The sequence below is a fragment of the Acanthopagrus latus genome, chromosome 5 (genome assembly GCF_904848185.1).
Source record: "Acanthopagrus latus isolate v.2019 chromosome 5, fAcaLat1.1, whole genome shotgun sequence".
NCBI lineage: Eukaryota > Metazoa > Chordata > Actinopteri > Spariformes > Sparidae > Acanthopagrus > Acanthopagrus latus.
The window spans coordinates 19,875,125-20,018,796 of record NC_051043.1 but is presented as its reverse complement, the minus strand read 5'-3'; the positions used below and the strand labels follow the sequence as shown (position 1 = coordinate 20,018,796).

Sequence of the window (143,672 nt, the reverse complement as noted above, 5' to 3'; positions counted from 1 at the left end):
TCTTTTCTCGTAAACGTTACCTTGTTCATGTCACAAAATGAAATGAAACAAAACTAGCATTTGCATTGCACTGAGACTTTTTTCAGCTTGTTAGCCACATCCTGTGTCCCTGCGTGGCATTGTCATTGTTTTTCTTTGTCACAGAGATGCTCTCTGAACAATATGAACAAGAACTACACATCAGCACATTGCACACAACACCACTCCGGGATAAAAACTGCACACAGTGGTTTTAAGGACTCTGAAAAGATATTTTTGCTGTGTGCTACACAGCTTCCTTGCCATCTAGAAGCTCACAGCAAGTTTATTCTGCAATGATGCGAAGACAGTCTTCCACAGGGACAAAATATCTCCAAGCAAATCCACCTTTGCCACAAATATTGGGAAGCTGAGCTGAACTAAAAACTCATGTGGCCTCCTGCTATTCAACAGCAAAGAATCTCACTGCTGAATGTGTGTGTGTGTGTGTGTGTGTGTGTGAGCGTGTGTGTGTGTGTATCTGGGGGCTGTGGGTGTTATCAATAACAAGAGAGCAGGGTATGTTTCTTTAAGACAAGCCCATAAATGGTGGCCCGGTCACCACCTCCATCACTGAGAGGGGACTGGCTGCAGTTGGAGTTTTCCTTGGCGGGTCAAGCCTGCCATTGAAGTCTGAATGGGCTGCCATGGCAGATTACACTGCACAGCTGTCCCCCTACCGTGGAAATTAAGTTATGCCCCGTGTCAGCAAGTTTTGTGTTTTCCTCTCTCTGTCTCTTTCTCTGTCTCTCGTCCCTGCCCCTCCCCCCTTTCCTCTGCCCCCTCTCCTCTAATTCCTTGAATTGTGGAGGCCTCTCAAAAGTGCACAGCGATAAGAGGCTTTCTGGAGGTGAAGGTTGGTTCTGGGTAATCATGCTGGGAAAAAGAGATGAGTGGCTGAACAGCTTTGGTGCATCCCTCTCTAAGAAAAAAAAAAAAATGAAAGCACAAAAAGCCTTCCCATTTACCTTGAAATCTGTGAGAGTGCTATCCTCCACAAGCAGACACTGACTTCCACACATTGCAAACATTTGCATACGCACCAGCGTGTACACACACATGTAAACACAAACACGAACTCAAACAAACAGAGGAGGCCCGGACTCGTTGTCTCTGTGTCTCTTTGGACTGCATCCTGCTTGCACTCGCGGCCCCTGCCTCGTGCTTTGTTTATTTGTGGGCCAAGTTGTTTGTGTTGTGGTCAAAGTGAAAGGCAAACACTCCAGCTCCTCCAGTGATGTGTGAACATGCCGGGAATGTCCCCCCCCTGAGCCCGCAGAGCAGCTGGACCCGCTGGCTGTTGCGGACTGACGGAGGGTGCAGCTTCCCTCCAGAACATGATGGACTGTTCAAAACTTCAATGAAAGGGCTGTTAAGTAGGATTTACTATCCGGACCGACTGACTGTAATACAACCGTGGGGAGCTGAGAGGTCCGATCAATACCAATTTCTCAATGAAACACTGCCAAGTGCTCAGAAATCTAACCTTATGTCATTATTTGCAAGGTGTTTGTAAAACATTTACTTTCAGGGTTAATTAGTGTTTCATAAAACCATCTAACAGTACAGTACATTTGTTGAGGTTGTTCACAATATTCAATTTCTGCCAACGATCCCATCAGTAAGAGTTGTCTATAAGAAGACTTTTAGGCTAAAAATAAAACAGCACAGAAAAGTGCTCATCTAGGCTCCTTAAGCACTTCCTTATTTGACGCCGATCAGCAGGATGACGTCACTTGTGTTGTTTAGATTCAAACACATATTCGATTATGTTAGCATGCACTTTTTTAAGGTCGGGAGAGCTTTCTCATAATGCTCATCATAAAAACAGGTGCTTAAGGTGAGGGAACAATCACGGTGATGGTTGAAAGAAGCAGCCGAACACTGAACGCAGAAATAAACAGCTGTCTGCCATTTTAGAGTTATGACACCCTAAAACTGTTTTTGACATTCTGTTATACCTCCATATTTAGCAGTTTCCTGTTTGTGGTGGGGTCCGCCTATCCTGCACAGCAATCGCATACCTACACTCGCCTACAACATAGGGGGTTTTTTTTTTGCTGCGCTGTTAAAACTGATATACCAGTTAACAATCTGTTGTTTGCTGCTCCTTGAATTCAGGACCCTGTATTATCAAACCACTCTTACAGATAATGCAAGTAGCCTGTCAAATCCACCAGGATTGAAATGTTAAGGATTATCACTTCAGAGTTGGATGTTTTCTGACCTGACCATCAACCTGTCAGTACTCTGACATTGTTGCCATGATAACGTCAACAAACTGCTTGCTTTGCCTGCAAAATAGTTACCATGGTCACCAGAGGACTTTTAAACATAAGCAAATGCCATTTTTTCAGAGCTTGGCCATCTTTCTGCTATGCTGTTCTACTTCTTCTTCTTTTTAATGTTGTTTTTTTTCATTCCACATTCGTGCTACTTATTTTACCACGTCAGCATTTGAAACTGTTATTTCGCATTCTCTCACAGTGCTGCGGTGTTTTTTTCCATAATTGAATGCATTCATAACTTATTGATCATACAAAACGCATCGCTGCCTGCATCGTGGCACATTTTGTTGCCTTGATACCAACGTATTCATTCACCCCACTTTTCATTACCTTTCATTTCTTTCGGTTTTCCCCTCACCGCATTCTGTCGCTACCTCGACAAACGGTTCCTCTGCTGGAATCATGAAAGTTTTATCCGTCTTTCTCCTGAGACATTTGATGATGCTGATAACATGTTGTTGTTGTTGCACAGACGACACACACAGTACTAATTCAGTTTGATTCACTCAAACCACACTAGCTGTCGCTCAGATTACATAGCCACAGCTTTTGGGAAAGACGCAGCATTTCTGTTCACCTTTGCTAGATGTTTGTTTTCTTTCCTTTTCTTAAAATAAGTCAGGTCAGAATATTCCTTCTTCAAGCTGTAGATTTTCCCCCATTTACTACATACCTGACTGTAATAAGGCAGCTGTACAGGTACTTAAAAAAAAAAAATCAGTATTTGTAGTCAACTTGCAGCTTAGTCTAGAGAGGTGGGAAATTGTATCTGCAGGTTTCTTCCCTACAAAAACCAGTGTTTTTTTTCTTTTCTTCACAAACTATGATGGGGTTTGGGTTTTTCTTTCTCTTTTTGATTTTTTCCAACACTACACCGGCTATAGAAGCACCGCAGAACAAACTAACAAAACCAGTCTGCGACAATTTGTGACCCCCTTTGTGAAACACTCAACGGCAACATTTGAAACAGCGAATATATCAAATGGCTGCCACAAACAGTCAGGTAGCAAAGCGTTCTCTTGGTGACAGTGGGATTAGTGCCGCAGGTTTTCTCTCAGGACCCGAGGAGTGGGCCTGCAGCTTGAGTAACTGGATTACAGGCCTTTTTCTCATTTCAAAGGGTTGTGAACTCAGCAGAGGTCTTGCATGATGAAATCAAAGTGGCAGCTGAAGTAGAGGGGAGAAAAACAACAAGAGTCCCTTGAAAGTCTCCTGGCATGGGACGAGCAGCTAATGAGAGAGATGCAAAATCAATGATCTTTGCTTCGCCCATGTCACCGGCGTCCCCTTCCAAAGGGCGCGAATTCGGAGAGCAATCCCCAAAGCGAGGGCGGGGGGGGGGGGCATCATCTGGAGAACTGAAATAACTCACAAGACCAAAAAAAACAAATTCAGGGCTGAGAATCACGAGGAAACAACCAACAGCTACACACCTCTTTTTATGGCCACCTTTTAACAAATGCGCGCCTAAGCTATGGCACAGAGGGGAGGCGAGGTGGAGCCCATTCCATCGAATACCCTGTGGTAACTTTAGGGGATTATTTCCAAATCCTTTCAAATGAACTTTCCATCTCAGTGCCTCCTCCTTCGTCTCAGCCATTCCAACTGTCCAACCATTTCTGCATCACTTTCTGCACAAGCTCGCACGGAGCCCAGGCCAAAAACAAACGCCTGTGAGAAATATGGTCGGCGCGAATAAGGAGGAAGGCGCTCACACCAAGGCCTGAGAAGGTAGACTGTTAGAGATACAGTACTACGACTACACGACGCTCAATACGTATTTTCACAACAATGGAAAATTGTTGTGAGATCGGTAAAGTATGCAAACATCCGTCTGTTTATGACGACCAAATAACCCACATGTTTGGGCCCAAAGTCTTTAGAGTACACACTGACACACCTAAGTTTTTCATTTTTTTTAGAGAAGTAAAACAAATTCCAGCTGAAAAGGGTTCCATATAGGTTTTCCATTCACCTCTGTAAGAAAAAAAAAACAGCACCCCAGCTGATGCCAGGGCCTTAAGTAAAAACACTGCAAGGAAAAGTAGGGCTAAGGTCAAATATTCCATGTTGTCAAATACGCCTAAGAGTAATAAAGATGTCTTGTTATTCTATACGGCTTAACCTTAATTTACAGCAGCAAATTATTACTATTAATGTAGTGGAAGGAAAAAACAGAAAAAGAAAAAGAAGGGTAGGTTTTATGTCTTTCAAAGTAAAATACTGTAAGGATTATTATAGATATCATTACAGGCGAGGCTTCGCCGAGCTTCTACAGCCTCCTGCGTGAGTGGTTGAGAAAGCTGCACCTTTGTAAACATTGTGCTGTGATACGCATGGGGTGAAGGGGTGAAGTGATCTGCATGGGGTGAAGTGTGGGCCGTTTTGTTCAGGAGGCCAAAGAAACAGAACTGAGCTCACTGAAGCAAAGTTGATGGCAGAGATACCTTACACACGCTCAAAGAGCTGGAACACAAACAGCCACAGTTTGTAAATTAAACCCAGAGCCAGCCTCCCTCCCTACCCCCCGACACACACACACGCACACACACACTGAGCAGAGCATTTTAACAACAGGAAGGTTTTGTTTTGTTTTGTTTTTTTTATCAGCTGAGGTATCTTTTTCACATTTTCACTTTATATAACTAAAATCATACCATAGAAGAAAAAAAAAAATACTTTATCCTTAAAAAAAAGAAAAAAAAAATCCCTTGTGAGCACCACACCGAGAAATGTATTCAAGCACTCATTGTACGCCATTTCCATTTTATGACGGACTGCAGTTTTGTGAGATTTTTTGCACCTCATTCATCCATTCACACACCGCGCATTATTATAGCCTAATCAACGCATGCTGCGCTTTCTCTAAGTGCTGAAAAACCGCCTGAACAAACGTGAGAGGGGAAAAGAAAGTAAAGCAGGAGGACGATGAGGAGGAGAAGGAGGAGGAGGAGAGGAAGAAGGACTAGGAGAAGAAGAAGGAGGAGAGGGAGGAGGGGAGGACTGGTTGGGGCCACAGAGCTTTTCTCCTGTTGGAAGGCAAACCGCATACCAACACTGCAAACACACTGACAAGATATTATATTTATGAAGAGAATTTTGGGGGTTCGTTTTCAGCAGTGTTTTAGTTTGATAGAACATTTTCACTTGGGGAAAATTAATGTTCTTGAGTCAAGGTTGGATTCATGTTTTTGTTTCCTCGAAGCAAAGAAAAAAAGCAAAAAGTAGTGAAATAAATAAAAAAAGCAGGTAGGAGAGATAATTTAACAAAAACACACAGGGGATGCTCGGCGCTCATTCAAGATAAAACATCCGTCTCCACGGCCTGTCGTGTTTTTCTTCCCCCTTCTTCTTTCCTTACAGCGGAGGCTTGAGACCCAAGCGGCAGCAGATCGTTCCCACATGCTTCCCCACCGCTCGGCTCTCCAGAGGTGTCAAGCCAGCCTGAAAGAATGAAGTGCCTCCCTATTGTGCTACCCAACTATTATGTGCTTAACATTTCCATGACAAAGATGCCACTCGACTTCTCCTCCATCCATTCAGCTGGAGGGCCCTTGTCCCCCCCCCCCTAATAAAACATTTTGCATCAAATCATCGATTTAAAGGCCCCTGAAGCAGAGCAGAGAGAGGGGGTGGCGCGATCTGCAAGATCTTGAGAAAATTATATTAATAACAATCAGAATACACACATGCACTCACAGCTGTGTGAGTGTTTATTTGAATTAAAAAAAAAAAAAAACCTTATCAGATGCATTTTGCACTTTGTAATTTGAATTAAAGGAATGATCCACAATCTGGTTTAACAACAGTTGCTGAATTTGAGCAACTAATGTGTCTTATGCTGTGAAAGGTTTTCTTGCTACAGTGACATTATAAAAAGGAATTATTCATTTGAAAAATTGAGAAACAGAAAAAAAAATATATAAATATATATTTTTCCACCTATTTTTTGATAGCTGTCATTGAACTGAATTACAGTACGCAACTGAAAAACTACTGTATTTCTTGCCATTTTCTTTTCATTCTTCTGTTTTACAGATTGTCCCTTTAAGTGTAAGCTGTGACATCTGCGTGCAGAAGGTGTCGGTGGAGGACGGAGAGGGTGTTGTGTTGATTTATGGTGCCAGTTGCTTTTGACAACAGCCAGCTAAATCAAGACATTTCAGGTCATTAGGCTTTCAGTCAACAATAGAAGCTGGTCTGCATTCTAAATGAGCCTGTGTGTGTGTGTGTGTGTGTGTGTGTGTGTATTCTAAAAATTCTTGAAATATAACACCTCTGCCAACCATAATAATGTTGCTTTGAATGAGTGACGTGGGAACAAAAAACTTAATTTGTACAGTAAAAGCAAACTAATGAACAAAGCCAACACTGAGCCCTTTAAATCAATATATTATGGATCAAAATAAACTGCTTTTACCTTTAATGTGGCCTTTATTCGGGCCCTTAACTGAATGCAAAGTTTAACATTTTTGTAAGCGCGTGAAAAATAAAGACTCACAGTCATCAGCTGGATAAACCTGTACCAAGTTACTCCAAGCTGATTTAATTTAAAGGGGAAAATAAAAACAAGCACAAACTAGTGTTTTCAGTGTCTTGGCTTGTGTACCCAACATGCTTATTGTAGCAAAAATAAAAATGATACCTTTTACAAAAACCCAAAACTTGAAGTCTGTTATTGAGGTTTTAAAGCACAATAATAATCCCGTTCCCCCTTTCGTCTGAGTTGAGGCACAACGTAGCAACTGCCAACAAATAACTCACAGCCAAGAACGACATCTTCAAGTTTCCTTTATGCCTTCTATAAAAAGTATATCAATAAGGCAATCATACAGTGGATTTAGACATTTCTCTCTCTAGGCTATACACAGTGAATAAAATCATCTCATAGCCTCAAACATAGAGGATTCTCTGGGGGGGGGAAAAATCTATATAGGCTATACACATATATACAATTATCTTTGAAGAGAATACAGTCAAAATAACTTCCCTTTAAAGCTGGAATTCTCAGTCTTTTATTCACATGATGAACATTTGGATGTAACTAGGTGGCATGTAATAAATTACTGTTTCACTTTAACTCCTCAGTCTATTTACAAGTTCATAGATTCCAGCATTAAATACTTGTGAGTCCTACAGTCCTGGTGCCAAACGGCAACAGGGTCATATAAAAATAGTTCTTATCTTAAAACAAAAAACAAAACAAAACAAAAGATTGGCAGTGCACAGCATGTACTGATTAAACATTGCATTGTTACCAAAACAAGCCAACTGTGTCTCTATTGTGACATCTTTCCTATCAGAGTCTGTGGCTGAGGGAGAGTCTGACAATCTAATTTAGCTTATCACCTAAGCAAAGCATGTGGAGAGCCATGGAGTGTTGTGGTTTGATAAGAGAGCAGCCTGGAGCTCAGGCACTTTTGCAAAATATCTTTTTTTTTCTGGACTCATTTGCATAGAAAATTATCCTGATGTGATATCCTTCACTCTGAGATCAAACGAGGCCTGCGCCAAAACACCCTCTGCCCGAGTCCTCTGAGGCTCCAGCCCCTCACAATGGAAGCAGGTCAATGAGTGACAAAAGTTTAGATTGCCTTTTTTATCCGGACAATAGTCGGGGCAGATTATGAACCCGGGGACTAAATGAGGGGCAATAGAGCCAAAATGGATGCCACGAGGGTCAAAGCACAGCGGGCCGCTGGGAGAGAGGCTCCACTCCCCAGCTCCTCTGGATAATCCGGATCCGGGGGGTCGTCGGTGCCTTCTGGGTCTGCATCGTAGTCGGTCCCGCTGCCCTCTTCCCTCACCGGGGAGTCGAAGCAGAGCGCCTTCATGCTGCTCTTCACGAACTCGCAGATGGCCCTCTCCGTCCCGTCACACATGCATGTGTCCAGCTGCTGACCCTTGGGGATTTTACGCATGTTCGCGATCACGTTCCGGCAGGCGTTCGTGCAAATCGCCCCGCTGAAAAGTTTCCCGCAGTGGTTCAGATAGTCGTGCATGGACGAGCTGCACTGCTGGTCCTTCTCGCACTGGCGCCGAGCCTCCGTGCAGCCGGTGCTTGTAGTCCTGGGCAGGCAGGGCTCGATGGCCCGCTTGGTGCTGGTGCACACCGGGTCGTGGGCGCAGCTGCAGTCCTCCAGAGCCGGCCCGTTTTTGGTCAGGTTGAGCTGGACGAGCGAGGAGATGCAGTGGCTCGGACACTTCTTCCTCTCGCCGGTCAGCACGGGTCCGCACGCGCGCGTGTAGTGATCGTACGCGTAATTGCACTCGGGCTCGTTTTGGCAGTTCATGATGGCTTGCCAGCATATCAGCCGCCGGCCGTGGGACGGCGAGGCCACGGATAGGTAGCCAAAAAACAAAAGCACGCAACCGAGAGGCCAAACGGATCTACAGGCGCTCTGTGCCAGGGAGCCAGAGCTTGCCATTGTTCTGGCTGCAGGAGACGGTAGAAGACTCACAGCGGTGTCATATGTGAAACTTCTACAGCACTTCCATGGATAGTGTCCTCACTGGAGAGAGTCGTGTGTTTATTCCGAGGCAGATGGTGTGCGATAGGCCCGTGTGTGGGCGTTCAACAGGCTGGCACCGCGCTGTGTAATCCCGGCTCCATAAACCCGTCAGCGCTGATCCATTTGAGCCGGATTCTCGAGCGAACCTCCCCGCTATCCATACATGACTGGGGCGACGGCTGAAGCGGAAACTCGCAGGAGTCGCAGGCGCGCCGGACGAAAAGTTCTCCACAAGTTCAGGAGAGTTTGTGCGGCCGCTCATTCCATCGCAGCCGATTCGGAGTTCGTGCAACAAAACTGCCTCCAGATCAGCGAGTCCCTCTTGTCGTCCCTTTCCTTTGCTAGCGGGTCCACACCAAAAAAAAAAAGCGCCGGACAAGTCCCGAGAGCCGTGTGGTGGAACCCACCCGGATCACGCAGCGGTCCAAGTGCGCACGGGAGTGCAAACAAATAGTGCATACAGAAAAACAACAGCCCTTGAGGGTCGCAAAGTGGTCCTCTACTCTCTCCCCTTTGAGCGTTTGTCTTTCTGTTCCTCAGCCCCCTCTCCACACATTAGCGAGGTGCCTCCCATTGGTCGGCCACTTGTTGTGGCTTTCTACGTAGCGAGGGGCGGGAGATCATGGTGGGAGGAAGATGGTCTTGAGAAATACAAGGTGAGGTGGGCTGAAGGAGAAGAAGAGTCCCACTGGTTTATCATTTAGAGAATCCTCTTCTAACACATTCAAAAGTGCGATAGCAAGAAAAACACATTTTCCTCAAAACATTGTGGATATTTGTCTGTATTATGATCACCAGCATTTTTTTTAGCATTATAGGATGATAAAAACTACTTTTTTTTTACACCTCCACTGATGTTTCAATGTATAAATACTTCATTTTGTGGAGCAGTCTCTTGCATAAAGTCTTGCTCTATTTAGAAGTTCTGACAGATGATTTCGGCTTGTTTATTACAGGAGGAACTGATATTCTCTATAGTCACTAATCATAACTTCTTAATGTCCGTCCTAAAAAGTTGCATTACCAGAAATATTTAATTGATCCCCGATGGGATATGGGCACACCTTGCAGTTGCTCCTTACAGAACAGAAATATCTGACTATGGAAAGATTTTAATAAGATATAAGTAGAGAACACAATAAAAAAAAGAAAGTAAAAATCAAATATTTAAGTGACAAATTATGAAATAACTGTAGAAATTGTTCATTTAACTATAGTATGTTACAACTATATATTTACATTTAGAAATAGATAATAAATCAGCACTATGAACAACAGTATTGCACATGATAGTGTGCCCATGTAATAATGGGTTTGAGGGGGAAAAAAATGACTTTTTCTGAAAATATTTTTGATATTTGGTAATTACTGTTTCATAATGTTTGATTTAAATCAACGTAAATAGTCCCATAACTTCTTCTGCATTACACGGACATAAGAAAAGCCATGCAGGTTGATATAAATGGCCGCTAACATGTTTAAACGTGGACTAATTTTTCATTGATAACTATTTACATTTTCAGGGTACATTTTAAAGCGTTTTGCACTCTGCTGTGCATTTACAGCATATACACAATGCTATAGTGATTATTTAAAATGTAACAACACCTTTAAAGTGCTTTTTGGCACATTTTTCTTCTTGACAAAAAAATTAGAAGACACAGAGGGGATTGGTCTCCAGTCAGAACCTACAGCCACGTCTCCACCGAGCCAGTGCTTGTGTGTGGTGGGGCACTGGAGGGGCACCCTAGCAGTCACATTATCATGTTTTATCCACCACTGGGGCATCTGAGAGGATACTTGCCTAGTGTTATATTGAATATCGGGGCACTATGGGGAATTGGTCGCCTGAGTCCACCAGTGTACTTAGCAGTTCAGTTCAGTTTGTTACACATTAAAAAGATTATTTTTGTGTTTTCCATCGTTAAAGTTGTGGATGATACCAAATGTACAATTCAGTACCCTCCTGTTTTTTGTCACTCTTCTGTCACAATTCCTAGCACACTAATCTGAAACTAAAAGGTGGAGTTAAAACACTGCAGATCGGTGAACTGGAACAACCAGCTGCGGATATCAGAATCACAGTATGCGATCCGGCCATCACAGAAGCCCACTAAAACACCTTTTTATACATTAATATCATGCAGATATTCGATAATGACACTGTGACTGCACTGCTGTACAATAATGAATTGAAGTGCACCACTTCCTGTCTGCAGTGCTAATGATCTGTGCAGCATCCTCACCGATAATTTAATCATGCACATCCTATTAACTCTTCCTCTGCAGAGCAGTTGGGTACAAATTAATTGTGCTGTAACAGGGCACTCAGTGAACATCGTTTAATATAATCACTAATTAAGGCTAACTCTCCTCATATTATTGCACTACATCATACGCTGTCAAATGTTAAGCCGGTGAATCAGAGCAATGGCACTTCTCTCTGCCGTGTCTTGCCTTAACATGTGATCGGATATTAACCCTGCCCGAAGTCGTCATACCGCTGTCCACTTAACTGAGATTAAAGTACATCAACAGCCAATTTAAGTGGACTCCAGTGGTTGTTCTGTGAATAACCAATCCCTTTTTTCAACTCTACCAACTTTTCCTCAACTTGTTTGCATCAGTTAGTGATTTTTTTTCATCCTCATTTTATCTTAACACAGCGTTGCAGTCTGGTCAGTCGTAGATATTTATAAATGGGCTGGTGATCAGTTTTTCTTCTCCCTACTCCTGTAGGAGCAACAGAAATCATACCCAGAAATGAGAAATGAAAAACAAATGTGTGTGAATGAAAAAAGGTAAACATTTGCTTTCTCTTTGGTGGATTTTCACCGTGTAATTGACTTCTTTAATCAGCAAAGCCTGAAGGTTACTGTTGAGGTTTCATAGAGTTAAAACATGTTTTGCCATCAAAATATCTTGTGACATTGTGCTAGTTATTCCTGGGTGTAAGCTAAACATGTCACGGAACAACAAAGGTACAACTAATTCATACAGGATATGCTGTACAACACATTTGTTGGTTATGATTCACACCTTGTGTTTCAACTCAGGTTTCGATCAACTTTCATTTACAATAGACAGCTGATTGGTGTTAGTGAGGAGAGCAAGAAAAAAGCGATTTTATTGTAACTTTTAGTATTTCTGGGTCAGAGTTCTTTCTGACGTTTGGTTTTGGGAAAGTGTTTTTGCATGTTTACTATTTTTGACTGTACTGACCTCACTGACAGTAATGACCAAAACACATTGTAATGCCCTTGTAGGGCTGCAACGAACAATCATTTTCTTTAGAGATTAGTCTGCAGATTGTTTTGTTTTTTTTTCTGACCAACAGCCCAAAAGCCACAAAAATTCAGACAACTATCATGAAAACTGTGAGACCCGTCTGATTCTTTTGTATTTCTCCCTTAAAACAATTATCAAAATTATTCTGGCTATATTTTATGTTATTTTGGAGACATGTTGAGCTTAGACATTGCTGATTCTTATCAATGCGGCCTCTACAAAAACATACTTTAAATATAATAGTAAGACAAAAGTAAATCACGGACGTAGTTGCTACAGAGGAAAGTCACTTTAAGAGTGGCAGCTCTTCTTGAAGCAGCTCTGAATGTGTACTTCCATTTTCCTGATACCTTTGCTGAGACCATCACAAAGGTCAATAAAAATCTGAACACCTTGTTTGTTTTAGAAACTGCTTTAACTTTACAGCTTCTTTCCAAGAGATTAGATATCTGCCTGGACCTCATCATCAAAATGACACACAAGTGTGACTGCATGTGTGTGTGTGAGTAAAATGATAGCCCACATGTTGACACATGAGCGAGGGGAGGCAGTTTAGTTCTTGAGGCTTGATGTGGATGAGGGAGTCAGGGAAAGAGAGCAGCGAGGGCACAAAGGCTGTTTGTGTTTCAAACAGCATTCTGATCTCAGGAATGTACCTTTAGGCCACAGCCATGAGCTTCCCACTGCAAACAATGCACTCAATGTCAGTTACGGCTGGCTAGCGCAGACGCTGCTGGCGCTACTCCAAGGTCCCAACTCGTCGAAAATGATGGATACAGGGAACTCAATACCTCAGGAGTCCCTCTCCTGCTTTCCCTCCAGCACAAAGAATGGAAACACTGTGAGCCTCGACAAAAGGTTTCCAAACACCAACATCTTCATTGTTTCAAGTGCTTTTACACAACTGTAATATGAAACAGAGGCAGCAACCTTAACATCAGACATTTTATTCATCAATCTTTTTAATTTTTTTATTAAAGTGTAAATAAAGCACCAATTTTGCTTTTCCGAGTCCAGAACTGTTTGTGTATTTTGAAATTGGATAAGACTTCTAGGAGGAAAAAGCCTCTTTAAAAACTCATCAACCACATAAAAAAAATCAACCAACACTTTTGTCTTTGCCAACAGCTGTACGTCTAAACCAGATGTGCAGCACTGTGAGCAGAGCGATGTTACTTTGAGGGTTCAATTAAACCTCAGTTCTTGCCGCAGCAGTCCAATTAAGGGACAAACATAATGATATTAAACCATCTCCTGCTGGTGTTCAGAGACAGAGCTGGAACGAAACATACTTTGCAAGACCCAATCATCGCACAGATGTATTATGTAAACTTTCCAATGTCAAAACTGGTTTCAGTAGAAAATAGTTTTAAAATGCTTTTTAAAAATGTGTGTGTGTGAAAATTAGGGTTGTTTCGATCCCGATACCAGTATCGTAAATGCTTCCAGTCCTGCCCAAAATGCTGGATCTGGTATCTGAGACTACACGAGTCTATGCACTGATCCAATACCACATCTTCATGTAGCCTCAAATTGGGACTGTGCTACTTTCCGGCAGCTTCTTGTACACCTGTATACAACTTCACAGGTGTTTTACTGCACGAGTTGTCCATGTCCATATGTTCATAAATAGGAAGCTGCTTGCATGATTTTAAGGTCATGACAGCAAAATTTTGTTGCGATGGGCAAGAGAAAAATGGCACTGGAACATCTCTAGTGAATATCTTTGTATCATATGTTTATAAATCGTACATTCCTGCATCAACAGATGATGCACCATGAAATACAGATTTATAGGTCTGAAACTGTCCACGAAATCTTGCACACTGTCTTTCACTTGTACTCCTTTAATTAATTACGATTTAGTATTTTACCTCATAAGATCTGTGGCGCAAAAGAAAGCAAATAAAGTGAGTGGAAGCAGTTGACGGGATAGTTTTGAGTTTGCGATCCGACACATCTGTCCGGGAGACTTTCAGGAGTGCAGCAATAAATCCATTTGGAAACTAGATCATGACTTTAACTTGTGTCAATACTTTCTCTAGAAAAAACATCAAAGATATTTCTACTGCCATATCTATACATTAATAGATTTTTTACCGTCATATTTGAGATTTTTTAACCCATGGATGGCTGCAGGACTGCTGTTGTTGAAGTGTAAAGAGAGCGGTGTTGTGCGGATTTCATTAGTAACCGAGGGAGCTGAGTCCCAGCAGAGCGGCTCAGCGGCAGTGGGCCTGCGCCTGTGCTGTCTGAAAAAGGAAATATCAGAATACAGGAAATGAGTCGGCAGGAACTATCCATTCAAATTGCTTCCTCTTTGGGATTTCAGAGAAGCGATAATGGCAAGTGATAAGTTATTTGGAACAGAACCAAGTAAAAAGATTAAGGATTCATTTCCTTCCTCATGTCTGCCTATTAATTTGCCTCTGTTTCGTCTGGCCTCTTCCGGGGGATTTGTGTTGATTTGTTCGGTTTGGAACTGCAGAGTGACGCACAAAGTGATTACAACTTCGTTCCAGAAGATTTTTTTTTACCATTTCTGGAGGGCTTTGTCTACAAGTCATGAATCCGCTGCACTACCAAACAAGTAATCACTGATGTAATGCCCTTTCAAGGAATAAACCCCAAAAAACAGATCGGTAAACAACTATTTTAAGGAGGTAATGGGAATTATACACTTCCCTTCCGGCTCGATGAAGAGAGGGTGGATCCCTCCTTCAAAATCCTGCCAAATGGGCAAAATGTTAAATGAAGTGTTATGGGGCGCGTGTTCCTTTAATCAGTAAGATTAAAGTCATCCATCATGTCAAAGAGGCACCGATCCTGCTGACCCCTTTTAGCACAGTCCACTGCACTGTAATTTCTACAAGATTCAACATGATCTGATCTCTACCTTTGGTCGACCGCCAAAAAAAGGAACAAACTCAGGTCATTTTGGTCAGGTGCCGCATCAGTCATAGTTTATGTGAGATACATGAAATGCTCTCCATCGTAACACTGAATATTCATTTCATAAGATTATACCATGTATGAAGTCCAGTCATTGAGAGAATTAACCACATTTTATGACCTTAAACTGGAGTTTTGCTGACCAACTCTATTTAAAAAGGAACTAAAACAGCAAATGCACAGAAGAAACACAACATCCCTACATCCCCACATCTGGCCTCAAACTTTCATTCCATGTTGTTCCCCATCTCTCTCTCTCTCTCTCTCTCTCTCTCTCTCTCTCTCTACATTCATTTCCTGTCCTTTGTCTACTGCATCAAAGAAAGACACAAAATGCCAACAGAAATGATATCAAAGAGAATTCAAATGCATCACTGTAATGGTGCAGATGTCCAGTCAGAAAAAAACAGACATCAGAGATGTAGATGAAGTAGCTTGTTCTGCCCTTTACTGACTGCTCTGTTGATGGTGTCTCCAAATCTGCGCCTTGAGGCCACTCAGCAGCAAGGAACTTTGATTTTTTTTCCTAGTTGACAACCTCCCCTGTCTGATCCAGGTGTCTGCTGACAGAGGGATATCGGTATTCTTCCCCCCCGGCATTAGACGTCTACACAAAATGCTAAAACGAACCAAAGCAGCAGGTCGAGTTTGGTGGTAGAGATCTCAGGTACCAGTTAGTGGTTTGACCTCTTTACACCTTCAGAGACTGAAGCTCTCCTCTTTCTGCTCATCTCCTCGAGAGAACCTGAAAAATAGTCTTGGAGTGACTGTGAGGCCCATCCTTTGTGCCTCCAACACAGACAGACCTCGACATCCTGACTAAGCAGCGCCCATCTTGACCCTCATGCTCATTTCTAATAATCTAAAAGTCTATTAAGATTGGAACATTTGCTTTTAGAAACTGTAATTCCATCCAGGTAACTTCTGCAGTGTTCACCCTGACAGACCTCTATGAATTTCTACAGGGCCGCTTCACATCACATAAGCAGCTGTTGCAACACATGCTACTCAGCCGTCAGCCTGTATGAACGGCTGTTTACACAGGCCCGAAGGCCTTTCATATCACTGCAGACAAACACCGGCACATATGGACCGACCAATAAAGACCTAACCTCTGACACAGACATATGACCTTAATCTCCCAAACACGGGGTGCAGCGAGGAAGAATTTAACAATATAAAAACACAACAAAGCAAACGTACTCATAATCACCCGGACCACAAGTGCTGAACATTCCTGATCTGCTGCTGATAAAAAGGCCTCGCTTAGTTAGAGAGGGTGACATAAAACTGTGGCAGGACACATTATCAGTGCAAACTATAATGTGCAGTTTCTTCTTGGTTATTTTTTCAGACAATTCAGGAGATGATAAAGGTAACTGAACTAAAGATATAATAATTGTAGGGCTGTGAATCATATTAAGACTTTTGATACTACTGCCAACGCAGATACCTTACTACAATTCTCGGTTTTGACACAGACTAGTCAGTTTTATCCCGTTTAACAATATTCATTACACAACTTTTCAATTCACTTAATGTTGCCTTAACACAAACAGTCGGCCCAGTTGCCAGGATAAAATGCTAGGAGTTAACATTTCTCCCAATAACTGATGTGCTCACATTCATACATGTCATAGGTCTATGTGTACCATATTAACATTTCCACAAAACGGATCATATCATATTCACATTACATGTTTATGACCTGAATGCCGTATCTGGATGTGGAGGGGATTGTGGTGGTAGAGTTACAGACGAGAAAGCTGCCGAGCCAGTGACCATAGTTCAAGACTGTGTTTCAACATTTGTAAGTGTGAAACCACTGAACTTGATCAAACATTCAACTTTCAATTCTTGGCAGTTCTTGCAACTTGCTTACACAATTCAGTCGCTACTGGAGAAGCATTGGGGTTCAACACCATGAACAGTGTTTTTTTTATGTCATCTTATGACACATCTTTAAGATAGCTTCAATATTTCAACAAATGTGTTCGTACTTGATGATTCTGCAAGTTCAGATGCAGGTTGTAGTGTGTACGCAGCTGACAGAAAGTAAGGGTGTGGGTCGGCATGTAGCACATTAGCTTAGCTTAAACCCGTCAGCATTATTCTAACTCAGAGGATGTAGACTGTTGGTTAGCTTGGCATCAGGCACGTATACTAGGCCATGTTCTCCTTCCTCCCACTATCACTGATACACTGAAAACGGATAGTTAGTCTAACCTGGTTGCTAACGATATAATTCCAAATAAGCTAGCAGCACTTACCTTTTCTCTTGCAGAGATTTAGTCCTTTTAATACCTGGACTTACTTCCACGTGCAAAACAAGTTCCCCAGACCCTATTTTGTAGGGACACCCTCACTGGGTTTGGTCAAGAAAAAGAAAGAAGGGTCATCGTGTCACTGAATCTTGCTTTGGGACCAGACTGTGGTGACAGCTGTATTGTATTCAATGGGAGATGCATGGAGAAACACACTTTAACCTAACATATCAACTTTGCGTGACTTCTGATGAAGAAATGCCACCAGCAATGAAATAACACAATTCAGTGAGAGGGTTAGCCAATGATTTCCCCCCAAAATGATTGACAGGGTTGATGATATCTTGCTCAAATGAGGCAGGTCTGACTGATCTCCACTGATGAGACTGCAATCATCACGGCAATGCGAACAGGAGCCCCTCATACACAAATTGAGGACAGGAATAACGTGTTGTTAAAAAAAGAAAAAAAAAAGTCAGTTGTTAACCTGCTCTCTGAAGTGTGGTCTTTCATCTTCTGAGGCATTTCTGCATCCAAAGTAATGCGAAGTAGATATGTTGGGTTAAGGAGTGTTTCTCAATGTATTTCCCATTGACTACATTACAGCTGACCACAGCCTGGCCCAAATGTGAGATTCGGTGGCGTAATGACCCTTCCCTTTTTTTTTTTTAGGTTCCTTGGGTTTAGCCCAGCAAAGGACGACTGTGATTGGCTCCAAGAAATACAAACAGGCCAGGGCGTTTTTTTCCCCATTGGACATGAAAAAAGCTTTATTTTACTGACAAGCTTGGATACTGGAGAACTCTCCAGTATCAAAATGCTCCTCTGGGAACCAGGCTGGTTCATGATCGTTTTGTATTTTGTAATCTACAACACCAGATTGGAGCTGAATGAAATAATTACACTCCACTGAACTTCTCACTGCATCTGTAACATTTACACTACCCAGTCTGTCAGTACACAGTGGATATGATATGTAAACAACAGACCACGCAGCAGAATACCACCTCTCCGCGGCATTCAGACTGGTGTCCCAGAACCCCCTGCAGTATTTTCTGGCAGGCCTCCAAACCTCGAGTACGAATTTAAGAGATTAGACCCAGAAAAAGCACACAAGACCAAGACAAATGGCCCCCACCAGATCTCCAGCCCCCACCAACCTCAACCTCTGGCATCACAGTCTGTTATAGAGACGTCAAGTAGTGCGGGAGGGAATGTGAAACCCAAGCATGTTCCCCCATTTGGCACGTTCCTGAGGCTCCAACGCAGTTATGAGGCCACTTCATAGGAGTGTAAACTGTGTATTTAAAAAGCCGTCATTGTGGGACTAACACTGGCCCTGGTGTAGGCTGTTAGAATAACTGAATGACACAATGGTTTCTTTTCTAAATAAACAGATGTGGGTAGGCTGTTAAAACCTTCATTTTTTTTCCTCTCTTCCTCTTAGTCTCCTCCTCCCCTCCTCCATCCCATCTGTAAGTGGCCTCACACACACACACACTCTCTCTCTCTCTTTCACTCACTCTCACTGCTTCACGCTCTCCCCTCTTCCTTCCTCCGTCCACATGTCTAAGAAAGGCAAAGGGCCGGTTTCCTCCTGCAGCTGTTCAGCACAGACAGGCCTCTATTCCAGCCTCGACAGTCAAGTGATATCGGTGGTCTGCACAGGCTGATTAATTGCGTGTCATTCTTAACTCCTCCAAGACCACTGCCCCACTGCAGCCCCCCACCCACCACCCCTCCTCGTCTTCCTCCCACGCTGCACATGGAGGAAATTAACTCACCACAATCCTGCTGGCACTGGACTCCTATCAAATCTAATTCCCAATGACAGATTATTGTGGTATTTCAAAATGACTGAGGCCAGTCCAAAATAATAACAATTGTTCATAAGTCCTGTGAATAGCTAATGAAAAGCAGCTTAACTCACAATTAGAGTATTAATGAGAGATGCATTTTTCACTTATGTGTTTGTGAAGTTTAATATTTTCTGTGTGTGTTGATTTAAAAGTGAGGTTTGATCCTCTTGTGCAAGAAAGAAATTCATATCATTAAAAGAAGCAATTAAGGTTTGTGTGTTATAAACAAATAACCACCTCACTAATAGTTAGCAACAAAAGACGGTGCCACAGAAAGTCAGATGGTATTAATATGAATTTACAGGGTTGATTTGTCTCCAGACCGCTAGGAATGGCAAAAAACACATATAACAACTTTAATATACTGAAATCCATTAATATTTATTGAAAAATCTAACAAATGAGATTGATCACCAGTTTGGCGTTATGGCCGTCTTTATGTTGTTTATTTGGATCCAGAGGTGACCATATTTGGATGAGAGGGTGGAGCTGCGGAGGATATCTTGATTGGATCTGACGGAGAACTCAGGGACGCGCCTTGGTAGCAATTTGTCAATCACAAGCTAGCCACGCCTTAAAGAATATCCTGCTTTATCATCCTATTCCTCTCTAAGTGAGACCATAATGAACATCATGCTGCATTGAAGAATAGTATTCTTCAATGCTGTTTTCTGAGGTAGCATGTCTGATGTAGGGTAATTTTCTCAGACTCCTTTTTTTTGTTCTTCATTTTGTGAGTTGTTTCTGATCTGAATGGAGAGTCTAAGGATAGAGGGTGTCATATGAAGATTTCAAAGCCCTTTGAGGCAAACAAGAGTTGGGGTTTGGGGCTATATATATATATATATATATATATATATATATATATATATATTTACATAGATATCAAAGGAACCTCCTTGACTTGATTTTCATGTACAGTAATACTCACTTTCTGTTGCTTTCAACCATCTGGTTCCTAACATTTATAAACAGTGGATTTATCAGATTCACTGTAAACCTTCCATTTGAAAAATCTCTAGTTATAGTTAATGGTCCATTGAAAGGAAGGAAAAGAGACTTCAAATTCGAATCTGGCTCCTGGATGAAAATAAGATGAAAACTTTCCGATGTCGTTTAGTTAAAAGTTGAAATTAATGCCTGCCATGTGAGTTTGAGATCAACTGAAAATATGATCAAGATAAGTGAACTTACACTGGAAATCTAAGGGGGAATTGTGTTTTAAGTCAGAACATTTCAACAACTACTTGCCAGTGTCCCCAACAAAGTAGTGCAGGAGTGAATTCCCAGCTGGTTCTGCTATGTTGATAAGGCAGCACGGCTGCCTGGTGACCAAATAAAAAGCACATGTCTGACATAGCACCAGAGATGCATCAATCCTCCGTGAACTCTTGACTCCAAGGGAATTACTGTGGATAAGAATGATGTGACCGATCCACATGTTGCACACTTTGAAGAAACACATTCGCCATTTTGGAGTGTCAGCTTTCAGACAATTTGAGTGTTTTAATGTTGATTGTATGTACTTGGACTTTTCCTAAGATGCAGTTTGTCTGTTATAGAGTTTGGTATTGTTAGTGGACTGTAAGAATGGACAACCCAAAATCAGCATAAAAAATGTTGGCTATGTACATTTCTGTAAAACATGGATATGTTGACATTATGTTTCTTTAGGTTCAGTTTTCACGTGAAAAAAACTTAAGGGTTTGAAAAGATCACTGTTTGGCGTTTTTAGCTACTTGTTTTGCTCACCACAAACTCAGCTGGAGATATCTTGACTTCCTTTTAAAAACATGTGTTTTTTGTAACCATAAACACAGCTGGAATATTGTCCCGAGGTCTGATTGAATGCTTTCACATTTATAAATGTTTAAACACTGTGGTCCCTCATCAAAAATATCCATTGGTTTCACACTTAAACTTGTTGAAACACATGCTTGAACTGCGATCACTGGCTAGACAGCCCCTAACCTGTAACTTCTCCAGTCCACTTATCCACCCCCGCTTTGCTAATATATAGATATATTATAGTTTTTTGCTGTGGGCTTCATCATTACTGAGCTTGAGTTGTGGCTATCTGAAGGAAGTCACAGGAACAACAAGAATAATATCAGAAAGCAGGAAAACGTCAATGCTAAGCCAAACATGCAATGACAAGACCTGCAGGGGAAAAAACATCCTGAGCGCTAACGATTGCTAACTGCAGATTCCCCCACCTTCACCTTCAGCTTGCTTTGACTTTATGGATGCCAATAACCTTGGCCCCAGGCTAGATGGTGATTCGATGAAGACAGCACATCATGATGACTGACGACGTGTTGGCAGGAGCCGAGGTAGGCGGGGGAGACCGGCATTATGAATACAGCTCACTCAACCACAAGGCGAAAGGTTGATCTGAGTCAGAATCAGCAATGCTGGTTAGTGTTCACCTACTGGCCACATTTCTGATTCTGCAATAACTTCAACAGATACTGACAAGTCTAAAATCTTAATTGAATCAGTAAAGCAGAGGCCTGATGAGTTATTGGTTTTGAACTGCATCATCAAGTTTCTCAAGAATATCCCTGAGAAGAATAATTAAGCAAGAAGACCAAAATACTCCATCAAACTAGTTACAGACTGACACTAATTTATGTAAGTAGGTTTCGCTGTCTGGCCTATTGATATTAATAACTCGTTATGGACTAAAACTTTGTTACAACTTTTACAATTTGACACTTTTCTGTCTGAGGGATGTAAGTCTCATCAGTCCGTCAATTAGAAAAGCAATAAGACAAGAATGTTGAGGGAGGACTTACGGAAGAAGACACGATTTGGAATGGAATTTTCCTGGCATACAGGTTTCAATATGGATGAATCTGGACTACTCACATGTGTGTCACCGTCTGTTCTTTCCCATGAAATAATTGTGCAATCAGGACAAATGATGATCCACAATAAGGGGGCATTCAGAACCTCTACACCACAATGACTCTGACAGATTTTTAGAGCGCGATTTTCACGCTCAGAGGAATCACTCGTCATTTTATCTTTCTGTGCAAGAGGACAGGCTTTCCCAACATTTTCCTCCTGGGTATGAAAACGTTAAACAAAAGCTGTCTAGGTGCTGATGTTTTGCCACAACATACCCCGTCAGTGTCTGCTTTCAGCTGATAACGGCCAGGCAATAACTCTTGTGGGGCCCCAGATGGTTTTGGACAGATTCATCACAACTAACACCCCGGGTCAGCAGCAGGTAATCCATCAGGGCGAGGAGCTAATTCGGCAGTGTCAGGGTTGGAGCAAAAGAACTCTGTGCAACTTTTTTCCAGCACTCAGTTTAAGTCGAAGGTTGCGACACCACTGACACAACTTATGGCTTTCTCGGAGTGTGTAGCTGGACTGCGCACAGGTCACACTCCGATATAAAAGATCTGTAATACCCTCACCTTGAAGGGTTTGCAGCGTGAAAAGTAGCGGCGCCCACAGAGAGTTAATGGATTCTCCCACATCCATTAACTCCCCAGAGGAAAAGCTCTCACTTGATGACTGTGTTGTGTGATGTAGTGTTCGACTTCAATCACAGGAGCGACGTACAGGAGTAACTCCAGTCGACAGCCTCATCACTCATCCCTGTGGGCAGCGCCTGACATGGCAGCCCACAACAACTGCTAGCACACAAATCACACAGCACTCGATAATTACCAGAAAGAATTGGGCATCAGCCCAATAAAACATATAAAACTACAGAGAGAAAACATTTTTCTGGAGACACACAGTCCTTCGGCAATGTCTTAGAAATTGCCTCTGTAATGCTGCATCATACAGAGATAGTGTTAACATAAACATAACATGGTGCGCATTATGCATTTTCTACCCAACTGCTGTAGGCCAAGAAAATGAATGACTTCATATCCCACACTGGATCACTCTGAGATTCTCATTAGAATCGATGCTACAATGGTTTATGTTTGTTTGGTTTATGCTGTATAAACAAGCAATAAGTCACAAGGAATTCACAGCTAATTTAACATTGATCCGCAGGAAGGGGGAGATCAGCGCAGTGATGCTTGGAGCTTAGCTATAACAAATATTTATTGGCCAAGTCATCCACACGTCATATTCATTTAGCTCCAGTCGCTGTTTCTCAAGCCTCCAGAAGTCTAATTACAGTTTGTGTGCTTTATTACCCACAACAAGGAGGATACGGTTTGTTTGTTTGTTTGTTTGTTTGTTTGTCAGCATGATTCAATTAATTAAAAACCTCAAAGGATTCAACTACATTCAGTGGAAACTTCAAGCAGGGGCCAAGTAAGTTTTTAATGCTGCACCCTGACTTGTCAAAGAAAAAAGCTTTTTTTAATATATATTGGAGGTAGCCCAAACAGACCTTCAGCCATTTTGAACTTTTTTTTCTTCAATATTTTTACACATTTTCTTCAATATTCTCCACATTTCATATTTGAAAGAGCTCGGTAACCTAAACCACCTTTTCTGTAATTGCATACACCGTACCTGTGATCTGTCTGTGTGTCTGCCATTCATTGCAAAGCCGCCAATCATAAAATTAACTTACAGCGTTGTTCAGCCTTGGTGGAGGTATTTGTGCTTTTAAGCACCTTTCACACATGAACTGCCTCCCTGAAATTGTCCTGTTATTACCTGGGGGAGCTGTCTAATGAAATGGTAGAAAGCAGTATGTTGAAAGATGAAAAACAGCTATAATATCGATTCAAACACAAAATCATCCAAATACACTTTTGCATTGATATCAAGGCTGAAACTCGTCATCATTACAGATAAGTCCTCCTCCTGCTGCCTGTACCGCTCCTCGCCTATTTCGAGTAGGTGAGAATGCATCTGAAACGGACGTCTATCCTGTTGTGTGAAAGAGCTACTGCAGACACTGTTCGAGTTCATCTGACAGAGCAGCTTTGGTTATTTCTAGGGTTGCTAATGGTTTGATTATTCAGCCTCAGTAAAATCCAGGCTTGTTTGATGAAGGAGTCAATACCTTTTATGCACAAAAAGTGAACTGTTGCCCGTGTCTGTGGGGTAAAAGTCTTAAAATTAAGTCAGTGAGCTCTTAAAATAACCATTAAGACTATTAAAAGTAAATCAAACACCACATAAAATCTAAATTAGGAGCATTATGGTCCAGTGGAATGTGTTTAGTCTTCCTCAGAAAGTTGGAAACAGTGAAGGAGAACTGTCCTGGCTTCTTAACTGAGACAGAGTGAAGAGAGGGCAGAAGAGAAAGGGCATCAGTAAGCACTTCAAAATATTTGGGAATCATTACTTTTCACAAAATAATTAAGCAAATATAGTTAAAAGCTATTTTGCTAAAGAGCTGCACATTAATATCAGCCAAGTGGTCATTGCAGAGCCTTAGTTTCCACAAGCAAATGCTATTTATCTGCAACAAACAACTGACCTTGACTGGTGTTTCTCTTTTCTGCTCAATGCATTGTGAGATTTCTGACTCTAAAAGCTCTGAACATTAGATAAAGTTGCATGTCTGCAGCTCTAAAGGGACATTTCACCCCATGATCGTAGTGTTTTGGTGTGAGTTGTCCGATATCTACCATAGAAAAGACCAAAAGACCCTCCAGAAATCATGACCCTGTTATTCAAGATAACCCACAGACATTGTTGTGAGCAGGTTCATGTAGGAATTATTGTCTTTTAACATCACCCTGCAGAAGGCAGTATGCATCTAGGCTACTCAAGGATGAGAGGTGAACACCAAAATAAGCACACCTCACTTATGGACCCTAAATAATAATCTCCAAGTCAAGTAAATCAACTTAATAACAGTGTTAGAAGTAGGTTTATCGGATTCGATCGGTGCTCTGAAGTTGCCCTGCTTTGTTTATTTGCTGTACTCTCATTTCCAATCCAGGTGTGCACCCGTGGGTTCCTCCCTGAGTCTCCTTGTGTAAAAGGGCAGGTGTGTCTCACTGTGATGGCCAGGAGTTTACGACCCTGTGTTACCTCAGACTGTTGGCCTCTGGTCGTCCTGTGAGCTGGCAGGAATGTGAGTGTGGATGTGCAGCGGCTTGCTTGTGACGCCCTTTATGACCCCGTGTCTTGTAGGAAGACGTTCCCTGATTTAAACCAACAAAAAAAAACAGAGAAGATATTAACGTGGGTAAAGAAAACAAATACAGATGGCTAGCGAAGAAAAGCATGTCTGATTTTAAAACAGAGACTGATGGGACAGCAGAGGCTGTATCTTGAGAACAGTGACGCCACATCTCCACTCTATTACATACCATATCCATCACCACGAGGGACACTGAGGCGACATTTGGCATAATCACGGTCATTTCCTGGACCCAGCCATGCACCCTGGCTGTCTCGATGTACGGAGCCTGGCAGTCTGGGCCCATATAGACAGTGCAAATACACAGCGAACACACTCATCCATCCAGCACACAGCAGACCTCTGATCCATCTGCGACAGCAGCCTAACAATCTGCTCCTTCTTCTGGCCTTCCCTGTCCAGACATACTTTCTGTCGCAATCTGTCCACCCTGAATGAAGATAAAGGAGAACACCAGAGCCCGATCTATCAGTCAACATTGAACTATCTGAGCGTCCCTTGCACAGATGGCTGGATAACGTCAACTGGAAGATGTTTTTTTTCTCCCCCTGCTGATGTCTTTTATCTACCTCCTCCAGACGTATTCCTGAGACTACTCAGAGCACTAATGATAAGCCTGTGTTTCACAGTCAGAACTCGAGGATTAAGAGGTGAGTCTGTGTTTCTCACAGCAGCGAGCTTTACCATACACACTGATAACAACTGTAAGAATAAGAGGGCTGTTTCCTTTATTAGATACCTAAGGCGACCTTTCAGGTCAAAAGTATCAGGCACTCCAAAGCCTACAACGAGAAAAGGATGAAAACACAGCTGGTCTCTCAGCTAATAAAGTCAGTGCCAATGTTACAAACAGATCTGGCATTTGTCAGTGAATTTTCCCCTTGAGATACCTTGACAAAGCCATTGACGCCAGTTATAGTCTGTCAGGAGCTAATAAAAGTAGCCTCACGAACTCGTGTCATTTATGAGTTTCTTGAACCAAACAAGCTGCTAGCATACAGTTTCAGCTAAAAGGTCTAGCAAACACAGAGAAACATTTGGAGTTGTGTTCCTGGCCTTGTTTTGGTCTCCACTAACTCTCAGGGGAAATTTCTGACTCATTGGCTACTGAACGCTCCACTGTGTTCACCAGCTATTTGTTAACTTTGTTTTCGTGCCGTTTGGTGATGGGTACGTACTGTCCAGTGAATCTGGGGTTTTTTTTCACTTATAACAGCTGCAAAGTTGCTGAGAGCATGAGACTAAACCTGCACAGTGACGTTGCACAACTTAAAAACAAACAAAACAAGTACAACACAAGTAAACCTATGGACATTTTCTTTACGATGATCTATTTGCATGTATGGTCAGTACAATTGTATCAAAATGACACTGCAACATACAATAGCTATCTGTCTGCATTCAGTCCTCTTGCCTTTTCAGCTCCTCTGCTCACCCGTCAAGTTAACTGCTCTGCTGATCACATTAAGCATGATACTTTTCGTGTCTGTCAGCGCAGCTCAACCCACAAAAACACGATGACAAACATCAAGTGATATTATCTGCGACTGGCATCAACTATTCTTTCTAGAGGTGTTGTAAAGGAACATCTGAAATCCCTTCAACCTCAAACGTGTTTTGACAAATCCGGCATGTAGCGAGAGTTTTTCATTTTGTTTTTTAAAAGTGTGTAGACGCTGACAACTGACCAAATGTAATCAGCGTTATCTTCTTGAACGAAGAACAAAGTAGGTGGTAAAATGCCACAATGGTGACAGTCCTCTCTCCATGACCAGCAGACAGACGGCTGTATTCATAGTAGATAAAGTCATTGTGTTTGGCTTTGATTTGATTTGATGAATGTATACTTAAAGAGCATGATGCTATCAATTTGGTCCACCAGCTTGAAGAAAATGCCATCAAAATTGATTTTCAGCATCTTTTTTCATTTATTTCTGAGCAAAAAAATAGATTGAAAGATTGAATATAGATTGAAAATATATAAAGATCTTATATTCTACAAGCCAAAACCTTTGTTAGTTAATAATACAGAGTTTGAACAACTGGCACTTTACTTCGGCCAACAGCACAGACGTTTTCCCCTCACTCAGAAAAGGTCAGCACGTCCGGACTTTGAATCTTTGATATCAAACTATCCAGCACACTCAGGTCTTATCATTAAAGCATTTTCTAGGGTTGAGTAAGCCTCTTGACAGAAGAAGAAAGACACCCGGGCTCCGCTTTGAACTTGAGATAACATGGTCTCCACATGGTGTGTGTTAAGGAAGTGTTGTGTGTGTGTGTGTGTGTGTGTGTGTGTGTGTGTGTGTGTGTGTGTGTGTGTGTGTGTGTGTGTGTGTGTGTGTGTGTGTGTGTGTGTGTGTGCGCGCATCCATTTGTGTTTGCACATCAAAGTGAATTTAGGCATCAGGAACGTTAGGCAGTACGTATCTGTAGAGTACAGTTTCCTAAACATTTTTATCATGCGGGCACCTTGGAACACATTTAAGAACGGCATATTTAAAACTGCTCAGCTGCAGATGTTAAACATCAGCAGACTCACACGAATACACATCTACAGAAAGATTAACCAATTTCCCACATCGTGATGCCTTTTCTCCTGAGCTCCCTGCAAACTCATTCCTGTTTAATTCATTTTTTTCTAGTTGTATGTTCCGGCCACCCGGAGGACAAACTCTCCAGAGTGAGGCCTTGAGAGTCCAAGGGTTTCCTTCAAAGTGGCCTGATTTTTCCATCAGGCTCCGCTTGAGTCTCTGGTCTGAGTTTGGGGACAAGCAAGACCTGATTTACACATCCTCCACTTCTCCCTCCACCCACCCACCCCCCGCCTCCCAGTGCCCGACAGGAGCAGCTGCACCTCATGACAGATAGGCCATGTCATCTCCAAAATTCCTGCAGCGCTGACCTGCTCTCAGCATTTCTGTCAGCACTCAATATGACGTTCTAATTTTACCAAGGCTGGCACGCCCTCGCACCCTTGCTCATGTGTATATGCTCGGTTATATAGATACGCGCTTCAGCAATTAGTTGTCGTGGAAAGTAAATATGTAGACATAGAAAAGAACTGTACTGATGTGCCATTTTGAAGTGCCAGCTTTATACTCCTTTTGTAAATGTTACTGCTACTTTTCCTACATTAATTCATTAGGAAGCTACAGTTGTTAGTTTCTATGCAGATTAAGGTTTCATATCCACCTTAACCGGTTAAAACAATAAAAAATGTGCCTTACAGTTAACTTGTAATAATTATCTAGTGATATAACATTTAAAAACTCTCATATGGGCCATAATGTTGATACTTTACATTTCCATGAAAATATCCCCCTTTTTAAATGTGAGTAATACTCACACAGATACAGTGACAACGAAAGAAATGACCTGCTAGTTTATCTGTATTGTGGAGCCATTAATTCGATATTTTTACTGAGAAATTGGTGTAACTCCCTCTTAAGTTGGGACCGCTCAGGACACAACATCCAATGCATAGCCTCACAAAAAAAAACCAATGCAGACCCTCCAAGGTCTTGTTAAGGCCATGGAATGAGCTGCACAGCCCTCTGGGTAATGGACTGGGGATGTGCTGGAAGGAAACTCAAGCCCTCTTGCCATTCCAGGCAGAGCACAGCAGGACATGCTCAGTATCAATGACAAAAGCAGACAGGCAGCAAGCACTGATGCATTAAACATGAGCCTGAGAAAGTTAGCACAACTGAGTCAATTATCATTTTTGGAGGAACATGGAACGCTGCAGCAGAACGTCTAAATTAGCACTTGGTAAGCCACATAATAACTCTGTATACCAAAGTAGGATGCCATTTTTTAAGCAGTGCTGTTATGAACATTGCTACCCCCTTACAATCTGTCACTCTAAAAGGAAACAAAGGTAAACAGACTCCGTAGAGAATCTTACATTGTTTAATATATATATTTAATGATATTTGATGAAAAATGTCTATGCAAAGGAGTGTTAAGTTTAAAACAAACACATTTAAACAAGCGCCTAGTCAAACTACTGTGTAGTCCACAAACATACAGCAGTTTTGTATAAATCCAGACGAGGCCAAGCAGTTGTTTTGGCTGGAACCATATGGGACTCATTTGCGAGGGAACTTCTGGCACAGATTCCAGAGCCTGGTTTTGATGTTCAGATAGGCACGGTACACATTTCGGTCAACATGAAACTATTCCAAGATAAATGTGTCGCTGTCACTGTAATAGTGAGGAAAATTCCAAACCCAAACCATGCACACATTTAAAATTACTTTTATTTCTTTTTCCACGCAAAAACGCAGGGCTTTAACTTGTGCCATATTTTCTAATAACTGTATAACATCCATAAAAAAAAACGTCAGCTTTAATATTTCTTGTAAGCACAGAATTTTATGGCGAGATGTTCCAGTAATTGGATTCTTTTTTAAATAAAAGTGTAAAAACAATAGTGTCTATAAAGTTACAGTGAACGTCAACTTTAACAGGCAGATTTGTGTCTGCTTTTCTCTCCTGCTTGGATCGAATTAGTTCAGGGGCCTGTTCAGGGAGAACTTGGGCTACAGCAGGGACCAACACAAGCTCCGACTCCAAACCTCTTCTGTTGCATCAGCTTCTCGTGCAATTGCATCAAATTTTGGGAAGAGCGAGAAGCTTCCCAGGACATGAAACCTCATGATGACGGACCGAACTAACCTGTGACCTCTGAGACAAGGAGACAAAAGCATATCTGTGAGAGCTCAAAGATTTCCATAATGCGGACCAGTTCAACTAATCTTTCAGGCCTGTAGAAAAAAATGTCAGCTACAACGTTTTTACCCCCAGCTCGTAATACTTTGAAAAGAAACTAATCAATGAAATAACAACATATTACTGGCATAGGTTGTTTAGCTTTTTTTGTACTTAATAATGTTCTCACAATGAAAACAAAAGCACAATGTTGAGTATGGGCCCCTAGAGCAGCCAAATTTACTGGCCAATCCAACTCCCACAGTTAAAAATACATACAAAAACAAAAAGACCTGCCTAAAGTAGGTGAAATTGTTGCTGATTGCGGGGCAGGTAATCATTTATATAATGCTGCTCTTTGACAACAGCACAACATATTTGGGTTCCTGTAATCTGCTGGGTCCTTGAAACATGAGTGTTTCACAGTAATGCCCTCACCATGTTAGCCATGCTGTGATTACAATCTGTGCAGCTATGAGAATGCCATTTGCCTTAGCTGCGTGGTAAATTGCAAGGAAAACAAAGCACACACACACACACACATATAGTAGGAGGCAGACACTGTGGCACCGAAATACAAAAATGCTGCACCATTTTACCTCCAGCACCTCTGACGCTACCTACACTGTCCTGGCATAGGACACTAGGGAGGAAAACTAAATGAATCACTGTACCGTTCTCAAATTTCCACTGGCCGGCTTCTTGCTCCTTTAAAGCTGAAGGAACCTTGAGCACAACCTCCAACTGGTCGAGGATTTTCAGCGGGGCCACAGCTACCTTTAAGCTCCAGTAAGTGGTTTCTTGGCACACAGAGGGAAAGCTCTCCCATTTTAGCAAAGCAGTTTAATCCAGTGGTTTTTCTGCACATTGATGGATTGAACTTTACCTTAAATGTTGGCGTTTGTTTGTGGAATTGTGTCCTACATAATGTTGAGCTCTCCAAAATCACACTATCCTGCTGTTGTGACCATGTAACCATCATCACCAAGACGTAATGTTCCAGTGGGGTCAGAAAAGTGATTTCACTCATCACAGTCCGTTTGCAGATCTCAGGCAACACTACAGTGATGCGAAAAAGGTTTTGTAAATCCACGAGTGGCTCCAGACGGAGCTGTATGAAATCTGGTCAGGTGATGTCACTTGAGTAAGCGTCAGTTTGGACTGTAGTTTGAAAATGGACAAAATCTGAGGGTGTGGAGTTACAAAGACGTGAGCTTACCAGACCTCTCATCTCTGTTCGTGGCTGCAGTGGCTTGAGGCTAAGTTAGCGTCTACTGGCAGAACACACTAATACACCCTTATCTCAGAATGAACTGTCGGCAGTGGAGTTTGGGGTAATGTTGCTGCAGGTTTTGATAAATACATGGGGACCTCTTTTAATAAAGCAAGTAAATCAATAGTGCTGAGGTTTGTCTAAAGATGCAAATTTAAGGTGTCAGTGGGATATTCTCACCAAAAGTCACAAATTGATAAATCAATACCGCAGACTTTTTCCATACATGTTAAAAAATACTAATGAACTGACCAGAACTGACACATCGAAACATTAGAGCCACATAGGAGAGGCTAATTTTGGTTAAATCACTTATTCTCTCAGTGCATTTAGTAGAAATTGATCACAGGCTCACAGGCGTTTGTCAGCAACCAGGTTGACTTGCCATTTCAGGCGTGTAGGTTGGTAGTCTTGAGGTTGTTGTTGTTGTTTCCCGTAGAGACAGGGATTTTGAAAATGGTAACATGCAGATAGGGGAAGGGAGGAGGAGAATGTCGACTTATACCAGCAATCTGTCTGGTGAGTCAGACTACAGCAATGCAGACATTTGACTTGGGTCAAGACACAAACATTTCATACAGTAATAAAGATAACAGATAAAAATGTTTGTGAAGCTTTGCTCTAGTGCTTTGTAGCATTTTACATTTGTTAATCACTTCTTTATCGGTCACATGTGAGCAGATTGTAACATGACTTGAAAAATGAGACCTTTTCCAAACCTGTGGATGATTGTTTTCTTTGACTTGTGACTTTGTGCATGTTCTCAAAAGAGACCTCAACTCAGAGCCTCTGTCCGCTCCGCTAACAAAGAGCAACAGTAGCTAACGTTAGTTTATTTTAGCCGACTCCATTCACTAAACTAACGACTGGCTTCCAGCACAATACAGATGTTCAACAGAGCTCCTCAACCTGGACTAATTAAATCAATTCTCACAAAGACTACTTGCTGACATAGTAACTGCTTATACCATGATGATGATTTCACCCAAGAGCATTCATTTAACAACTTGGAAATAAGTTATGACAAATGCAATATGTAGACAAGCTGGCTTATAAGCAGGAAATTTGAGAATGCTTTCAAGTGCAGGTATGGCGTATAATTTAGTGTTTGGAGACAGAGGGGCAGCAGTAAAGCCTGCTGGAATTTACCAACCTCAGCATAAATCAAAGTGCCTGCATAGAGCCTCTGCTTTTTTTTTTTTTTATGCAGCCTTAATATGCCACAATATGTTTCTTAGACCAGTAAAAAAAAAAAAAAAAAAGCATGCTATAGCTTCTACTCCTGCAGCCCGTGACTCTTTCAACCTGTAACTTCAGTCTAGCAGCAGCTGCATGCCCGCATGGAGCCGCCTCCATGAGAGATCCACTGCCTGCATCCTTCAGACAGGCAGAGAGAGATTGAGGATGCGGTCCACAAGTGGCAGACACTGCAGGTTAGGTTTCACATACACATATTGATCAGAGGAGATACAGAGGATCAACAACAGGGACTGAGATACTCACTTTTATAAACTCAGAGTACTATTCTGCAGTGTTATTTTTCATTTTTGTCAACACACCAACAATGTGTTTGACTGTATCTCTCTTAACCCTATTTGTTGCACTCCTCTTTCTACTGAAGGCTTACATTTTTTAATCACAATATTTTGTGCTCCCTATAAACATTGCTTTCAATATTGAATTTTATCTGCCACAGCACACAAAATCATTATTAATTATCAGTATTAAAATCAATTATTTAAAATGGAGTGGTTAAAGGTGTAAGAATAAAAACTTTTTTCCATTTTTGTTGGCCTAGAGAGCACAACCACTGGGTCAAAGTCAAACAAAGGTACACTCTGACTCCATTTTACAATATTTGAAGTGAATGGCAAACGGTGTAAATGTTCAAGGGTCGAATGTGTTATCCTTTACAGCACCAGGATGGAGTATGTGGGCTCGTTTTAAAATGTTCATTATGATGAAGGAACATGTCCACCAATGCAACAGATGGCACAGAAGCATAACGATACATCAGGCTTTGACACAAGCAGTACATTTCATCATTTGTTTTGGTCTTTTCAGAGTTTGGGGCCCTTTCATGGTGTTTCTGTGGTCAAAACTGTCGATGTTCCCCTTCATCTTCTGCCGATATGTCTTTAGGGAGGTGAGAAGATGGAAGAATTTGCTGCATCTATGATCATTTCACATTCTTGATTTCTAAGTAAGGCCCAAATACTTGAAGGGAAACGAGATACCTTCAACTTCTGGTGGTGACAGCTGGTCAGAGAGAGAGAGGGGGGAGAGCAGTGTGTGTGTGTGTGTAAGCTGGAGAGGATGCAGCTGCAGCCTGGCTATATGATGGTAGGGGTCCAGAAGCAGATGGAGGCTTCAGGCTACTCTGCAACATGATAGCCATTTTGAAATACCCACATACATTTTTTTATATTTATATATATATATATATATATATATATATATATATATATATATATAAATTTATATATAATTTATATATAATTTATATATAAAGAAATCACTTTCTGTACTCGGGTCCTTGAAAAAGTTTTTATCTTATGTCTGGAAGCTCATGCATCTGGATGGCATTTTCTTGTCCCACACACTGTAAACCTTTAATTTTAGGACTTTACAGTGTCATGGCATGTGATAAGATAAGATAAGATGCATTAAAACACAGTTTTTTTCTTTCTGTAAAGAAAACTGAGCTTCTCAGGACTGGAGGCATTAGCTGATTATGAAGGCCTGCAGCCCAGGATTCATATCAAGCACCAGTCAGAGGACTTCAGGTTTGGCATCTGAACGGAAGGAAACCTAATATTACGGAATGCCTCCCCCATAAAGCACCCCCCCCCCATCACTCTGCCCTGAGGAGTTTCAGCCAGTAGCTTCACTGAGGCCTCACTATTGGCAATTTTGGTCAAACAGTAACATTGATTGAAATTGATTGCGGTCCAGTCATAGACAGTCTGTCTGTGACAAAGAACCAGTTTCTGATTACTTAACTTTGTAAGTTGTTCCCAAACTACTGATACCTGCTAATGAGTAGAATCTGAGTAAAACTTTTACAAAAGAAGATTGATTGGAATTTAAATTGTTATGGACAAAACTGAATCTGTTTGTAGTTTATACATTTCTGTTTTGTACTGGTTAAATTTAAGGGACCTCAATACAAGAGTTCACAAAGCATTCGACATGTTCATGTTCACTTCTGGGGTCCAGCCAATTTAAAACAAAAAGTCTAAATTTTACATAACAGCATCGTAAAAATTCATATCATAATAACTTGTGAAGTGCTCAATCACTATTTGATTTACTGCTATTGATATATTTACGTGCCTATACACTGTTCTCTAAGTGTTGTTGAAAGGAATTCTAGGAAACAAAACAGATGACAAACAAAAATGTAAACATACAATGGCCAATCACTGTTTGTATGATAAAAACTGTATTTTACTTCGAGAGAGACTTCGAGGTTCGAGAGCAGGACATTTACGATCACCACTAATCAATCACAATTCTAAAATATTAAGACCAACATTGTCTCAGATCAGCCTATCTAACATGTTTTGGAGTCCGAGCCTCACTATGGGGTTCAATAGATATCAAAGGCTGAAAATGATAAAGGTGAAAGATCCCTCACTCGATGTGAGACAAAGACCTGCTGTCCCTTGAGGAGGTCGACCCCATGAGGCCGGGACCCTAGAAAATCACAGGAATGTCATCAGTCCTCAGCCAAATCTGTTAGATTACTTTTCTCATGTTTGTCAAGCGTGACAGCTCTGGGAAAAATAACAGTGACTGCTCTATAATCCAGTGAGAAATATTGAAGGATTTAAGGTGAAGCATCATCTGAAGCCATACAGATCCTTCCTACTAATAATCTGGTCACTGATTTCTGGTTCTGGTTCTTTTGGCTCACAAACACACCAGGAAATGTCCAGAGGTCTTCACTGGTAAAAACCACCTGTTTACAGATTAGATAAATTAGTTATAATGTGTTAAAGTTGCTGAGGGTAGCAACATGTTGCCCCTGTTTTCGGTCTTTCAGCTAAACCAAGCTAATTAGCAGGAATGAGTAACCTGGAAAAATAAGGATGAGTAATGAGATAATGAGTGAAAGAAGGCAGATGGTAACAAGTGGCTAAATGAACCAACAGAAGTTGTCATGCATATTGAACGTCATCCCAGCAAACACTGAGAGGTATATTCATTGCATTCATATGCATCAAAAATCCTTGGTGTCCGTTGGTAAAGATTATCTTGCTGAGGTGTGTATCATAAACTCGAGGGAACCAGGGTGAAGCAAAACTTCCAGGTAAGCCAACAAAAATACATCATCCCTGCAGCGCTCGACAATCAATGGACATACAGTTTATGACGATGCTATCAATCCTCTCACTGAACCATCCGCAAGAAAGTTAATAATATTTCCAAAAAAAAAAAAAAAAAAAAAACTTCCATTAATGATTAAGAAAATGGGCCAGTAAAGGCTGCCTTTACCTCAACGTGCTACATAACTCTCTTGCACAACAGCATGCAAATCCTCCTATATGTTAGCCCAGTCTGGACCATGAGTTACAGCGGCTATAATGTGGTGGCTGTTTCACTTTTATCACTCCAATTATAGTTAAAAAACATGACGCCTGCGTAAGTGCCTGCTTGAGTTTTCACTGGTCAGGGGGAGAGAGGGGGGACTGAGGGGGGGAAATGTACACTCAACATTGTGAAGTGAGGGTTTATGAAGAGCCTATCCCCCCAGCAGGAGATGTTTTATTAGCGCTGTTTAAATGACCGGCTTGTTAAACATCAAGCGGCGGGCGGGTAGCCAGGCGGCTGTGGCCTCGGGATCCGCAGCACTGCTACATCGCTGGCTATTTTCACCCTCTTCGGAGCTTTATTTGACATGCTAGTGTGTAGACAGGGTTGTTTCAAGACACAATAATCACTTTTAACTTAAGCTGAAACACTAGATTCCCACCTGTGAGTTAGGACTCGGGTGGTCCTGGGTTTTTCAGTGTCTCCACAGCGTCAGAGAGAGAGAGAGAAAAAGAGACCGGCCAGGAAAGAGAGGTTAGATAAATAAGAAGCCATTTGCTGAAGTTTGGTGATATTAACACCTCAACACGTGCAGAGACCAACTTAAAAACCCCACATGGACAGTCGTTCGCGCACAGAAATTCAAAGACGACTGAATTTGAGCTCTGTTTTTCTTTATTTTAATGTAAGACACAATGTGATTCTTTTGCTTGGAGGTCATGGGAGCACATGAAATATAAATGATCCCTGGAGATGATGGCTGTAGTCATGGAAAATACGAGGCATTAACTGTGTGCTTTGAAGATGATGACACAGACGGAACATCAGGAAATGGGAAAAGTCAAGGAATCACTTTAGATGTTGAGTCACTTTGGGATGATTGTTGATCATTTCCTATCATTTCTCCTGGTTTAGATCCCCTCCTGAAAACAGTTAACGTCTGCACCGTTTTTTTAATCTTCAAGCCATAAAAAACAAACTCAAGGAAAGAAAAGCACCATGAACATTATTTATGGCTGGCTTCAATTAAAATGACTTAGAGGAACTTTGCAGTAATTAAAGCTCGGCAAATCGGGCTGTAGGAAATTGTAACAGACATGTTTCCCTTTCCCTGACACTTGATAGACCAAACAATTAACTAAGAGAATATCTTACAGGCGAATCGAATAAATGAACCAATAAAAACAATTTAATGGAACAAACAACATTTCGTGCTTAATTTACATCCTGTTTTGACATACGTGACGAGTGCCTTGAGCTATTTGCATAACACAGCCTTCACTAAAGTGCAAAGACGGTGAGTAGCATCAGACACTGTGCAACAGGGGATGTGAGATGATTATTCTCCTCTCTCCGCTGTCAGAAACCTGCCTGGAAGAACAAAAATGTAATGCCTTATCAAAGATGCAGCACCTAATCACTTCCCGTCCCACCGGCTGTCAGTCAAAACAGCAGGGATACTGGTTGCATAAGTAGGCAGTGAAGACAAAATATCCCATGGAATAAGTGTTATTCTTCGATGATTGAATATTGTTTTAATATCTCTGCCAGTGTCAGTGTCAGTGTCAGTGTCAGCTTGAGGGGTGAATATGAGGACTTATTTAATTGAAGACGGAAAATGTGCTGGACTATTTTTAAGCTGAACGTAAGATTCCCTTTCAGATGTTTTTTGATCTGGATGTCAGAGGTCTAATTTCGTCAGCGGGGCTCTAAGGGTTAACCTTCAATCAGGTAAACTAGACGATGTTTGACAGATAAATTTGCCTGCCACGATGAGGCTTCAAAGTTCTCAAAGGAGTTTTTCAATGAACTTTGTCAGGAAACAGGCAGTGTTCACATTTCCAGTCTTTATGCTAAGCTTAGCTAATCAGCTGCAGCATCCAACAGACATGTGATATTTGTATCAATGTTCTTATCTTCTCTCATCTGACGGCAATAAATCTGGAGTTTTGTTGACCAGAAAAAGGACAAAGCCAGGGATTTGTCAGTGTCTACCAAAAGGGATAAAATAAGCACCACATATTCGCTTTGACATGAAGTGCTTTCAACATTTACACAGAAGAGAATGGCATGCCATACAACGGATAAGTACACAGGCTAGCGACTTTGAAGCCATTCCAGAAGCACACAACTCAAATTCACAGAAGGCTACTTATCTGTGCAGCAACTCAAACAACGCACTAGATTTAGAAACCTTATCATCAAATCCACCTCCAGCAGTCTAAATAAATCTCTGTATTGGACTGTTGGTGTGCCCAGCAACACTTGTGTTAGTCTGCAGCCCGTTTGTGGTCCTGGTTACCATCATCACGAAGAGGTGGTCTTGTCTGTTACTGATATATAATCACCATGTTCCAGTTTGTAATAACGCCAGCTTTTCTTTGATTAAAGGAAAGAATTGTACAATGATTTGTCTTCACTGGAGCTTTCTCCCCAGCTGGAAATGATGGAGGGATGCAGGATGAATAAAGGATCAGCCAATCGGAGACACACACACACAAGGTCAGGCATTTGGTGACTATAAGGAGAAGTTACTCGCTGAACTAACTTGACTTAATCTAACTTGACCATACTTGTGCCGGTGATAAACTGTCACTGGGGGAGATTAATGGGGCAACAATTATGGCTTCAGCTGCTCGGTGGAACTAGCGTGAGTATCCTAATAACTGACGAAAGGCTGAACTCTCAAGGCTTTCGAAGCGTTGGCTGAGCAAGCTAAGCAATTACAACAGTGTAAGTAGTATTCACTTGATAGAGTCGTTAACCCAGATCTTCATGAATGACAGACACACCCTACCACTTGCTCTAACAATTAGGATTAGCGTCCTGTTCACATGCTGGTTCCTGTCAAGTTACTGGCTGCACAAGGTATCATGGGGCCTAGGAATGAAGTGTCCATGGTGTTTGCCGATTTTGTACATTTCCTCTGGGCTGATGTGAAATCTGTCCAACAATCCCTGATAGTGACCAAACAACTGGACCAAAACAACTTGGTAAGTAATCTGTTACCATATATGAACTTTTCATTAAAGAATGTAATGAAATATTGCTGAATAAGGTGCCTCTTTTTCATTCCATCTCTATGAGTTTGTTATTGTTCACAACACGTGGTCAATTTGCACCCTAACAATGCTCCAAATCAATGAGGTTTTTGACATAAGAGAATGCACATATACACATAAGAGACCATAAAGTATGGCATGACTGCTATCGCTCACAAATATTAAACTCTCCCATTTGTTTCCTGATGGTGCAGGATGACAGCCGCCTGAACTGTCCAATCGGTTGACTCTGGAGGTTAAATACAACATGGTTTATAGCATTTTTCCCTGATTCTAAGCAACTTCGACATACTAAAGGTATGAAAGTAGTTTCAGACATAAAATATGTTTGTGTATGTGCATTACTCACACACATGTAGCTGGAAATATGCTGTTGTTGTCATTTTTCAGTGCTATGAGCACCACAAAGAAAGTTTAATTTTCTTACACAAAAGTAACAGTTATCACCAAACGTCCAGCTATGACCTGTTCGTATGGTTGTGTTTTCTCTCTTTCTGACCTATGAAGGATTTTCTTATTTTTTCCAGTGATGATGATGTGACATTTTCTTTTCCAGGAGCATAAGCAGGCTTTTATTACCAAGTCCTGCAGCCATCCGTTTGATAGATTTGATTCTGATCCTGTGAGAACTGCCCGGCGTGGTTGTCCAGACTGCCTGTGATTTATCTGGTGTCTCCAGATTAAACAGTGTACACTCCTGGCAGCCTCAGAGACAAGCTGCGCTCTGAACAATTTCAAATGTAAATACAACCTGACTATGAATATCTATCTTTGAGCTTTGGGGCTTCATTGTGTTCTCAGAGCAAACGAGGGCAGGGAGCAGGAGTCAGATGATTGACTGCCCAGGGAGTCTCCTGCAGCTAGAGGAAAAACTTAGATAGGAGTTTTGGGAAGTTGTGCAAGTCTGAAAACCTGGGCTAGCAACCAGGACAGGGAGCAAAATGCACACTCTCTCTAGTTTGACGCACATTAATGCAAACAAAAGCATACACGCTGATCGGATAATTCAAACAAGGTGGAAAGAGAGCAAACATTTGGTCTAACATGGAGTCTAAGCAGAACAAGCTGAACAAATTCTCCTGTACTGTGATTATATTCTATTAACCCCAGCCTGTTTTCTCTGTAAGAGGCGGGGGTTGAAAGCAAATGCTGGCAGCACAGACACAGCGCTGTATTAATGATCCACTTGGGAGTGGTTTGAGTCCAGAACGTATTTCATGAGCTACAAGAATGAGTGCTGAGGTTTCGGGTTTGGGGTCATCTGCAGAGTCAAGACCAAACATCCCTCGTGAGGTCCCCACAGGAAGTCATCGCTAAGAGTGTAATTAGAGAGAGGAAGCCCCAGTTTCATTTTTTTTTGCTCTGTGAGTCTTCCGGTCCAAAAGATAGCATTAGCATCTCTGTCCTGGGTGAGGATGTGAAATAATATCTGGTTTGATTCAGTTACATGAAAAGTAAAACTGATACGGAAAATGTGCTTTACACATGGTCCATGACCATGGAGATAACAAATTCTTTTGATTCCTCACCTTGTGGATCTCTTGTTAAAATGAAAAAGAATGAGAACAATGTCTTAAAGAACTTTGTCCAGGTTAAAAAATGTTTTTATTTAAATCAGGAATATGTAATGGAATAATCTGTAGACAAAACAAGTCCCTGATGATGCTTAATGATGTTTAGACTACTGATTTGCAGTTGACATCATCTGTATTCACCAAATTATTCACTCTTACAATCCAATTTCTGCTTGTAGCCAATAAAGCATGATTAAACTTTTTATGGTTATGTCTAGGCCCACACAGCCCTCGATAAAGATGAGAAACAGATTGTGGTTTTAGTTTAATATTAGAAAAGGGCAACAGCGATGCCAATAATCGATATTTGTGCATAAAAAAACTTGCAAAGGGATGCCACAAATTGCAAAGTAAAAAAGTGCATGTGCAACTCTCACCAAAGATTGAGACGAGATGTTTCACTCTGTAGCTAAAATGGAGCATTCAAGACACAGTGTGAAGAGGGATGCTGCAGCAATGCACCATATAGAGAATATGAGAATATGTTTTGAAAATTGGAGTATGTAAACTTATTCTATTCGGACCCCCAATTAAAAGTATGAACCTAAAAATGAAAATGACCTCTTTAAGACACATTTTGGTTTGTACACAAATAAGTTCGATTCCCATTCCCTGTTGGGAACAGGTGGGGACACTGAGACCACCAGAAGCGCTCGCAGGTTTTAAGGAAAGGCTCTCTGAAATCATCAATTATGGCCGAATTGAAACACAGCGACAGTTTAATGTTGTATTCTTTGTTCGTAACATCATCAATGATTGATGGAGGTGAAGTAATAAAAAAAACAACAAAACGCATAAATGGTACCAGCTGATTTAATTCAATCAAATTAGCACAGTTAATAGAGCTGCTAGCCAGTACTCTGAAACAGATTAAAGCTTTTAGATCTAACCTTCCAAGTCTCTGCATGTCGATGTCTCCAACTGTGATGACTTTTACGTGACCGTTTACTCACAAAGCTGAGGGATGTGTGTTTACGTGTTAGGGAGTTTGGCGTTCGCACCAGGCGGGCTTCTGCTCCAGCTGGTTGTTTATGTTCATTCTGGAGACCAACCACCTTCGACTGACATCAATTCAGGCGAGAGAGACACAACCACCATGTGTGAGTGTTCTCTTACTGTAAATATTTCTTTAGCTGTCGGCTGCCCTCCGTGCCAGCACTCACATTTTTAAAAGGTGTGGGCTCCGACAGATTTAGACAGTGCAGGTTTAACTTGTCACGGTGTTATAAACTATGTCTTATAAGTCTTTCTACTCACAGAGAAGCTAGCAGGAAAATAAATGTGTACTTTTATTTATCACGTTGATAAGTGTTGGCTTTGCCCTCATTGGATGCCAACAGTATGGTGAAATACTGATCTTAGGACAGATCTTAATATTCATGTAATCTGAAGAAGTAAATAACCTGAACATAAAAAATGTATCTGATACAAGTCAGTTTTTACAAGAACCTGCAGGCTGACTCAAAAACACATTACTTCCCTTCACCTTACAAAGACACATTGAGACTTCCTGATTTTTATGAGTTTAGACACAGTGAGACAGACCTGACTGTCATATCGGGATGCGGAGGGGACGGTGGTGGAGATACAGGCAATACAGCTGCCGAGACAGTGACCGCAGATCATTGCAGCCATTGCAAGAGCGTGTTTCAGCACACGTAAGTGCGGAATTACTGGATATTTTTAAGGAGACCTCGGGACAATTAAGAGGCGTGTTTGTGGCAACAAAGAATGGATATTTTTCACAAGAAGTCAGAAACATTTCCAGCTGTGTTTGTGGCAATCAAAGCAGGTATTTTTAGCCCAAACATGATGCTATTCTGACTCTTAAGTGTTTTTTGCACCTAAGCATCGTCAAAGCGTAACATCTGAAATGAAATCTAACCAATCGAAAGTATCTATATATTTGTTTTGTAAAAACGTGCACCCCAATTTTTTTATTTAAAAAGCTTGGCCCTTCTATAGGGCAAATTGAGCATTTTCTTCAAGGAATTTAATGTCAGCACATGTTCATACAATTAAAGAGTCACTCCCCATAGCTGCTCCATGAACAAGATACTGCATCGGGTTAAACCGTAAGGAATTTTACAATAACAGAACACTACAGTTCACAACTATTTACACAGAATCGAATATCTTGTATAAAATAGTACTCAGTGGAGTGTACTGTACCCCTGTAGTTTTGTAGGAAGACTATGAGAATACATTACATGACAATGTGGACTTGTGAGGGGGAGGATAAACTGAAAAACAGTACCAGGAAGAAAAGAAAAACAAAAAAAAGTCTCCAAGCTATTCATTACTAGATTATTGGCTCATGGTTTTCACTTAGAAGTGATGATCGGAGTTTAAACTTTCAGTACACAGTCATGTTCAGGGGCCTGGAACTGGTTTGCTGGATCAAATTAAGTGTACCACAATGGTATGAGCGAGTGTCCTCAAAATCCAATGTTTCTCTTGTGGCATTTTATTTCACGAAAGCAAACACAAGCATGACTAATCGCAGTGTATAGTCTCACTTTCCTCCTTTTCTTTTTCCACAGATTTTCAGACTTTACACTATTTATCTTCCCCACACTGTGTCAGCGTGACAAAAAGTCACTAGTTTTTATTCCAATTCGGAGAATAATGAGTGACCAGAACACATCAGTTGGGTTTAGAAATGGATTTTTTCACAATAAATAATTAGTTTCTATGGCTATGCTGAAGGGAAAATATGATGTTGCTGCTTTGGAATGTCTCCTCTATGTCCTGCCAAATCTGAGCTGGAAACACTTAGTAGGGAACCTGTGTGTACTAGGAACCACTAATAATTTGCTTAAGGGAACCCACATCTGGTCGGACGGCTGAGGCAGAGGTTAAGAGTGTCGAAACTGGGCCACTGCTCCTTGCCAGTTGCAGGCTGAGAATAAGGCCTAATGTTAAACAAAAATCTTAACTACAGGAAATAGGCCTGTTATCATAATATAACCATTTGCCTTGGCCGGCAACCAGGCTAAAATTGCTCCTTGTTTACTATTTTTCGAGTAGGGCCAAAAGTTTTTGGACAGATAAATCACAAAATCCTTAGCAGAGCAACTGCAGTCGCCTGCTCTGTTTGTTTTCAGTATCATGGCCAAAAAGTTGAACAAATAGACGGAACAAGTGTGAAAAAAGGCAAGTTTGTTTACACAGCTATCAGCTTTGTTTGAGGGCTTAGATGATAATCCGGAGAGTTCCGCCCTCTGAGCTACTGAACACTGACGAGCGCTCGAACGCCTCACAACGTCTTGCAACAGCTGCTTTTGGAAAAAAATAAAAACACACAGAAAAGTTCAAATTTGCAGGAGGAAAAACTGAAAAGCAACATGAGGGTGGAGATGTCTCTTCAGCCTTTGATGACTGTCTCTACGGCTGGAACAAAATTTTAGAAAAATAGCAATATCGCCAAGTGCATTAGACTATAAGCCTATAGCCTAAAACACTATAATGAATTACTATAATGCTGCAGAGATGCCCAACCAAAAAAATCTTGTTCTCCAAATGTAAGAAAACACATTTGTTTGGTTGGTATACGCCTCACTGAGAAACATTGTCAGGAAATTGTGATGCAAAAATGATAACTGCCACTACTGGTTAATCATACTGCAATCATAATATCTGTCAACGTAATCAACATGATTATTAACCACATTGTGCCACCCTAATTGTCACCTATGTATGATCTAAAAGTAAGTTCTAAAACATGTCACTCATCATTTGTCTAGAGGGAATGCACAGATGATCAAACCAGAAGGATTTGTTTTGGCAAGACTTTTGTGCTTCAGCATCATAGATCAATGTGGATGAAAGTTGGTGTGGATTTTGGCCTCAAGGGTCTCACCTGTGCACTCCTAGGTCTGCTGACGAGGCATTCCTTCGACCTGTGGTAACCTTCAGTTCTTTTCATCAATAAATTAACTCAAAGTGACAGCATTGCGAAGTTCAACTTGACGTGAAAACGACTTCTCAAATTCCCTGTAAAAGAACCTTTCGGGCGGTGATTGCAGGGCCTGAGCGGTTAACTGGTGACCAGGATCAGGCCTCAAATCAGTGCAGTGTTTTGGCTCCTGCATCAGGGTCTACTTTTCCATCAGAAAATGGGGTGAACCACATCCATATGAATTGCTGCATATTTGAGGTTATTAAAGGCAGGGCTTAGTGGCCTATGCTGGCATGCTGATCCTCAGTTCTGTGTATGATAAAGTTTTAGGACCCCGGGACAGTGCGGCACCCTTGTAACTGCAGCAGACCTGCTGCGAGAGGCCTAAAGTAAAAAGAAAAGAGCAGCTGGGAACACTTAAAACCAAAGCTAACATATGAAGTTTTTCCAAAAGCAAAGCAAAGGTCCTTTCACTTATATCGCTATTATATCACTATTTTTTTTTCTTCTTCTTGGCTTTTCCTCAATGTGAGCAGTGCTGTTACCCATTTTGTTTTGTGTGCTGCCCACCAAACAAAAGTTATTTGTATGAGGTTCTTCAGAAGTTTTACGCTTGGACCGGCACTGATATGTAATAAGAAATATAGTGTAGGCTACTGTCACTTCAATAAAACACAAGCATAGTCAGGGTTGGGCATGCCATGGCCTGGGCCAACAATGCTAGCTGTAGCTTTTTTTTTTTTTTTTTAAGTACTATTGTAGCATCCTCTTCCAAATGAAAAGTTGGATTTCTTAGTAGGAATAAACATTTGTTCAGTTCACTACACTACAAGGTTTTTCTGCTAAAACATCACTTAGTCTGGTGTGACCAGTTGCTTATCATGGCTAATGCTAGCTTATGCTAGCAAACTTAAATTAAATGTTTTTGAATAACTGACATTACTCAGTCAGTTAAGCTGAGTTTATCTGCCTCCTTTATACAATGACAAAACGTATTTGTCACAAATAAACATTCCAGTGGTTTATTATACAACTAAGCATTTAACCAGCTAGCATTTTGTGGCTCATCATTTTCATTTGCCAGCCACAGTTGACAACTGTATTTAAAAAGGGAAGTTCTGATAAACCCACGATACACTAGTGGATTAGCGATAGTGACGTTAGCGACGTGTTGGTCAGCATAATGGAGGATTTTGTCACTAAGGGCATGATATAGTCTTTCAGAAATGGTAGAGACCAAAATCAGAGCTAAAAGGAGAGTGAATATTGGATTTACTGACCAGGTGGGCACAAAAATAATTCCAAATGAATGCTAAGATTTTACTGGATACGTAAGAAGAGCCTCTGCACATCAAATTACAGTTTCTGTTGCTAACAAGTGGCCAAAAATTCCGTTATTGTAGGAATAAAGCAACAGATTGAAGATAAACTTGGTGAATGAAGTGGAAATCGGTGCACCATCATGCCATAACATTAACTCATGGCCACAACAGCAAGTTCAGCAAAAGTTGGCTTTTTTTTTTTTAATTCTTCAAACCACGTCATATCACATTCCCAATACATATAAATGTACAACGGCCACCTTCGCGAGATGGTTATCTATCGAAAGACCGGCCTTTCAAGTTTTGCTCGATAATTTTAATGTGATGACGGGACAATTTCAAGCTGAGTTTGTGGCAACAGAAACATGTAAGACAAAAGCTTTTTTTTCCTGGTGATTAGGTTGCACTTTAAGATTATATCACACTGCAGAAGTGTAATAATATCAAGTTGTTCACTTTCAACATGTTTTTTTTCCACCAGATGCCAACCACACAGATATGCAGCATAAATCTTCAGAAGGCAAGAGAACAATAAAGAAAAAGTGGGTATTGTATGCAGTGTTTTGTCTCACTATCAATTACCCAACACACTGTGTAGACAACTCCAGAGGGATATAATTAATGTCTCAGACCAACAAAGAACAGATGTAATTCTGTTCATAAAGGGGCCAACATGCAGCCTCTACCAATGTATTACAGAGAAACTATTTGCTTCAGGCACTGCTACATGCTTATTTTCTTTTAACAAGGATTTCTAGGCTCATGAGTCTCTCATATTTAGGCAGTGAAACACAAAGAGGAGAAACTAGACCAGCCATGAAGAAAGGTGACATTCAGTATAAAGCTACAGGTAGGAAAGGAAAGTTGGACCTTCACTCCTAGGAAAGACCTGATTCACAGCATCATTTTTGCAGGATCTGAAGCTGGTGCGTTTATTCGGAAAAACAAATGTGGGGGAAAAAAGCTGCTGCATGTGAGAGAGAAGGAGAGGTAATTATGAGCACAAACCTGGGACAAATATGTAAGGTCGCTCATATCCCTGGCAACCAAGTGTTTCATTTGGACACCAATAAACAAAAGAACCAACCAGTTACAACAGTAATGGAGGTTCCTCCTCTGAGTCTTTCACTTTTATTTAGAGTGGTAGTTTATCAAACAAAGTAGAGTGGTGTTACATTTAGTTAGGATCTCATTAATACCAAACTGTCCATTAGAACCAGAGTAAAGGATAGAAGGTATAGTGCTGCAAAGGCATTATGAAGGAAAGTGGTAGTAAAAAGATTAGACTTTGGAGCCAGATGCACAAAAACGTCAGTTTTTCCCAGAGTATTACAGTTTTTAAATTACTTTAACGATCATGAGCACATTAATGTGTTCCAAGATTACACATCAACTCATGTAATCAGGTTTTTTCTATTTATCTATTTAATAATGTTTTGCAATTGCATGCTGTTTATCTAGATTTAACAACCATTTGGTCAGATTTGTCTTGGTTTTATAGACTTCTCACATCTTTCTGAGCAACATTAGGCTCAAGTCAGCTCTGCATCTCCCAAACACAAAATAGACTGTCAACATCTGCAAGGGTGCGAGCCAGCTTTCCAGCTTTTTTGTTTTTGGTCACTGTGACTAACATGATGACTCACTTTGTTAATGGGGAAATGCAACAAGTCTCTTTGAGGTTTACAGTTGTTTTTAATGGAAAACTTGTTGTAAAGTTACGAGTTACTGAAAACACATTCTCCAGTACAAACCCCTTTCTATGGGGCCATTACAAGCAAAAAAAGGTTTTAATTGTGGGATAAATCCAGGAAACAGAATCATTATGGATTTAGAATTAACTATACTTAATACATAGACACTGTTTTCCAGGTTTTGATTGAATAAAATAAAAGGTTCTGTGCAGAGGTCTACATTAACTGTACTTTGCTGATATATCAATGGTATGAAAGGAGTGCTTTTTTTAGCGCCAACACTCACAACAAAGTCTTATTTGTTTTCGGGGTGGAATAGGTAAAAGACTGTGTGAGACAAACCAGTAGGTTTTTGTCTGCAGGCCTATCTTAACCATCTGAGGGAAGCTAAAGCAGGGGGCCGAACCCAAATCTACAGACTCTTGTCCGAGTTCATTTCCCCCAAACCTCCTCCTCTCAATGAATTCCAGATGTTTTGCAGACGAAAGTGAATTTCAAGGGGTGGAGGGGCACTGGCATTGGGGGGGGGGGGGGGGTGTTATGTATGTATGTCGCCTACCTTAAAAGCAGCATAGGCCTCTTACATATGGCAGGACTCCAAGGTCATGCAGAGACATTTTGTCCTTAATGTCTTAAACAGTGGTAGCTCACAATTCAACTGTAAAGGCAGACAAATTATTTACATTCAAAGAACTCACAAAGAGGAATATACAACCGATACAGATGAATTAGTTGTGACTAAGAGCAAGTCCACGCATACTATACAATTGCCAGCACAGTTCAAGTAACAGCCAGCAGAGAAACTATTCCAAGTCTAATGAAGTCCTGACTTGCACATCTTTGGCACAGAAAGTCCACAATTCTGTGAACCCTCAAATTCAAATAGTAGGTCATGCAAACAAGCAGAGGAGGTGTTTCAGATCTAGTGACTGTGTGTGGTCCGCCTCACTGGAATAACCTGAGGTAATGAAGTCACGACTGGAAGAAATATACTCCCCTCTATTTTTAATAAATATCAAATCCTTCTTGCCTGAAGGCAAGATGAAAAGAAGCCCCGACCTAGTGTTCCTCTTGGCTCGTAATAATGTGGCAGCCCCCATGCAGGATTCTCACACATGGGGGAATCAAACAAAAAAATGCATGAAATGCAATTACTGTCCCTGCAGTCTATATACAAATGTATGAAAGATCTAAAAATTCACTTGCAAACATAATAATTTAAAGATTGCAGTTAACCGTTAAATACTTTTGAAACTCGTCTTTTTGCTTTAACAGCTTGTGGTTAATTTTTGTTTCAAATATGAATGAGGCTGGTGTGAAAAATGTGTGTTTTACCATGAACTTCCGTGACCGCTCATGAAAACCATTACAGCATCCCTCAAATTGCTCTAAGCACCACCATCCTCGAATCAGTCTGACTTCTAGCTGCAAATCATGGTTTCATGCTCACCACTCTTTTGCCTGACTCACTCGACCAGGACTGCAGACTCATTGTTTGCTTTCCTTCCTGGTAGCGGCACACGTCGGCTACCGCGCATGACATTGGCAGCAGATGTGGCGGGGCCCAGAAAAAATAAACTGGCCGACGATGATGCCATCCGCAGAAGCTAAATATTGACTTAGCGACCTGTAATCAGATTCACACACATGACAGAATGGAAATAAACAGCAACATTTGCCCGTGTCGCCTCTGCCGACCCTCCCACCACAACACAGGAACCCCAGCTCGCTGGGAAAAACCAGCCGCCTGGGGCTCTCGGCTCAGCCTATCTGGTAATGAGAACTTGCCGATGACGCCAAGGGGTGGGAATAAGAAAGAAGGAGACATATTATAAAGTATAATTAGTTGTATGACAGCCCTGCCTCCTTTTGCTTTGGAGTGAAGCTTTGGAGTGGGCTCCTCTCAGATTTGTTCTCTAAATAGAATTCTACTTACATAGTCAACTGAGGATTTTAAGCTAAAAACCCGACCTTTGAAGATAACGTGTCCGAGTCTCCGATTACTATTCAATGCAGCTATGTTCTGACCTTTTAATACAAAATAATGACTGAGTGCAAACAATTTTCAGGTTCTATTCAGTAGTTTAGATCTGAGGTTCTATTTGAGGCTATTTGAATAAAGCTAATGCTGCCTGTTTAAGGGATAACCTTCCTCCACATCTGTTTATAAGATCTATGTAAATCCAAGCATCTGTTGATCTGCCTGTGTCACAGTGCTAGCTCATCTCGTACAGAGAGAGAAAACATTAAGCATGCATTCTCTGAGCTCTATAAATTAAGGCTCCAAATAGAAGACCTTCATGTGGTTAGAATCTGGAGATTAAACAATGGTTGTAAATCAGGCCCATCTGGGGTGCAATAAATCTGTCGCTCTATCTGTGGGCTCATCTCGCTCTGGGTCCCGTTTACCAGGATTTGAAGAGCTCACAGTGCAGATAGAGGAATCACTTTGGGAGGGGATTATCTCATGCAGTCGTTGCATTGTTCATCCATGAAAATCACTTTTTGCCATGGATCAGCATGTACTTGGAATCAAATTGTCCATGAATTTCATTACTTAGATACTTAGATTTGGTTCCAGGGATTATTTTTGGCTCAGCGTTTCACTTTTCACTGATTTGCAAAAAGGCACATGATTGATTCAGTGGTGACTCATGCAGCTTCGTGGCTTGCACTGAAAACTTTGAGCGAGCACCACCATGTGTGTTATATCCCAGAATTATACACCAAACTCTTATTGACTCTGAATTATAAGTCATACTGTGGGAACAGGTTATCACATCCAATCATTTTTGCATGCAAATTGTGTTCTGCATTATCTTCAATCGTGCTACGCGATCATGGTTGTGTGTGTCTAGAGGAAGGACGAGCGTCATACACGAGGTATGACGCTTGTCCTTCCTCTAGACACACACAACCAGTCGCTTCTTTAGGATGTGTGTTGATATATGGCAGTCATCCCTTCATTATTATGAAGTAACGTGTTTTATGTCTTTCTCAGAATGCTATTGAATTCATTAATGCATTACTATGTTGCTGAAGAAAAGTGAAGCTTTGATCCAGCTGTAGTCACGTCTATATTTGAGTTTCACGCATAATTATTATTTCTCTCCATGTCTCCCCGGCTTATTTGCAGCAGATGTTTGGGAATTGATTCTGCATTATACACCAAGCCAGCTGTTATTCATTCACTCTTTATTTGTTTTGTTTTCTATGAATTGAACACACTCAAAACGAATGTTCAGAGCCTTTCATCACTTGCCAGTGGACCCAACTAATGAGGGATATAAAAGCTTTCTTCCATGTTTTATGTTTTGGAGCACTGAAGCTTTTGACCACATACTTTTGCTTAAATATATATTTGCATCTAAAGCCATCAAACTGACGTACTGTAAGAGGAAAATGTTATGCCGAAGTCAAAAAGATGCTCATGTTTGAACCATAAAAGAGTTCACAGCATAAAGAGCTTGAAGCTTAAAAGTGAGACCACACCGAGTTGGCGTGGCGTCTTTCCAACCAAACCCATACTGTTTTTACAAGAGTTCAATACTTTCCTTTTTCCAGCCTTCTCTCTTGCACTTGAATGTACCAGGAAGGGTTCCCCATGCATTCTCCAAATTCAAACAACAACAACTATTGACTACATTAAAACAATACATAGTGTCCATTGTGATGTTTTATGTATTTCAAGCAAGCTTCAAGCCTCTGCAAGTCAGATTTGGATTCTGTGCTGACATGAACTGAAAGCACTGGCTGCCTGGAAGGTAAAGTAAATCTAAGAATCTATAATCGGCTTTGGAAAACTGTCAGATGCTCAAAGAGCATCCAACTGTCGCTTGTTTTAGACTTTATTTTTCCAACAAGGCCAGACTTGTTAAACTTTGTCCTTAGCATCCAGCCTTGTTCTCAGGATATTTGTGCACAGGGAAAACAAGTAACTATTTTACAATTTGACTCAGACAATTCAGGGCTACCTGACCAATAATTTGAATCATCAAAATGAAGGGGGGAGCCCTCATTTGTCTACAAAGGCCTCTCCTAGCATGCAATAGGCTTCAGTCACAGAAACACCTCAGACAGTCTATTGTCAAGAGCTTCATTTCTCTCACCAACACATCTGCTGATACTGAGAAAAAGTGTGATGGATAGGAAGATTAGATTTATAAATGACATGTAGAAAATGCTACATGCATGAAGACCAAACAAATATTAGCATCCATTTCCTTGAATGGGGGCCCTGCAGCAGAAGGGCCATCACAGAGGAAAAAAAAACACAAGGTAACCCACAAAGAAAATCACAATTTGAGCCATTCGGCCCAATATAATTTGGAAAGAGCCACACAGGTGCTAAACCGGTAGTTAGCCAGCATGGTTTGCAGAAGTCTTTATCTTGCAGGTAGTACTATATACTATATAAATATTCACTGCTATACGGTATATCTGGTATATTACTGACATAGTGAAATGTAACAGTTAAAGCTAAAATTTAATGAGGAAATATATTGTAAAGCACTGCATTTGTAACTTTTTCCATACAACCTGAATAGCAGGTTTTGAACACAAGCCAGGTGAGATGGCTGCCATATGGTTCCATTTTGTGTGTGGGAATGTGTTTTGACATTTCCCCTCTATTGTTAGGATCTAAATGAACTATCCAAACGTTGCCTTTTACTTCAGTAGGAGGCTATAATTGTCGGATGCCTGGATAAACTGTCGGCTTAGACCAATTTCTTTCACAGCCATCTGGACCATTCACGATTTGGCCCATTAGTCCTTATTCAGTGCTTGGACATTTTTGGCCTCTCTACACAGGAGAGGAGATAGCGGCTCAGATGACGCCAAAGGTAATCACACAGGAACTTGAACGAGCCCCTGCCATTGGGGCATGGACCGGACTGATAAGTTGGACAAAATGCCTATTGGGGGTTGAGGAGGAGATTTTATTCGAGGTCAGGCTAATTGCTGCTGATTGTCGGGCAGATTGGCGGATCGTTGGCTAATCAAGATGGCAGCAAATTGATTAAACCCTGGCTGGGCCTTTGAATAAGAGCCGGTTCCCTCCAAGTTCAAGCATGCTGTCAATGAAAACAGAAAACCAGCAAGCAGGAGAAACACCATTGTTTCATTAAAAATATGTTTCTTACTCTTATTCATCCATTTTTGGTCTTATGTGACAGCAACGCATATACAGAGCAACATTTTTTACTAATAACACGAGAATATGTTAGGGAAAGTGCTTGGACCGGGACATTAGACACGTTATCAGATCATAACTATTTAAAATCTGGTCCTTCACACATCTTAGCTGTCAGGTTCTGGCTTAAAAGAGCTGGAGACACTGCAGCTTTCCTGCAGGAGACATCAGGACAGGGTTTTAACAAGGTATTCAAAGTATGCTGGACAATTTTTTATCAAATCCAAACCATCTGAGAACTCCATGTTGTGTAATATGAAAAAAAAAAAACAAACATCATAAACCATTTTCATGATTAGCTCTAAATGAAAACCACACATGAAACTATGGCTACCTCCAAAATAAAGAAACTCCATGCTTCCTCAGGGCCATGAAGTTGTTGCCTACGATAGCTTTTCAAGACATTTGGTTTATGTGTGGCAGCTCTTCCTGGCTTTCCTGCTGGGGTGTCACTAGTGTGTAAAGGCAGCTGTGGGGAAAGCAGAGGTGAGCTCCAGAAGTCATAAATCCTCCTGGGTTTGCTTGTTGTCTGCTTGGTGACACTTCTTCAAAGTGGAGCCCCCTTCCTCAAATGAACTTGTTGCCTTAACTAACACCAGCTTGACATGTCCAGCTGTTTAAAGTGTTTCGCTTGTATTCTTTTGAACACCTCAGAGATGATACATGAGATGGTGAAGCAGTGTGCTCATACAGTATCAGTATCATTACTTGTAACAAAGCAGATCCCCAGAAAATCAGCCCAGAGAATGTCATGTGCATCTTTTTCTACGTTTACCATCTCATCAAATTCATTTCCCATGGAGCTTTACACAAATGAAATTCTTCACTTGCCTCTGGCAGAGGCAATAATGTGGAGTAGTGAATGTTTACTGCAGCGGACTGCAACCATAACAGGGAGTCACCAGAACTTTCAAACACAATATCCAGCAGCAGTCAGTGGTTCTTTGCTAATCATAGGTAACTTGATTAAAAATAAAATCTGTAATTAAAGTGATAAACCCTGTTTGACTTCGCTAAACAAACTCATCAACAGCAGTTGTATTGGTTTGATTTAGTTTAATTGAATAAGAAATAGATGAAAGTAATATCAAACCTGCATGTTTTGGACCACTTTAAGGCAGTGCAACAGTAACACATTATCAACTTGTGAAGTTGATGTGTTTCTAGTCATCACACAATTTATTTCATTCTGTAATAAACAACATAAGTATAGCACTATCTCAAATATTCATCGAGACATGCAGGTACACTGGGTTCATCATACACTGAAAACAGCCAAGGAGAGTAAGAGCCGACCAGCACGACCAACGTTCAAAAAGAAGCCTAAAAGCTAAAAGCCACTAAAAAGAAGGCTAAAAGCCACTAAATGCTCCAGAGTTGAGGGGAACTGCATAGATGTCTGTAATTCTTTGTAGGTTTATCACTATCTTTTATATTACAGTTACAATTGACATCATTAATATCAGCATCTTTAACTGAACTGTATTTAATGTGCTACATTAAACGTAAAGGCTAAAATATCATTGTCATCTCTAATCCTTTTTGCTGACCTGAACACTTTACTGTAGGGCAAAGGGATTTCTGTTACTGAAAGAAGATGGATGGAGAGTAAAGACAGAGCAGTGACCCTCTGAAAATTACATTTATAGATTTCACATTAGCATCAAGCTTCAGGTGCTTTGGTGTTTTTTACAGCTGCAATCTTACAGCTTTATTCACACTTGTGGTGATTTTTGCACATTTCACCCCTCAAATTCACAATGAAGCCACAAGTCGTATTATTCAATAACGCATCCAACTGAGCTCTGCCTTGGATGAATTTAAATCCACCCTATTTCCATTTGGGAAGGGCTGTCAAAGATACAATCACGTCAGAGACGGGGGGGACAGCAAACTGTTGTTTATTCTTTGGTTTTCTCCAAGGCACTAAGGAGATGCCAACAAGGTTTCCATTGTGAAGGAACAGACATCCTTTGTGTGCCCTGCCACTGAGCTCTGTGTTTCCATAGCCCTGTGCTCTCCACCCTCTAAATCATATAATATTCCTGAATTACAATGACATGTGCTGGATAGGGTTTCTCCTCTCTCAGACGTTTCTGTCAGAGCGTCTTAAAGTTTTGTCTTGGCCAGGAAATCTGAGCCCCGCTCACCAGGCAGCTCAACACACTGGCTGAGGACAATGACTGTCAGTAATTTATTGGCTGGAAGAGGTCTGGTGTACAAAGTTAAAGTCTCGTAGAAGAGGAGAAGTTGCGTTTGGTTTCTGAATTGTGAATATTTCTTGTGCCAGCAGCATCCAACATGGATTTGATCAGTCAATCTCAATAGCAAGACAAAAAGTCTGCCACAGCAGCTCTGTGAGCCATGGGTCAGCAGGGCATTGAGCTAAATGCTATTGTTAGCGTGCAAGCTTGCTAACAATAAACATGCTAAATGCTTTTGTTTAGCAGCCATAATGTTTACCATGTTTACCATCTTTGTGAGTTGTTAGTTGCCATTAGTTGTTTGTGTGTAATATTTGCTAATTAGCACAAAGCAAATAGTTCACACTAAGCCATTCAATTTTTTTGCATTTTTTTCTGATTTATTGTTTAAACAATTAGCTATTACCTATAATGGATTACATTCATCAACATTGGGGAAGAAAGCGCAGGTTTTGGACCAAGAGCAGCAGAATTTAGGAAGATTAAACCATCTTTACACAGCTTGGATTTAAATCAACTCCTTGCTAATGGTCACAGGATCACAGGAAAATTATCCAGTTGGCCAAGCGACGGGGTATCAGAGATTGTTGAGCCCACATCATTACAGAGTCCTTTCTCCATCACAACATCCATGCTAAAGCACCATGACTGTCTGATGAATGCCTAAAACTTATGGAAAAGTATGGATAGTCGTCAAGATATTTTAGTCGACCATCCCTTGAAGCTTGCCACAAAATTGTCTAATTTACAACTTGCTAGAGGGCTGTATATGTTGTGCACGTTCACATGTAGTTGTGTGCCTCTCAGTTTGACCCTCCCACAATGCTGTGCATTAATAGCTTGCACTGTACGATCTGTTATAACTCCTGCCTTTTTCTTTCTCACTCCTTCCCTCCCTCAGCAGCTATGCCTTCATTCACCTCTTCTCCTCCTCTTATTGGCTGTCGGAGACATGTCTGTGGTTCTGTGGGATCCTCCCATGTAAACAGGCATGTTTTACCGCCAGCAGACTGCCAAAACCCCTCAATTTGTCACTTCCCTGAGTCAGTTAGTGTTTTGTGGCTTGCAAGGTGCTAGCAAAGGTACTTCAAGGGAAACCTCAGGCAAAGTGAGGCCAGAGATGGAAGAGATGTGGTCGGTGGCTTGCGCTGTTTTGTAGGTGTGCTGAAAGTACAAACCACCAGACTGCCTCCAACAGTAACCAATACAACCTTCATCTGTTTACACTTCAGACTATGTTTTAGCTTGACAGATGTTACTTCTTAGCGAATTAGACCATCAGATCGTCATATTACTCTCGGTGCAGCTTGACTGTGCAAACCGACGGTCACTGGCAGGCTCTGCACATCCAGGACTTGGCATCTGCCTGGTCTGAACCACAAAGCCACCATTCATTAGCAGCACATGGCAGTGGAAGGTTAATATGCGAAGTGCAGAAGTTGAGCACTGTCTTATGCAACCTGGCACTTCATATGCTTCAGCTCAAGAGTCACAGTGTCAAGAGTTTAACCAAAAGTTTCAGAGAAATCGCACACATCTCTCACTGCAGTAGTACAAATTAAGGAATTCATTTCAGAAAACTCTCCAAATGTCATCTGTCAGTACTCAGTGTGAATGTTTTTTAGTCTTCCATGAGAGTGAACAGAATATCTTTTGGTTTCTTTACAGCCCCAGTCATGACATCTTTGAAGTTGTTCTCACAGCCAGAATCAAAGTGCAGAGGGATGTTAGGCGCTGACCCATTTCAGCTTCTTGTTATCATACTGAACCTACAATTCTCTGGTTTCATGATGGTGTCAGCTTTTTATACTTGTAACAGCTTGTCAGATAATCGGCCTCCACATCTTGATGATGTGGTGTGGGTCTGATGGTACTTGCGTTTTCATATGTGCAAAGGATATCTAAACATTGACAAAGAACTCTGAAAATTGCTGAAGAACTGCATTCTTTTCAAAACAGAAAAAACACTCAGAACAACTCCAAGATGAACATATATCATATGTTTGTATGTATATTTCTGTTTCTATAAACTCTATAAGAATACACACTACAAAATGTATAAAGGTAAAACAATACTGACGTTACTGTGATATTTTCAAAATCCATCTTTGCACCATCTGGATTTTTTTTTCAGTTAAAATCACTGCTAAAGGAAATATTTTTTGGGGGGCTGAAGAAACGCTTCCAGAGATTATGTCCTGAGAGACATGAAACTTGATATAAACTTAACACTGACGTTTACATATTTTTTTTAAAATAACATCCATATGGTATCAATAAGAAAATGTACAGAAAATGATCACAACCAGATGAGCTACAGTGGGCGCCTCATTAGCTTCACTTTTCATCTGCATGTAGCTTAAAACATCTTCAACTCAAAAAAAAAAAAAAAATCCAATCACGTCTTGCTGGCTCAGGCAGCAGAAACACAACAGGTTTCAGTGGCAGCCTAATTAAAATGAGGTGCGTTGCATTATAGAGTGAGGAGAGACAAAGAAAAGTTTGATTTGATAAGTTCGCTGAGTTTGTAAGAGGACCTTTATAAACCTTGGTCAGGTGCTTTGAAATGGAAGCAGCTACTGGAACCTGTCTCTAATTGCACCAGAATAACAAAAAAAAAGTATGTAAGCTAAACGCAGTGTGCACTGACTTTAACTCCTTTCTGTGCAAACCACTTTAAGTTATGAGGTCTACTACACAAGCGTTGTTAGTCCCCCGCACAAACCAACCATCAAATTTATTCCTGTATGATTGTGTCCAGTTCTTGTGACGACCCAGACAGATGGATACATTTGCTGTCAAGCGGTTCAGGAATCACTGCCCAACCACCAAGCTTTTTATACGCAGAGCATGTTCATGCTACCATTGTAAATTGGTGCACATTGAGAGATTTCGGCAATCCTTGTTGGACAGCTTAGCGACTCAAGTGTCAGTGGTTTTTGTGGGTGTCTGTTCAGTGTCGGTACAGAACCAAGAGCTCATATGAAAATACTTTCAGATGGGATTTGGTTGACGAAGACGCACAGTTGCCTTTGTCATCTGCGGGTAACGGCACAAATACAGTTGCGCACAGCCGCCCCCACACAACACACACACACACACACACACTCACGCACGCACACACACTCGCCCACACACTTCTCCTATTACTTGTCTGTTGTCTTTCCACAGCTCATGTTCGCCAGATGCACCAAGAAACAGATGAGGGAGTGACAAAGAGAGAGAGAAAGAGAGAGAGAGGAGTGAAACCGTAAAAACTGAGATAAAGAGAGAGATAGAAGGGAGGAGAGAAGAGAGGAGTGTGAACACAGATGTGTGCATATCTGATGATTCACGCCTGCAAGGTGAAGGAAGAGAGGGGTCAAGGGAACTGCAAGAAGGGGAGGAGGGGGAGACGGAGAGAGAAGATAGCACATGCTGGCCTCCCGCTGATATCTGTGTTAGCCATGAGACTGGCCTGGACAGGTCTCCTCACTCTCTTCACATACTCTCTTCGCGTACTCACACACACACCATCTGCTCTGCGCTCTATCGCCTTGAATTTCCTCCTCTTTCTTTTTCCTTTTTTTTAAAAGCTCCAGACTGTTGCAACCACACTGCCGCTCTTCTTTCTCTCCCTCTTGCTTTTCAAGCAGCCTGATAATTCAGCTAGAGCTTATTTTTCAAGCATGACTGCAAAACATTCCTGGTTCACGCAGATTTGGTGCTATACGTCATCTCATGCTATGGGTAAATGCATATTTCTGGGGGGTGGACTGTTGGTTGGACCTATCAAGCAACAAAATCTGCTTGGCTCTGGGGAACTTTAACAGACCGTTTTCAGTATTTTATTCCATTGTTTGACCAAATAATAATTCAATTAATCAACACAAATAATTATTATTACAATAACTGATAATGAAAATTATTGGCAGTTTTGGCATCAAATGCAATATAAACATTCATCATAGATGTCTCAGTGGAATCATATTGCGATGATGTTTACTTATCATGTTACTGATGTGCAAACTACAGCACATAAGGATCAAAAACTGACCCAGTGAGTTGTGGAACTTCTTGTTGTTGTTTCATGTGAAAAGTCATTGCATTCCTCAAAAATGTAGTGTTAGAGCTGAACTTCTCAAATAATCAGTCAATGGGTTGACAGAAAAGGAATTAGATTGCTTGTTTTATCAATGCCCACAAGTCCAGGGTTTTAAATTCTCAAATATGAAGATTTATAATTTAATTAGCGTCCTATGATGATAAATCTTTTCTTTTTTTTTTTTTTCTTTTTTTTTTTTTCTTTTTTTTTCTTTTTGGTTTTGGACTGTTTGTCAAGCAAAATAAGACATTTGAAGATGTCATATTGGGTTCTAGGGTTATTTCTAAGACAATTTCCAATGAAAACTGATCGATATTCACCAGACTGCTGGGAAAAATATGATCCATTTCACAACAGCTTGAGCCAAACTTTTTTCCTCAGTCTTGTGTCTTTCTACCTCGTAACCGTACCTGTAAAATGTGTCCCCCTTTGCCTCCCTTCCACGCAGACTTCCACAGGGGCCACAGGGTCAAACTAGAACACAGAAAAAGCCCAGGAGCCTCCAGGAGATATCTGGAGAATGCCGAACATGGCCGACAAATGAAGACACAGCTGTGCTCGTCTGAGAGCTCCCAGTCTCTCAGGAACGTGGAGTTATGAGGCCGCTCACACACGACTCTGTTTGCTTAGTCTCTGACACGGAAAGACAACCAACACAAGAGATGGGGATAGAGAGAGACAGAGAGAGAGAGAGAGAGAGAGAGAAAGGAGGAAAGGGAAGAATAAAGAGGAGACGATGGTGGGTGGGAGAAAGACTGATGGTAAAGTAGAGAGATCAAAGTGAGCACAAAGACAGATCCCATAAAGAAAAGAGTAATACCAGGAAGATATTGGAAGGACGTTGCTGTTACTGGAATGCTCCAACACCCTGCAGGCCCCCCAACACATGATCAGCCCAGACTGCTTTCACAACAAGTGGAAGTCAGACTCTTGTTAAAGTGATATGCCCTTTTAGAGAAACATTCACAAATACAAACACCAGCTGCTTTAACCTGGGGTCACAAGAGCATTCGGGGGCTTTTTATCTAAACTACTGCAGTACACAAGTCTGATACAGAAAACTGGAATATTATGCATTTTAAAGAAAAATGTATGCCCGGATTCTCTATAATAATCCAGTCTAGAATCTTAAGTTAGATCAAAGTCCCCCTTATTTTACAACTAAAACTTTTCTTTTCCACCTCCAATCACTTTCATGAGATGTCGGACGTCACGCTGCTGCCTCTTTTAGATATTGTTTTGCGTTTTTCCAGCGGGTGTGACCCACTCAGAGACAAAACGGTACAAAAATGCCCATCGCCACATTTTATTATATTATTTTATAGATTTTACTGTTCGGTTCTTTAACGAGATTCCAAATATGGTTTATGTCTGAGAACTGTGAGATTCAACTAGTATTTTTTCCTGTTTTACTCATGTTTTACACATCGACAAACTGAGGAAAAACGACAATAAATTCACACATGACGTCACCAGTGATGAATAAACCTCAATCTTATTTTCTCTATTATCACATAATCTGCAGTTTAGTGATTAATTAACAGTCCAGTTCATAAAAAGGTACATAACTGGTAAAACTGCATACCATATTTTCCAAAAACAAAAAATGTATTAACATATTTTGGAAGCTAGAATCAGCAATTGTTCAACAACGATTAATTCCTAATCAAAACACACTGCAAGTGCCTGTCAATCAGCTTATTAATTAACAGAATAATTGTTGCCTCTTCAAATAAGTTGCTTTTAAAATGACAATCGGCTTTGTGGAAGGTTTAAAAACACATTATAGAATCAAAAACACGAATAGGCTTTGGAAAATGAGCTAGAGTAAAGTAACAAATGATAGAAAATGGATGACAATATACAGAAACACTGGTATGGCCCTTTAACAATTCAGATTGGCACAAACACACACACACACACACATACACACACACCATAACTCTGTCCAAAAAGGTGTCATTGGTCCTTGTTGGTGGCCCACTGATGTCAATCTAAAACACACACACACACACACACACACACACACACACACACACACACACACACACACACACACAGTTGAAACAGCTGGCCGAGCTAAACCTATATCAGTTAAGGCAACAAGTTCATTTGAAGACAGGCGTTCTCTTTGAAGTCATGCCACTCGGTCAGTGAGCCAGCACTATTGTGAGCTGAGGAAGATTTATGACCTTTCCAGCTCATCTCTGTTTTCCCACAGCTGCATTAACACAGACTGCTGCTAGCAGCCCAGACACACAACTGAATACTACTTTTTAATGTAGTAGGTGTGATGCATTATAGACTCACTAAAAATGATCCATACCGCTACTGATTCAAGCTTTTTTGTCTTTGTCTAGTGTGTACATAGCTGTACATGGTAAAACTACAATAATTGGCTTTATTTGCTTCTTTTTTTCTGATGCATATTTGGTTTAAATATAAACCCAAACTTAATGAAAAGTTTGTGTTTAAATCCTGATCCTTGTGACAAACTTTTGCTGTGACCACTTCATGTCCAGTGTTAGAAGGAAACTTGAGATTTACTTCAGGGTGAGGCAGTGACAGCCCCGTCACCCAGTGAACTGCTGCCCCCTGCTGGATATGAGCAGGTACTTATCATTGGAATCTAAAAAGGTGCTAAGAGCTGAGATTGGGAGACTTTCTGGTCTGGATGATATGATTTTTTTTTTTTTTTTTTACATTGAAGTGATGTATTGTGTTATGTATACATGCTTCTTCACACTTGAAATGTTTGGAATTGATATTATTCAATTAAATCAGTTACCTGGTTGATGGTTATTTTGACTGATGACTGTTTAATTTCTGTGATCAACATTTTTCCCAATTTTAAGACATTTCATGATGTAAAAGATTAATTAAGAGGATAATAGGTGGATTATTTTCCTAATCCATCAATAAATTGTTATATAAAGTAACAAAAAAAAGGAAAAAACTGGCAAGCAGTATATATACTATATATAATTAAATAAATATTTGGCATGTTTCTTTAAAACAACTGATGGATTATCAAAATTGTTGAAAGATTCATTTTCTGTCAATCGACATCTGTTACTGTCCCACCCACCACATGATGACAAATACATTTAAGCACTAGTGGACTCAGGGGGGTTTATGGCTGCCCTGATGCCGCCATATTGGAAAATACATTGCGAACGTGCCCTCTTGGAAGCCCCTAAGGAAGATGAAATTTGATAAAGTTCCCTCTAGGGTGTTCTTCCAGTGGAGAAAATGTGATTAAGTGCCCTCTCTTCAAAATGTATATATATATATATGAAGAAAACTATATATATATATATAAATAAATATAAAAATCGCATACACCTGGTGCCTTTTTAATTCTTTTCATCCCTCACCTTAAAAGATTGTGAGTCCACCACTGCATTCAAATGTCTAACAGCAGTCGCATACTTTAACAGCAGGCGGAATAATGCGTCTTCTGATTTCTTTTCTTCAGCTACACTGACTACACAGCAGGCTTAAAGGCCCTTCAGAGCTCCACCATTATCCCTGTAAGAAAAACAAGTTCTCGCTTCATTCAGTCTAAATTATTGCAACAATTGAGCTGCACTTAAAGGTCATTATTTATGTTAGAGCTCGGGCTGCCAGGTTGAAACCAGAGCACCAGTCTCCTATGGCTAAGACGGAACTGGTAGAGAGTAAGCACAAAGAGGCACTGCCGCTATAACACATCTGCAATGTGTCCGCTCCGTCTTGGCTCCCTGATGGTGGAATAACTGTCCTACTGTGATCAAAAGAGCAGTCGCTTCCTTCTTAGAAAATCATCTTTTTCGACTATTACCTCATGTTACCTTGAAACAGTAAGATTCCATGTCTGCTTTTCACTGAAAAGTTTCCATAAAACTCCCCTCTCACAGCTCTTCAGATATCATACTGAGGCCATGGAAATATAAGTGGAGAGAAAAGAGAAATATTGTATTGGCAACTGTACAACTTTTAATTGTTTGGCTCTAAATTTAGCAAAGAAGGGAAAAGAGGTTGTCCTGTTGTAGCGCTGATTATGCGTTCTGCATAACGGCATCAGTTTAAAGCCTGAAGCATGAAAACACTAGACGTCTTTAAAGTAGACAGAGACATGGAATAGATTCAAACTTCTGGGAGCAATATAATTCTGGCAGGATTACAATACATAAATGGGGTCTTTGATATGTAAAAACTGGATTGCTAGGAAAGTCACACAGATTTGGCTGTGTGTAAAGTCAGAAATATAGTTATAATTCTGGAGAGATGGTGGGAGTCCACAATGTTTGTCCTTCGCATTTTCAGTAATATACTATATGCCAGTGAAAATGTACCTGCACAATTTGGGGAAACAGCTGTCACACTGCGTGAGACATCATCGTGTACATAAGTGTTTGTTTTTCATCAGTTACAGAAGTTCAACTTTAATATAACTTTTTGTTAGATAATGACTCACAGCGATTAATCGATCTTCGGAAGTAACACTTATTTTCAGCTGATAGATCTTTGATCTTTGCAGCTCTAAATCAAACACACATCGACTTTGTATTGAACTGCTGAGAACAGGCCTTAGTCAAAGCATATAGAGACGTTAAACTATATCTTAACAGATAAAATAAAGCAAGGTTGTGCATTTATGGTGCTTCTTATAGTGATACCTTTTGCTTTGGTACTGTCTAAATACAGTGTTAGTTAAGATTATTATACAGCCAACAGTGCGCGATTGATAGTTTCAGCCTCATGAGTCATCAGACCTCCTGCCAACATCCACTGCACACCTGTCTCTCCAGATCCGTGCATTTTTTAGACACAAATGCAACATCTACAGAAATCCCACATCCTGTGAAAATTAGAGCCCAGTTTTCAAAAACATGCATAACTTCTTACACAAAAAACGCAAACAAACAAAGCCAAAGCAAAACTGGGGTCTCGAAATTGCTACATTGGTAACCATGAAATTACAAGGTAACATTATAGTTTATACAGCTATAAAAACATAATTATGCACTGTGGGTTTATGAATACTGCGGCTTTCAAAATTAGGTCTCTTAGAAAAGCTAAATACCTTTCTGTTAATTTGTTCCCTTTTCCCAGGCCTTTGATTCGGCCTCTGCGGTGAGATAAACGTTTATAAATCACGGGGTTAGTGACTGAGACACTTTCTGCAAGCACACAAGTGTGTCGGGCCAGAATGAATATGGTTTTGATTTTGCAGTGCACGCCAACGCTCCAGCCAACGCTAATCACCAGGGAAAGCTTGTGAAAACCATGATGGATTTCGCAGACATGGTTTTGGAGCTCAGGGTTTCATCACAAATCCATTTAAGCTTTTATGTAATTTGTTTAAATATACAGAATCTTTTTAATCTTTTTATGTGTCCATTTCAGACACACTGGCCTTGTTGGAAAGTATGATATAGACGGGAAAATTCCCACTGAAACTTAAACACTGCTCTGTGTGTGTGTGTGTGTGTGTGTGTGTGTGTGTGTGTGTGTGTGTGTGTGTGTGAGTGTGTGTGTGTGAGTGTTAAGAGTGAGAGTGAGAGTGAGAGAGAAAGAGAGAGAGAGAGAAAGAATGAGCGTGATGCTGACTGAGAGAGCTGACAGAAAGTAAGGACAGCAATTGAGTTTATTACTGTGGCGTTTGGCAGAAGGGGGCTCTGCTGTCACTAGGGTGAGACAACAACTCAGCTTTACGCAGTCTTGACCACTGTTCAATCCAATTACCAGTGTTATAACTGGAAAAATGGATTCACTGAAAAAGCAAAATGTCAGCCAGACAACACAGGCAGTGACAGGCCGCTCCAGCCTGCTGTGCTTAATGAGAAAGAAGTTGGGGAGACTGATGTTGTTAATGAGACCAAGGAATCAGGTCTTCTGAACTGTGATGAGTATTTGAGGCCTAATCCAGGAACACAAAGACCTCTGATTAGTTTCACACCACACAACACACTGAGCAGTCTTATTTGTTGCTCATATCAGTGTATTTTGGTGAAGTTTAATTCAGATTTCTATCTGTTTCTCTTGTTTCAAAGGCATCTCTGTGACACTGACTTCTTGCCGAACTGAACCATTTCCTCTATACAAAAAAAGCAGGATCAAAGTCTCAGCTGCTGCTTTTATGAAATAAGCGCACATAAAACATAAAAAAACCCATCTAATATGGTATTTAAAAGTAGTAGTAGTAGTAGTAGTAGTAGTAGTAGTAGTATTTAAGTAGCTTTTTCATGGATGGCCAAATGAGGTTGTGTTTGAAGGTTTGACGTCAGGGATATAATTGCCTGTTTTTGACTACTTTTGATTGTACCATTATATTTCACCTTAAAAACTATTTACCTTGCCTTGTTTGGTGTCATTATTTTCAGCACAACCTTGCATGTGTGACTGTACAGTTATTTTTTCATTTCGACATACTATATAAACACTATGGACCTAAAAGCCACACAATAACATAAAATCAGAGTAGGAAAAAGTTAGATTTTTTACTGTGAAAACCACAAATATGTTTAATGAACCAATTGCATTAGTTATAATGCAAATATAAATTGTTGTTTGTGCATACATTTTTGAAATTTACAAAAGTTATATGTAACTATTTATATTTCAATGCAACAATGCGGGTTCAGGGCACCTCAGCTCATTCCTGCCTGTTCCACATTCAGCTGTCTCTTCCTTGTTTTGACCCACAACACAAAAAAACGACTACACTACACACTAAACACACTACGCCAAACACTATATAACATACTAACTATACACTCCAAACACGCTACATGTCACAAATCTCTTAACTCTCAAAACTCGCCATCTCAGTCGCTGTCTGTATCACCGCCGGCGTCCCTCACACAACTTCCTGTTCCTCAGCAACCAAACTTGCTGCTTGGACACTTTCGTGACGAAAGCCCGTTTTTACCGTTTCTTCCTGCACCAGACACAAGGCAAACGTGACGGCAATGTTCGTGAAAAATGCGTGGCGGACAGTTTTTACCTTAAGTCCGGTTCTGGACCTGCCGGTGCGTGCCTCGACTCGGGCGGTGGGCCGTCTGGGTAGGCTAGCAGCTAGCAGCTAGCTACACACGAACATCCACAGATTCCGATTCCACTTTGTTGTCCTTGCCTATCCGGATCTCCTCAGACCGGAACAGACTCGTTCCGGACTCATTTAGTCTCATTAATCCATAGCAGTCAGTTTAGATGCACAGAGCAGGACCGAACCGCGGCAAAAATCCCGGTCCAGATCGCGCCGCTGCAGGTCTAAATCCGCTCGTTTTTTAAGGTATGTCGTGGAAGTGAGCTCTGCAGTGGTTGGCTCTGGTCTACAATGCCTGCAGAATTTGTAAAGCATTTATAAAGTAATTTATTAACGGTGTCATTGTAGTCCAAACAAATCCGACGTCGCACACCCTTGAACCAAGCAGCAGCCATGTTGAAACTCTCAGGTCAGTCTGATCCTGATCCGCAGAGATATTTGAGGCACAGATACATACATACATACACACACACACACACACACACACACACACACACACACATTCCTTTTATAGAGAGATATTTATCATGAAAATTCAGCAGGTTTTGTTTTTTTCCACAAAAGCCTCCATGTCATGTGACCCGGTGACTCCAATGTATGTACTCCAATGTAATGTATTTTATTTTGGGCTGGGTTTTTTTTTTTATTGTCTTTCAGTAGCACCCCATAAGCCTACTCACACTTACTCCATTCATCACAAAATGAAACATTACTAAGTAAAACAAGTCATCCAGGATGATTACAAATATCTGCCTGTTTGAAACTGATATGGTGGCGGAAGTTGGGGCGAGCAGAGTGGAGGGCTACAACCAGCTGTGCAAACACAATCTAGATGATTTATGAACCCACCTGTGAGCTGCTAATAGTCAAGCTCTGGAACCACGACCCACTGATTAACCACTGCTGCTCAGACTGATAAATGTACAGTACAAAGAGGACGGTAGGTGGTCTGACAGACAGAGACAGTGCCTGCAGTATTCTTTCATTTTTATCATCTATTATCACTTTGTATATCCCAACGAAACGATACGCATGTACACTTCTTTCGGTGTCTGACAGCAACCTCTGCATTGCAATAATATTTTGCAATGAGTGAGCCTTTGATTGTGTCTGTATATATAACAGAAAAGGGGGGGAAAGATGAAGAGATAGATAAAGCCTGAGTGTGCGTGTGCATACAAAGGGAACAGTGAACACATGAATGCAGACCCACAGCTAGTGCTCAAATAAAGATTTTAACTGTGTTCAGGCTATTCCTCTTGAGGAAATTACACTGAAGATAATGTCTGTGGAAGAAAAATAATGTTAACATGGCATATTTGTTTAAGAGGCAATAATGAGCTACTTGCTGTAAAGCACACTTTGCGTCTGGAGAATCTCAGCTTTAATGGCCGTCTGGCACTGAATCCACTCTCAACGTACCTACAAATTCATGGGGGTTACTTTAACAACAGAAAGTCGGGTGAGCCTGCTAACTTGCACATAATGATTATACCTCTGGCAATCACCTACATGGTTAACCAAATTTAATGTAAGTGTATCAGTTGGATTAGAATAGTCCCCAGTATGTAGAAGATCCCAAAAGTAAAAATAACAAATATGTATTTAAATTTATGGAGGCTAAAAAAATAACTCCCATAATTCAATGCAGCTGGGAGGTTTCTAATGACAGATAAGTAGCATCTGTTATTTCTCGAAAAGAAGATAACAAGTCAAAGATGTATCATGAGGGACTACCTTAAAGAGTCACCCAGTCTTAATTAAGTGAGACAGAGGCAAAAGGCATTAGCAGCATTAGCAGTATGAAAGCAAGAAAAGGTCGGCCAATAAATTGATTCACAATAGATACCAGTAGAAATACTGCACAGGAGCAGCTGACAGCTGCACAAGAGAAGAAATTAGCAGTCTATGTATATATTCACCAGGGATGCATGATATACATCTGGCAGATAAATTATTAAAAATCAACAAATAGAGCGATGGAATATAAAATCATCCCTCTTTGCTCACTTCATCTTAGCCTGCACCCTAAGGTGTGCATAAACTTCTTTTTAAAATACATAAATATAAAATGACCAGTTATCTCTATGAGTCAGGAGAAGCAGCTCGATGTTGGCTGAAAAAAGGTCCATGTTGTGCATCCCTAGAATTCATACTTTGCACTTCAATACACGCAACACAATATTATATGCTCAGAAATGAACAATTAAATGGTGCAAATAAACGAATGACCACGATAGCAGAAAAGAAATCATGAGCAATGAAATTCTTCCAGATAGATAGATAGATAGATAGATAGATAGATAGATAGATAGATAGATAGATAGATAGATAGATAGATAGATTGCTTTATTAATCCCCGAGGGGAAATTAGGTTATCATAGTAGTGGGTACATTCAAGTACAGATACAATCAAAATACAAGGCAAATATAGAAACAATAATATAAACAATAAAATGCTTAAGTGGTTATAAAATGAAATAAAATGATGAGGTATCGAGCAGTAAAGGTAAGTGGAACATAAAGTGCAGTTTTATTTACATTAATCATTATCCAAAGTGCAAAAATTATTTATGTGTTGTTTTGTGTGATGTTTTAAAGTCTGATGGCACTGGTTAGGAATGATTTGCCTGTGCCATTCCCTGAAGCTGCTCTTCAGCTTGCCCAGAGTTTTGTAGAGGGAGTGAAAGACATTGTCTGTGATTGCCAGCAGTTTTGCCAGCATCCTGTCCTCCGACGCTGCCTCCAGGGTGACAAACTTAGAGCCAACAACAGGCCCTGCCCTTTTTGATGAGTTTGTTCAGTCTGTTCATGTTCTAGAAGGTTTGTAACCCCATCTGGTGCATTGGTTGTGACCTGTTTATCATGTAGGGACATTTTAACTAAAGAAACTCTAGCTCTATAAGAATTCTAGCTTCTTGTGGGTTTTTTTTCCCATTCGATTACTTTTTCATGTCATGCACAGGTACATCATTTAAAGAACTGTTACCTGGTGAAACATCCTTATGGAATTTCATGTGTTTCTTCAGTGTTCCCTTTCTTCTGACCCCGTCTCCACACACATTGCATTTGATTGGCCTCTCACCTGTATGGATCATAATATGTGCCCTCAAATCTGTTAAGAAAAGATTCCACTGGTGTCACACTTGTATCATCTATCATACCTGTGTGGATTCTAATGTGCTTTGCTGAAGATTTACTCATGGTGAATTTCTTCCCATATGCAGGGCATTCATATGGTCTCTCCCCTGTATGCACCCGAAAGTGATCCTTCAATGGATGTGGAATTTTTAAACCCCTTCCAACAGTCGCTGCAGGTGTAAGGTGTCTCACCAGTCCCCATCCGGCCACTTGTGTCATGGTCGTTGTGTCCTTGCAAGACACTTCACCCATCTTGCCTCATGTGAATGTGTGTGACTGCTGTATGTTTGAGGTGGTGGTCAGAGGGGCCATTGGCGCTGAATGGCAGCCCCGCTTCTGTCAGTCTGCCCCAGGGCAGCTGTGGCTACTATTGTAGTTACCACCACCAGTATGACTGTGTGTGAATGAATGGAACCTGGAACCCTGTAAGAGTGCTTTGAGTATCTAGAAAAGCGCCATACAAGTCCAATCCATTATTATTAAATGATTTCAAATCTGTAACTTTAAAGGCATGAGAGGAGGACAATCTTTCAAGCCATTTCATTTCATCAATGTAGTATTTTGCTAAAATAATAATCAGATCAATTATGTAAATGTCTTCTGGGGAGAAGTTGGACTTGTTCAAAGGAGTAAAATATCTACCTTTGTTAGAGTGACATATTTTTCAAGCATTTCTAAAAGGTTTTTATGTAAATCCAGCCAAAAGTCAGTAATATGGAAACAATCGGTAAGGACATGGTCAATAGTTTCTCCCTCACAATCACAAAATGTGATGAGGTCAACATTGCACACAAGGTTTGGTGTCAAACTTTCTATCTAAAAATATAATTCAAATGCTCATGCTCTACGTTAATCATAGTCTCATTTATTTTAAACATAATCTAAATGGAAAGACACATTAAATCCAAGTGCTGCATGAAAGCATCATAATACACCTTCCAGACACACACAGGAGCAAAAAAAGGTCAGGCCATTAAATGAATTCACATCAGATACCAATGGAAATACTGTGCAGGGGTAGCTAACAGCTGCACTTGGCAACCTAGACATGTATTTACCACGAATGCATGATACACTACTCAGAATTTGTTAGGAGTATTGAGATATTTTTCACTCAATTATTTAATCTGTGACACATCAGAATTTTTATTTTCTATTTTGTGAATATTTTTATCCCCAAAAATAATGCAGCACATTTCATTTGACCTTTATTGCATGCACATGCACATCTGAACCCATATCCCGATATGCTTAACTAATTTTGAGTAGTTACATATCAGACAGAAAATTTATCAGCCTGATAATGGGATATTAGACATTATAGATATCACCGATAATTAAATTATAGCTATAAATAGAGCTTTAAAATGTGTTTAAAAGTCTACCAGTTTGAACAACAAATCAAAATAGAGCAATGGAACATGTGGAATGACCCATCTTTGCTCACCAGCCTTTCTTACCTACGCTAGTATTCACAATGAGTATTTAAATACACAAACATGTGCCTGCTTAAAAATACAACAAATAAATAGTGCAAATAAATGAACAACCACATGATGGCAGAATAGGACCATGAGCACAGTGGTGCTCTGCAGAGTTTGGTGTCCTCCCCATGCGTGTGTGGGTTTCCTGCAGGTACTCTGGTTACCCCCACCTTCAAAATATCCACACCAGCTTAATTCTCCAGTCAGTGCCCTTGACCAGGGCTCATATCTGGAGTTGCTGCTCCTTCAGAGGTGGTTTAATCTCTGGTTTAATCCAGAGCATCTGTTTTACTATGTTGTACAAATAAAGAATGGCTGTTAAAAATGTAGTTTTATCCCAGACAGCAGATGACTCTGGGTGCACCCATAGAACTCTGAATCTGTAGATCCATTTCCACCAGGGGTGTCATTTCAGTTATATCATCACATTTCGTGTCATTGTTTATGCATCTACATCACACCTATCTGTATGGATCAGAGGCCTGTAGCATGAGGCATGGTCAGAGAGCAATGTCTTGAAACCACCGAAGAAAACCTACAAGGGCATTCAGTTCATTGGGGTTATGTTTAGGAACAAGGCTGTGAGGTGAAAACATTAAACAAAATCTACAAAGAAGTCTTTTTCTTTCTTTTTTTTCCTCCATTTGATTACTTTTTCATGTCATGCACAGGTACATCATTTAAAGAACTGCTACTTGGTAAAACACCCTTGTGGACTTTCATGTGATTCTTCAGCGTTGTCTTCCTTCTGAAGCCGTCTCCACACACATTGCATTTGAATGGTCTCTCACCTGTATGGATCATAATATGCGCTCTCAGTTCTGTTTTTTGGATGTAACCAACTCCACAGGTGTCACACTTGTAAGGCCTATCACCTGTGTGGATTCTAATGTGCTTAGCCAACGCTGAACTGATTGGGAATCTCTTCCCACAAGCAGGGCATTCATACGGCTTCTCCCCTGTGTGCATTCGAAAGTGATTCTTCAATGACGAGGAATCTTTAAACTCCTTCCCACAGTCGCTGCAGGTATAGGGCGTCTCACCAGTGTGAATCCTTATGTGCCTATTCAAATTGGCGCCACAGCTGAAACTTTTCCCACAGGTGACGCAAACATACGGCTTCTCGCCCGTGTGAGTCCTCATGTGTTTAGTTACCTCAGCCACCTGGGCGAACGTTTTCTCACATAAGCGGCATTCGAAGGGCTTTTCTCCAGTGTGAGTTTTTATGTGCCGTTTTAGGATAGAGTGATGGATGAAGGTCCTTTCACAGTAGCTGCATTTATAAGGCTTTTCCCCAGTGTGGATTCTCATGTGAACTTTCAAGTTTTTTAAGAAAAGAAACGCTTTACTGCAGTAGCTGCAGACGTGAGGCTTGTCACCTGTGTGAGTCCTCATGTGCCTCTTCATATTTGCGCCACAGATGAATGTTTTCCCGCAGGTGCTGCAGACATATGGCTTCTCACCCGTATGAGTTCTCCTGTGTTTAGTTAGCTCACCGGACTGAGCAAATGTTTTCTCACAGAAGCAGCACTTATAGGGTTTTTCTTTGGGAGTCTTAATTTGTTGTTGGTCCTTCTTTGGTTCTGGCACAGTATTTGTTGTTGGTGCTGACATTTCTTTAGTTTCTCCCCTGTGATTCTGGTTATCTGCTACGTGGTGCGTGTCAGTTTCCGATGTGACACTTTCAATCTGGATTTTGTCAAGAGGATCTTCCTCTGCTGCACCTTGCAGAGTTTGTTCAGGAACTAAAAGCAGAGACTGATCTTTGAATTCAGTTTGATCACACGCAGGAGTCAAAATAAAGGTATCAGTCTCCTGCTTCAGTTGCAGCTGCTCTCCTTCCTGACTGGTGCAGAGTTCCTCCTGTTCCTCTTTAATCTGTGGAGGCTTGGAGTCCTCTTGGTCCAGACTGGAGTTCCTTTCCTGCTTACAGAGCTGCTGGTCAAAAACAACATCCTTCCCCTCCTCCTCCTCATCTTCTTCCTCCTTCTTACAGACATATTGTGGGAGCTCTGAATGGACAAAACAGGGAACAATGAAGATGTTTAGCCCCATGAAGTACCGTGTGGGTTTTACAAAAGAAATATTCCATAACAAAACCTTTTATGTCTATGTTTTATGTCTATATCATGTTATGTCTAACATATGACTCCGTTTTTAACTGCTGTGAGAGTATAGTAGTACAAGTAGTCTGACTAAAATAGTAGGTAAAATAAGGAAGTAAATACACGCAGCACTATCACTTCAGTTATTGTTTACGGTCTGTGTGGGAGCTAACTTACCAGGAACACTGAAGGTTTGCAACACCTTATCATCCACTATCACCTTAACAATCGCTGCTGATGAGTTCAAGGCCTCGTCGAGTTGACATGCAGGTCTATCGCCGAGGACCGAGTCGAGTACTTCGAAATAAGGATTACTCTGTGGCTGCTCACTGCCGCTTTGGTTTTTCTTTAGTTCCCTGTACTCAGTTTTCAGTTTCTTGAGTCTGTTGACGATCTGGTCGAAGCTCCTGTTGTACCCCGCTGTAGACAACCCGTGTTGTATCTGCTCGTACGCGGGTTTTGTTCTCGTCGCTCCGACTAGTTTGCTCTGGACTTCAGGTGAGGACCACAGTGCGAGGAGACAGTTCGTCTCCTCCAAAGACCATTTCTTCCATTTCTCCTCCATTGTGAAAGTCTGTTGTTCTTTTTCAAGTGGGCCAGGCTACACACTCTGCGGGCTGGGCAAACACTGTTTATGTTCCGGTGGGTCACGACAACCCCGCCCCCCAGACTGTGACGTAAGTGGCCCATGTTCTTTTTTTCCCTAAAAAAACTTTATTTACAATAAATTGTAAAATTCTTGTAGGAATAAGAATTTGCATTGCATAAAACAATACAAACACACGCAGAACGGCCAGATTAAGTAATATATATTAATAAATAAATATTCACACCTGTGAATAGATCAAGAAATAAAATAAATAAAATTTAAACACGAGGTGAAGTTAGTTTAAGGTTAGATATTGGACATTCACTCCTGAGACACCCAGCAGCATAATTCATAATTAATATTCATATAAAATAAAAGCAGCAAAATACAATAAAAAAGGAGTGTGTCTTATTTGTTCCATTTAGTAATACAACTCAGCATCAGTTTGGAGTCACTGGGTCACATGACATGAAACTTATTGAAAATAAACACTGAATTTGCAAATATCCAAATGATTAATTAAGCTGCAATTAAGAGACACAATGTTTTCGTTTCATCACTCATCTTAGCAAAAGTTTCTAACTGTACCTTACTGAAATCAAGAGAGAGCAGTGCTCATCTACTAGCCATTTCAAGTGCCTCACATCATAGGCCTCTGTGTCTGTCCATCAGCTGCCCAAAATGTAAATTGCAAGCAACATAACAACCACACCTTTTTATGAAAAAGGCAAACTTTGGTTTATTCAAGACTGAATGAGTAAATCATTCATAATACATTATTTTTTGTGGGTTTTACAGAACAATTGTGCTGTAGATTAAAAGCTGCACTTTTAAAAACACATTACCAAGAGGATAAGGCATTAAGGCATTCAGACAACAAAGATGCTGTTTCTTCCCCTAATACAATAAATAACATTATTGCTGATTCAAACAATGATACAGCAGATAAAAACAGCCATTTTCTGCGTATGTTACTGTCATGAAACATAGCAAGGCCCAAAATGTGGGATTACAAACTGATTTTGACATGCATATACATTTGTACCATCACACTTAAAACTAGCCTCAGAAGATATGATCCAAGAGTGCCTCTGCCCCAGTCAGATCACCCTGTATCTAAACAACATTCCTGTCAATCAGGTTTTTCTCGACCCTGAAATACTGCACATTTTGTTATTACATACATACATTACATATTAACTTTGAGTCATCATGTGACGGTGCCAGAATTAAGGCTGTTTCCAGAACTAAGGCTGACTGACATTAGTGCTACAAGGTAATGTGCAGACTGCTCATTCATTTCATGAAGACAACTCAAGAGAGAAAACAACAACAACAAAGCGTCCAACATAAAAGTTAAAGCTAGATGGGCTTTTGCTGCGACACAGTGCAAGTTAATCCAGCAAATGACCACTCCGGCCAGTCTAATAAATACTAGCACACAACTTTGAAGCAAGAACCGTATCAATCTACCATTTTTCTACAAAAATGATTGTCAGTTTGATATTCTAATGCTTTGTGCAGTGCTAGCATATAGATCCATCACTCAAACCACCCTTCCCGGACTGTATTTCATATCTGAAGCAGCAAACCGTCACCAATGCTGCCCCTTTGAGTTTATAAATGCGGCTCCATTTTTAAGACCTGGACGGCCCAATGAGAGCAAAGCCAGCAGGCAAATTCACCAAGCTCAAAACACGAGGCCTGATTAATTTATATACGATAAAGACCTTAAAGTACATAACAGAAAACGGAAAATTAAAATGTGTAAGTTAACTCCACGACCCTAACTAACCCTAACCCTTACATCAATGTCTGTTTACAGGTCGTAAAGAATATTATTCCATACTATATGTGAAAAAGTTTAATTTGGCCTCAGGGGGAGCTGTGTAAAGTCTGATATGTCTCAAGTGACATCCAGTCAGCGGCAGTCAGTTGAAAAATGTATACAGTGCATATATACAGTATATAAAAGATTTGGAGTTAGAAAGAAGTGACCTTGCCCAATGTCTGTAGCCCCAAGGCTACATTATAAGCAGAACACAACTGTATTGCTGACTGGTCAGTGTTTGTGTAGCATTGTGGGTAATGTAGGCACCAGATTTCAACAAGGAAGAAGGACTTGAATAAGGAAGACTGTTTCTGTCCAAAAATGTTTTGAGAGTGCAATGCTTAATTGGGGGAATACTCTTTTAAATAAAACCTCAAAATACCAGCAGAAATTCTACTGTAATGCAATTCATGCATCTTTATCAGAAGTATTGGGGTTTTGTGCTTCGCTTGTGTGCTTTCTCTTGTGTTTGCTGTGTTTTAACCAGGTGGAGAACTGTTCTCCACAAGTGCTGCATTTGTAAGGCTTCTCCCCAGTATGCAACCTCATGTGTCCTTTCAGGTCTGTTCTATGCCCAAACGACTTGTCACACACAGTGCACTTATATGGCTTTTCACCCGTGTGCGTTCTGGTGTGCCTTTTCAAAGTCGTACCGGTAGCAAACTTTCTCTTGCAATAGGAACACTTGAAGGGCTTTTCCCCCGAATGAACTCGTTGGTGATTTCTGAAAGCCGAAGAATCTGCAAATTCCTTCCCGCAGTCGCTGCAGCTGTATGGCTTCTCACCTGTGTGAATTCTGGTGTGCTTCTTCATGTTCACCAATGAGCTGAAGCTTTTATCACAGACGTCACATTTGAATGGCTTTTCGCCAGTGTGAACCCTTGCATGCAGATCCAGATTATACCGGCGGTTGAACCCGTTTCCACAGACCTTGCATTTGAAAGGCTTGTCGACAGAGTGAACCACCAGATGTTTATTCAAATCCCAACTCTCCCTGAACATTTTCCCACAAGTGTCACATTTGTAAGTCTTTTCAACAGTGTGGGATTTCATATGAAATTTGTAGTTTTTGAAATTACTCATCACTTTACCACACCTTTCGCACTTGTAAGGGTTGTCACCATGACCCTCGTTACCACTACTACCTGAGGAGTCCCCATTGTTCTTGTTTGCTGGTGCTGTAGTTCTTCGATTTGACGCTGTGCTCTCATTGTTACGTTCCTTACTTTGCTTTTGCTCTGTATTTCTGGTTGATGTATTTTCATCCTTACTTTTCTTTATTGGTGTTGATTCACTACTTCCAACTGATGTTTCACTCCCTTCCTTAAGTCTCCTACGAGTTGTCAACCCCTTGCTGCTTGTAGACACTGTATTGCCAGTTTTAGGTTTCTCATTTGGTGTCAACTCATCACTTCTGGTTGATGTGGAGCTTCCATCGTTGCTCTTGTTTGGGGCTGGTTTGGAACTTGAGGTTAATTTTGCTTTCCCGTCATTGGGTTTTCCTTTTGTTGTTGGATCAGTACTTTTAGCAGATGTTGTCTTCTCATTGTTACGTTTCTTAATTGGTTCACTATTCTCTTCTGATGTTGGGTTCTCATCATTATATGTCTCATCTGATGTGAGTTCAGTGCCTTCATCTGGGGCTGTGGTTGTCTCATTACCCTTCTCTTGTGGTATAGCTGATAAATTCTCGCGATAACAATCCTTATCTGGTGTTGGCTCGATACTTCCAGTAGAAGTTGTTTTACCACCACTGAGTTGTTTTGGTGCTGGTTTAGTACTCGAAGTTGATGCTAATCTCCCATCATTGGGTTTTCTATGTGTTGCTGAATCACTACTTTTAGTTGATGCCTTCTCATCGCTTTGTTTCTTATTTGGTGTTCTTTCATTATTTCCTTTCGATGTTGAGTCACCTTTTTTCTTTGGCGCTGACTCAGTGCGTGTAGGTGATGTTGTCTTTTTTGCTGATGATGTTTTTTGATTATCTGGTTTCCTCTGTGGTGTTGCCTCAGTATTTGTGATTGATGTTGTGATCTCATTTGGTGTAATCACTGTACTACTGATTGATGCTGTGTTGTCATTGTTACATTTCTCATTAAGCGTTTGCTCAGTACTTGTAGCCCATGTTGTGCTGTCATCTTGGCCTGTCTCATTTGGTGTTGACTCACTATTACCTTCTAATGGTGGGGTGTCATCATTATCGCTCTCACTTGGTGGAAGCTCAGTGTCACTTGTTGATGCTGTGGTCTTATCATTACATTTTTCATTTGACGTTGGCTCAGTACCTGTAGCTGATGTTGTGCTCATATCATTGCTTTGGTTATCTGATGTGTGCTCCATACTTGTAGCTGATGTGTTTTCGTCATCGCTTGTCTTGTGTGCTGTTGACTCATTGTGTGCACTTGGTGTTGCACTCCCATGGGTGCAAGTTATCTGTTGATCTTGGCTCTCAGCTACTTGAGAGTTGTCAGTGACACTGTCACCGTCTGTTGCTGATACCACAGAACTCTCCCAGTCAGATCCAGATAATATATCTTTATTTGAGTTGGTGGATGGAGGATCTTTATTTGACTCGTCTTTGTCCAAATTCTGAGATTGACCACTGTGGACACTTTCCTCACAAGCTGGAGTCAACTTAGAAGCTTTGGCGTCCTGTTGCTGTGCAAGCTGCTGTTGTTCCTGACTGACACACATTTCCTCGTGTTCCTCTTTGATACATGGAGGATCTGGTGGGACCGAACTGGAGCCAGTCTGCTGCCTGTTCCGAAGGGCCGCCCCCTCCTTATTGACAGATAACTGTGCAAGCTCTAAAGGGAAGGACAAAGAAATGGGGCAATGATGAAATGCTGCACATTAACAGGCCTGTATTCAACATTTGTGATTAAGAAAGTCTATGATGACTAGTGATAATTAAACACACAACAGTAGTCGCCTCTCAAGGACTGACAAAGCAAGGGGAGAACTTTGATGTATTTGAGTACCAACAACTCAAAAACAACTGTAACATGCCCCCAACTGGACCTTATTGTAAGTGATCACTATCCAGAAGGTTTAAGAGTCACAGTGTCAATATTTATATCAGGGAAAGTACAAATTCATCAAAATTGTATTCAAGTACAATATTTGAGTAAATGTCCTTAATGCTAGTTAAGTTACTAGTACTGGAAGAAGTATTCTGATTATTTACTTGAATAAAAGTAGCAAAACCACACTGTGAAAGTACACCACCAAAAGTAAGAGTTAGGCAGTCAAAACATTTCTGAAGTCAAACTATGGAAGTATGTCAGATTAATGTCTCTGAAATATATCATAAGTAAAAGTACTCATTGTGCAGTAAAAATGTCAATATTTGTCAGTCAGTATTTTATTATTGAACATTAAGGTTTTTGTTTTATATTCCTGCTGTGTTAATGTGTATGTTGTATGTTAACGCTCTAGATGTTTAGATCTGAGCGAAATACTGTTGGGTTATTTAATCTGCAATGGATCGTTTTCTATAAAGTCATCACATGTTAAATAAAATAATCAATTTGAAATAATAAAATTTGAAATCACCGAATTTTGAGATAGATCATTTTTACTGGACTGAACCAGTATGATTTTTTTATCTAATAAAAGTAACTTAAGCTGTGGGACAAATGTAGTGCAGTAAAAAGTGCAATATTTACATCCAAGATGAAGTGGGGTACAAATCTTTAGCTGCATAACATAAAAATATTTGAGTGACAGCTCCTCAAAATTGTACATAAAGATACACTATTTTGGTTAACATTAACATTCAACAAATGAACTAACACTATCAACAGAGTGTAAAGAAGTAGCACTTCTGGCGTTATTTCCAAGATGTCTTTGTACTGCACTGCAGAGATATCCACTGCTAAGCAGCCAACATGTACCTAAAGTCTTTTTAGAGGTAGAAATCCCGTCCAGTCACCCCCAATGATGAATTACCACCCTGCCCTTTATTCTAACATGCAGCTTGTGCCATCAACAAGCCAAAAAAAATAAAAAATCCTAAAGGCTTTTTGCGATGACAATAACTGAAATGAAACATTACAACCATTTGGAAAGGCTTTTGTGTGGTGGTTTTTTAGTATATCTCCTTACACATACCTGTCTTTGTTACACAAATAGAATGAGTTGTTCTCAATTGATTGTGCAACGACAGAGCACTGGTGGATATATGGGTAACTAAACATATAGATCGAAGTAATTATTTAGGTATTTTACCAACACGCAATGATGAATTTGCAAAGAAACAAATTTACAAGAGAAATGCAAAAAAAGGGTTTGAACTAAACCTTGAGACAAAGTGGAAATACTGCCCCCTATTCGTTTAAAGCAGGTGGCTGGACATTACAAACAGTACAGTACTTTAGCAAATGTACTTAGTTACATTTAACCACTGGTTAGTTTCAGCAGCTGCTTGTTGTCTCTAAAAACAACCAATGGCCGAGCTTAGCCTTCTGGCAATATTAACGATCTGTCAATTATTGTCAAGTTTTTAATGACCCCCAGGTGACAGGACCGAAGTATTGTGGCGACTTCCGCATGTAACGAGGCTTCACGTGTTTAACGCGCTTTGTGACAGTAGTGAGTGCAATACAGTGCATTGTCACCAACAGTGTGGACACATGAATGCGTATATTTCCACATATTTTTTAGCAACATGCTGAGCCCACTCATCAAGTTATCCTCTCCGATGTAATTGTCTGTTTACGTTACACCTGTCAGACTGGTCTGTCTGCAAGTTGAGGCTCGACATAGTTGAAAACTAAAACATGACTTGAACAATACCTACGACTATTTAACACAGAGCTGGATTCTATAAGAAAGACAGATGAATTTTCCCAACCTGTCCGGTGTAACTTTATCTCTGGGGTAAAAACAGAGTCCAACAGTCTGCGTTGACGAGCGATTTCTGCCTCGTAGTTTTCCAACTTCTTCTCAAAGACTCCCAGTATTTCTTGAGCAGCGGCGGTCAGTCGATCACAGACAAACTGTCTCATACTCGGAACTAAAGCCATTGTTGAACTGAGAGTGAGACACTTCTTCACGCAAAACTCTTAGCAGGGTATTAACGAAAACTGGACTTGCCAGTTCTCTGTTTACTTCCGCATGAAAAGTTCTTCTTCTACTTCTTCTTCTTGGGCTTGTTCCTTGCTTGTTGATCTTCTTCTTCAGATTTTATTGGTGGTTGCCTAACAGCTTCCAGGCTCACTATCGCCCCCCAGTGATCTGGAATGTGGACTCATGGCCAACACACTAATGTGTCTACAAAACACGAAGAAAGAAAGAAAGAAAGAAAGAAAGAAAGAAAGAAAGAAAGAAAGAAAGAAAGAAAGAAAGAAAGAAAGAAAGAAAGAAAGAAAGAAAGAAAACAACTGAACAAAATAATAACGAACTTAAAGGCTATACATACTCAAAACATTTGTTTATATGATAATTATCTAAATATATTCATTAGACTAAGAAAAAAAATCTTAAAACATGGCCCACTGTTTTCATGCCTCTAATCACTGTGCACTTGCGTCACACAGAAAATAATTTAAAACCCTCTCCTCTTTCATCCATTGTCAAGATCCTCTACTCCCCTCTACTCTTGATTTTTAATCAAGTCTCTCCACATCTTCCATTCGACTGTCATCTACTGCTCTGGTGTGAAATTTCAAGTGTATACAAAGCTACATGCTAACAGTCTGTTATCTATTTATGTGTTATCGTCAATGTTTTTTTGTTGTTTTTTTAAATAAAGCATAAATTGGAATTATAGTGTCTCCCAAGTCTACAGAAATATGTAGATAGATAAAGAAATGTATTTTTATGGAATTCAATAGATGAGAATTGGATATAACTATACTGTAAATATACTGTATAAATACAGTAACACAGCGATAAACAGAATTGACTGGTATATGCAAATAGTAAATGTAAACTTATTAGCCACAATATCAAAATGACAGAATATCTTTCAAGTTTGCAGTACAAACAAATACAGCATTCAACAAGCTAAAATACAAAGTACTTCCCAAAAAGTGTTTTCCATGTGAACAGAAAAAAAACCTAGTGTAATATTATCTAAACAGCGATCAGTCAATCAATAACAGTCACACAAAACTGATCTGATCCTGTATAAACAAATTGAATTTAAAAAGCTATGCAACAATAAATCCAACAGGAGATTAGAGTTTTTATGCACTAATTACTCTTTTAGCCTGTCAAATAGTGAAAAATGTTCGACCAACGGTCAGAGCCCAAAACGACATCTTCAACTTCTCATATCCAACAACGAGGTCAACATTCAAGGTATTCAATTCATGATGATGCAAAGTAGAGTAAAGGACAGAAATAAAACAGAAAAATCCTCACATTAAAGAAACTTTCTGCAACGTGTCCAACATGGCTGTTCGAGGTGAATCCAAACAATGTAATCTTACAAAAGTTTGGTTTTTTTTCCTGTGACATTTCAAAAATTAAATGTCAGCTCTGTTGTTTCTCCCCTGTATGGATCCAACTGTGTAATTTCAATTTGTCATGCTAATCAAAATTCCTCCCACAAATTTTGCATACAAACAGCTCCCCTGTATAGAATTTGATGTGTGTATGCAAACTTTTTTTTCCCCACACCAACTACACTGGTAAGGTTTCTCCCCTGTGTGCACTCCGGACGTGAAGGGTGAGCGTTGAAAAGCGAGCAAACCGCTTCCCACAGTGGACGCAGCTGTACGGCTTCTCTCCTGTGTGAGTCTGGATGTGCCGCTTCAGATCTGAACTGCGGTGGAACTTTTTCCCGCAGGTGACGCAAGAGTGGGACTTCTCACCTGTGTGAGTTTTCATGTGACTGACACAGTTTGACTTCGTGTAGAATTCCTTTCCACAAACTTCACAAACAAAGGGCTCCCCTGAATGCAGTTGGCTGTGTATTCTCAAACCTGTCCTGGATGCAAACTTTTTCCCACACCAATTACACTGGTAAGGTTTCTCCCCCGTATGCACTCGGACGTGAAGGGTGAGAGTTGAAAAGCGAGCAAACCGCTTCCCACAGTGGACGCAGCTGTACGGCTTCTCTCCTGTGTGAATCTGGATGTGCCTCGTCAGATCTGAGCTGCGGCGGAACTTTTTCCCGCAGGTGATGCAAGAGTGGGACTTCTCGCCTGTGTGAGTTTTCAAGTGACTGACACAGTTTGACTTCGAGCAGAATTCCTTTCCACAAACTTCACAAATGAAGGGCTTAAACCCGGTGTGACCAATCATGTGCGTCTTCAGCCGTGTCTTCAGGGCAAATTCTTTCCCACAAGTGTCACATTTGAAAGGCTTCACATCACTGTGGGTCTGTATGTGATCTCCTAGCATCAAATATTCATTAAACTCCTCAGGGCAAAGGACACATTTGAAAGGTTTGTTTTCGGTTTTCTGATCACTACTTGCATTCTCTTGGTTTCCTCTTCCAGGGTCTTGGCTCGTCACTCTCTCAGAGTTGTCAGAAAGGTGGTGGTCACAGTTAGGTTCTGAAAGACATGAGCCCGCTGCGTCAGATTCAGATTTTATTGCTTCAACTGGGATGTTGGTCAGTGGCAGTGGTAACAAATGCAGGATTTGTTCTTCACTGTGATCACTTCCCTCACAGGTAGGCCTAAACTTAAACAAATCACTCTCCTGCTTCAGTACAAGCTGCTCCTCCTGTTCCTCTTTAATCTGTGGAGGCTCTGGGTCCTCGTGGTCCAGACTGATGTTCCTCTCCTGAACACAGAGCTGCTGGCCATCGAGAGCCTTGTCAATACAGACAGGCTGTGATATCTCTGAAAAGAGGGACAGGAGAAGCACTTGTGAGTTGTGAGTTTAAGGAAGCTTCAATCCATAGCTACATACATGGGAGACAGTACTCCGATCTGCTGAATATGTCAACATAGCAATGCCACGGTGTAAAAACACCATGACATGGCCCACATTAAAGTTTTGACATTATTTCAAGGACATCTTTGTATTGTGGTACAGGGGTAACTTATCTATTGAAGTCAGCATGTTAACTAGCTTGCCAACCAACTAGCCTACCGACGTCACAGGCTACCTAAAGAGGTGACGGTCCAATAATAAAAACGCCAACAATCCTCCTCTGCTCCAAGCTCCCAGTCCGGTCAGTGTGCAGCTAACCGCTAGCTGCACGGTTAACTGAGCTTACTAGCTACCGTCTGCTACAGTTAGCAGCAGTTACCAGTTACTCTGGTGATATGCTGCTCCTACAACCGTAAACATTAGCGTATGCACTTTAAATGGTAGCGTTGAATAACAGAAAGCTGAACATTTATATTTAATGTAACCCTCCCCTGCTTTTGATTTGTAGAGCATTAAAACAAACCTATCCTGTGCAGTTTTATCTCTGGCTTCAAGAGGGTATCAAGCAGTTTGCGCTGACGGTTGATCTCCTCCTCGTACACTTTCACAGTTTTTTCAAAGACTTCTAATATTTCCTCAGTTGCAGCAGTTAGTCGCTCATTTACAAACTTTCTGAGACCCTGCACGGAAGACATTTTGAGGAAATAACTCCAGATACTTCAGATCATTCGACTTTTTTTCCCTTCAACGCCCCAGGTGCGTCCCTGATACTGTAACCGACACTTACTTCCGCCGGACTCTATATGATGTTACACCGATTTAAAGGCAACGCGTCGCTCTCTGTTGAAGTTTCCTCTGTGGCAGCAAAATGTCAAGTCCACACCAAGACCACATGAGGGGGGAAAGATGACAAAAATAGGACAGATATTACAAATACTCACAAAAAACGTGCATTATAGTGTTATCAACTGCCTTTATTTAACAGATAAAAGGAAAATCAATATTTAAAGAAAACGTAGATTTACATTTTTTTTTTAATTATTTCAAATATCTCTCCACAGGAGAGCCATAGAGAGGACGTTAGCAATAAGTCATGAATCCCCCAGAACACACAGCTTAATCCTCAGAAAACCACAAAGATGTCTAGTTTTCTTTAATCAAGGAGATAAAGACAGATTTGTCACATATGACATTTTTAGTGAACTTTATATATAAGAGCCTTTTTTGATTAATACTTATTTTTTACATATAGCACATGTAATGTATAAAATGTAAACAAGTCTAATGATACCAGATCAACTTAACATTTTTTGTCATGTCCTCCAAGAAACAAATCCTAACAATGGATAAAATGGTTCCAGCTACTGTTCTGTAATTATGCTTTAAAAGTGACTTCATTGATTAATTATCAAAACAGCTGCTAATTTATTTTCTGCAGATTTCTGTACTGTTACAGGCTTGAAACCAAACATCTAACATTGGCAAAATGCATTTTTACAAAATTAGATGGATTTAGATAGATAGAAATTAGGTCAAGTTACATGGAATGGTTACATGTAGTTGAAAATACTGCTCAATCCTCAAAGCTTTTATCTTTATTTCATCTTATAAACTCAAAGAATATTAGCACATTTATTTAACAAGTCTAATTGGACACTTAATGATTGTGTGTCAAACTAACTCAAGCTTTTTAAGGACACTCAATGTTTATTAATCTTTAACAATACCTAATAAACATTTTTGAATAGAACATTTATTAGAATTTCCAACATGACATCTATTCAAGCCAACTTAAGAGTGTAGAGCCATGTGCTGCTTCAGGTTTGAGCTGGTGGTGAACTCTCTCTCGCAAGTTTCGCATTTAAAAGGCTTTTCACCCGTGTGGATTCTGTAGTGGACTCTCAACGTTGTGCTGACACGAAATCTTTTCCCACACAGACGACATTCATAAGGCTTCTCCCCTGTGTGCACTCGCAGATGCCTCTTCAAAGATGAGCCACACACAAACTCCCTCCCGCAGTACTTGCAGCTGTGAGGCTTCACGCCTGTGTGAATTTTCCTATGTATTTGTAGGTATTTCCTTATTTTGAAACTTTTCCCGCAGATGGTGCACACGCACTGCGCCCCGCCTGTTCTGGCATGCTGGTCGTTGTCCCTCTCTGGATCTGTGTCTACAGAGCTCTTTCTTTCCTTACTTTCTGAGTCAGATTGCATCCCCTCATCTGGAGTGCTGGTGCTGGTCTGAGGTTCTCCCTCTGGTGCACTCCGACTCTGATCCAAATGTAGAGTCAGATTTTCACTGTGGTCACTTCCATCCAAACCAGGTCTCAACTTATAGACTTCAGTCTCCTGTTCGTCCTCATCGGTGCAGACTTCCTCCACTTCCACTTTAATCAGTGGAGGTTTGGAGTCCTCTTGGTCCGGGCCGACGCTCTTCTCCGAGTCACACTGCTGCAGGTCAAGAAAAACTTCTTCCTTACAGACTGACGGCTGTGGGAGAGCTGAGGGGAAGAATACAAAACTAGTACTCTGTTGTGTTAGGGTCTCATAACATATTATCCAGCATCATGCAGACAATGCGCAAATTACTGAGACTGCCAACTTTAAACTTGTTTTATTTCTTCCACCTGTAATCCACAATCTTTATCTATTAATGGCCTGTGTATATAATATAATTATTAATAATAACAATAATTAAGTAACAGTGCCCACACTGAACATCTTTTACAATGTTACGAATCTAAAAAAAAATATCTAAACTACCCAACGGTATATAAAGTAGTCAAAACCGGTAAATCATCTAAAGCTAAACACAATATACACCTTAATTAAACAGTTATATATTTAATCAGATACCATCAGATACAATAACGAACACTGGCAGGGTACATTTTACTGCACAATCAGAATTATACTTTTAATACCTTAAAACATTTAGCTTACTGTACTTAACTGATTTTACTTAAGTAATACTTTGAATATAGGACTTTTGCTTGTAACAATTTTCACAGTATGCTGTTATAGATTAAGGGTCTTGACACTGTAATATTAAAAGCAAATAAAGACAGTGTTACACCAAACTCATTATCTCTCCGGATTTCATCACGTCGGGATGATGTTGTTTTGAAATGCTAATGAAGGTAAGTTAGCTTGTTAGCTAGTACATCTGTATCTAGTATTATCACCTGACAGGCTGTGTTGTCTTCTTTCCGTCCTCCTGACCTTGTCATTACTATTCTGCTATCAACTTTAGTCACTTGAATGAGAATATAAAGACATTTCTGATCCAAGTTTTAGCAGACCAGCTTTGAAAACTCACCTGTGCTCCGAAGTTTCGTGTCAGGCGTCAGTCCGTCCAACAGTCTGCGGTGACGAAGGATTTCCTCTTTGTATACTAATAAAGTCTTTTCAAACATTCCAAAGATTTCCTCGGCAGCAGCTGTTAGACGCTCGTTGACGAACTTCTTCAAACAATGTCCCGAAGACGTTTCCATTGTAAGACAGAAAAACAAAACTGACAGCTTCACCACAGCACTGTTTTCGGTGTCCTCCGCTCCTCGATTGTGTGTTTCTATCGGACTCAATATGATGTTACTCAAAGCTTCCAGCAGACGCTTTTACGTCATACTGCCATCTTGTGGTACTAATTGGTTACTGCACACTACAGCTGTGTGCCAGCTGTGTGGGAAGGTTGGTCACACTGTAAAAGGACAATACTTTGAGGTAACAAAAGAAAAGAAAAGAAAAGAAAAGAAAAGAAAAGAAAAGAAAAGAAAAGAAAAGAAGTAATTTCTTTCAGTATCATTTGTCTTAGCTCAACCGTGTTCAATCACATCAGAAACCTGGAGACAGCTAGTGTTACAGTAATTTTTCATTTATTTACTTGACATAATTTTTTAAAGGGATATTGCACAAACGTAAACATGAATACTGTCATTAAATGAATTTCGTCATGTTTTTCGAAAAAGGATTATTAACACAAAACTATTGCTATTGTTTGTAAAAAAAAAAAAAAATAAAAAAAATGTTAGGTAAGCAAATCTTTTCCCGCAGGTATTGCACATCCGTGCAATACCTGCGGGAAAAGATTTGCCCGGACAGAAGACTTGAGAAAGCATGTAAGAATCCACACAGGTGAGAAGCCGTACTCATGCACAACGTGTGGAAGAGCCTTTGCACGTAGCGCTCAGGTGACAATTCACATGAGAAGAGCCCATACCGGTGAGCAGCCGTACTTTGCAAGATCTGCGGTAAAAGATACTTTGAGAAGGCTGTATTGACCACGCACGTGAGGATAAAACACAAAAGTCAACGTCAACAAACACCATCACCAAGCCAAGAAGCATCATTCTTGCAAAAAAATGTGCAAAAGTTTACCTATATAACCAGCCCTTGAAACACCACATGAGATTGTACACAACGCAACATAGACTAGATGTTTACTTTAAATGTGACAGATGTGGGAAAACGTTTAAGCAACACTCCCACTTCAATACACACTTGATAATCCACACAGGTGAGAAGCCGTTTTGTTTGCAAAAGACATTGGAGAGGTTTTACACACTGTTCTAACTTGACAGTTCACATGAGAAGAGCCCATGCTGCTGAGAAGTCGTACCTTTGTAAGATAGGACAGGGGGCCTTTGGAGATTCTTTAATCCAGAGCCCAATGAATGATGTCACTTGAGTTCATTGCTGCAGTTTGCCAGATCTGAGCTACAAGCCAGCCACATGCAAGCCAAGAGCAAACCACTTCATCTAGAACTGGGCAAAGAAAATGAAATGTGACCCAGATGTGGGCCAGTTCTGCTACTGGCTCAAGTGCACCATTTCCTCCTCTTCCCTGTTTGAATTGTGCCATTTATCACAAATATGATGTTTGTCAATTTAAGTGATAATTTTGCAGTTCAGGAACGTAACAGTTTGTTGAAATGGGTGTAAAATAACATTTAGTTTTGTGTAAATGTGACGATTCACTGTTATGGTTAAAAGGGGGACCCCACAATTTCTTTGTTTACAACTGTTAATTTCATGTTCTGCAGGGAAGAGGTGAAGTGACATGTTTATCTGATGTGTTGAATGCTGTACATGGTTGCGTGCAGTTCTCTGTTGTAGCCACCAGGTTGCACCAGAGAGCACGGGTCGGAGAGAACCGACGAAGAAGAGGTGTTTTTGCTCGGGTTGCCATGGTTACGCGGCTCGGCGCGAAAAAGACCGGAGAAGCAGCGGCGAGGTCTTGCTTTGGTGACCTGGACAAGTTAATGTGCTTGGTGACTGTAATTGTTTTTGGTAAAGAATAAAGTCAGCGTCATTGAAGACTCAAGCCCTGGTGTCCGCTGTCTTCATAGCTGCAACATAAAAGCTGCTCAGTAAACTGCATCAGTTTAGACCCGGAGTCCAGACAGCTGGGTATTGTTTGGGGACCTGAAATGTACACAAGATAGGGTGTTTATATATGTACGAGTTTCAAACTGCACACGTGTCAAAACTTTATTTTAGTAAAACACAAAACAGAGCAACTCTCTTCATAATGTCCATTTAAAATAAAATGCACATTGGTACCAATTTACCTGAACGTCTGAAGTTTTCTTTTCACCAACACAGTTCTGCCCACTTTTTCTGTCATGTGTCCCTTCAGAGCTCCCACAGCAACACAACTGCATGGAGAAGGAGGACGAGGAAGTTCTCACTGACCAGCAGTTCTGTATCCAGGAGAGGAACTCAAGTCTGGACCAAGAGGACCCAGATTTCCCACAGATTTAAGAGGAACATGAGGAACTCTGCGCCAGTCTGGAGGAGCAGCAGCATATATTGAAGCTAGAGACTGACACCATCATGTTGACTCCTTCTTATGAGGAGAGTGACCACAATGAGCCTGAACCAGAAGGAGACCACCAGCTCTTCTTTGAGAACCGACATGTAGCTGAGAGCTGGGATCAGAAAATGGGCGGATAAATACAGAACCAGTACCAGAGGAAATCACATCCCAGAAGCAGAAGACAGAGTATCGATGTACCCAAATCAAATTAGTCACAGAGTGACCATGATATGCACACAGGTGAAAAGAAGCAATATTCTTGCGAAGCATGTGGAAAAGCATTCAAGTATAAGTCGTCCCGATTACATATGCACATGAAAAAACACACAGATGAGATGCCGTATTCATGCACAACATGTGGTCAAGGTTTCAGTTTTAGCAGTTCCCTTATAGTCCACATGATAATTCACACAGGTGAGAAGCCGTTTGTTTGCAAAACATGTGGGAGAGGTTTCACACGAGAAGAGCCAATACTGGTGAGAAGCCGTCTGTTTGCAAGATCTGCGGCATGAGATACTTTGAGAAAAGTGTGTTGACACGGCACAGTCTAATACATGAGAGCAAACCTACAGGACAGGGGAGGAAGTATTGGTACGGCACAGTCTAATACATGGGATTAAACAGATGGGGGAGGAACCATCATGCTGAATACTCCAGTGGAGACCTTTTTCTTCTCCTGTTCACGTTGGATACACTGACGATGTTCTGACTGATTGACTTGTGGAGAAATGAACTAAAGTTTCTTAATATATTTTGTTGGTTAGATTTCTGTACTCTGAACATTTTGAATGTACCATGAATTACACTGCAATGTCTCTATTTAAGTAACTTCCTTTATTGTAATCCTTCCTTCTTTGTTTTTTTGAATGCTCATTTGTGAAGTTACAAAAAAAAAATCATGTTTATAAGTTACAAATGCACTCGAAGTAGCTGTAAGACAATACTGTTGTCATATCATTACTAATTATTTAATTCTTAATTAATTCTCATTGATTCTTAATGTCGTTGTTGTTGTTGTAGCATCTGTTGCTCTCTGTTAGCAGTGCAGACCCTCAAGAATATTCACAAAGTCACATCCTTTGGATTGTTGCAGAAAATCCACCCCGAGTGTGAAACAAATCATCCACAAGCTTGTACAGGCAACTGAGAGAGACGCAAAAGGTCTGATTTACAACAGTCACATGGTCATTAATAAAGTGATTTATAAGCAGAGCAGCTTCAATAGCAATGTCCTCAGTTGGTTATTTGAGAGAGTTTGTCAGTGAGTGATCAACTACTGCTGCTGCTGGAGAAATAGCTCTTAAAACTTCAATGGTCACAGAATTATGATTCATATATGATCACATGAGAAATACTTGGATTAATCTGCTCAGATGTCTGTCATCATCACACAGGAAAGCTATTTCTTAGGTACTTTGTCTCTCCAGTATGGAAGAGGAATGAGTGAGGTTGAGTCTTTTGTTGAGTTTGTTTGTTTTGTTTTTTTTTACCCGATTCTGAACAAAGTCAGAACCCAGTCTCCCAATGTTCTTGGATTTCTGATGATGACTAAAGAGGCACAATTTAGTAAATGAATTAAAACTTAGTCTACAATATGATTGTCCAATAATACAACAGAAACCAGAAAACACTCCCATTTATGAAGCTGGAATAAGAAGTTTGACTTTTCAAAATTACTGTGTTATAAATCGATTATGGAAATAGTTGATTCATTTCATCTTTCCCAGCTAATGAATTAATTCTATCAAAATACTGCAGCTCTAAAAGTGATGTAGCCATCAAAGAAATGTAGTGCAATAAAAATGTACATTTTACATTGACATATATACACACATTAACACTGGTCCTGGGGTGTTTCAAGTGTGTGAATCAAGTGGCAGTTATTCAAGTGCTGGAATTGTTAAGTGGCTCCTCACTTTTGGGAGTTTTGAACTTATCTGACACTAGAACTACAGACAAGAACCATAAGACGCTGGGCTTTTGAAAAGATGAACTTTTATGACATTTTAAAGGCTCTCATGCACACACACACTATCGGTCTTTCACACCACAATGTTAGAATTATAGCCACCACTGTGCGCTCAGTGTAAATAAGATACCACAAATATAGAACTTACACCTTTTTACTGAATCTAAACCTCCACATGTTTTGGCAGAATATCAACCTACATGCTTGTAGCCACAGAAGCTTTCCCACATTTTAAGGAGTTTTTTTCCTGCACAGTATTACAGAGAATATTCAACTTAGTAGAGAAATATATATATAGTGTGGCTCGGGTGGGCATGGAACGATATGAACATTTCTTGTGACAATTATCCTCTCCAGCCCTCACAATATTATCACAACAACTGAACCTAATAATGCAAAACAAACAAACAATAAAAATAAACTGCACTAAAATATAGTGGAATAACTTCACATTTAGTTAGAAAACATTTTTATTCACTCACACAAAACAATCTTTTCTCTCTAAGGTTGAAAACAATCAAAGAATGGTGAATGGTGGTATCCTCCTCTTCTCCATGTTGTTTTTTGTCATTTGGAATCCGTTATATTTCCACACATCCACGGATTTAACTTGTTTTGTTTTTTTTTTGTGGGGGATGCAAAGAGCAAGTCGAGCCCTCAGCCACTGTGACGGGATCAGGCAATTCAAAATAAATCTGGAAACCAATACAGGACTGTAATTCAGCAGGCCAGAAAGATTTTCTTCAGTCATACATGTCGGGATATATATGACCATCTTGATTCAGGATTAACCCTGGTGATAAAAATGATCGATGATCAACTAATTGCGAAGTGCTTTTTTTCCCTAAAAGGACTGCAGACGTGTAGCTCCTCAGATCTAGTGTATTTTTTTTTTTTTTTTTTTTACATTCAATCACTAGAACTGAACAAGGCTACTTGTGGTCTTACATGCATCAAAACAGTGTTTCCTTCAGATCCAACAGAAGATACAGCTCTTCTCATGCGGGCTGATAAGTTACCGCAATGTCTGAAAGCTCCCACACATGTTCAGCAAATCTGGCATCCAACAGAATCTTTTAACAGTGATGTAGCTCTTGATCTTTGTGAGACGTCCTGTGCCTTTTCAGTACAAACCCGACCGAGAATCTCAGGCCGCAGGTCGTGCAAACGTACGGTTTCTCCCCCGTGTGGCTCCGCATGTGAACCTTCAAGACGCTGGCATGTCGGAAATCTCTGCCACATATCTGACAGGAATACGGTTTCTCCCCCGTGTGGCTCCTCATGTGAACCTGCAGGACGCTGGCATGGCGGAAGTCTCTGCCACATATCTGACACGAGTACGGCTTCTCGCCCGTGTGGATTCGCGTGTGAGTTTTCAGATCCGACGTGCGATAGAACGCTCTGCCGCACGTGTTGCAGACAAACGGCCTCTCGCCCGTGTGGATTCTCATGTGCCTGGTCAGCGTCGAGGCGCTGCAGAATCTTTTCCCGCAGACTTGGCAAGGATACGGCTTCTCCCCCGTGTGGCTTCTCATGTGGACCTTCAAGACGCAGCTGAGCCTGAAGTCTTTGCCACAGATTTCGCACGAATGCGGCTTCTCCCCCGTGTGGATTCTTGTGTGCGTTTTTAAATCAGTCGCCTTTTTGAACCGTTTCCCGCAGGCGCCGCAGGCATGTGGCTTCTGACCCGCGTGACTTCTCAGGTGGGCATTTAGGCCGCTGTTATTTTCGTAAGCTATCCCGGAGGCTTTGCACGAATGCGGCTTCTCACCTGCGTGCATCCCGAAATGACTTGTCAGCTCTGATTTCAGACGGAATCTTGCTCCACAGATGCTGCAACAATGGCATCTCGTGGGCTTCTCACCTGTGTGGACCCTCAGGTGCGCCTGCAATTTTGACTTGAACTTGAAAACTTTCCCACACTGGTCACATTTATGAGACATTGTACCTGAGTGAGTATTACAGTGCTTGTTTGTGTTTCTGATGCCCGTCCTTTGGTTTTGGCTCTAAATATCGTGTTGATCCTGAGTCTGCCCGCTCAGGCTGGTGGTCACTTTCCTCACAAGCAGGAATCCACATTACGGTGTCATCCTCCTGCCTCACTGCGAGCTGCTGTCCCTCCAGACTGGTGCAGAGTTTCTCCTGTTGCCCTTTATTTTCTGGGTCCTCTCGGTCCAGACTGGAGTTCTTCTCCTGGAGACAGATCTGCTGGTCAGAGAGAACCGTCTTCTCCTCCCGCTTACAGACATGTTGCTGTGGAGGGACAGAATAACGTAGATTTAGCAGATACATTGAACAGCTTATATTAAAATCTAATTTCTGTGTTTTACGCACCTCGCCCGTGTAACTGTTTTTCAGGTTTCCAAAAGGCATCCAGCATTCTGCGCTGATTTCTTCGATAGTTTGTTTAAAACATTAGGATATTTCTTCAGCAGCAGCACTCAGTCGCCCGTTAATAACTCCTCTCAAACTCTCAACTAAAGACGTCGTTTTGTTTGTTAACAATCAAATAAAGTCGCAGGGCTACGACTACCACGTCCTCTCCCATATGCAGCTACTAAGCTAACGTGCGATGTTGTTTACTTCCGCTGGACGTCACGCTGTCAGGTTCCGACCGGGAGAGTGCGCAAGCTTTTCGTTCCGCTTTCACCCGATGGCTTTGTTTCCAAAGTTAAAGGGGCACCATGTAGATTTAGAGAAGAAGTTCTGACTCAGAATTTGAATGTTGAACATACTGAAAGCAGAAATATGTTTTTTGTTTGTTTTTTTTCCCCGGAACTGAATCAACAAGCTGCTCTGAGAGGAGAGTAAGGCAGCAGGAGATCCTCCCAGTGGCACTGGCAGGTGGTGGCAACCTGTGGCATCTCTGCTTGTTTACACATTTTAATGTACACATTTTTTCACAATTTCTCTTTGTTTTGCACTTCTTAATATTATCTAAATATATATTAATATCTGTTCCATAGCATAAATATGAATGTAAAATATATACACATATATTCAAAGTAAAACAGTATGAAATTGGAAAATAACTGTCAAGGAATATCTCTGTCTTCTTATTTAAAAAATCTTCCCCTGAAAACTATTAAGTCCATCCAGTCTTTTAAGAAAATTATTTTTTGTTTAAACATATTTGCAATGTGTGTTTGAAGTAGTCAGATTATTCAAGTGGAAATACCACTGAGAAACTGACAATACATTTGCAAGGTTCACAAGCACAGTCAGTTCAGTTTGACTTAATTTGCGACACAGTCTAAGAGCCTCCATTGTAAGTTTTTGAAGTTATGCTTAAATTTTTTAAATAAGATCTGGATGAAATCATGCCTTGTAAGGGACAGTCATGCCATCAACAGCTGATAAATAATTTTGATGGAACACGGTCTTGTAATAGGCTGAATGTTGTCACACTCCCTCCGTTCCCCATCACTCTCTGCTCTATGTAACTTCAGTGAGAGGGTATCATCACAGCGTTACACACGTTTTCAGCACATAACATTGTTGTGACTGAATGAGTTTTGTGTGCATTCAACACCTACATTACAGCTGACAAATTGTTTGCAGACCTGGGATTTTTATTTGTAACAGTGGAGTTGCACTTCCAAATCGCAATACCGAATGTATTTTGATGGTAGCACCCAAACGAGGTGAGGTTCAGTTTCACCTTAAAGAATCTTAACTTGCAATCCCTGTTTTAGTTAGAGGTGGTGAAGTATTACAGGACTGTTCAGGTGTTAACAATTATTTTACTGCACATGATTTGTTTCTTTAGTTTTCCTACATTTCTAAATGCTGACAATTCAAACACATTCGAACCTGATTTATTCCTCCGTGCAATTTACATGTTGGTCAAATCTGCTCTTCTTTCATCCGACGGGAAAGCAAATGAAATTTTCTCTGTGTGACTCAATTTTAACTGATGCGGTCTTGAGCGGTTCCTGTTAGCAGGGCTGGAGGACTTTAACACAGCTGAGTAAAAGCAGCAAAACAGCTTGATAACAAGAGCCTCGGTTAAAAAAAGTTTATTACAAAAAGGAATCTGTGACCAGAGATTGTTCCACAGCATGTAAACATGGACACAGTCCAAAAACTTAAATAAGTGTTGCATGATCTCAGCCTAAAGATGCACTGTGAAGTTTTGTGGAGGAAGAGAAAGATCTTCAATTACGTTATTTTTATCCTTAAACAAAATAAATAAACTCTCTTTACTGTCATGACTTCATAAACTGAATAAACAAACTGATCTTGAAGGACGACAAAATCTAATACTGTTTTGCTTATGTTAATATGTGGCGGACCCTGCCACCTTTCTAGCTTCAAACTCTGTTCTTGGGATTCTCATTTGCCTCTGAGAACAGCTTTTACTCCGCTATGGAAGGATACTTATTTCTGAGTTTGTATTATTACCTCTTTTGATATTTTAACTATAAAAATTCTGACTTTTCCTCTTCTCCAGAACTACACAGCGCCCCTTTAAATACAGACTTACGAGACACCAGACACCCAAAGCCTCCTAACATCAAGCGAGTCGAGTGTGAAGACTGTGAGACATTACATAGTTTTCCATTCAATAATCAATGTGCTGTAAAGAACAGGGTCAGGATGAGAGAGCAGGAGGGGAGATTTCCCTTTTGGTGAAGTGTCAGAAAGACTCACGAAGGGAAATCCTCTCTACCTGAGGGGTAACAGGAAGGTAGATAAGGTGACATTTACTGTCCTAAGTAAACATCAAAGGGTCACTTGCCTTGGAAAGGCATCATCAACCCAAACCTCAGGGGGTCACAGTTTTGGGAAGAAATGATTGATGACTTATTGTAAAAGCAGGTGAGCCCCCTCTCTGTTTTGAATTGAATTCAGTAACATTTGGAGGTGGAGGGAACGTTCTGGAGCTTCTCTCCATGCGGCATGTATTAAAGAGATCTGATTCATCACGCGGAGTCTAATATTCTTCGGAGGATTAGCAACTCTCTATCACATAAAGGAGAATTTCCACTACGAGGCCTCTGAGGAGGCTCCCATGCTAATATACAAGTTAAACATTCTGTACATTTCTACCACAACGGAAACAAACACACCATGCATTTACAATGTTATTAAACTGGTGGAACTACTCTCAGGACAAACGTGATCATGAAGCATTCACGCTCAGTGGTCCATCTCAGCTTTACTGAGGCCACAATGTACAAACAGCAATGATTCATGTCTTTCAGACTCAACACATTTCAATTCATTGTACTGTACAAATACTGACGCCGGCACCCTGGTTCAAAAGACACGTGAGGGGATGAATCAGACGAGGTGGAGCTGTTTTATTTTCTACCGAGTTCAGGAAGGACAGTTTAATGAGGTATCATGTAAAACAAGCTAATACACACACAGCACACTCTAGAGTTGTCAAGTAAATCTAAAGGCCTAAAAAACACTTTCTCCTGGGAGATCTAGTGAAACAGACGTGTAACATATAATCAAAGTGTTTTGGTTTTTTTGAGTTGCAGTGTTCCAGGTTTCATACCTGTAAGATTATTTACATGCTAACTCAGCCAAATGAGTCATGATGACAATCAGTGTAGTTCAGTTCCACCACTGCCTGTATACTTGTTCAGTATGTGGCCCACACTTACAAAATGTATCGAAGTCACATGATGTTTCAGTAGTGCATTTCATTTAATAGATGAGTTTCTCATGTGTATATTGAACCTTGTGGGTTTTTCAAGTATGTGATTTGAGTGAGTGTTCCAGCTAGTGCTCCCATTTTGTGTTTTCACCACTGACCACTGACAGCTGATCATCTGCAACATCTTGCAAACACTGTTGTGTAAGAAACGTAGCTTTTCATTTCATATGAGTTTGTCGTTTCCTTTCATTTGGGCCTTTTGGCAGGAAGGGTGTTTATGACTTTGGGCCAGTGGGCGGAAAAACAGGAAAGCTGTCTGTCTGATCACACCAGAGGAACTCACACACAACCTTTGCTCACACTTACACACACACACACACACACACACACACACCGTGTCGAATCATACACCTGTCCCACAGGTGCTGAAGTGCTATGGTTTCTCCCCAGTGTGGGCTCTTCTTATGTGGACCAGCAAGCCACTGCTGCAGCTGAAATCGCTGCCGCATATTTTGCAGAGGTACGGCTTCTCCCCCGTGTGGGTCCTCATGTGAACTTTCAAGACGCCGTTGAGTCGGAAATCTTTGCCGCATATGTCGCACGAGTACGGCTTCTCGCCCGTGTGGATCCGCGTGTGCGTGTTCAGCTCTGACGTCCGACAGAACGTCTTCCCGCACGTTTTGCACACAAACGGCTTTTCGCCCGTGTGGATTCTCATGTGCCTCTTGAGCGGCGGCATGGTGCGGAAGGTCTTCCCGCAGGTCATGCACAGGTACGGCTTCTCGCCCGTGTGCGTCCTCATGTGGGCCGTCAGCGCGGTGGTGAGCGCAAAGTCCTTCCCGCAGACCTTGCAGGAGTACGGCTTCTCCCCCGTGTGGATCCTCACGTGGGTTTTCAGCGCCGACATGTATCCGAACCTCTGATCGCAGAACTTGCAGACGTACGGCTTCTCGCCCGTGTGCACACTCAGGTGCCTCTGCAGTTTGGACTTGTACTGAAAGATTTTTCCGCAGGTGCCGCATTTGTGAGACACTTTACCTGTGTGACAATCACCGGGGCTCTCTGACGTGGCAGAGTTATATTCAGCGTTACTTGTGCTCTCGTGATGTCCAATCTGTAGTTTTGTCTCCGCATCGGTAGTCGATCGGAAGTCTCCATGCACGCCCACTTTCAGATCGCGGCTCTCGGCCAAATGATGAGATCTGTCAGCGAGGAGCGGGTGGTGGTCCCCGCTCGACTCAGCTTCACTTTCCTCGTAGGACGGAATCAGCATGAAGGTATCAGCCTCCTGATTCACTGCAAGCTCCTGACTGGCGCACAGCTCCTCCTGTTCCTCTTTAATCTGTGGAGGTTCTGAGTCCTCTCGGCCCAGACTGGAGTTCCTGTCCTGGTCACAGAGATGCCGTTCAGCCAGAGCCTCCTCCTCCTCCTCCTCTTCCTCTGTAAAGACATGCTGCTGTTGGCGCCCTGCAGGAACAGAGGACACAATCTATAATATTATGCTGACTGGGAAAAGTACCAGTAGACCTTAACAGTTAGCATGATATATAAATCTAATGGATCTGTTTGATGTTACTGTTGTCACGTTTTACACACCTATCCTGTTTAACTTTATTTCAGGCTTCAGAGCCACATCCAGCAGTTTGCGCTGACGGTCGATCTCTTCCTCGTACTCGACGACGGTGACTTCAAAAACTCTGAATATTTCCTCGGCAGCAGCAGTTAGTCGCTCGCTGATGAACTCTCTCAGATACGCCACGGAAGACATTGTTGCTTTATTTCCAACAAATTAAATATTATCCACGTTACAATCGCAATATCATCTTCCAGCTGTCGCTCTGGGGTTCACTTCCGCCGGGTGTCACCGTTTAACGGGTCCGTCAGTGGAGGTGAGATAGGTTTTTATTTTTTTTTTGTTTCCGCTCGGGCATCAGTCTCGTTTTACTTCACTGTGAAATTATATTATTTTCCACACGTCATGTTTAACTAAATCTTTTCCAGCCAATCTGTAAGACAGTGATTTGTTAAAAATAAAACATATAAACATGGGTGTAAGAAGTTAACACAGGTGACGAAAAAGTACCAAAACGTGAATATAAAGAAATCGAATGGGTAAAAACAGAGGAGAGGATTCTCAGTTTCCTCACCAGCAGCAAAATAAAAACACATCAGCAGCCTGGGAAAAACCCAACACAGATGTGTAACACTAAAAACTTCTGGTCAGTCTTCGCTATGATGAATAAAAGAATGAACTCAATTCGCCTCAGTTGTCCTTATTTGAATACATATGTTTATTACAACACATATCTGGTGTGAGAGAAGACCTTGTTACAGCATGTAAACATGGACGCACCAGAAACCACTGCATTCTCTCAGCTTAATACTGTAATTTCCTCATTCAGAATCACGCATACTGACACCACCAGGGAAAACAGTTCATGTCAGAGACAGCAGACGCCCAAAGCCTCCTCACAAAAGAAGTATGGCAGGAGCGAAAGACTCTGAGGAGGCCTCTCAGCCATGTCGATGCAAAAAAAATGAGCATTCCTTGAATTTCTACAACAGTGTAAAAAAATACTGCATGCAATAAAAATGTTAGTAAAACTAGCAAAATGACTCTCTGAAAAATGCATTTAAAGTATGAAATGTTTAAGTACTCGTGCGCAATGGCCCATCTCAGCGTTACTGAGGCCGTGATGTATAAAAAGCTATTTTCTGTGGCGGCTATTCGAGGTGGAGCTATTTTATCTTTTTTACATAGTTCACACACAGAAGGACAGTTTAACAAGGCATCACATTAAATAATCTTATTATACGTCTTTCTATGTATGTTAATTGCACACTTAAGCTGTAAAGTAAAATCTAACGGCCTAATAAGTACAATATTTGCCTGTGAAATTTAGTTAAAGAGAGGTACATGTAACATACAATGAAATTACTAAAAGAAGAAGATTTCAAGATTTCATATCGGTGTGGAAGTTGCTTGCAATCATGGCAATATGAAGGCAATTAATGTTGTACATTAGTGCAGGATGTAAGTAACTGGGTCTGCATATATACTTGTTCAATATCACTTAACCTCCAGGTGGTGAGCTTCAACATTACAACACCTCTTGCATGCTATGTTTGATATCCTTGAAAAGAACTTGACTATGAAAACTTTTACTTTTGATATCAGTCACACCCGTTTACAGTCTTGATGAACAGATCGGGCCTGTGGTGAAATGTCAATCTGGTATTCTTACATTGTTACAATACATAAATAAGAATAAATAAAAATAAAAAACAGCACTTTGTAAGCTACTTTCCTTTAGGTACGTACTAATAACAGTACGCACTACAAGCACAAGGGGAACTTAAGTCTGAAATGCTGCCATTTAAAGAATATATTTTCATTAAAATAAAGCAGATTATCAACACTTTGTGTTTTCGTGCCACCTCTAAAGCCTGCGTTCAACCTTACATGAAGGAAAACCAATCACAAAACACTTTAAAGTGTCAAATACTGCACTTTGTAATAAAGATTTTGGAGATTATGATTGTTTCAATGAAAACTGTTGCTAACAGAGATATAAGCTATGTAGTAATACATAATATGAAGAAAGACATACATTAGTTCAACAAAACTTGATGTTGTTGTTGAAAATGTACTACATAATTACATGTAAATGTATACAAATACAATCAGTAACAGTTGTAGCTACTGCAAAAGTGCATTTAATTCTGTAGGCGAAACTTCTCCACAAGAGTTTCAGCTGGATTCAGCTTCTCCTGCAGTTTATTGATCGTTGTGGGTTTTTTTCAAAGGATCTGATTTGAGTCAAACTTTTCCCACAAGTGCTTCAATTACAAGGCTCCCAATTTCTGTAGTCTCATGTGTGTCTTAAACAGAAACCACTATAAGTGAGTTGTTTCACAAGTTTCACAAATACAAAGATACCTGGATGTAAATCATCCTTTAAACAGGGGTCAGCAACCATAGGCACGTGTACCACCAATTAGCACACAGTAGCTGGACCGATGGCAGACTAGCATAAAGAGACGTTTTGGAAATGTTTATTGCTGATGAAAAAGATGAAGGATCTCAACTCTGATGTATATGATTTCCTGGAGATGGCAGGATTCTTGTATACTGCTTATACTGCTTATTTTGGTAATTTCTCTAATTAATAAAAAGCACTGTGGGGACTGAGCATATTACTTGCAACCACAGGGACTAAAAAAAAAATACATAAAAAATAGAACTTGTTTGTTCAGTTTATTGCTGATGAATAAGATTCGTGGACTTAATAACAAATTCATGTTGATGTTTTCATTCGCATGGCAGCCATTGTGTTTAGTGCTCTTGTATGACTAGATTTTTTTTTTTTTTTAAATGTTGCAGAAATAAAATTGCACAACCATTGGGATATTTGTATTTTAATGTTGTGTCATGATTAAACATAATGTTAACCGTAAGGCTGATGTGAAACACTGTTTAACAAGAAGATTTTAAAATAGCACTTCATATCAAAAATGGTTGCCAACCCCTGCCATACACTGACCGAACTGTATACTTTTACCACAGGTATGCAGTGCTATGGCTTCTCACCGGTGTGGGCTCTTCTTATGTGCGCCATCAAGCCACTGCTATAACTGAAATTGCTGCCACATATGTTACAGAGGTACGGCTTCTCCCCTGTGTGGGTTCTCATGTGGACCTTCAAGACACTGTTGAGTCTGAAGCCTTTCCCACACGTTTTGCATGAAAATGGCCTCTCGCCTGTGTGGATTCTTATATGAGTGTTCAATTCTACCGACTGAGAGAATCCTTGCCCACATGTTTTGCACGTATACGGCTTCTCACCTGTGTGAACTCTTATGTGCCTTTTCAATGTCTGCTTGTCATGGAATCCTTTCCCGCAGGTTTTGCAAACGTGCGGCTTCTCGCCCGTGTGGATTCTCATGTGGACCCTCAGCGCACTGCTACGTGTGAAATCTTTCCCGCATGTTTTGCACAAATACGGCTTCTCGCCCGTGTGGATTCTTATGTGCGTATTCAGCACTGACATGTACGGGAATCCTTGTCCGCAGAACATGCAGATGAACGGTTTCTCACCAGTGTGGATTCTCATGTGCTTTTTCAATGCTGGATTGTCACAGAATCGTTTCCCGCAGGTGGTGCACAGGTACGGCTTCTCACCTGTGTGGACGATTAGGTGTCGCTGCAATTTTGACTTATACTGAAAGGTCTTTTCACAAGTGCCACATTTGTACGACACTTTACCTGCGTGAGTATTACCGTGAATGGTAGAGTTATATTCAAAGTTGTGACTGTGACTTGTGCTTTCTTGCTGTTCATTCTGTGGTTTTGTCTCTGCATTTGTGCTCGATCCAGAGTCTTCATACACACCTCTTCCTGTCTGATCTCCGCTCTCAGCTACAAGAGAGTGAGGAGAAAGGAGCTGGTGGTCACTGTTTGATTCGGATTCACTATGGTCATTTTCCTCATAAGCAGGAATCAACATAACGATATCATCCTCCTGTTTCACAACAAGCTGCTCTCCCTCCTGACCGGCGCAGAGTTCCTCCTGTTCCTCTTTAATCAGTGGAGGCTTACAGTCCTCTTGGTCCTGACTGGAGTTCGTCTCCTGGATACAGGACTGCTGGTCAGCAACTTCCTCCTCCTCCTCTTCCTCTTTACAGACATGTTGCTGCGGGAGCTCTGCAGGGACAGAGAGAAAAATGAGTAGCACACTGGTGTGAAAAAGAAAAACAGTGGAGGAAAGTTAGCATATTGGTCGCTACATATTTGGGACTATAAATACATCTAATACATCTGTTTTGTAGCCTTACTGTTACCAGGTTTTACACACCTATCCTGTTTAACTTTATTTCAGGTTTCAGTGCCACATCCAGCAGTTTGCGCTGACGGTCGATCTCTTCCTCGTACTCGACGACGGTGACTTCAAAAACTCTGAATATTTCCTCGGCAGCAGCAGTTAGTCGCTCGCTGATGAACTCTCTCAGATACGCCACGGAAGACATTGTTGGTTTAGTGCTAATTAAACGCTTATCTACGTTACGGAGACAATACTGTCTACCTGCTAATTCCATACATCCATGAAGCTAACGCTAATAGCACCTGCAGTGTTTACTTCCGGTGGGTGTCACCGTATTATGTTCCGTCAGTAGCAAATGAGTTAGCTTTCCTTTCCGCCTTCAGTTAAGCTTGGTGGGACATGTTTCGCGCTTTATGTCACAGGCAATTCGTTTTCTACGTTTATGTTAAGTCTTTTCGAGCATTTTGGCATACAGTATTTTTTTATTTTTTTAATAAAGACATTATAGTATGGATTTAGAATCTTAACACTAAAACCAACAATTTACACCACAATTATTTGACAACTTTAGTTAAATGTTCAGATTTGTATGTACAAATGATACAACACCTTTATATACGTTTTGTCATGGAATAAACTATCCAAGAGCTCACTGGCCGAGTAGTAAAGCTGAAGTCTGTCGATTAATCAGCTTGTCAATGGACAAATGGAAAATTAAGTGGCAACTGTTACAATCAGATAAGTCATTGTTACTGTTGAAGCAAAACATTGGATGTGGAAACACTGTGAAGATCTGGATGGTTTTGAAAGGTATTTCTCACTATTTTGTATTTTCTATTCAAACCCTGTTGAAAAGTAATAACGTCAAGTATGTGTAACATCAAATGAAAGTAGTCAAAAAAAAACCTTCTGATGTTTTTTCTTTTTCATTCAACATGTTTATTATTATTAAAATTATTATGCAATATCTTGATATACATGTTGTTAAAATAATTCTGCGATAATTTAGAACTGGAGGAAGGAGATCAGAATCAGCTCAAGGTTCAAACAAGGTTTTAATCTTGTACAAGAGGAGCATTCACAGAGCAACACACAGGTCTGTTACAAAGTGAAGACTCAATATGTGAAGAGAAAAGCATGGTATTTATCCCTCTCTGTGGGTGTGTTTTTCACTACAATAGTTCCTAATTTATGACCTGCACTTAAAGGGATACTTAACAGAGAAGGAAGTGATAAGCTCCAGTGGTCACTCAACACCAGACATAGGTAATAAAACGGACTAAAACAAGGTCACAAGTTACAGGTCATGTTAAACAACTACACTGAACATTCCTGTGTAAGACTTCAGTTCACATCTTTGTTTTAAATACAAAATTTCCATCACACATGTTATCTTGGCCATCTGAGGACAATCAATATTGTAAATATATACATGCAGCACTTGAGTAAATGTAGTTACATCACTGCATACACACTTATTCAATATAAGGCAGCTCCACTGACCAAATTATCAAACAGTATCAGATAATATTTTCACTTAACCACCAGTTGATGAGCTGCATCATTAAAGTACTTCTTGCAGGTTATGACTGAACACTCTCAAAATAAATCTTCTTCTCTTTGACTAAATTTACTTTTGAAATCAGTCACACCCATTGGCGTCTTGATGAGCAAAATTAACTCACAATAAAGACTTCATTGTAAATCTGATATTCTTTTCTACTGGAGTTATCCACTCCACAGTAAATTAGTAAAAAAAAGAATATTCTTTTCACAGGTCAAGCAAGAAAGAATTATTCAGTTGTAAGTTGTGCTGTTTCGAAGAAAAACTGTTGCTAACATAAACATGACTAATCAAGTAATATTAGAAGAAAGACACAGTTAGTTCAACTCAACTCGATTAGACTACTGACATGTCCTACTTCATTACTTGATGATATTGTGACCTTTTCTTTAAGCATAGTGGTTGGTTACAAATATGTAGTTTTTAATAGAGTATTCATTTTAGTGGGTGAACACCTATCCAGTGGTGGTTTGTCCAGTTTATGGAGATTTTGGGGGTAAGGGTTAGTAAGTTGCTGCATTTCCGTGGCTCCAAACACTACTTGCATTTATGCACTTTTATATGCCTTGAGAATTCAAACACTCCAGAGAATCTTTACTCACATTTGTTGCAGCGATACGGCTCTCGCCAGTGTGGGCTCTTCTGATGTGAACGTTTAAGTCACCGCTATACCTGAACTCTCTCCCGCATATTTCGCACGAATACGGCTTCTCGCCCGTGTGGATTCTTATGTGCGTGTTTAACACGGATGTCTGATTGAACCTTTTCCCGCAGGTGTTGCAGGAATATGGCCTCTCGCCTGTGTGGATCCTTCTGTGAGCCTTCAGTCCAGACGTCTGACTGAATCTCTTCCTGCAGGTGCTGCACGAATACGGCTTCTCGCCTGTGTGGATTCTCTTGTGAATATTCAGCTTTGACCAACACTTAAAGTCCTTCCCACAGGTGTCACATTTGAAGGACCTTTTACCCGTGACAGTGTTACAGTGAATCTCTGACAAATTGAGGCTGCATACGTCTTTGCTGGGGCTTTGGGGTTTCTTTGGCCCTGGTGAATCTGAGATGCCTCCGTGCTCACCTTCTGTCTGATCTCGGCTCTCGGCTAAATACATGTTATGAACGATCTGTTTATTCATCAACTCTGATGCATCTGAATTCTCATCGTCAGATTCATGTTTTACCCAACTGATAGACATGTTAGCTGGGGGCTCTTCCTCTGCAGCACTCTGGCTTTTGTCAGGATTCACAAGCAGTGTCTCATCTCTTTTGGGGTCACTTTTCTCATAAGTAGGAGTCGACATGAAGGTGTCAGGCTCCTGCTTCAGTACAAGCTGCTCCTCCTCTTCCTCTTTAATCTGTGGAGGCTCTGGCTGCTCGTGGTCCAGACTGGAGTTAGCGGGACCCTCCTCCTCCTTCATGTAGACATGTTGCTGTGGGAGCCCTGCAGGAACAGAGAACTGGGATAAATTAAAAATGCAGAGATGCTGGCAAACCAAATAATTATGTTTTGTGATAATAAACACACCCATCATGGGCGACTGCCTTTCGGGTTTACAAGCCACATCCAGCAGTCTGCGCTGACGATCGATCTCCTCGTACTCGACGATGGCTTTTTTAAACCCTTTGAATATTTCCTCAGCAGCAGCAGAAAGTCGCTCGCTGATAAACTCTCTCAGATACTCGACTGAAGCCATTGTTGCTAAGCTAAAGTGAAGGTGGCTAATAGCTATACTGACCCACCAACCCCCGTCAGTTAACCCAGTGACCCCATGCAGCTGACGCGACTGACGTCTGCTTTGTTCACTTCCGCTGTTATTTATTGTTTTATTCCGCGCAGAGGTATTTTCTATCTTCAAACTTAGCATACGAACTGTTGTGCTGGTATGACATTTTGCAACCTCACTGATATTTCAACTTCAGTTTAAAAAAATGTACTTATAATTGTTGCCCTTCGTGGTTAGTTTTATTTAGTTTGTTCAGTCATGAAAATGAAGAGTGTGTTTATTCAGTTTGTTTAGGCATAAGAAAAATTTTAAAAAATTAAAAAATCAGTCAAGTACCTTTCTCTTCATGCACCTTTAACTACAGCCACCTATAAGCAGTTATTCAAACTATTTGGTGAAAAATTGGAGAGCTGACATGTGATACAAAATTATAACAGAATATACAAAAAAGTCACATGCCAGTAAAAAAAAATGCCATTCAGTTGGGGTTTATTGCAAAAAGTCCACCTTTTTCACAGGTCATACATAAAACAAAATATAAAAATAATAACAACAATAATAGCTCACTATTAATGAGAAAGTGTTTCAGTGTGAGCTCAGTATTTTCATATTGGGACCTCATGCTGTAAAACAGCAGTGTTCAAATAAAGACATGACATTTTTTTAAGTCTCACAACTGACAACGTTTTTTCCTACAGGTGTTTCATGAGTACAACTTCTCACCCCTGTGGATTGTCAGGCGTAGATGCAATCTGGAGTTACACTGAACCTTTCCCAGTATCTCAATTTAAACAGTTTTAACTTTCACTTCTCACACAGACAGTCAAGTCACCACAGTGCTCTCCAATGTTTTACAAGTACACTTCTCAGGGGTATGAGTACTTAAATGTCTTCTCAAGACTGTCCTCTGAGAAAATCTTTTCCCACATGTGTTGCTTTAAAATGGCCTTTTACCTGCATGGGATGCCAGGTGGCCTTCAAAGGTTCTCTTAAGTCTGAAGTTTTTCCAACATAGTTTGCATTGAAATGGCTTCGTACTTGTGTGAATCAATGTATGCCTCCTTAACGTATACTTGTCCCTAAAACTCTTTCCACAGGTGTTGCAAAAAGATGACCTCTCACCTGTGTGAGTTATAATGTGTCTAACCAATTTGGACTTACTCTTACAGTGTTTCCCACAATATTCACAGATAAGCTTGTCCGGCTTTGTATCTTTGCAAGTATTTAGCTTGATCCTACACAAATTTATCCTCAGTCTTTTCTGTAGTTTTGTGTCTACATTTCTAGCTGATGCTGAGTATCTATGCTCGGCCCCTTTGTGAACTTGGCTCTCACTCTCGTGTGAGTTGTGGGAGAGGAGGTGACGGTCAGCGCTTGGTTCTGGTAGCACGGCGCTTTTGACTGATATGTTTACAACAGTGCCTTTCTCAGCTCCACTCTGACTTGAATCATCTTCAAAATGCAGAGTGTCATCTTCATTATGGTCACTTTCCTCATAAGTAGGAGTCAACATGAGGGTATCAGGCTTCTGCTTCACTATAAGCAGCGGCTTCTCACGTGTGTGCTCACTCACGTGTCTCTGCAATTTTGACTCGTGCTGGAAGATTTTTCCACAGGTGCCACATTTATGAGACACTTTACCAGTGCGAGAATCACAGAGACTCTCTGAGGTGGCAGACTTACATTTATTGTTACTGTGACTTGTGCTCTCGTGATGTTCAACCTGTAGCTTTGTCTCTGCATCTGTAGTTGATCCAAAGTCTCCATTCACGCCAACTTTCTGATCTGAATCAGTCTCCTGATCCAGTACAAGCTGCTCCCCTTCCTGACTGGTGCAGATTTCCTCCTGTTCCTCTTTAATCTGTGGAGGCTCTGGGTCCTCTTGGTGCAGACTGGAGTTCCTCTCCTGGTCAGAGAGAAGCTCTTCCTCTTTACAGACATGCTGCTGTGGGAGCTCTGAGGGAGCAAGATAAGAAAATGTGTGACACAGACGCCAAAGCAATAAGCAAGAGGTCTACATAATTAAAGCTAATTAGCAATGCTGAGCATGCTAACGGAGTGATGTTGGTGAACGTTGTCACTGAGTTTTACTCACCTATCCTGTGTAACTTTATTTCAGGTTTCCAAACGATATCCAGCAGTCTGCACTGGCGTGCAATCTCTTCCTCGTACTCGACGATAGTTTTACGAAAAACTGCGAATATTTCCTCAGCAGCAGCAGCAAGTCGCTCGCTAACGAAGTCTCTCAAACACTCAACTGCAGACATTGTTGTTTATATAACTCATTCAATTATAATCTGTACCGAGGCCATAATACCGTATTCCAGTTATTTCCATTCATTCTTGATTGGGTGTCACGCTGATAAGTTCGGACAGTGGAAGTGCCGGAGCTTTTATTTGTTCCGCCTTCAATTGATGACATTTTATTAAAAACTCAAATGCTTAACCGCAGACATTGTTGTTTAATTAAAACTATAGTTTTATTTATGGTCAATCCTCTGTCATCTTAACTCAATTCATTCACGTGGGGGAACGCGACTGGTCGCTGCTGCCCGTTTCCGTGGGGGACAGATACAGAGACGGCACTACTTCCGGTAATTAGTTACTGTCGCTAGCTTGTGCTGGTTTATTTTCTGTCCGATTACATTTAGATACATTAGGGGAAAATACCCAATACGCACCTCAAATGATTGTGTCGTAGTTTAGATTAGTCAGCTTAGTTTTAGCACATTATCTGTTTCTCACACGAAGTGTAAATGGGTGCATATTACTGTGCGATATGTAGGCAAACAACATTCACGGGGAAGGGACACATCTTCGGAAAAAATCACCAGAGCAGACTCAGAGTGGTTCTTCTCAAATTCTTAGAAAAGGTAAGTAGTTTAATATCGACTCATGAGTATTTTGTCTGCCTATTTTCGTCCACTTAGCTCAGCCTAATAGGGTACAGCGTTAGCCGTGATGCTAACTTTACCTGCACACCATCTTCACAAATTATATTTTCTGTGTCACCTGTTGAATGACACTGATTTTATGTTTAACATATTTTGCTGCGTGGTGCATCGTGAACATTACATTTATAATCAGTCTAATGAATTGTGGAAATGTTATTCATAGAGAAGTCAAATCGAAATTCTCCGTTTGTTCAAGATTTAAGTTGTTTTCTTTTGGGCTTCTTATTGTGCTATAACTTGAGTCGTAGTAGATGATGCAGTAACATATCTTATTACAGCACATAACACATGTAGCTGTTTATCTCTGTGTGGTATAATGTATTATTACAGTAGAGTGTTTGTACATCACACACACTTAATTATTAATTCTTATACCTATATGTTTTTCAGAAAATCTTATTCCTCACCACTGCTTTTTTTTTTTTTTTTTTTTTTTTTTTTTAAATAAATAAGACCTAACAAGTAACTACGTCAATAACCGTTACATGATGGGAAATCATCACATTATCTGTGTATTATTATTGGTGTAACTTTTTATGTTTCCTGTTTTTGTTGCAACCTTTGTCTTCTAGGTGAAGGAAGCTCGCCGAACGCTTAAAAAACCCCAAGTAGAAAAGTTTGATTGCACACAGCACAAACAGACATTCTGGTGCTACTGCTGCGGGCTTGAAGTTGAAAGAAATGTTACAGACGGCAATATGACTGTGCTGTACGGAGGCCTGATAGAACACATGGCAACGTAAGTTTTATTCTAGTAACTTTTATTGAGCTTGTTTTTTTGTTGTTTTTTTTCACTCGTATCTGGCTTCACGTACACGTATCCTAGAAAAGTGTGTAATCAAATATCTTTTTAGTAACTTTGGCATGAGCCACATGATTTCACCACTGAAAAAGAAACTGAATCTTGACTAGCTTATTTTGGCTTAATACCTCAATGCAAGCTGCTCTACACATTTGTCAAATGTCTGTGGGCTTGAAGGAATTCTCATATTCCTACTTTTTCCTCATTAATTGTTGTGCCAAGGTAGTGTTGTTTTTGACTTTGAAAATATATCTGTTTTTTTTTTCAGCCCAGAGCACAGGAAGAATACTCACAAATTCTGGTGGGACAATAAGGCAGACCCCAAGTTTAGAGACAAGGTCATTATCACAGAAGAGGAGAGTGAAAGGTAAGCCCACTGAACCAAAAGTCTGTATGAATAAAGTGTTTGGAAAATAAAAGATTCATCATGTTTTGTTTGATTTTTGTTTAGGTTTAAAGCTGAGGTGGCAAACGCTTTGGAATCATTTGTGGAGAAGGAAGATGAATACATAAAAAAGGTAATACAACAGCACCCTGAAAAAATGAATTTCACATGAACTGTGATGACGACTTAGCTAGACTTATACTTAATCAAGCACACTGGTGTTTGGAGCTAAATGCAAATTATGATTTTTTTGCTAAACTTCAAGGCAATCTATACAATAGCTGTTGAAATGTTTCATATGTCATAAGCAAAGTGGTGGACAGACTGACATAGAGACCTAAGGAATGTTATTTCAACCAGACTTAAATTTGTTTTGTTTTTGTTCTTGTCTTCCTTGCATCGCTGAAGCAAGCTGAAGTCATTCGGGCCCATGAGAGGCATCGTCAAGAGGTTCTTCAGTCTCTTTTAGAGGTTTGTTTTCCAGGGATGCACTGGCAGTATCCATCACTTTGGCCTTAACTGTTGTTTCAGTTGTCATCTCAAATGATTAATTACCAAAGTAGGTAAATAATTGAAGGACAAGGTTGTTGTTTATTTTTAACAGAATTTTCAAGTAAAAATGTAACAAAATTTGACAAAAAAAATTCCAAACTGAGAGCTGTAATAAAGTTGGAGAGGTAAAAAAAAAAAAGAAAAAGAAAAAAGAAACCTGAATAGAGAGGGGTTTGTGTCGACATTTGGGGCAAATTGGGGTGATAAAATTCGAGATGACCCATGATTAGTGCTCAGACTTCCACTGTGAAACCCTGTTGGCTTTTCCTGAATCAATATCAGCGTGACACAGAGCCGGAGTTCAATGGACCCAACGGCACAGACGTGTTTGCAGAGGATCCTGTCAGGTAACACTGGCCATCATTGTCATTTTATCCTTCTTTGCATCTGGTTATTAAAAGCACTTGAAATACAATTGAAAATGTTGCTCTGGTGCTCATCTTACTGTCTTGGGAACAGCTCTCAGTTTCCGCCTCAGTGTTCAGACCGCCCAACGGGGAGCGGCTTTGTCGACTCAATGGTGGAAGTACCACGTGCTGCAGCAGGACAAGGCCTGACTTTCATAGGGTATCAGGTAAATGGACAGCTCTCATTAAGAAAATCATTGTGTTTGAAAAGCAATAGTCTTATTATACAAACCTGTTTTCATCACTTGATCCCATGATTCTCTGTTACAGGATTCATCGAACAGTGGAAATGTTCATACAGGTACAGTGATGAGTTTGTGTTATAGCTGAGTATCTACAATATTGCCAAGAATGAGTTATATATATTTTAAGGCTCAGAGTAAGCTGTACTTTTGAGTAGAGTTGAAATGATACAATTACGTGTAAATTTAAAACCCATATACATTATTATTAACTTGTATTTATTTCTACTTTTTATTTTGGTTGCCCAATTAGGTAGAATCAATGATCAGTGTGATTTTTTTTAAATTGTTGGATGCATTTTGCATTTATAGTAATATTTCTTTGAGGATTATTATTCTTCACTAAACATCACATTACATCTTACATAGTCCAGAAAAAACAAGTTGCATTTGTATTGAGCAACAAACATTGGTTTCTGTCAACCTAATAAAACATATACTAATTTTCTGTTGTGTTTTCCGTGCATTTCAACGCTCCTGCAGTTAATCCACTGTTTCTAAAATGTATGAGCTCAGTTCACCCCAGCGTGTGATTAACAAAGAGTAAGCATTAAGCCTCTGTGTGTCACAGGTGCCGTCCCTCCGTGGCTTCAGGATGATCCTCAGGAGGGGACCTCTGGAGCTGCAGCACAACCGGAGATTGGCCCTTCGTTGCAAGACTTCCTTAAACACAGTAAGAATCACACACAGAAGTCTGTTGTGTAAATCACTTGTCAACTGAGCAGTTTGTCTGCACAGAGAAATGTTCCAGCCTCGATAACGATTTCCATGAGAAGCTGTGTTTCATAGTTAGTAGTAGTATATAGTTATGCCCTCACACAATCACTGCAACAAGTTTAGATACAAATTCATTCTACTGCTTTACCCTTTAGAAATGAATTGCACTTGATAGTATCAACATATCTGTCTCTGATCATTATCAAAATCTCACAAAGATTTTTGTATAACAAAAATGGCCTCAATTGTCTTTTGTCAGAGGAGCAAGAGAAGCTGAGGAAGCTTCCACCAAACAGAGTTGGTGCCAACTTTGATCACAGCTCGCATACAGACGCCAACTGGCTTCCCTCTTTTGGTAGAGTGTGGAACAGCGGCCGACGCTGGCAGTCCAGGTGAGATAACAACACGACGTACTACACTTGAGATTAACACAGACTTGTTGTGAACCAGGAGCCTTTTAACACAGTCACACACATTTTTTCACACAAAGGGGCCTTGACCTACGGTTTAATATCCTGTGTCTCTTGTTACCAAACACTTGTATAGATGAACACGTTTTTGTTTTTAATTATGATGTTAGATAGAGCTGGCTGTAAATGCTAGTATGTTAGTCCAGCAGATTCACTTCACCAGCCTCTCTTTTATGTTTTTAACAGGCACCAGTTCAGACAAGAGGAAGGGCACAAGAACAGACAGAAGAGGAAGAGGGAGCACGGAGCAGAGGGGTCAAAGAAAACAAAAATGACTTAACAGCTGACAAATTCTGACAACGCTTCTGAATATAATATGTGTTGTGTGAGAGTTCATGAGGGAAGGGATGTATATAGTTTGTAGAATGTGAGTGAGATTTTCTACAGTGTTTCTGGGGAGTTGTACTTGGTTTGACTGCCCAGGCTGACTAAACACTCACTAGCCCAACAATTGTGTGTATATAGGAAGTTGTACGTAACCCTCTTTGTCACATAATTCACAGTTTGCAGTAAGGATATTAACTCCATTAAGCAGTGCCTTGTGGATATATTATGTTGGAAAGTTATCTTGAATGATTGCATTTTTGTATAAAAACTCCAAGCTCCAACTTACCAACATGCTGCACACTCATTGATTTAAATCAGATTGGTTCTGCCAATTGATTGGTCACTGACCTCTTCCATTTAAATGAAGGCGTCATAGTGAAAATCCTCATTCAAGGCATTCTTTACTGCCTGAATTATTCCAGCAAGTCCAGGGTTGTGATTAGGAAGTCGCTCTGTCTGCAGCACTTTGAGATCGGAGAGGAACAAAACTGTTCTGGTGAATAAACAGCAGGGGGCGCCAGTCACTCAACTAATGTAACAAAGATGTCGAAATGTGAAGAGAAGAGTTTGTTACAGATGGTAAAAACCAGGACTGTTGTATCAATTTTATGAACTGATGTACTATTTGTCCATGTGGCCAATAAGTGGCAGGAATTTTGTTTTTGAGAGCCGCAAGACCCCCTGTAATACATGTGTCTCTTTCTTCTAGCAGTCCTGCTGAAAAGCTTTCATTTCCCTTTTCAAAACACATGATTTGATGAATAACTGGACACGGCTTAAAGGCTGCAAATGCAAACGTTACTTCTCAAATAAGATGTGACAGTTAGAAATGTTAAAACTGCATCAAATATCTGTTATTCTCAGTAGAATCAGCACTTCAGATTTGGTGCTCTCCAAAACGTAAACGCTCCATTGGCTTCCGTACAATTTTTTTATGTAGGAAGAAGGAAGTTAATTGGTGGTAAGTTTGTCAGTAAAAGCATCAACAACACTCTGCTCTCAAGCAGCTAAATTTAATATGGTCAGGTCACAAATTAGAATTTGCTCTGGTAACGGGACATCTCAAACAAATAAACACTGGATGGGAGGACAACCAACAATCATGATGAAAACGCTATTTCATTTGCTTATTTTGTTTGTGTGTCTATCTATCTCTCTCTCTCTCTCTCTCTCTCTCTCTCTCTCTCTCTCTCTCTCTCTCTCTCTCTCTATATATATAGATATATATATATATATATATATATATATATATATATATATATATATATATATATATATATATATATATATATATATATATAATATAGCGAGGTGATTCTGCAGTGAAATGTGTTGCGATTGCTCAGCCAACATCCGAACAGTGTTGGGTGAATGGCCGAGAGCAGTAAATGTGATATCCTTTATTCCACTCAGAGCTTTCAGTAGGCCCTTCTTTTATCTGCACAGGCCTCCTCTCCTCTCCTCAGCACGGTATAATCAGGCCCCAGTGTGCTCTGGGTAGATGGGCGTGGAGCTCAGTGCAGCTGCAAGGCAATATGGGGATACAACGTGTAGCTGATCTATTCTTAGCTCTGTGACAGTACAGACGGAAGAGAAGAAGGGGGTTACCTCATTTACATTTGTTTGTGAATATTAAGATCACAAACTGTAATTAATTAAATACATACTGTCAGTGCGGTGTGACTATGTAAAGTTGTGCTTTCATGTAAGATGACTGTTCGTTGAAGTTATTGTTTTGTTAGATATAAAACAATCTATTGACAGCCGGGGCTCTATAGCAGCAGCCACCCTTGGCACTGAAGAATGGGAGGAGAGAAAAAGCACGTGTACTGGGCGTGTCTCGAGTTAATCCATAGTCCAATCACGGAGCGGGATTTTTGAATAAATCTGCATATTTTAACGAAGGCGTAATCTCCGCGTGTTGATTGGTTGAGCAGAATAGAAGCGACCAATCGCTTAAATGACAGGCGCTCAGCTGGCCGTGAAGCCCCGCCTCCTATAAATATACTCATAGACCCCGGAAACGTTGTCGCTTAAAGGGACAGAGGAGGAATTTAGGCAAAGGTTGAAGCAACGAAAACAGCTGCGAGCACAGAAAAAAGACAGACAGAGAGAGAGGAAGGGACGTAGTAGGCCAACTAGCGAGCTATGTGGCAAAGCAGAGTGGGAAGACGAGACTAAAACCGTCCGATTATTTTACCCGTGAGACATCCAGCTAACGTCGTTAGCGGCTTTTCAGTCTTCGAGGTCGATTTTCGTTAGCTACCTGGAATCCGTCCACGCAGTAGGCAGAGAGATAACAAAAAGGCCAAACTCCCAGACGACAGGGACGCGTGAATTCAGGCTGCCAGACTGTGGTTTTCCACCCGGGTCCACCTTTTTTTTATTGTTAGGTAAGTAGACATGACCATTTTTAGAGGCTAGCTACCGTCTAATCTGTGTTAACATCAAAGAAAGCCGTGTGTTGTGCTGACTTTGTACATATGCTCAGGTTATTTGCAAATTTCTGGATGATTTCAGTTAAATGTCCCCACTTTAAACGTGCACGTCATCAGTTGCATCATTTTCTTAATTAATCAGTGAATCTGAGTAAGGAATGACTGGAATCCAACCTAAGCCAGCTGATGACCTGACAGTATCTTGGTGTAGGGGGCGTTCCCCTGCTTTGTCTGCCTTCTTCACTCTGTCTTTATGTGTGTGTGTGTGTGTGTGTGTGTGTGTGTGTGTGTGTGTGTGTGTGTGTATGTGTGCAGTCTGCAGTGATGAGGGACAAAGTGATAGAAATCCCAGTCTGTTACTCATCATATTGGGTGTGTGACCATCAAAATGCATGTGCAAATATTTCATTTTGTCATCACTGCACACTCATGCCCTCTTGGCAGTGTGTACATATGGGCTGTGCAAGGGGGGGAATCAGTCAGCTCTGGTATATATCTGTGAGATTATGACTGTAGCCTAGCGGGTGGAGTGATGATGATCACTGCAAAGCCTACAGGAGAGAGGATAGTACGAGTGCAGTGGGTGTATTGTTCCCTTGGATTGCACTTGGGAGTTGCATTGCATCATTCAGGAATGGGAGCATTGATGTTGACACTTTTTTACAGTGTGTATATATAAAATCTATTAAGTATTAGAGTCAGCTAATTTTTTTTTTTTTTTTTTTATGCTCAGCTGCAAAGCAGTAGCTCCCATTGTCCTGACAAGCAGGGTATGATTGCATTGACATGCACATTAGGCACACGTGTATGCGTTCACACAATATACATCAGCCATACAGCACACGTGCATGTGTAATCGACCAGCTGTCTCATAAATGGCAGATTTCTGCACAAACACACATACACACATAAACACATTGCTGCAGCAAAATCCATCTGCAAGTCGACACTCTCTCTCTCTCTCTCTCTCTCTCTCTCTCTCTCTCTCTCTCTCTCTCTCTCTCTCTCTCTCTCTCTCTCTCTCTCTCTCTCTCTCTCTCTCTCTCTCTCTCTCTCTCTCTCTCTCTCTCTCTGGCTTGTCCTTGCCTTGCTCTGACAGCCACCCCCCACCTCCCTGTCTGGGAGAAAAAAAAACCAGTGGGCTTTGTCCTCAGCTGAGTGTGACGTCATGCAGATCTTTGCTGTAACCAACCCTGAAGGCGAGGTGCATGTTGTTCAGCAGGCCTGGGTCCTGGGTCTGGGCTTGTCCCATGTACAATGTCTTTTTGACTTAAGTTCCCAAATGCACACTGGGAGAATCAAAGAAGAAGAAATTAATTTGGTCTATTCAGGTGAGACAAAGGAACTTAGAAAATCCTCTCATGTGGAAAAAAAAGTAAGGGAGGGAGATATCAAACAACTCAAGGAAGGAAAACAGCATCAGGAATCCCTGATGATGACTGGTCTGTTTGCTTACTTCAAAATGTATAACTGCTGTCCCAATATATTCAACCTCAGGGAAATACTGCATATCACTATATGCTACCCGCCCAGCCAAATACAGTGAGTCATGAGTAACCTTGTGCTTTCTATATACAGAGCCACCGGTGCCTAGTTAGCCTTTTTATTAGATCAGTACATTATGGTCGACATGACGCTTACTTGAGGCTTGTAATACTGTAAGAGCCCAGTTTCTCCTGATTCTGTCTGAATCGATTAGGCCCACACTAACAATATTACAGCCTCTATCAAGCAATGGTCTGTAAGTGACTTTCTTTACCTCGCCTTCTGTACACCGTTTTATTCACATGTAGTTCTCGGTTATCCAAATTAAAGGACACCATTCATCATATGGTTCTCTTTGCGCCCAACATTGAGTGTATACAGTATCTTCGGTACCTCTCATGTCCGTCTGACTGGTGTGGTTAATGGCTGCAATACAAATTTTTTTTTTTTTAGCATCAGAACCTGGCAGCACTTTGTATGTACGTGCGTGTGTGTGCGTGTGTGTGTGTGTGTGTGTGTGTGTGTGTGTGTGTGTGTGTGTGTGTGTGTGGAAAGTGAGGTCGGCTATTAAACGCGTTGAGCTGTTGAAGGCTCGTTGTCAGCCCTCCAATGTGTCTCTGCAGGATTTGATGTCCGAGATTACAGATGATTATGTGGGTTAGATCCAGTACTCAACGCTGCTCTGGGGCTATATTGATCTTGTGTGTGTGTGTGTGTGTGTGTGTGTGTGTGTGTGTGTGTGTGTGTGTGAGAGAGAGAGAGAGAGAGAGAGAGAGAGTGTTTGTGCTTCTGTAATTGTAATTGCATCCTTATAAGAGCAAATTACCTCTCTTATATAAAGAGCTATTTAGGTGTGAAGGTTAGATTTAGGGATAAGAGCAGGTAAGGTTCTCACAAAAGTAGTAGTATACACATGTATATGTCACTGTGAATACATGGTTTTAATATAGAACCTTTAACAATCTTCCTCTGAAAATATTTAAACCTCTAAAACTCTTCCTATTCATATGCCCCCTTATGTGTTGCACCAAATGGAAAACAGTGACTTGATGAACATTTACTTTTTGTTATTGTACTTGATCTATTTGTTGGCACAACTATTTGTTTTTCTTTGAAAAATCTAACCCTTTGCTAACATACACTGCTCTCGGAAAACAAGAAAAAGGCGTGCTGCAAAAATCAGATGGAAACCAGGCACCCCTTCATTATAGTGGCTAAATCATTAAATGGGCACTCTTGCATACTAGAGCTGCAGCATACAAGAGCTGCAGCGATTAATTTCTTAGTCAGTTGGTTGTTGACAAAAGAAGACATTTGAGGACATTTTCTTGAGCTTTAGGGAATACTGATCAACACCTTTCAGGTTTTTTAACATTTATATAGACCAAACAACTAATCAGTTATTCAAGAAAGTAATCAACATTTTCATCAGTTGCAGCCCTGCTTCATGCATCTTCTTTCGATCCTCTTGGGGTTAGATAATCAGTGCAAGAGAGAGCTAATCAGAGTGCTGGTGTTTGCTAGAAGATAGCTCTCTCAGCCCGGAGACAGAACGGAAGCACGTTGAGATGAAAGATGAAGTTAACAAGAGGACAGGTCAGAGGGCAACAGTAACTGTGTGTGTTTGCTTGTATTTTTTACCTTAATGATGACCAAATGTCTTCACACTATAGCCTTATGAAGGATGATTTTCTGATGGCTGTCACTTTTGAGTGGTCATAAGGAGATACATGTGTGATGGGAGTCACAGTGTGAGTGCTCGTTGTCTCTCTTTCTTTCAGCTTATTCCTAAAATAGCACCTGTGCAACTTTGACTCGTACCACTTGAACCCTGAAACCCTCATTCTGTAGCCTTGGATCACACACACACACACACACACACACGCACACACACACACACACACAAACCTAACCTAGCTTTAGGCTGACCATAAAGATCATTTCACAGTCTGTCGACAACAGGAACTCGTTAGTCCTCTTAAAAACCTCCAGTGTCCATATATTTGTAACTGTCTTCTCGTAGCAACTGTGGATAATAGGTTAGCCTATTTATGGGACAGTGAAGGCCATTAAAACTGAAGGCATGGAATAAAAACATTGTAAGGCGAAGAGGTTGTAAGTGCCATGACAACAAAGCAACGCAATAATGGAAAGAAGACTAAAATAATGAGCTAGTCACCTACGCAGTATTTTTGTTTTTTTAATCTAGTACCTTTTTTGAGGTTTAGATTTCAGTGCATTACTTCTAAGTCTAATGGCTCCAACAACCCAAAATGATGCCGCACCGTGTTTAATCAGGCACATTAAGCATTCAAGTAGTATTCAATATTTAATGCAATTTCAATATGCTGCTTCTGACTGACCTTGCAAAGGGTGGATATTGCTTGCTAGATCGTGGAGTTAGGTGGTAGGATTGAAAACAGGTCTTACGGCTGCCTCCACTTCCTTTATTCACACTCGTGTTTCCTTAATACCAGGAAGCAGGCATTGCACCATTTGGATTTTCTCTCCTGTCAAGTGCTCCATCTTAGTTCAGGTTGATTGTTAGCTCCATATTTAGTAGCCGCCTGCTCACTTTTATTCAAACACAGCTGACAACAGAAGACCGGAGAGGGAGGGAGGGAGAGAGGGAGGGAAAGAGAGGAGGATGACAAGGCGACAGTACCACCTGCTGAATAAATCAACACGGATTGACATTACACCCTGAGAGGCAAAGAGCTGTGATATCAGTTCACGCGTTTAAGCCTTTCATAGCATTCAATATGACTGTTCACTTGGGTCATTTATCAAGCAAAAATACATTTACTGTCAACTGAAAAAAAGGGTCTGCTGACTAATCAATAAATGAACAGGAATGTAATCAATAATATCAACATATATTAGGTGTTTAAGTGTTTTTAAAAAGAATGATCACAAGGAATTGAATCAGCAACCCAGCTTGTGATTAATCAGTTATTCAAGAAAACAATTCTCCACAAACCCTATTAATCACTAATGTAAGTGTTGTTTTGTTGTAGCTCTAAAAAATAACAATTCCTTGCAATCTCAGTTGGGGACAGTGCCACAGTGACAATGCTAATCAATAAACATGGGACTAAAATATCTAGGTGGATAGTGTAAGATTATATTGTGGGTAGATTTCACCAAGAGTTTCCAACAACTCCATTCAGATACCACAGTTGATCGTGGCTATTGTTTGCTTGATTGATAGTCTTTGTTGTTTTGATTCTATTTTCACCAACCACTCTGGAGAAAAACAAGTGCAATATGTGTATTTTGGTAATGACAAGCTGCAGGCCTTTTTATATTCATAATTGAATTCACATATGGATAAACAACAACCTCTTGGGTGTTAAGTTACCCAAATCCAGTGCTCACAGCTTCATAAGAGGGTTTCATGCTCGATCACAATGAATGATTTAGCATTCACGTATGCAGGCTAAAAATAATTTTGTGTATGTCGCCTGTGAGCCATTTAGGCCCTTGATAAAGCTTTCATACAGAGCCCAGAATCAATGAGATGTTGGAAGGCAGATGTATTTCTGTGCATTATATAGGTCAACACAGAGCTTATCAAGCTAAGACCTGTTCACTCTCTGCCCCTCTCCCTTTCGTCCTTGTCTTGTTCCCCGTGTCCATTACTCTCTCCTTTGTTGTCATTTGTCTCGATCATCCCGCATTGCATCAAAGCCATCCATCTCTCTCTACTGCTCTCAGTCCCATCTCCCCATCTTGTATGTATGTCAGCCTGAGCCTTTGCATGCATCATTTGTAACTCAAGTTGACCTTTATACAGAATGAGAAGACATTTCCCTTTGGAGAACTGTGATAGCCACTATTTGAATTTCATTAATTATATTAATTTAACATACTGGTTTTGTAAGTTTTGATAAAGGACAAAAAAAACAAACAAAAAAGACAATAATGACCTTCAGGAAGTGATACAAAATTTTGAGAAGGAGCTTCCCGCATTTTTGTTTGAAGTGTGTAAACCTGAACCGAAATGTCTCATCAACCACTGGATGGATTTTCATGAAATTTGGCACCAAAATTGGATGCCCCTCAGAATTCGTTAAAAAAATCCTTTGGTGATCCCATAATGCAATTATTGGGTCAAAATGTCAATTTGTTCAATACTCCGGTTCAGAACCAAATGCCTGCAAATGTAATCACGTCCCCATCAGCCTCAATTGCACTTACTAGTAAGCTGTACTTAATAATGTTAAGCTAAACTAAGCTGGTGAATGGAAATATGGATATATGCAAATCAGTAGTAGTAGTGTTGGCTGGGCATTACATTGATATGATATGTATAATATATACAATGTAAATGAGACTTTCTAGTCTTGTGGATAACTCTGTATAGTGATTTGGAATGCCGTCTCTTCTTGGTTTTAATGGCTGCATTACATGAAAGTGATGTCATTTTCTGAACTCTGAACAGCCCATTTAGCATGTTGACGATAGCATTTAGCCTCACTGATCTGCCAGCGTGCCTTTGGCACAGTAGCTATGGCAAAGTCTTTCCCGCCTTCTCCATGGCCTCTTATTGTTCCTTTCAGTTCATTTGAGATGACAAAGATGAGTTGTTTATAGCCTATAGATTGTTATTGAAAGGGCAACATTTAAAGGCATTGAACTAATTTTTTTTTTTTTTGCATGTACCCTAATTTGATATACTGGCAGCTTTCATGCCAAGAAATGACAGAAAACATCAGCCCTGTGTCCAACCTCTTGAGGTTCCCTGTGTTTGGTCTAATTACCTATTTGGACTCTGATTCATGTTATTTGCTGCAAATATAGTGTGTGCAGTTCCAAGACAGAGTAGCAACTCTTGTGGTAAAAAAAAAAATAAAAAATCGTCACATTATTAACTGCTGCTTAACGACTATAAGCGTTTGTGTTGGACTGATCTCAGGATTAACCCCAGCCAGACCTCTCTCTGCCCTTCACCCTGTAATGCCCATCACCCCCACCCCCCATACCCAAATGGCTGAGCCACTCTCTATATACGCTTGTGTTCATGAACAGGCATGTATGCAAGCTTCTTTGGTGTTTTTAGTTTAACACTTGTCCTTGGGGTCATTGTAAAGTTGTGCCTCATTTCCTGCTGTTCAGCCTTATATAAATGAGCTCTAACTGCCATCATAATCCTCTCCACCATCCACCAATCATTAGCCAGGTTGGCTGGTTAGATAGTGACAGTATGCCCTGGTTAGGCATAGGGAGCTACATAGGAAAGAAAGGTTTTTTTCGTCTTCTTCTTTTCATTATACTATCCAGATGGCAGGCTGAACTACACTACAAGTCTAGAGTAGTGCAACACCACCATGCTGTGCGAGTACCCCAAGCATGAAAGAGGAAAGGGAGAAAAAAGGAATTAATTTAAACTGAAGGAAGATGGACAGGGGGGAAAAAATGCCGAGAGGATGAGAAAGTGAGAGTGAGAGTGTAAGGTAAAAAGACAGGCAGCTGAATTCAAGGTGAAGGAGTGAGGGCTGAGAGAGAAGGGAGGAGATGTAGAGAGAGAGAGAGAGAGAGAGAGAGAGCAAGCTTTATTTCCTGTCCTCCATGAATAGGCAGCATATTTCTCTGGAACATTCCATCCTCTGAGCTGGCCCGGCCTGTCACCAAGACTCAGGGTGCCACACTCCTCCCCATCTCTGCAGTTCTTCCCATTACACCCTGTCTCTCTCAGTCCTCCCTGTATATATCACTCATTACTCATTTTTTCTGTTTCATCCACTTTGTTCCCGTCTTGCACCGAACTTTACAAGAGCTGATCACAACAGGATGCACAGAAGAAAAAGTTTGCACGCTAACAGTGCTGCTCCATGTTGCATCGCTCAATGAATGGTGGGAGTGATTGCAGAAATGGATGGAGAGACATATCTGGTAATGGAAAAACAAGCAGCCGCTATTTCGGGAATGCTTTATTTGGACAGTGTGGCCTTTTTAAAATGGATTAACAAAAAAGTCTGTGTTCAGCAAAGTCTATTTGCTCCATCTGCCCAGTTTACACCTAACCCCAATCCTAAATGTAATCCTCTTGATCACATCGAGAGTCACTATTATATTATCCGACACTTATAACCAATAGATAGTAAATTGAGCATAGATATATATGATTCAAATAAAAAGCTATAACAACCAAGGTTTTATTGGTCAGACATATCTAGCTAATTTGCTTAAATGGGAAAAAGGGCAAAGTACACACGCATTTGCACACACAGTTAAATGCTTACACCTCCCCGATCCTATTTGTCAACACACAGCTGGTCAAACATGCCCTTCCAGATAGAGTTAGTCTCAACGGCTTGTTAAAGTGCTTTAGAAATGTAAATATGAAGAAACCACTCTTGGCTGGGAAACAACTTTTAGGAACTTGTTATCTGATTAGTTTTGGTTGTGGGATCTTTTAGGGGTGGTGGTGTAGCAGTCAGACTGGCAGGTAAGCATACTATTCAGAGGACTTCTTCGATTGTAAAATCCTGAGAGCGAAAGTGGGATGTATAAGACACTCTGGCCTGGCTGAGAATAAGGGCTGAAATGTTGAAAATAGAAAGCAGTTAATGTTATTGCCATATGGCGACACGTAATAAATGAGGCTGCTGAAAATAGAAAATGAGGACTAAGACAAAAACCATGTGGTGTAGAAATGGGAAATCCAGTTTTAAATTAGCACTTTTAACTTTATTCTTGTCAGTGGTGGAGCTCTGAAATGGGAAGTGTGTTATATTCCTTGTAAAAAATGTTTTGAAAGGACTTTATACATGGCTTAAAATATGCCCGACAGGTCAAAGTCAATTTGAAATGCTGATGGTTGTTACTGTAAACATCACCCTTCCTACAGTGTTTCCACTCATTGTCATGCACTGCGTCACAGAAATGTCACCTTAAAACCAAACACATTGCATCAGGAAAAAAAAAATCAATGAATCAGAATCAGGAATTCCATGTATTGCTGCTTTTTTTCTCCCCGTAAATATTAGCTTTGAGACTTTCTTCTGCACAGTGGAGCTGTATTGATGTCCACGCTCTCATCGCACATGTTTTAGAGAGTTCCACATACTGTACATTCATCTCCACGTGCATCCTACTAACACACTACACAAAGAAACCAACACAGGCATGGGCCCATGCCTCTCCAACCATGTTCAGTATTACACGCATACCCCCTCCCTTCATGCACACAGACACAAGTGTGTGTAGACTTTCCTTTCCCACCCTTCCTCCACCTCCCCTCTTCCTCTCCTCCTTTTGTTCTCTCCTTCCCCAAAGAGGAGGGTGAACTGGACCTCGTTTTTGATATTTAACACTGGTCATTTAAAACCTGTGACTAACCGATTTTCCTCGCTGAGGTTTGGCGCTGGTAGTCAAATCGAAGCTCTTTATGTTTTGAATCCTGTGACTGTTGGTTGCTGATGGGGAAATCACACAGCTGGTGTCACTTTGAGAGGCCTAGAAAAACAAGTTATGCATCTGTCCGTGTGTGTGAAGGTAGTGTTTTAGCTGCCGGGGCTGAAAGTCCAACCCCGCATTCGTCATACAGACATCAAAACAAATACTGCCATGCGTTAAAGTCAGGATTGCATCAGTATGTGTGTTTGATGGAATGCAAGTGTGTGTTTTCAATGCTTCTTTCTCCTCAGCTGCACTCAGAGTGCCCTTGAGTGGAGGAGGGTCTTCTCAGTGAAGACACACCCTCTATTGCCAAATATGGAGGGCAACACGGGCTCTTAAAGGGACAGAGGTGTGTGAATGTGTGCGTTTGTTCGCTCTGAAACACGAGATCCTAAGTAATGTTGCTGCTTATGAGCAGAAAGTCCACATTAATACAGTTTTTACAGGCTTTGCTGTTGAAAGCAGCAGCTGAGCCTGTTTAATGACAGGAAACTGCCTGGTTGCAGTCTGGTTCCTCGTCTGTCTGTCAGTTTATCTTCCCCTTCACCGGCCCAGTCTCGCTGTCAGTCTTTTACCTCCTCCCTCCCCTCGCTCCCATATCCCCACATCTCTATATTTGGAGGTATGTAGAAGAAGCCCTGTCTTGTTTTTCAAACCTCATCTCTGCTTACGTTTACCACACACCAAAACAACTGTGACATACTTCCACACATATTTATACACACTGCATGAATGTGCACGTGTATAGCTCAGACAATTAATCAGTGCATCAATTAGCTGAAAATGAATTGACCACTACAGTATTTTGACTATTTGTTGCAATTTTCAAATGAAAACTTCAAAAATGATCTCCTTATTGTTAGTATTTGAGGTTTTATTTGTCTGCTATTACACAGTAAATTGAATACCTTTAGGGTTTTGGACTGTTCTCCATATTAAACAAGCATTTGGAAGTTAAATGGATGTTTGTTGCTCTTTTGCCCTTGCAAAATAATGGGCAGATTAAACAACCATGAAAAAATCTTTAGTTGTAGCTCTATGTACATGCATGTGTGCAAACACCCAAGTAGATTGCAATTACAACCAAGGCCAAAAACTCACCTTTTTGTCTGTCAATGGCAGTGACTTTTAAAAAGCAATAGGTTCAAAACAGAACTACAATACAAACACAGTACAAAAAAGTCTAGGCTGTTCAAATTTTGAAGTATTTACCAGCATTTCATCTGGTGGTTGCAGGTAACCACATCCTCCCTGTAAATATGTTACTATAACTTTAAATGCAGTTGAGAAAATATGTGTTTTTGTTCCGGCGGATACATTTTTTTTTTGGGTTATTTTGACATAGCAAAACAGTATGTCTGCTGATCTTGTGATGCAGATGTAACAATTAGATCATTTTCTGGGCATAAAAAGTGGTCAAAACCATTTGTTCTCTGCTCATTAAATGATTTGCTGACTCAACTCTATGCTAGAGTATTACAATAACTTTACTATCAAGTCATTTTCATTTAAAAAACACCTAATCATGTGATCAGATGAACTTGGAGAGCTTTACAAACCGTACAACATACGACGCCTTATATACTTTCAATGTAAGAAAAGAATCTTAAATATGAAAATCTCCCCTCCCTCCATCTATGACAGAGATAGCATATGCAACTAGCAGGCATAGAATTTCCACCTTGATTTTGAAGCGGACACAGGTTGAAACATACAGATGGAAACTGTGGAGATAAAGGTAGGCGAGGAGAGAGACAGAGCTATCAATAGGTTTGTCTCGCATGTCTCAACCTGCATGCATCTGATAACAAGACAGCCCTGCTTTCCTAAAAAAGGATCAAGTGTAGCGTGGTCAGTGCGTTTGTGTCTGTCGTGTGGTAAATATGGGTTCTTCACAGCTTCGTGTATGTTTTTACAGTGCTTTCAACTTCTACAATCTCCACCCGCTGTGTGTGTGTGTGTGTGTGTGTGTGTGTGAGAGAGAGAGAGAGAGAGAGAGAGAGAGAGAGAGAGAGAGAGAGAGAAAGAGGTGCATAAATGCTAGTGTGTGATGCACTTGTTCACTGTGTGTGCGTACTTTAACCACACCACTCTGTTTGAAATAGTTCCTGCATAGTCAACTTGCTGTTCCTTATTAGCTCACAGACGGCAACACACGCACACACACACACACACACACACACACACACACACACACACACACACACACACACACACACACACACACACACACACACACACACACACACACACACACACACAGCTGAGGGCAGCTCCTGGTACTCAGCTGATAACCTTTTTCACATGCATCTACACTCCAGCAGCAGATAAGCCCCTCAGCCTTCGTGAGCTTGTGTTGGCTAAATGTCACTGTATACAGTTCATACACACACACACACACACACACACAGCGCCTTTGTTAGCGTGAGAGAGACGACAGCAAAGGAAGGGGGAGGGTTGACTGCATCTATGTTTGCATCTGTATCCTCTGAGGAATAAACTCTTTTATGAACTAAAGAACTTTTAACTAACTTGCACACAGACATGCATGTGGCTGGCAAGCTGTGGGGCAGAGATTACACAAGTGAACAACTGTACACACAACATGCTTGAAGCTGTCCATGACACACATTTAACACACACACACACGGCACACACGGCACACACCACTCACACACTGTTTGGGGAAAGTACTCCATGGTTGTACTTCTGCAGAACAGGCCAAGCAGGAGCAGGTGGGCGGAGTTTGGGCTCCCCACACCTCCTCCTCCCTTTAACTCCCTCCCCTGACCAATCACAACCTGAGCTACTACAGCTGACCCCCCTTTTCTCTGGCCAATCAGCTTCCAGCACCCCCCCCCCCCTCCCCTGTATGCCTTCACTGCTGAGTGAGCAAAGCATGCCTTGCTCTATCAGCTGAGAGGAAACCGACAGAAAGAAAACAGAGAGAGAGAGAGAGAGAGAGAGAGAGAGAGAGAGAGGGTAGGATGGCTAGAAAGGGCTGAGAGGAAGAGAGGAGAGGGTGAGGAAGAGGAGGAATGGGACAGGAGGAAACGGGGAGTGGCTTTTGTATTCAAGATATTTTGGAGGGGCGCGAATGAGAGAAAGGAGGAAAGAGGGCAAGGGGGGGGGGCTTGAGAGAGAGACAAGGAGAGGGAGGGAAAAGGAGAGATGGGTGGGGGGTGAAAGTTCTTGATGGGTTTTTGATTTGTGCATGTGTGAGGGTGGAGAGAGGTAGACAGGAAGAAAACAAGACACAGAGAGGCAGAGAGAGCAGCATAGCAGGCCTCCTGACAAAACAGGCAGAGGGACGCCAAACAACTTGACTGTCTTCTCTACACCACTTTTTCAGGAAGAAGGAAGCACAGAGAGACGGCAAACCAGAGAGCTGACGAAGGGAGAGAGACAGAGAGAGGGAGACAGAGAGAAGGCAGCTTAACCCGGTGGAAATAGAAACACAGAGGAGGACAGAGAGAGACAAGGCAGCAGACTCAGCCATCATCCAGCCACCAGACGAAATAGAGGAAGGAAGGACAGAGGCAGAGGGTGAGACAGCGAGATAAACCACATCTTTCTGAGAGGGTGAGTGTCACAAGTTCTCCTGCTGTCAAGTGTACTAATGTTGCTCCTGTCATATTGTCAGCTGCGCTCGGGTGACTCAACGTCTCCTAAAATGGCCACATGAAAGGCAGACAGAGAGACAGGCAGGCAGGCAGCAGACACACAGACGGACGGAGGGAGGGAGGGAGGGAGGGGGGAGACAGAAAGGGACCCCGTGTCAAACAGCATTCTCAGCAACTATGTCACTGAACCGAGCTTAGTTTATACTGCCACGACTCACCAGCCTGAGCACTGTGTGTGAGCCTGGTGTTACATTGTCTCGCTTAGAGGTTCCTGTCAGTTTGAGCGAACACAACCTGTCTCCCTCTGTCACGTTCTGTCTTTCAGTGCCACTTCCTGTCTCATGTCTTCGTCTGATACTGAAACACACCCAGACACACACACATACACACACTAAGACAAAAACACACATACTCGACTGTCATTCCATCCCCTCGCGCACAGCGACATCAGATTTCCAAACTCTAGATGCTTCCTGTAATCCAATCAACAGGTGATTGTTTGCAGGAGCACTTTGCAACATTTTGTGTTGGAGAGTCTGTGCATAATGCGTCTGAGTGTTTATCAGCCTCCAGGCCCCGTACAAGCCTGGGAGTAGCTCGGGTGGGGCCCTGCTAAAAGTTGATGAGACAATTGGGGCATTTGGGAGGCTGCTAACTTCATGCTGATGCTATCACACCGCTGTTACAGGCTGAGTGTACTGACGACAGAGTGCAGCTGAGCAGCTAGGGATAAGAGTTTCCACAGAAGGCTCATTCAATATGACAGCTCACAGTTTGTGATTGATAACAAGTCATTTCAGACGGTCTAAGTGAAGAATTAACCAAATCCAGATGCCAAATGCTGACTCAAAAACTGTATTGTTGTGTTTCTGTCCTGGCAATAAGTTTTTTTTTAACAATTTGCTTATAATGGGACTTTATCATCTGCTACCACTGTTTCAAGCATTTTCTAAGAAGAACATTCAACAGAATGATGCCTTGTTTAGTGAATGGGTATTTTGTTTTGTGTGATGAAAAGTACAAATATGAACGAAAGCTAAAACCTTGCTTTTTGATTACTCTGGCATTGCATTGGTGACTCTGTGAAGGCTATGACTGCCTCTATCACTAAACTCATTTGTATGTTAAAAGGGACTGCCGGGAGAATAGAGACTGTCAGTTTGCCATCGGTTGTCAAGGTTGAAGTTTTTGTTGCAAAGATCGTCCTGCATTTGACTGATTAATTCGAATTGATAATGTGGAGGAAATTAAAAGAGAAACACATTATTAGTGTCCATGGTTTATGAAATAACCCTGAAGAAACAATCCAGGACGGCAATTTAGGGTCCTGATCAAGGGGAGGAAAAAACTGTTTTGAAAATGAGGTAAATTTCCCAAAGACTCTTGTGGCTTTTGAATGTCATGGATCTACAGTCCTACATTAAAGTATGATGTAACATGTCAAAACTAACGAGGAAGCAGGCAAGTTTCTTGTAAAGTCAGTCAACTGTAAACTGAGCAACTGTTTTTCTCCCTTAAACAGTTTCTGAAAGGTGGAGTGCAGCAATTGTCAAAAGGCATGCCATAAAAAAAATCTGAACTATGCAGTGACTGTGTTTGTTGCCTTTTTGGTTAAAGACTGTAAACAAATACGAGTAAGCTTGTCGTAGTTCATCTTCATTACATTTATTTGATTGCAGAAAGACATAAAGTGATGGCGCCTTGCATTGTTTGTGTGTGCACACATGCATGAGGTATCTGGGTGTTGTGATGAATTTGCACAGGTCAAATGTCAGGGTATTTTCTGGCCATGAACTCTGCTCCCTTCACGCCTAAATTATTTCACCAAGAGCTGGTTTTGAGGTCAGCAGCATGGCACCTAATGACAAGTTTGTGCAGACGACAGCTTTTCAAAATGCACAGGATTTTAAGAGTAATTGTGTCTCTTCTGCAGATGTTTTTGCTGAAAGTTCTGATGCTCCAGCTGCCACAGTGACTCATAAGTAACTCGGTCTAACAAGCTCTCGGGCCCCTCAGTGGAACTATCCAAGTGTGTGTGTGTGTGTGTGATTTATTTGCTACATGCAGATCAACGGCACCTTGTTTGCCTTTGCTGTAGCCTTTCACCACCACCTCCTAACCCACCTCTCTGATAATGGTGAAATTAAATGCCCCTAGTCCTCCTGACCTGCTTGAAGTCACCTGACCCAAGACTGTTGACCTCTGACCTTTTGACCACCGTCTTCTTTGGCCTAAAAGTAACACCCAGACTGAACCCATTGACCTCAGTCCTCACACATGGTGAACAATAATGTCTCTTGATGCTATTCCTGAGGTTTGGATGCCCTTGTGCACTGCGCAGTTGCATTGCTAGCATAGCATTTTCAGTTATTTTCTGTTGTGGATTCCAGCAGTTGATAATTACATAAAAGTTCCTCCTTTCCCCATCCCATCTCATTTTCCTATTGTTGTCCCAAGCTTGTTTCTATTGGACAATCATTCTCCTCAGGTTTGGTTTTGGTCTGGTTGCATTTGAATGTTTTTGCAATCAGGACTATTGCTATTTTGATTATTATATCTTGGTCATCTTCACAGATATACTGATTATTCATCCTGTTGGATTTCCTCTCCCGAACACGCCCATCATTGTTTGACACCTATTTCCTAATTTGTTTCACATAGTCACAATGGACTTCCCCCTCCTTTCATCATAATTAAACAAATATAAAATGTGACAGAGTGAAACAGTATTAATTCAGAAGTTAAATGTGTGTGTGTTTTTTGTTTTTTTTTTAAATATTTTTTGTTTTAATTTCAGCCAATGTTCAGTCTCATTATTGTACTAAAAGCAATAATATGCATGCCAGAGTGCAGCCTTGCTATTTGCATTTTTTTCAGCAGCAGCAGGATCTATTTGTCCACTGGACCCCTTTCAGAAGTGGGTTGTGGTGGCTCAAAGGGATTTCTTCGGCCATTTGGTGCAGCTTAAATGTGAGGCTATGAGCTGACTCAACTGGCGGGTTATACACTGTAGCCATGCGCACTCTGAGTTGACCCTAACACCTGGGAGTGCTACCTGCTCCTCCTGTATTTATATCTTCCTCAAGGCCTTTGGCTGGGCTCTGTGTGTTCCCCTCACCCTCTCTCCTCCTCTCTTCTCTCGCTCTGTCTCTGTCTAGCTGCTTCCTTCTTGTTAGGCATTTCTCATTCCCTTTGTCTGTCATCTCACCATTTCTACTCTCGCTCTCCCTCAGTGAATGATTGCTTGCTGCTCCACTTCCAGAGAAGCTGCAGATGTTAGATCGAGATTGCACATGGCTTGCCAGTGATGTGTAACGTCTTTATGCCCCATTGTCAGCTGCTTTAATTCAAGGAAATGTGAGAAGAAATTTGAGGGTGATGACTTTTGTAATAAAGTGGTAGCATTTAGTTGTAGCTTGGGGGGGTGGGGGGGTTAATGGGTTTTATGTAGATTAGATAAAATGTGTTTTTTTTCTTTAAGTCTGGAAACTGAAAATGTAGATTTCCAAATGGAGAATAACACACACACACACAAAAAAAATGGTTGCTGTGTAGCTGTAGGTGTTAACAGGTTGTACAGGTAGATCATAGGTGAATATTGGAACTTTGTCCAGTAGGGCAAGTGGAGTGTGAGTTAATTAAAACCACCACAAGCGTCTGCGATAATGGAGCTCTTGAATTCTCCGGTCTCAGCTAGCACGCACACCCTGCAACCTGAAGCCTTTCTTGTGGTTGAGCCAGAGTGTTTCTACTCCTTACTGGCTCCTGGATCAAGCCTGAAAAGGGTTGGGCAGCCTCTGCCAGCCTCCAGCTCAGCTAGTTCAAAATAAGGTCAGAAATCAAGTGGGACCCAGCACAGAGCCGTTGGGTACTCCCAGCGAGCTCTGATATATGCAATGACTATAAATACTAATTGCTGACTCCTCTTTCAGTCTTTCCCCATCCCCCACCCCCTGAGTCTGCCCTTGGACCCTCACCCTGGAGACTCCACCTGTCTTCAGGCAGACACAAAACAAGAGGAGGCGATTCCTTGCATTTTGTTTATTGAACTCAAATATGCAAGTCGTGCTGCCTATCTTTTATCATTTGACTTGCAAATTAAATTAACCAGACATTCAGGTTTTACCAGGGCAGGTCTGGTTACCCACAAATCCCCGAACTGAGAAATATCTGCAAAATAATCTGAACAGTACACAGCATTTGTCCTCCAAATGTCCTTGCATTGACAGCAGTTGATATGCAATGATGACACGCTACTCTATGATGTTTTCAGTAGTGTATACACATGTCGCAATGTACCCTCCTGTTCATTTTAGCAGAGTTTCTTGCAATACTTCAGTGCATTTAGGCTGCAAATCTCAGAATAATAGCATGTTTTGTGGGTTATGTTGTGTTTTTTTCTTTGGTTATTGATAAAAAACCTCCCCCATCTCAGGTTGTCTAAAGAGTATGTTGTGAATATTGGGAATGCTTCTTACGTATTTGTGTGTTTAGTCTGCACAACTGGGTTTTCCCAAAGGCTGCACCGTGTGACTGAGTGTGAGCCATATGTCTTGTTTGTAATTAGAGGTGACAAAGCCTTGACGCCTGACATCGTGTCCATGTGATTCTTTGTGTGCAGTGATAGGAAAGCATAATTACCTGATGATATACCATTATGCTTTCAGTTGTATATAATCAGGCTGTGATGTACAGTATATAGGCATGCATTCTGTTATTTGTCTTTTTGTCTCCCTGTCTCCCATCTCATTCTTGTGACATGTTTGACAGACGATCCTTCCTTTCGTGTTGCCATTTAAGTCTATGTTGTCCCAAATGAGTGGAAAATTTGGTTTGAGAAAAGATATGGAACACAATGCATGCTCATAGAAACACGATTTGTCAGCCCAGCAGTCAGATTGCAGTAATAACCTCTTGCTCTATTTGTGTAGAAATTTGGGGAATTTTTTGTAACATCCTTTACGACTCCACCAGTGTATACATTTAAGGTATTTTTCAATCTAGTGGAAAGTACCCATGAACAACTCCTAGTTGTTTGCATTTCCGTTTTCTCACCTGTTTTACTTGCTGGATCTTTAGACTTATGTCATTGCTTCTGTGCACACAATGGATCTCTTCATGTGCAATCACCATGTTTCACCATGATGATTCAAAAGGAAATTCAAGAAAGTGAAGTTGTTGGTTGCTGTAAAGTAGGTCTAAATGGGAACCAACTATGGCAGCAGGGGAAGCTTTCGTTTCCATTCTCAAAACTCCTCCGATTGTCTCATTTAACAAGCTTTGGATGAAATCTGTAAGAACTATTGTAGGCAGCTATCACAGTGTGTTGATATTTCTGAATGGTTGTACACACCTCACGGAGGACAGCCATTTTGTTGTGTTTGTAGATATTTTTCTCAGAGGAGCATCTTTGCCAGCCTATCCCTGCCCCTCCAGCACCTCCCACATCCCCTCCCTCTAGTTCTGCTTCTCTTTCTCCCTCTTTGTGGCCAAGTACAAAGGAGCCGTTATCCTTGGGCTACTGGTTGCCACAGTGACGGCTCACTGTGTCCCCCCCCCCCCCATCCACATTCCCAAGTTCTGGTCCAAGTGGGTCGGAAAACATCCCGCTTCTCTTGGGCTTGCACCATTTAGTGTCAGGTTTGAGCTGGCTCCTCCATGTTTGATCCTCAGCCCAGAGTCTTTGGGTTTTTGTTCTCAAAATGAGGAACTTTGGTTATAGAAAAGGGAATGAGTGACAAATGTTATTACTAATATTATATGAGAATTTATTTTTTGATTGAATTGTGTTCAACTGCAGTGTATGTCTGCTCAAGTGTGCACAAGCATGAGTATATAATTGTGAAAATCAGTATCAGTCATATTCTGTGCATGTATAAGCAGGGGGTAAGATAAAAGCAACTGACTGACCACTGATTTGTTTCTATATTTTTCTGTCTCCTCAGGATTTCTGGGTGGAATGACCCTGTCATGATGCCACAGCCTTGCCACGCCATACGCCCAGGTGACCAAGGAGGGCGTGTCTGGCTATCAGCCAATCACAGATGGAGCCCCAATAGAGTTACTTCAGATACAGATATATTTCCTCCAAAGAGCCTCCTGCATCACTGACACTTCGCCCCTCTGGTAAGTTATAGCATTCAAGACGACGATTTCCATTTCACTTATTTCAGACCATTCTCTATTTACATGTCAATTGTGTGGATTTAGGTGCAGTAATTGAATATGATATTCAGAGCATTCATCTATAATGATCTGGATCTAAAAAAACTTTGTGTATAGTTACAAACAAAGGTAATGCAGATAATGTGTACCGATCAATTGGTATGGCCAAGTTGCCAACAACGTCTAGTGATTAAAACATACCAAAACATTTTTATTATTTTTGTCAATGTATTAAAGGTGTTTAACAACCAAGCATGTCAAAAGTGGAATTTCTGCAGTTATCTTCTGGTAGCCCATTGTACATAAATGTGCTCTTGTAATTCTGAATTATAATATCTATCATTGCATTTTCTTTTCTTTTCTACTTATCTTTTTTATTTCTCCTCAGGTCATTGCTCCCCTGCCCCCTTCCTTCACTCCTGTTTTCTCTGGAGTCCTTACTGTTTCCTGATTACCCGTCTTGGGATGTTGGAGTCGTTTTGTGGCAGCTGCCATGGAGATAGATGGGTTCCTCTAGTAGGCTATTCAAGACACAACCTCCAGATGTTGGGCCAGATGCAGGTCGTCCACACGGGCAGCATTAGACAAGGACGGGCACAGAGGTAATATGCTGATCTTGGACATTGTTTTCAATAAGACAAGAGACAAAATGGGCTCAAGTCTGCCCTGAATTTTATTATGTAAATTGTCCCATTAATGCAAGAGCTGTGTCTTCATACACTTTTAGAGTTGAAAGGTCCTTAGTGGCGTGTATATGTTATACTCAATCACCTTTATCTATAAATATAAGTAGCTGTTTTTCCTTTTGCTTTTGTGGCAAGATATTTTGTCAGGGCAGAAAACACTGTTTATAGAAGTGATTGATGTGATTCATGTCAGTGACAGTCAGTCAGTACTCTGTGGAGTAACTGTAAAAGACAGGAAAACCTGCATACAGAATTAAATGAGTTATTTGTTGTCAGATTTTATAAGAACCCTAAGAATTAAATGTATCATCAAATGTGCTCACATCATTGTTGATGGCTAAATACCCTTTTGTCGTTTTCTATCACTCAGACCTACAGTCAACCATCATCAGTTGCTTTATCAAATCCATTCTGAGTAATAATTCTGTATTATGTTCCTCTCAGGTGCTGTGCGGCTCAGCTTCCTGATTCACACTATCTGACAAAATCACAGCAGGAACTATAGGACTTCCTATTCCTGTGGAACATCTTGCTCTGGCACTTGTGAGGACCTACTTGACCCTGTTGCACAAAATTTAGTCAGGACTCTTATCCTCCAGCGTAGAAACCATGCGCCACATTCACGTGGAGTTAGCCCACAAAAAGGCTCCGTTAGAGCTTCCAGCCCAGGAGGGGGACCTGCCTCCACCTACAGCCCCAACACAGGGCCTAGACCCTGGGGTCAGACCTGGGGTACCCAGGCACTTTGGACAGGAGGAGTTACGTCTCCAAAAGGTCTACCAGCTCTCTATTTTCTCCCAGTTGGGGGGATTTTCTACCTCCACCGAATCCCACACTGACACCCAACAGAGGCCTGTCCGTTTGGGTGTGAAAAGGGGGCTAGAGGAACCCCAGCTGACTCATAAGCGCCCTCACCTGGGGGACACCTCAGATAAAGAGGCGTTTGAGGGAGGGGTGCTATGTGGGCCAGCCCCTGCTCAAGGTGTTGGGATGGGGTTAGCGATGGGCCCAGCTGGGCCTGGTTCTGTATACTCTTGCGCACAGATGGAGCACAGGGACTCTGAGGGGGGACTGTCACCCAGGTCTCCACCCCTCTCCCCAAGCCACAACCCCTCCCGACGCCCAACTCAGCACAATCATGACAGGCCCATTCCTGATGTGTTTGCTCCTCTCTCACCTAAATCTCCCCCAATGTGTGACCCACACAGTCATCTTTGTGATCAGGGCCATTCCATCGGAGGTTCAGCCAGGACTGAGGCACCTAATGGGGGCCACACACCCACCCACCCACTAGGTAGTAGTCCCGGAAGTGAAAATTTCAATAATGGCTCATCTGGAGGCCAGCCCAGTCCCTACTTATATGAGATGTCTACATATGAGATTCCCAACCCTACCAGTCCCACCAGCCCCCCAGGCCCTTTCTCACCCCCACACCACACAGAGCTGCAGGAACCTGGGGAGGCCACCGAATGGGAAGTCGGACTTGAATCCTCCCCACCTGAGCGAAGTGCCACCCAGACTGCTTCCTCCTCTAATGGCCTGGCTTCCTGGGAGAAAACTCCCAGCACTAATGGCCACCGCCTCTCTTCTGGAGGCCACTGGCCGGCCAAAAAGAGACTGCTGTCCCCAAGCGATACTGGGGAGTCATGTTCAGATGATGAGGGACCCTCCACATCCAAGAGAAGCAGGCTGTCATTGCTGGCTCCAGGACTTGGCCCAGCATCGTGTCGCAGCACTGATGCTAAAGCCGCCCCTTACTGGAACCACCTGCTGCCCTCTGCATGGGATCGACCCAAGGTCAGCGAAATTGCATGCATACACAAACATACATCATCCATCTCTCTTAGGAAATTACTTTGATTCATCAGCCTAATTTTTCAACAGCTTTGCTCACTTAAAGCCAACATGAGCTGTTCTGCAACCTGGCTGTAATACCAAATAACTGAGTGCAAGAGCCTTAAATTTATAGATGTGACAGATAAATGTATCGCTGTATCTTGATGTATTTATCTTAGTGTCATGATTTTATAGTATATTGAGTTGCTGCTACTACTACGTGAAAGAAGCTCAAGGAGATTTTATTGCAGCACACACAGTAAAACAGCATGTGCACATTTGCATGCAAATACTGTGCTTTTAGACCAAGAACATTGAGACCACCATATGCGAAGGCTCCTAAAACTCTGAATACAGAATTGGAAATAGCTGTTTCAAGACAGTGGTTGATGGTAAGACATCTGCGAGCCTTGACAGTTGTTTAAAAGAGGCTGAGGTATAAATAAAGGGAAGCTAAGAGAACAAGTAAAAAAGTGAAAGAATGAAGTGATGGCCAGCTCATTATCACACCACGCTGGAACAGGCTGAGTAGCTCCAGAATAAAGCCCATTGAGGGAGTGCCATTGTTCCCCCTACATGACTGTGCTGCGTCTCCCATACACATGCACACAAAAACACACAGGCACGCACACACACATGTACATACATCCTGCTTGAAAAATGGTTCTGGAAGTGAATTGGCCATTTTTGAACATTGGGAGGCCAGAAAGAGCTTTATGTGTGCAGGTTGGTGGGATGGGGTGTGTGCTGATAGTGACAATAGGGTTCACTAGTTCATTAGTTAGGTTTCATACAGTGGTGGGAACACCGTGGATAGAGGTGTTCAGTGTTGTGCAAGGGAAGTACGGGGAGAAACAGATTTAAGAAAGGCTCAAGTGTTCAAAAAAGGGACAAAGAGGGCAGTACAAGGAGCAAGGCTAAGCCGTCAAAGGAATCGATATTTGAGTAAGTTAGAAAAAGATATTTTTGAGACAATATATTTTGGATACTCGAAAATGCCGTCTGTGGTTTTGGTCGAGAGTGGCGATGAGACGACAAGCTGACAAAGAGCTCCGTGCTCTGTGGAGAGCCAGTGTAGCCAAAAGGTAGCTAATACCAGGAAGCTGACCATGAGTGAAAGGTTTGCTGCGGGCAAATGGCTAGCAGGTAGCATAGGTTTGGCCAGTGATGAGTCATCTGACAGCTGGGTGGCCTTTACGATGAACCGCAGCTTGGAAATGGGGAATGTTAGTGCAACTTCCAATAGTCAGCTTTCTGTAAGTAAGAGGACACCCGGAATACACAATTTCACATAGAAAATTCTCTCATGTGAATGCAGAAACACAAACACATGCCCATTTATTCTTTGTTTGAATATCTGTACTTTCTCGGTGTGTATTGAGAATCTCTCATTTGTGAATAGCTAGGTGCTGACATAAATCAGGGATAATAATAAAGAAAAGCAAATAATAATTTCCTTTTTTTGTCCTGTTCAGACCGGCACAGACTGCACGAGATCAGGGAGACGGCTTAAAAGTGGACTGCGGCTGAAGAGGTGAGTGTTATGTCATATTTCTGACAAGAGAAAAGTATTCAGACAGTCAACCTCAAAGTCTAAATTACATATTTTTGCATCTCTCTCCTCTGGTGCTATTAATTGATTTAGACTGTTTCAGTGTGAATTGCACAGTTGTTGAGATGTTGGCTGTACAGACGTCTGCCTTCTCTTCAATATAATGAAATTAGATGGCCCTCGGCTTGTGGCACTCACAAATACTAATGTCTCCAACCATAAATCATGACCCGGATGCTCAAGATAATCGTTGAGCAATTTCGTATCAAAACAGTCTCTCTACCAAACTACATTTGGCAACTGTATCATGTGCAGAAAGAAGCATCGACTAATGGACAAGAGGCTTGTGCTAATGACAGAGCAGGATGTAAACTTTAATTGTGTCCCCTTTGGCTGAGCTGTAATGTTAGTCAGCTATCTTAGCTTAGTTAGCTAAGCTCTTGTGCATGAGTAGATGCACGCTTCATTCTGGATAGAGCATAGAGAGAAAACACATTAAAAGCGCTTAGAACAAGTTTTCTGGATTGTCTTGCACAATTCTGCCCTGATTTCTGGAAAGAGACATCACTGTTGAGGGTTTCAGATGCATCTTTTGGCCCCTTTAGCACCACAAGCCAAAAATCGATTGGCAATTCAAACAAAAACCATCTGGATGAATAGATAGCACTACAGGTGAGTAGTAAAATGTTAATGTTGTGATGAACTTTCCCTTTAAACCAGTAACACAAGGAAAGACAGTGGGAGTTTGCGTAGGTTACATGTTATTCTAAATTAAAGGGTTTTGTGTCTGGACTTGAATACTGAGACACACTCAGAGGCATGTGACATGTTGGTAAAGACAAAATTAGTGTGATGTTAACCACTAACCACGGGTCTGTTTGTGTGTGTTTGCGGTCATATTTAGTCGGCAGCTGCGCAGCGGCAGACACACAGACACCGGCCGCTCCACACGTTCCAGTTGGCCCTCATCATCCATCAGCAGATCGCTACTCGGCAACTTTGAGGTACGAGTTGTAAATGGTTTTTTTAATAACTTCAGGAGACAGAAGTATTTTTAAAACGTTTATTAAACAAGACCTACAGGAAGATGGAATTGTAACAGTTCTAATGTGTTGTCACTAAATGAGGTAGAAAGGGTAACATTGTAAACAAGTGAGTTCATGATTTTATGCTTTCAAAATCCCCTCCCCTTGGCTCACATTGTTGTCGACCTGCAGATACATATTTTATTTCTGTTCAAAGCTGCTGTGGTTTCAATTAAGTTAAAAACCGTAAATATGGATTTTTCATGGATTTCACAAAGTTGGGCGTTTTTCTGATTCTGTGGCCAAACTTGACTCACGCAGCAGTAAATCATGTCCTTTATGAACCCTAAGTAGTATAAAGAGTTTTAAAGGCTCATGTTCATGACTGTATCCTCTTCTCTCATTTGTTTCAGGAGTCTATACTGAAGGGTCGATTCTCCCCGTCAGGCCGGATCGAAGGCTTCACAGCTGAGATCGGTGCCAGCGGCTCCTATTGCCCGCAGCACGTCACCCTGCCTGTGCAGGTTACGTACTACGATATCTCAGAGCACAGCGCACCCTCACCCTTCCTGGTCAGTGTGTGTGTGTGTGTGTGTGTGTGTCTGTAAGATATTATGTGTTTGTGTGTAGTTGTGTGCACATTCAGTCAAGCACAAACAATAAATCAAAGAAAAAAAACAGCACTGTTTATTTCTCGTAGCAGATGGTTTGTCTGATAGCAGGAAAAAAATACACTTGTTGAAAGAAAAACAAGTCGCATCAGAACAAGTACTCAAAACAATAATAAATATAGAACTGGCTTCAACTAAATTGATGTTGGCTTGCCTCCTCAGAACCAGATGCAAGAAAAATGTGGCATGTTTTTTCCTTTCAGGCATTAATGGCAAAGCTTTTTTCCCACATCTGTCCACGTCAGCACAGAATACAATACATTCACAGTATCTATGCTCAGATAATGATATATACAGTCACCTAGTCCTCAGTAATGAAGGATCAGCAGTAACGTGAACAACTTTAGTCCGACTCATAAGTCTTAAGCGGTGTCTGCTGTGGCTATTTGTAAACCAGCTGTTTTCAATTTCTTAGCTCAATGCCTTATGTTGACTTTAATTTGTTGTGTATAGACACGGTGAGTGTTAGGCTTCTTATGATTCACTTCTTTGAACTGTAAATGGACATTTTAGGGTCCATCCACATTCATTTTAGATTTCAGTGTTGTTTTATTAGGTGTTTTTGATGTCTATTTAATTGTAGATGCATAACTTAAACAGACATGTCTTGTCAGCGAATAAAACCAGAAATGACCATTGCTTAGTTTAATGATGCAAGTTTAATTTCAGCACATTTAAGCCACATCCTGACCCCGCTGTATAAGTTCACAGCTATTAAAGTGTACCAAAGAGAAGACTTATTGCATTACTGCAGTGAATGGGGACATTCAATCAGTGCCATGTCTCCTTCCCTCACAGGGGGTGATATCCCTTGAGCCGCTTGGAAAGAAAGGATACAGCATACCCAAAGCAGGGACCATTCAAGTGGTAGGTTAATCTTTTCTTTTAACCTCATCTCATTCTATACTCAGGGTTGAGAGACCAGGTTGCCAATGCATAATTAAAAAGCTTTCAGAGGTACCTCATCTATACAATCACATATGTATCACATGATGACTTTGAGTATGTTGATATCATGATACTCACACTATAAGGGTGTTGTACTTTTCATGGCAAGGGTGAAACCATGTTCAATAGTTCTTTTGTCACTTGAATAAAAAAAAAAAAAACAAACACTCATTTATTTGATTTTAAACTACTGCACTCTTATTTGTGCTGTTTTTAAATGCTGACTTTGGTCTGACTTCTGTTCTCAGACCTTATTTAATCCCAACAAAACTGTGGTGAAGATGTTCCTGGTGACCTACAACTTCGGCGACATGCCCGTCAATCACATGACCTTCCTGCGCCACCGTATCTTCCTGGTGCCTGTGGAGGAGGGGGTTGAAGGGAAAAGCGAGGTGTCTCCAGGGGGCGGAGTTCTCGACAGAAAGAAGATTCTCTGCTACCTGATACATCTCAGGTGCGACACGAGCTCTCAGCTGTCTGCGTTACTTGCAACACCTGATGTTCTGTCAGAAATTTTCTCTATATTTTCTGTTATCAGTCAACATTGTGTCAGGAAAAGTCAAATAAAATAACAAATTTAAAATACTTATTTGACATCCTCCTCTGTGAGCTGTAGCGTTAGCTTGCTTAGTTATCTCAGTGTGCGCTTCTTCTATGCAGTGATTTGGTTTGTGGGTGTAGTTCAGTAGAAAGAAAGTACATCCGACATGAAAGTCCTCCCGTAATAATATAATAACAGGGATATGATTTTGGGAAAGGGACACTGCTGTTGAGTTTTTCAAATGTATTTTTTTGGCCCTTTGAACGTTACAAGATGAGTGCGTTCTAGTTCCATTCCTTTCTGAGAGAAGGCAGATAACTCTATGACCAATATCTCCAAAGGTCAGGAACTCAGAAAAACAATCTAGGCAGATAAATAACTCTACATGTAAGAAGAGAGCTATGTACTTTAAATTTGAGAACTTTCCCTTTTTAAGTAAGAAAAAAAATGTTTGCTGACACTTTTTTTTTTTGCTTGCTTTCTCAGATTCCAGAGCTCCAAATCTGGGAAGATCTACTTGCACAATGATATCCGGCTGCTATTCTCCCGCAAATCCATCGAAGTGGACACAGGGATCCCTTACGAGCTGAAATCTTTCACCGAGGTGCCAAGAAACCCCAAATACTCCCCCCGTGTGTGACTTCCCCAGCTTGACCCTCTGACCCTCCCCGACGCCAACGCAGCCCCTCTTGTGCTTCCTAAAGAAGGAGGGAGGGAAACAGACAGACTGCTAGAATGATGGACACAAAACTTGACAAGACTTGATGAGACACGCAGCACATGCACACAAGACACAGGTGCACATACGATACAGTGTCGGTGTTAGCAAAAGCCCTGCTTTTTATGCATTTATTCAAATTCAAAACAGTTTGGTGATGGGAAACTGAACCAAATATGGCATTTCTTCTGTCTTTTTATTCTCTGAAATATTAGAATTATTAGCAAAGGAGCAGCCCATCCCGGATGCAGTCAGAAGCAGGACTTTTACGACACCTTCCGCTGTACAAACACTGACACGTACACAGCACACAGCACACACGTCACAGCTGAAACACTTCTGGTGGAGACTGAGTTCAGTGTTAACATGCATGCCTTGTGACTTAAACAACTGAATTTTCCTCTAGTGCCGTATCACACTGTCCTTCACTCTGCCTGCAGCTCCAGCCACCTCGTCGGACCAATCATTTCCACCAGTTTAAATTTGACAAGAGGCCACAAAACAATAAGCACATGCCTCGATTGTCAGGAGAATGAAGTACTGACCCTCCCCTCACTCTTTTCACACCCTCGCACACTTTCTGACCAGCGGAGGAGCAAAGACACAAATGCTTGAGAGAGCGAAGGCTGAAGCAGAATCGGCCATCTTGATCTCCGATGTCTCATCATTTAACACATGATAAAAAGAAATGCAGACATGATTTGACCACACTTAGGACATCTGTTAAACAATACATCTCTCCTCCTACCATTTCACCTACCACGGTATGGACCACTGTGTAGACTTCAAAACCAGGAGGGTCATACCATGTAGTGAAAAACAGGGGAATCCAGTTCATGTTATGTAGCCAGACTGAGGGACACTGTGCCGTATCTTTTTTTCATTTTTCTTTCTTTTTTTTTTTTTTTAAAGATTCTGTTCAAAACAGTCAGATGTTGGAGCAGAAAATAGAGAGAAAAAAAACCCCAACAAGCTGTAGTATTTTTAATTTAATTTTTTGTTTTTTTCGCAAATGTCTTAATAAGCAATATGCTGCACAAAGTAGAGTGTGTTTTTCAGCCGGACGAGCTTTCTCTCTGGAGCGGGGGACAGAGAAAGCGGAGAATTAAGAGTGGGAGGAATTGGGTGGAGGGAGGAGGGAGGGATGATGAGGGAGGGAAGGGTGGTGGGGTATTTAATATGGGGATAAAGTCTATGTATATTTAAAAGAATAAACTCTGCGACTGGCGAGTAGCACTTGTGTGTGTTGTCGTTTTTGATTGACAGCAGTTGTGGAAGTCCTCATTTTTACCTCATCATTTGCTGCAACTCCCCACGTGACTTTCCACCCAATTCAGTGGTCAGTTCATACAGTTTTTTCATTAGTGTCGATGTCAATTTCAACCAATAGTACTCAGTAGGCTGCACAAGTCTCACCCATAGAATTTGCCACAACAAGTAAACTGCACTTCACATGCAGAATTGCTGGAGTTGCCCTATGAAACACATTTTCTCAGCACTATGTTTCAAATAAATAAATGAAATCAGTATATATTTAAATCAAACAATTTTCATGCGTCAAGGGGCCATTCTATCTGAGACATACCAGAAATGATAAGTACCATGAAATACAGGAAGCAGCTGACAGAGAAGACTGAGGACTGAGATTCAATTTGATTTCTATCTTGCAGATGTTCACAAATCTGCCTGAGAGGAACCTTTTGAGACAGCAAGCGCTTCCTTCCCCAACTTCTGCTGCACCACTGCAACTACTGACAGGCTGAGTCACAGACAGACAGACAGACTTTGGTTGTTCTGGGCGAGTCAGCAAATATTGACATCAAACTGTGTTAATGTCAAGCACTGCGTTGCTTAAAAGAGGAGTCATCCTCTGTAAATATTCCCCGGCTAAAAATATGGAGGAACATCTATATTTGAATCTGACCAACAAAACAGCCAGTCACTCCTGCAATACTCAGTTCATCATGTCAGGAGACTCTGCTTATACAAGATTAAAATATGAATATGTGGACAAAATTGCATAAACAAAGAAAACCCAAAGCAACTGCAAATATTGTCACAATGACACTTATATTAGTTTGCTTGTCCTCCGTTCACAGCGTGTCCAATATGTCCTTGCTTGTCACTGGTGTAGTTTTTGTGACTGATAGACATTCAGCTTGCTTGCAGGGCTCTGTTAGGTGTCATATGTTGCTTTATAGGCCACTTTTAAAACCTCACCATGCTGCTAAGTGACATTTAACGTCACTAAGTAGAGTTTGTAATTTCAGAACAACCAAGCACTGAAGGAACCCATCTTTTTTTGAGGGAGGGATGATAAAAGATAGACATAAACAAACCTATCCACCACTCAGATCTACCAACCCACACAAACTCA

General features: G+C 41.1%; 8 protein-coding genes and 1 long non-coding RNA gene across 16 annotated transcripts; 3 read left to right on the top strand and 6 right to left on the bottom strand.

Moving 5' to 3' along the window:
• Window positions 1-7,081: 7,081 nt before the first annotated feature.
• Window positions 7,082-9,331, bottom strand: gas1a (growth arrest-specific 1a). Its single transcript, XM_037097122.1, has one exon. It carries the CDS (start codon window positions 8,732-8,734, stop codon window positions 7,946-7,948), a length of 789 nt encoding a protein of 262 aa, XP_036953017.1. The 5' UTR covers window positions 8,735-9,331; the 3' UTR covers window positions 7,082-7,945.
• A 60,226-nt stretch (window positions 9,332-69,557) lies between these two features.
• LOC119018992 (zinc finger protein 79-like) lies at window positions 69,558-73,240 on the bottom strand. The gene is made up of 2 exons (XM_037097118.1): window positions 72,767-73,240; window positions 69,558-72,496 (listed from the first exon to the last, which is right to left on the bottom strand). The coding sequence occupies exons 1-2, from the start codon at window positions 73,152-73,154 to the stop codon at window positions 71,133-71,135; spliced, it is 1,752 nt and encodes a 583-aa protein (XP_036953013.1). The 5' UTR covers window positions 73,155-73,240; the 3' UTR covers window positions 69,558-71,132.
• A 673-nt stretch (window positions 73,241-73,913) lies between these two features.
• LOC119018989 (gastrula zinc finger protein XlCGF8.2DB-like) lies at window positions 73,914-83,623 on the bottom strand. Of its 6 annotated transcripts, none has more exons than XM_037097108.1 (4): window positions 81,831-81,968; window positions 79,865-80,283; window positions 75,386-77,816; window positions 73,914-75,354 (listed from the first exon to the last, which is right to left on the bottom strand). In XM_037097108.1, exons 2-3 carry the CDS (start codon window positions 80,034-80,036, stop codon window positions 75,418-75,420), a joined length of 2,571 nt encoding a protein of 856 aa, XP_036953003.1. In that variant the 5' UTR covers window positions 80,037-80,283; window positions 81,831-81,968; the 3' UTR covers window positions 73,914-75,354; window positions 75,386-75,417. The 6 variants fall into 6 exon arrangements, with proteins under 6 accessions (XP_036953003.1, XP_036953002.1, XP_036953004.1 ...); XM_037097110.1 differs by lacking the exon at window positions 73,914-75,354 and adding an exon at window positions 83,366-83,623 and having other exon boundaries at window positions 77,530-77,816; window positions 81,379-82,808; XM_037097111.1 differs by lacking the exon at window positions 73,914-75,354 and adding an exon at window positions 83,366-83,623 and having other exon boundaries at window positions 77,530-77,816; window positions 81,831-82,808.
• A 172-nt stretch (window positions 83,624-83,795) lies between these two features.
• On the bottom strand, window positions 83,796-86,403 carry LOC119018995 (gastrula zinc finger protein XlCGF42.1-like). Its single transcript, XM_037097121.1, has 2 exons — window positions 86,162-86,403; window positions 83,796-85,343 (listed from the first exon to the last, which is right to left on the bottom strand). Exons 1-2 carry the CDS (start codon window positions 86,334-86,336, stop codon window positions 84,634-84,636), a joined length of 885 nt encoding a protein of 294 aa, XP_036953016.1. The 5' UTR covers window positions 86,337-86,403; the 3' UTR covers window positions 83,796-84,633.
• Window positions 86,404-87,535: 1,132 nt separating this feature from the next.
• On the top strand, window positions 87,536-91,533 carry LOC119018998. The gene is made up of 2 exons (XR_005074916.1): window positions 87,536-88,299; window positions 88,481-91,533. It is a non-coding gene; the product is annotated as an uncharacterized LOC119018998 (long non-coding RNA).
• Window positions 90,641-102,893, bottom strand: LOC119018997 (zinc finger protein 271-like). The gene is made up of 5 exons (XM_037097124.1): window positions 102,096-102,893; window positions 101,087-101,944; window positions 96,676-97,707; window positions 92,494-92,565; window positions 90,641-92,400 (listed from the first exon to the last, which is right to left on the bottom strand). The coding sequence occupies exons 1-5, from the start codon at window positions 102,334-102,336 to the stop codon at window positions 91,706-91,708; spliced, it is 2,898 nt and encodes a 965-aa protein (XP_036953019.1). The 5' UTR covers window positions 102,337-102,893; the 3' UTR covers window positions 90,641-91,705.
• A 953-nt stretch (window positions 102,894-103,846) lies between these two features.
• Window positions 103,847-107,917, bottom strand: LOC119018993 (zinc finger protein 135-like). The gene is made up of 3 exons (XM_037097119.1): window positions 107,443-107,917; window positions 107,031-107,303; window positions 103,847-105,064 (listed from the first exon to the last, which is right to left on the bottom strand). Exons 1-3 carry the CDS (start codon window positions 107,612-107,614, stop codon window positions 104,184-104,186), a joined length of 1,326 nt encoding a protein of 441 aa, XP_036953014.1. The 5' UTR covers window positions 107,615-107,917; the 3' UTR covers window positions 103,847-104,183.
• Window positions 107,918-107,947: 30 nt separating this feature from the next.
• On the top strand, window positions 107,948-113,303 carry cenatac (centrosomal AT-AC splicing factor). The gene is made up of 11 exons (XM_037097120.1): window positions 107,948-108,220; window positions 108,874-109,040; window positions 109,372-109,470; window positions 109,555-109,621; window positions 109,897-109,959; window positions 110,323-110,387; window positions 110,500-110,614; window positions 110,718-110,748; window positions 111,261-111,362; window positions 111,666-111,798; window positions 112,063-113,303. Exons 1-11 carry the CDS (start codon window positions 108,104-108,106, stop codon window positions 112,154-112,156), a joined length of 1,053 nt encoding a protein of 350 aa, XP_036953015.1. The 5' UTR covers window positions 107,948-108,103; the 3' UTR covers window positions 112,157-113,303.
• Window positions 113,304-114,219: 916 nt separating this feature from the next.
• On the top strand, window positions 114,220-142,209 carry LOC119018991 (protein FAM214B). 3 transcript variants are annotated; one of them, XM_037097115.1, is made up of 11 exons: window positions 114,220-114,596; window positions 126,883-127,112; window positions 133,099-133,279; window positions 133,707-133,920; window positions 134,449-135,801; window positions 137,316-137,374; window positions 138,297-138,396; window positions 138,831-138,989; window positions 139,887-139,955; window positions 140,285-140,490; window positions 141,064-142,209. In XM_037097115.1, the coding sequence occupies exons 5-11, from the start codon at window positions 134,614-134,616 to the stop codon at window positions 141,215-141,217; spliced, it is 1,935 nt and encodes a 644-aa protein (XP_036953010.1). In that variant the 5' UTR covers window positions 114,220-114,596; window positions 126,883-127,112; window positions 133,099-133,279; window positions 133,707-133,920; window positions 134,449-134,613; the 3' UTR covers window positions 141,218-142,209. The 3 variants fall into 3 exon arrangements, with proteins under 3 accessions (XP_036953010.1, XP_036953012.1, XP_036953011.1); XM_037097117.1 differs by lacking the exon at window positions 126,883-127,112; XM_037097116.1 differs by lacking the exon at window positions 114,220-114,596 and having other exon boundaries at window positions 126,722-127,112.
• Window positions 142,210-143,672: the final 1,463 nt, after the last annotated feature.

Coding starts and splice junctions, on each gene's coding strand:
- LOC119018997 (XM_037097124.1), bottom strand. CDS start 102,336: ATGGAATTAGCAGGTAGACAGTATTGTCTCCGTAACGTAGATAAGCGT. Junction 101,945..102,095: donor AATAAAGTTAAACAGGATAG/GTGTGTAAAACC, acceptor CTGTCCCTGCAG/AGCTCCCGCAGCAACATGTC. Junction 92,401..92,493: donor GCACCTGAGGGTCCACACAG/GTGAGAAGCCCA, acceptor GGATGCACGCAG/GTGAGAAGCCGCATTCGTGC.
- LOC119018993 (XM_037097119.1), bottom strand. CDS start 107,614: ATGTCTGCAGTTGAGTGTTTGAGAGACTTCGTTAGCGAGCGACTTGCT. Junction 107,304..107,442: donor AATAAAGTTACACAGGATAG/GTGAGTAAAACT, acceptor TTGCTCCCTCAG/AGCTCCCACAGCAGCATGTC. Junction 105,065..107,030: donor AAGTCACAGTAACAATAAAT/GTAAGTCTGCCA, acceptor CTGTTCCTGCAG/GGCTCCCACAGCAACATGTC.
- cenatac (XM_037097120.1), top strand. CDS start 108,104: ATGGGTGCATATTACTGTGCGATATGTAGGCAAACAACATTCACGGGG. Junction 109,960..110,322: donor TTCTTCAGTCTCTTTTAGAG/GTTTGTTTTCCA, acceptor AATCAATATCAG/CGTGACACAGAGCCGGAGTT. Junction 111,363..111,665: donor GCAAGACTTCCTTAAACACA/GTAAGAATCACA, acceptor GTCTTTTGTCAG/AGGAGCAAGAGAAGCTGAGG.
- gas1a (XM_037097122.1), bottom strand. CDS start 8,734: ATGGCAAGCTCTGGCTCCCTGGCACAGAGCGCCTGTAGATCCGTTTGG.
- LOC119018995 (XM_037097121.1), bottom strand. CDS start 86,336: ATGGAAACGTCTTCGGGACATTGTTTGAAGAAGTTCGTCAACGAGCGT. Junction 85,344..86,161: donor CACGAAACTTCGGAGCACAG/GTGAGTTTTCAA, acceptor TCTTCCCCTCAG/CTCTCCCACAGCCGTCAGTC.
- LOC119018991 (XM_037097117.1), top strand. CDS start 134,614: ATGCGCCACATTCACGTGGAGTTAGCCCACAAAAAGGCTCCGTTAGAG. Junction 138,397..138,830: donor CGCTACTCGGCAACTTTGAG/GTACGAGTTGTA, acceptor CATTTGTTTCAG/GAGTCTATACTGAAGGGTCG. Junction 139,956..140,284: donor AAGCAGGGACCATTCAAGTG/GTAGGTTAATCT, acceptor TTCTGTTCTCAG/ACCTTATTTAATCCCAACAA.
- LOC119018989 (XM_037097107.1), bottom strand. CDS start 80,036: ATGGCTTTAGTTCCGAGTATGAGACAGTTTGTCTGTGATCGACTGACC. Junction 77,817..79,864: donor GATAAAGTTACACCGGACAG/GTTGGGAAAATT, acceptor CCTTCCCTTTAG/AGCTTGCACAGTTATCTGTC.
- LOC119018992 (XM_037097118.1), bottom strand. CDS start 73,154: ATGGAGGAGAAATGGAAGAAATGGTCTTTGGAGGAGACGAACTGTCTC. Junction 72,497..72,766: donor GCAAACCTTCAGTGTTCCTG/GTAAGTTAGCTC, acceptor TTGTCCATTCAG/AGCTCCCACAATATGTCTGT.